Source organism: Diceros bicornis, chromosome 25 (genome assembly GCF_020826845.1).
Source record: "Diceros bicornis minor isolate mBicDic1 chromosome 25, mDicBic1.mat.cur, whole genome shotgun sequence".
In the NCBI taxonomy this organism is placed as follows: Eukaryota; Metazoa; Chordata; class Mammalia; order Perissodactyla; family Rhinocerotidae; genus Diceros; species Diceros bicornis.
The window spans coordinates 11,788,449-11,900,838 of NC_080764.1; the positions used below are offsets into that span (position 1 = coordinate 11,788,449).

At 55.4% G+C, this 112,390-nt stretch overlaps 4 protein-coding genes across 6 annotated transcripts; 2 read left to right on the forward strand and 2 right to left on the reverse strand.

Moving 5' to 3' along the window:
• The first annotated feature begins 40,401 nt into the window (after window positions 1-40,401).
• Window positions 40,402-49,875, forward strand: SOX10 (SRY-box transcription factor 10). Its single transcript, XM_058568391.1, has 4 exons — window positions 40,402-40,561; window positions 41,057-41,571; window positions 46,257-46,525; window positions 49,029-49,875. Exons 2-4 carry the CDS (start codon window positions 41,135-41,137, stop codon window positions 49,730-49,732), a joined length of 1,410 nt encoding a protein of 469 aa, XP_058424374.1. The 5' UTR covers window positions 40,402-40,561; window positions 41,057-41,134; the 3' UTR covers window positions 49,733-49,875.
• Window positions 49,876-54,513: 4,638 nt separating this feature from the next.
• POLR2F (RNA polymerase II, I and III subunit F) lies at window positions 54,514-63,598 on the reverse strand. Its single transcript, XM_058568398.1, has 5 exons — window positions 63,491-63,598; window positions 62,059-62,128; window positions 59,566-59,696; window positions 55,203-55,274; window positions 54,514-54,695 (listed from the first exon to the last, which is right to left on the reverse strand). Exons 1-5 carry the CDS (start codon window positions 63,508-63,510, stop codon window positions 54,605-54,607), a joined length of 384 nt encoding a protein of 127 aa, XP_058424381.1. The 5' UTR covers window positions 63,511-63,598; the 3' UTR covers window positions 54,514-54,604.
• A 551-nt stretch (window positions 63,599-64,149) lies between these two features.
• Window positions 64,150-71,121, forward strand: C25H22orf23 (chromosome 25 C22orf23 homolog). Of its 3 annotated transcripts, XM_058568396.1 has the most exons (6): window positions 64,150-64,288; window positions 65,119-65,181; window positions 68,951-69,133; window positions 69,828-69,959; window positions 70,178-70,278; window positions 70,489-71,121. In XM_058568396.1, the coding sequence occupies exons 1-6, from the start codon at window positions 64,150-64,152 to the stop codon at window positions 70,558-70,560; spliced, it is 690 nt and encodes a 229-aa protein (XP_058424379.1). In that variant the 3' UTR covers window positions 70,561-71,121. The 3 variants fall into 3 exon arrangements, with proteins under 3 accessions (XP_058424379.1, XP_058424378.1, XP_058424380.1); XM_058568395.1 differs by having other exon boundaries at window positions 70,178-70,579; XM_058568397.1 differs by lacking the exon at window positions 68,951-69,133 and having other exon boundaries at window positions 70,178-70,579.
• A 1,423-nt stretch (window positions 71,122-72,544) lies between these two features.
• Window positions 72,545-100,812, reverse strand: MICALL1 (MICAL like 1). Its single transcript, XM_058568385.1, has 16 exons — window positions 100,374-100,812; window positions 95,959-96,007; window positions 95,342-95,483; window positions 89,652-89,740; window positions 88,475-88,617; window positions 86,570-87,012; window positions 85,211-85,268; window positions 83,956-84,326; window positions 81,727-82,142; window positions 79,355-79,486; window positions 78,298-78,424; window positions 78,103-78,193; window positions 77,874-77,947; window positions 75,280-75,394; window positions 75,055-75,101; window positions 72,545-73,975 (listed from the first exon to the last, which is right to left on the reverse strand). Exons 1-16 carry the CDS (start codon window positions 100,517-100,519, stop codon window positions 73,854-73,856), a joined length of 2,565 nt encoding a protein of 854 aa, XP_058424368.1. The 5' UTR covers window positions 100,520-100,812; the 3' UTR covers window positions 72,545-73,853.
• Between the last annotated feature and the right edge of the window lie 11,578 nt (window positions 100,813-112,390).

A 112,390-nucleotide genomic window follows, 5' to 3' on the forward strand; every position in this document is an offset into this window, starting at 1 on the left:
AAAGGGGGTCAGAGCACGTGGGAATGCCAGAGGAACTGAGGGTGAGGGGCCATGTGAGCTGGGAGCAGGGGGTGGTGTGGTCTCAGTTCCGTTTCAGCAAGGACTCTCTGGCTGCCCTATGGAGAATAAACTGTAGGAGGTCAAGGGCCAGAGCTGGAGACCTACCAGGACTTTTGCCACAGCCCCCCAGCCCTGCACGCCCTCATCCCATGAGGCGACTCCCCCGCAGGCCGCCCACCTTCCAATCATATGGTGCAATCATTCTTTGAATGAATGTTGACCCAGCATCTTCTATGTGCTAAGAACAGGGGCCCTCGTTCCTTTAGGACAGACAGGTTCCTAAGGAGGGCAAGGTTGCCCCCAGGGCGGTTCATGAATGGTGGGGTTCCAGGCCCCTGAAGGGGAACCATTAGGGTGAACCTTGCCTGTGGATGATGCCTCTTCTTTGGACAGTTTTTAAAGCTTCCACTTCTGGCCTCTGTTCAAGCCCTTCCCACGCCCCCTCCCCCTCAGCACTTGCCCCGTGTCTTTGTTGCGGACTCGGACTCACTGTTCGGAGATATGTGGCACAACCCCCTCCAGGAAGCCCTCCCTGAACCCCAGGCCAGGTTGAGAATCTCTCCCCTGGGAGTAGTTCATTCTGTCCCAAGGGGAAGGAACTATTATTATACCCATTTTACAGAGGAGGAACCTGAGGCTTAGAGAGATGCCATCATCATCCAGGGTTGCACAGCTGGTGTCAGAGCTGGGATTCTAACTCAGAGAGAGGCCTGACTCCTCTGAGCACTTCCATTACCCCCTCTACCCCCACCCTGTGCCAGGCACCTCTGTCTCCTTAGATCCAGCGCTGGAGCCCAGAGAAGGGCTGGGACTCACCTGCCACCACACAGCCAAGAGGTGGCCGAGCAGATTGTACAGCCAGGAGTGACTGACCCTACTCCTCCCACAGCAGGTCTGAGAAGGTGCAAACAGGACCGGGACACAGGGGAGAGTGAAAGGGCGGAGGCCAGACCTGAGGCCCAGCGACAGAGCGTGGGCAGCCCTGGAAGGCAGGGAAGATGACCAGCGGGGACGGCTGCCCGGCGGCAAGGCAGCAGGCCCAAAATGGCGGTAGCAGAGGCAGAGGAGGAAGGGAAACCGGCGACAGAGCTGAGTCGGGCCAGCTGGAGAGGTGGGGGGAACTAGGAGAACGGGGGAGGCAGCCGCACGAAGCCCCAGGTTCCGGGGTGCTCCTGCCCTGTCCAGGTGTGGCCCAGGTTCCTGTCCCCAGGATGGTGCTGGAAGGGGGGTCAGGCGGCGGTCACAGGCTTACCTCAGTCACAGGGGCTGGGCCCAGTGGAAAGTGCACTGGAGACAGCGCAGTCACGCGGGAAGTCACCCAGTGCGGGCCCAGTGCCCTGGTCCGCGTCACACGCTGGCCGGGCGAGCGCAGGACGGAAGCCTCGAGGCCCTTCCACGCGGCGCTGTCGTCAGTCAGGGGAGTCACATGGGGGGCGGGCTGCCAGCCTGGCGCCTTCCGGTGGCCTCCCCGCCTCCGGCCCGCCCCTCGGGATCCTGCCACAGCTCTTGAAAACAACTGAGGAAATCAAGTGGAAACATAGATCCACCCAGGGACTGGCCACCCAGTCCCTCCCGCTCCCTCGGGCCAGACCCCTGCAGCCCAGCATGGTGAGCCTCAGCGAGGCCCAGTGGGCACATTCCTCTGTCCCAGGCTCCCACCTGCTGGGCCTGTTGCCCCGTCTGGTCCCACAGAGCCAGCCCCTCCCCAGGAGGACCTCGGGCAGCAGAGCTTGGGCCCCTCCCTCCGTCCCCTGCCCTCCTTTGCAATCTCCAGACTCTGGGACCCAGGGCCAGGGAGATGCCAGGCCTGGCCCTGCCAAAGACTAGCTGGTCACTCTGGGCAAGTCCCTTCCCCTCCACAGGGCTCAGCTTCCTCATCTGTAAAACGGGAGCGATAAGCCTGCCCAGTCCCATCTCAGAGGGCTGGTAAAGGAAGACAAGGAACTAGGGAAGCACAGCGTAAACTGTGAAGTGCTGTGACAATCTGTGGGCACAGGTTGGGGGAGTCAGCTCCATTCAGGGGATGTGAATTACAGATGGCAATACGGTCCCTAAGGTTGCTCACCTCTGACCAGCAGGGGCTGCTTCCCTGGTCCACCTGGCGCTTCTCAGCCTTGCCCCTCCCAGCACCGACCACTCCAAACGCCTCCCAGCCCCTCTTACAACTTCACAGACAGGCTGCCTCCCCTGCCTGGAACATCGTTCTTCCACAGAACTCCTTAATATTCGAGACCCAGATCAGTGGTCTCCTCTGTGAAGCGTCCTGACCCCGGGCAGAATGAGCAGCGCCGTAGTATGCACCGTGTCAGGTGTGCACCATCCTTCTCGGGTCCCCAGAGAGTGTGTGAGCCCATGTGGGCAGGGCCTGTGTCTCAATCACCCATGCTCAGTGCTGGGCCTCAGGAATAGCAGAGCTCAACAGATGTGACTGAGCAGGTGTGTGCATGGAGGGGTGCGGGAACGTGGACGTGAACGTGGGTATGAACATAGTGTGAACGTGGGCATGAGTGCTGGCTCTGGGATTACCTGCAGCACCCAGGAAGCGTCACCGTTTACTGCACTCCATACTCCACTCAGGGCCTCCAGTCCCCTCGGGGCCCACTCAGCCTGAGGAGCAGCTCAGTCCAGTGCCGGCAGATTCGAGGGCAGCGCACCCCCTGCCAGCTGACAGCTGTGTGTCTCTAGGAGAAACATGACGGTGGAATTTCAGGAGCTCTGCGGGGCCCTGATGGAAGGAGAGGGGACAGTGGCCAGTCGGAAAGTGGACAAAATCACCCGGACTTCAGGCAGAGGGGCCTAGAATACTGGGGAGGGGACATCGGACGTGAGCGATGCTTTGAAGGAAAACCTGCGGTGTCTGATGATTAGCTGTGGGGGGATGAAGGGGTGGATGAGTCAAAATGACTCCGAGGTTTCACGCCTGGGTCGCTGGAGAACAGTGGAGCCATTGACGGGGCCGGGAAGCGGGTGGGGGCTGGTTCTCGGGCAGGATGGTGACTGGGGTTTGGAACATGGACTCACAACATTTTCGGGCTGGATGCAACCTCAGAGATCATCCAGGTCACACGTGAGGAAGAGGAGGCTCGGTGAGGAGCAGCCGCCTGGCCAGGACACCGTGTGGGGCAGTGTCAGGGCCGAGGCTAGGTCAGTCCCACACCTAAAACAGTATGAGGCCTGTGCCGGGCCAGGCCCTGGGCTGCACTCTGGGGCCCCGGAGAAGAAGCAGACTCAGTCCCCACCCTCAGGGGCTCGCTGTCCTGTGAGAGAGACAGACGTGGCCATAATTACAGCCTGATGGAAGGGGTACCCACCAGGCAGGGTGGGGACTCAGAGGGCCAAGCCTACTTGGGGGATGTGGGGGAGAAGGGCGGTAACCAAGCGGTAATAATCACATCCCAGTTGTCAGCAGTCGGGCCCTCGGTGCCAAGTGCATCTCAGGTAATCCTTGCAACCAGACTACAAGCTACAGAGTATCATTGTCCCCATTTTGCAGGTGAGGTTGAGAAAGACTAAGCAGATTGTCCAGGGCTCCCAGGCCTGCTGAGGCCCAAACTCACGCTCTTAACCCCTGCTCCCTGGAAGGGGTACGCTGGGGCTGAGGAGGCCTGACAGATGAGTAGGAGTTTTCAAACGATAAGGAGGGAGGGGGTGGCGCCAGGCAGAGGGACCAACATGTATCAAGGCCCAGAAACCGACCTTTCCATTGGCAGAGCTTGAGGTGGTGGTGGTCTGTAGCCCAGGGCCCCCCAGTGGCTCTCCCTGCCCCCCACCCTGTCCCCAGGCCTCACTTACAGAACCTGGCCTGCCCTACCCCCTACTGGTGATCTGATGAATGTGTCAGGCCAGTGAGCTGGGGCACCAGCCCATGCTCCCCACCCCAATCCTGCCCCACCCCCTATTCCCCACTGCATCATCTTCTCATCCCAGGACTGACCCTGCAAAGCGCCTCAGCCCAGAGAGGTGAGGGGTTGGCCTGAGTCACCCAGCACGTGAGCACCTGAGCCAAGGCTCAAACCCACAGGGCCTGGGTTGAGAGTTCTGCTAAGTTCGGCAGAGCCCCCGAACTTGGACAAACCACAGAGCGGGTCCTCTCGGTACTTCTCCATCCTTGGGCTCCCGTTTGCAGCTCACCCTGAGAGTGAACCAGGAGAGAAGGAGGGTCAAGCACTGGGAACTACAGCTTATAACCCAGGATGCTGGAGTCAGCTCATACCAGCTCGTGAGAGCCAACCGTTAAATTTTCCGGAACTTCCCAAGCCTGTTGATGTCACCTTGGAAGCTTGAAATTGGCCCTGGTGAGAGTTCTTACATTGTGAAAATTGTCAATCCACCCCATCTATGGCTACCCCCTGCCCTGACAGAGCCAGCTGTTAAGTATTTACCAGCACACCACTGTCCAGGGGTCCTATCTCCTGGCTCCCCTGGAGGCTTCTGGGTTCAAGCTCCCAGCCTAGTCTTGGGCTCTTGGGGGAACTGCTCTTGCTCAAATCCACGAGCATCTCCTGTTTAACACAGGTTAAAGCCCGAACTCTTCCCCTAGGCTGTCCAGCCCCAGCATCATCCAATCTTTCCAGCTGTATCCTGAACTGCTCCCTTCAAGCCCCTCTGCTCCAGCCACACAAAAATAGACGACACTTGTTGAATAGGCCCTTGCTTCCCAGCAGCCACATCTTTGCTCAGGCTGTTCCCTTGTCCTGAAATGCCTTTCCCTCATCTTTACCTCTTGAAATCCTCTCCACCTCGTAAAGTTTATTTCACAACTGGTGCCCAATAAATGTTCTTTGGCTGAATGGAAGGGGGTTGAATTGAGACCCTACAACCAGGACTGAACTGGGGTTTTGGCTAAGGCTGGGGCCATTCCCCTGCCTCAGGACAGAAACAGATCAAAACTCTCCCACCTCCCCAGCCTGTTTGTCTCCGAGGGAATGGGGTGTTAATGGAGGACAGACTGGCGGCTGTCCTCAGGGATGGCAAAAACAGGAACCAACTCAAACCACCCAGGTTACTTGGAAACTAATCCCTCCATTCCCTGTTCATCCTTTTGAACTCCATTTCATCCTTCAAAGCCCAACCCAGATGCTACCTCTACCAAGAGATCTTGCCCAGATAATTGTCTTCCATTACCCACTCGCCCCTCTGCCTTGTACACGCTTTGGTGAATTACACTGCTTGCTGAATTAACTTGAATTGACTCCATCACCCTCTTGGGCAAGTCATCCCTTCTCCCTGGGCCTCAGTTTCCCCCTCTGCATAAACTAGACTTGAACTAGGTAATCTCCAAGGACTTCCTACCTCTCACATTCTAGGATTCTGTGAATTTTTACCCCTCCTCCTCCCCATCAGTCTCTAATCTTCAAGTCTCCTTCCCCGACCTCTCAGCCTTCCAGTGGGTGGGTGACACCCCTTCCTCGGCTGCCTTCCCCCTTCCCCCCACACACTGCTCACACCTCAGATCCCTGAACTCCATTTTTCTGGGCGCTCTTTTCTCTCAGACCATGGGTTCCTCTGAAAGGGCAGAGGCCTGGCCCTCCACCCTGGCCCTGCCCACAAGACAGGCCCACGGTCAGCTTAAGTGCCCGTCAACGGGCTGTGCTGGAGCAGGGGGACCTGCAGGGCCTTTGGCGACTCTCACAGTCCCTGCTGAGACAAGCCCAGAGCAGCCTGCCCATCACAGTGGGGGCTCCCCCTTGAGCCTCCCGGGCAAACAGCCACATCCCCTTCTCTGCCTGTTTTGTCCAACCCTCAGAGGGTGTGTCTGTGCGGGAGTGTGCAGAGGGTAGACAGCCGACCCCACGCTGTCCTCTCTCAATCTCTGCCTTCTCCCGCCTCTCCCAAGCACACCCTGAGACAGATGTGCACAGCCCGACCCATACACAGGCACACCTAGAGACAGATGCACGAGCGTGCATAAGCGTGCACATGCACACATGCACACGGAGGGTCGTGAAGCCCCGGATCAGTCACCCTGTGCCCACTGGAGCACAGGGAGGTGTCAGTCATGCCATCGGGTATGTTGACCGCAGGGGGACCCTGTGGGATTGTCAGCAAGGGTTCCAAATCCCTTGTGGGTCCTGAATCCAAGTACCAAAGGCCGTCCCCATCCTGAGGCAGCGTCATGCAGCAGGAAAGATGCCAATCCCTGGCCTCCCACCCTGGCCCTGCCTCTCTAAGTTCCTCAAGCCCCTCACGGCTCCCATGGGGTGACCTCCTGCAACTCAACCTCAGTCTCACCGTCTCTCACACACACACGGGGCAGAGTCAGGGCCCAGGGATGGACCGAACGGAGCAAGCAGCAGGACGTCAGAAGGAGAGCCCAGTGCCCGCCAGTCCATCCTAGAAGGCTCCAGGGAGAGGTGGCTCTCGGGTGATGCAGACATAATGGTTTGGAGCCCAGACTCTGATGCCTCCTCCCTGAGAACTAGATGATCTTTAGCAAAATCCTAACCTCTCCGTATCTCAGTTTCCCCATCTGTAGAGCAGCAGTAGGTATTAGCACCTACTTACAAAGTTGTTAGGATTGCGTGAGTTAACAGATGTTGCCACAGTGTCCCACATGCAGTCAGTGCTCAATCACCATCAGCCGCTGCTGTTGTAAGTATAGAGGAGAGGTGGCCAGCCCTCCCTGCTCCTCTCCTGAGCCCAGGGGGCTGTCCACTCGCCCTGTGCTGGGTGCTGGGAAGACACCCAAGGCCCCTGCCCTCAATGAGCTCATGAAGGTGGAGGAGGGTGCAGACAGGGAGAGAGCAGCTCAAAGCCTGCTGTGGGTAGGTGTGTGTGTGTGCGCACACGCGTCTGTCTCTGGGTGTGCCAGGGGAGACAGACAAGGACAGTTAAGGGACCAGGCCCTGTTGGAGGAGGGTCAGGAGCTAGGAGAGGCCCCCAAGAGAGGGGAGGTGTGGCCTCAGAACAGCAGAGAGTGAGAGGAGGGAGTTCAAGGAGGAAGAACAGCCCGAGCAGAGGTGCAGATGGTGAACTGTGGCCAGAGAGGGCGTGCTGCAGAATCCACCAGCTTCAGGACCATCGCCACAAGCAAGGGAGGCTGCTCTCGACCCCCTGTCCCCTATTATGCACAAGGCCTCCATCCCCACGCAGGACGACACACCTACTTTTCATGCCTCTGCACCTTTGTCCATGAAGCCCCCTCCCATAGGTGTCATCCCTTCTAAGAAGTTCATGATCTTAGTGTGCTTTCCTGTAATCATGGGTGCCTCTCCATCCTTCCAGGACAGGAGCGCCCTGAGCCCTGCACGTGGTGGCAAGCCGGCAGAGATTAGTTGAATGAATGAACAAATGATTGAATGAGTGAATGAAGGGAGTGACCGCCGCATCCCGCTAGACACTGTGATTCACCTGATGACTGACACCCTGGTGACCACACTGCACAACCCGCAGGAACAGTGACACACACCCAGCCAGGCCACCACACCCCAGGGAGCCACGTGGAGAGCTGCTCTCTCCCTGCATGCCCCCTCCCCATCCATCCTCCCACCCACGCACACTTTCCCTCTGCCTGGGGCAGCTGGTGGGAGGGTGGGGGCTGGGGTGGGGCAGGGCCAGAGAGGCCTGGGAGGCAGCGGGGGCAGGGGGCTGGGGGAGGCTGGGAAAGTCCAGGCTGTTTCTCCTGGGGGGCGGTGGGCGGCCTGGCGGGGCGCTCGCAGGGACGAGGGAGGGAGGAGGGTCGCCGGCCCTGTACAGCTGCGGTCCCCTCCCCAGCAGCCTGCCTGGGTACAGAAAGGCCTCTTTGTTCTTCGCCTTTAAAGGGTAAGAGAAACACTTATGCATGGCAAATTAGCCCAAAAATGTATTTCTCTAAAACACCCAATTGTCTCACCAGGCTTGCAGCTGCAGGGAAGTTCCAGGGAGCCGGGGGAGGGGCGGCTTTGGGGTGACCCTGGGGGACAGGGAGAGGTGGTAGGGAGAGAGGGGCCATCTCGCCTTCCCGCCTCTGCTCTCAGGATCTCACAGTCACAGATGGGCAAAGCTGGGGAGGGCCCTGGAGTCAGGAAGACCAACCCCTTGGTGTTTCGGAGAGGGAAACTGAGGCCCAGAGAGGCAGCATGACTACAGCAGAGCAAGTGCTGGCCGGCGGCAGACAACGGGCTGATCCCAGGCCTCCTGGATGCTTTCACCTGTACCCACTGCCTTGGCCATACTGGAAGGGAAGGGGCCCTGGGTCCCCAAGGTCAATCAAGCCAGCTGCCCTGGGCACGAAGGAGAGAGAAGGAAGCTAGTGGCTCTGCTCATAAGCTGCCCACTCAGGGCTTCAGTGCCCAGGAGGATGGACGAGGGCACCAACCAAGCCCCGCCTCCCACCCAACCTGCAGCATCTGAAGGCCAGCGTGCGTGGGGGCAATGGGGGGTTCAGGCAGAGGCACCTGAAGGGAGCCCTCCATGGAAGCCTTCTCCCAGGAGCAGGCAGGAGAGCCCCCTTGGTCGGGGAACTGAACCAGATGCGTGCACCAAGAAGGTTTAGGATTCTACACGGGGCTTCCATTCAAGGCCCGTTCTCCAGGAGCCTGCTCTGTGTGGGCCCTGGGAGCATCTCTGGGCTCCCAAAGATGAATCAGAGACAGCCCTGTCCCCAGGGAGCTCCTAGTCCCACGGGGGAGACAGACGTGTAAACAAACAGCTATCATGAAAGAGTCCCACGAAGAGGGGAGGTCCAAACAGAGAGGCACACGTGGAGGGTGGGGATATTCATGGGGGTTCCTGAGGAGGGCCCCTCAAGGGGGTCCCCCCCAGGGCTGGGCCCTGAGAGGTGAGTCTGAGAGTGGGATGGGGGCACATTCCAGGCAGAGGGAACAGCACAAGGACACAATGCTAGCTCCGGAGACCGCCCTTTGACACCAGATTTCAGAGTGGGTGATTGAAGAGAATTTATTGAGCATCTTCAGAGTCCCAGCCCCTGTAGGAGACACAAGAGAAGGAGAAAACAGGTCCTGACCCTGGGGGGTCTTGTCAACTTGAAGTGAGTTGCTGACAGAAAAAACACTGAATTGTGTGTGTGCATGCATATGTGGGTGAGCATGTCGTGGCTGTGTGCAAGCGCATATGGGCGTGTATGTGTGCGTTTGTGAACGCGTACGAGTGAGTGAGTGTGTGAACAAGTGAGTGTGCGCGCAGGTGTGTCTGTGGCGACGGGATCACGTGTGGAATGCTTCTTGGGAAAGGCGATGGAGCTGAGCCTTGAGATGTCAAATGCATGACGAGGCCAAGCAGCCTGGAGGACGTCCTCCCGGGTGGCTGGAGGGACCCGAAAGGACCCCAGGCCCCTTGGGCCTGCTGGAGGCTGGGAGACACCAGCAAGGAAGAAACCCACTGTGGGGTGGAGGCCTCATCTCCCCCCGGCCTGCCCAGGTTCAAGGTGGCACCAGCAGTCAATCCAGACTCTAGAGGAGAGCAAGCCTCATCTAGGCACCCCTCCCACGCGCATCCAAGAACCTTCCCGGCTTCCTCTTCCCTCCGGGAGAAACCCAGACTCCTCAACTGGCCCCTGCCCAGCCCTCCCAGCTTCCTCCCCACTTCCGGCCTCCTGCACACCTCACTCTCCAGCCAGATCCACTCGCCTGCCCAGACACACCACCTTTCCTCCCCCTCCACCTAGCCAGCCTGGGGAATCCCGAGCCAGCCACCAAGTGCTGGTCTCCCCCACTTGTCCCTTCGCCTGCCTTCCTGCAGCCCTATGACGTTGTCTTGTGTTCCCAGATACATCTATGACAGTCCCCACGGCATGCTGTAATTTACAAAACGGTGATCGCTAGACCCCAAAACCACGGGAAAACTTGTCAAAGAATTCTCTCTATAGACGGCACCAGGAATTGAAAGCAGGGACTCAAACAGGTATTTGTACACCTGTGTTCATAGCAGCATTATTCACAATAGCCAAAAGGTCGAAACGACCCAAGTGTCCATTGACAAATGATGGATAAACAAAATGTGGTACATACATACAACGGAATATTATTCAGTCTTAAAAAGGAAGGAAATTCTGACACATGCTACAATATAAATGAAACTTGAAGACATCATGCTCAGTGAAAGAAGCCAGTCACAAAAGGAAAAATAGTGTATGATTCCACTCAAATAAGGCACCTACAGTAGTTAAATTCATAGAGACATAAAATAGAACAGTGCTTACCAGGGGCTGTGGGGAGGGAGGATGGGCAGTTAGTGTTTAGTGGCTACAGAGGTGCTGTTTGGGATGATGAAAAAGTTCTGGAAATGGATGGTGGTGATGGTTGCACAAAATCTGAATGTACTTAATGGCACTGAACTGTACAGTTAAAAATGGTGAAAATGGAAAATTTTATATTATGTATAGTTTACCACTGGGGGGAAAAAAGGCACCAAGCACAGACAGTTTTTTGAGGAAGTTCTTTTTAGATTTTAAGGAACAGTTCTTTCTGTATACCCTGCTGTGAAGAGAGAAGAAGACAGAAAGACATCTCCAACTTCCTTCAGGCAGATGTCGTGTCTCCTTCTCCTTGGCACCCCAGGCCCAGCACAGGTGTGGGTGGGACAGGTGTACAGCGAAGCGCGTTGATCAACAAATGGCTTCGATGACAAGGTGCCCTCAGACTCTCTGGGAAAACTCCTCTGGATGCATCCTTCCCCCACCACACCCCCCATTTCAGCCCAGAAATCTTCCAAGAGGTGTGGAGCACCAGAAGGGAAGCACAAAATGACCCAGTGGGGTGCAGAAAGAAAAGATTAGCATTTCTCTCCATTCTTATTTTTACTCTCATTATTTTGAAACTTCTACTTTGTGTATGTTTAATATAGAAGTACATGTATATAGTTTGTAAATAAGTAAACAAACAGTTATGCCTCAAGATCTGACTTAGGAACTGAACAGATTCTGAGAAATTCTTTTTATATCTTTCACAATCCAAAACTCAGGAACCAAACATATTTCAATTATGGCCTAATGACCAAACCTGGCCTCGGATTCTTGCCGTCCAAACTCAGGAGCCAAACAGATTCTAATAGCGAGGAATATTTGTACATATTTTGGGACTTTGTGCCTGCACATTTTTACTGAGAAGGATGCACAATCAAAAAAGTCAGAGACAGCTGCTTAGACCGTTGGAGCAGTGAAGTTGACGGCACCGTTTAACAGATGGGAGAAGCGAGACTATCATTTGCACACCACCCCCAGGAGACGGAATCCATTACCCCCTTCTACAGACGATGAAACTGAGGCTCAGAGAGGTTCATTAGCTTCTCCCAGGTTACAGGGCTAGAAAGTGCCAGAGCCAAGACTCAACCCATCTGGGTCTAACCCCAAAACTGTGCAGTTTCTACTGGAGTTCCTCTCAGCAGACCACAAGGAAGAGCTTGGCAAAGGCAGCCCCATGGCCAAGTTCCCTCCTTATCTGCAAGTTCTGGGCTGTTCCCCCACAGCACATACATACCTTGCCCGGCCACCTCCTCCTCATCCACACACCTTAGTTCAAGGTCGCCCTTCCCCAGCTGGGCACTCCCCTAGCCCAACCTTCCCTGCTGGCTATCGTCCCCCATGGTAGCAGTCGTCTCCCTGAGGACTGTCCTCTGTGCCCTGGATGCTCGGCCAGGGACGTGGTACACAGTAGGGCTCAGCGAATGGTTGTGAGTGAAGGGGCAGGAGTGACACACACCGAGGGGCCCTCATACTCAGCCACACATGTAGGTGTGGGACTTGGGTCCCTTCTGGCGCTGACACCCTACAATGACCCTGACCCCAAGGTAAGTGAGTGTGCAGCGACCCTCAGACCAGAAAGAAACCCCAGCGCAGGGCTGGGGAGGGGGCTGCTAAGAAAGTGGAGGAAAACACAGAGAGGACGAGGAGGAGAGACTTGGAAGGGGCACCTTCTCCCCATTTAGCCCCTGACAGTGACAGCAGAAAAGAGCCAAGCAAACAGTGGCAGTGGGGTGGGGGGCAGCAGGAAACCTTCAGATCCCACCCGACCTTCTTAAAAGGCCACCGAAGACCTGTTGCAGTAGGCCCCACCCATGTGACAAGGGGATGCCACCTTCCTCCCTGACGGCCTGACCTTGGCTGGTGCCCCCACCCTTTGCCCACCGTTGCCCTCCCACGGGACCCCTCTCTGTTTGCCTCGGGCTGGTCTACTGCCCTGGGCAGGTTCCTGTGAACGGTGCCAGTTTTAGCTGTGCTTGGGCAATCCGGGAGGAAGGGTATATGGTCCACAGGGGTCATAACCATGACCCATAACCTGTCCTCCACCATCTTCTGAGGACATCCTTGGTGAGGTCATGGACTGTTCCAGAGAGGGTGCTCCTGGAGTGTCTCCCACTACCAGGCAGTGGGCCACAGGCTCTCAGGCTGACGTGACTCACAGGCTGATGGGTCGTCCAGGGCTCAGATGCCAGTCATGTGGGGATGGCCAGGACCCTTGGGGGATGCAGAGGCTGGGGCTGAAGAAGGGGCCCCAGCAGCTTGGGGATGGAGGGATCCACAGGGTAGAGGATGGTATCATCCTCCCGACCCCCATCTGACCCCACCCACACGCCCCCATGTGCCGTGACCATCACACCCCCAGACACAGGCACATCCACACACACATGCCCACAGGCACAAGTATGCCCCCATTGACACCTTCCCAGCACACACGCATGCACACATGTCTACACACACATTCACGCGTCACATACAAGATATGACTGCACAGGAGAAAGGGCCAGATGCCCCTGAGATGGCTCTTCCTCTCCTGTCCCACCCTCTCCCACTCCATCCCACCCTGGCCATTCTTCTCCACATCAGCCATGTTTCCCAATCCCAAACCACCCCCAAGAATCTGTTGCAAATCCTGAGGCCAGTGGCCTGGTTCTCACGTTCCTGGAGAGTCAAGATTTCACCTACCCAGGCCACCGTGGCCCTCCAAAGGCCAACCCCTCCCCCTGACCCCCAGCCTCCCCCCTCACATACAACACACTGTGGTCTCCTCCCATGGGCTGCCTGGAGAGATGACGCCCTCCTGCTTCATCTCCCTCCCTACTGCACTCTCCTGGCACACTCCAGTGCTGCCAGCTCTGGTGACGACTTCCGGAGACTGGAGTCTGCCGTGGAAAACCTTGGGGAGCTGAGCCATTAGAAAGCAAGATGCAAATATGCATATTCAGGAGTTCCGCCCCAACCTAGTCACCTAACAGCCAAAGATACAGCCTCAAAGTGAGTCCTCACCCATGTCACAACTGAGCCCTGACTGCAGCTCAGCCACAGATGGAGGCTTGATTCTAGTTAGAGGTTGTCCGTCAAACCTTGGTGATAGCCTGAGCCTTGACCCAATCCTGAGCCTAAGGCCTGACCCTGACGCCAGCCTGGGGCCTGACCCTATACCCAAAATGAATGCTTATAAGACTTGATCTTGGCCACAGACTGGACACTGATCCTGACTCCAAAAATGAACAGTTACCCTGGTCACAGCCTGAGCCCTGACCCCAGACTGAGCCATTATCCTAACTCCAGAATAAACCATCTCTGACACTGTCTATAAATCGAGCCCTATTCCAAACCCTAGATAACCCCAATCCTGACCCCAGACTGAACCTTTGTCCTTGTCTGAGCTTGAGCCCTGATCTTGAGCCCAGACTGAGCCCTCACCCTCGCCCAGAATGACACTTCACCCCCTACAGCCTGAGCCCTGATCCCGACCAAAGCCTGAGGCTTCTCCCTAAGCCAATCCTCTCAGAAAACTCTGCCTTTATTCACGTGAGGAACAGTCTCCCCTTCCCAAGGACAGAAAACCCTAGCCGAAGCCTAGGAAGATCTGGAGAACTTTCCACAGGGTCCACACGACAGCCTTCGCTACGTGGCAGGAGGGCAGGGACTAGCATTCCCATTTCACAGGTGAGGAAACCGATTCTCAAGAAGGCTTAACTTGTCCCATGTGGTTTCAATGACTAGAACTGGAACCAAAAGGCAGAAGCTATAGGGAGACAGATTTCAGAAAAACTTCCCAAAGGTCTGGGCCGGGCAAGGACAGAGCCAGCCGCGTGCGGATTGGGAGCTCCGTGTCACTGGAGCTGCGTCAGCAGAGGCGGATGACTTGTCGGCTGGGGCTACAGAGAGGCCTACAGGAAGCGGCAGGGAGAGGCCCCTGGCCCACGGGGCCCCGCCAGCCCCAAGATGTCGAGGGGGCTTCACTCCTCGTTCAGGTGCCTGAGTTCGTCCCCCCAACCTAGCAGCCCCTTGATACAGCCCAGACTGCCAGGCCTGGAAGGCCCCAGAGTCCCCCATCTGATGAGGGAGAGATTCAGGCCAGCCAGGTGGGACCAGAGCTCCACCCTCCCTGCTCAGGCCCCTCTCACCGCCCCTCCACATTGTCTGGACCAGGCCTAGATGGGAGATGAGGCCCACCTTGCCAAGCTGGCATTGGGCACTGTCACTCTGGGGGCAGTGCCAGGCTCTCTGTCCCAGTGTGAATCCCCACCCTGCCCCAGGCTCAGAAGTACAGACCCAGGACTGGGGAGGACAGATCTTGGACACTAAGGCCCAGAGAAGCTAGGCGGCCTGCCTTGGGTGGCACAGCGAGGCGAGGGCACATCAGGATGCGAACCCCAGACCCTGGCACCTGCCCCACTCGCACGGCCCCACAGCTGCTCCAGGAGGGCTGGAGGATGGTGGGGGGACCTGGTGCCAGGCGGCAGAGGCTGGGGTGGGGGGCTGGATGGCCCCTCGTGCCGCCACCCCCCAGGCACCCCGGCCTGGCTCCATCCACCCGGCCGCCCAGCTGCCGGCACATCCGCCCAGGCGCAGACATCAATCCACACCAGGCCCTTGCTCCCTCTTTCTTCTCTGCCCTCCTCTTCCCTCCCCAACTCGCGTCTTTTTTTTTCTCCTCTCTCTCTTCCAACATGTCATTACAGTAGAAACAAAAAGCGCGGGGACAATGCGGGCATTGACGGCGGCCCCCTCCCGGCCCCCTCCCCCCGCGGTGCGTGCCAGCACTCTTTCCACCCGCCCAGGGCTGGAACCACTGCCAAAGGAGCCCTGCTAATAAACAAGAGGAACCAGATAAACCAGGAACACAATAGAGGGATTTGTTGCACTTAGAATGGTGGGAACAATGTCAACGTCGCGCGCAGCTGCTTCTGAGCCCCCACCCCACCAAGTCCTGCCAAGCAGCCCCCTCGCCCCCCAGCCCCTCTGATTTATGAAAGGTCAGAGGGCATCATGGCTAAAGGGCCCCTTCCTCGCATCCCTCTTTAACCCTTCGGACACAATGGTCCCTTCTCTGGGAGGTGGCGGGTGGGGGCGGGTGTCATGCACAGTACTTCCTGGAGCATCCTGGGGCCGGCTGGTGGTGGTGCAGAGGGAGGAGGGGGCTCCAAGATGCCTTCAGGCCAGGGGCTTCATCCGGAGTGGCGGCGTCATGGCAGGAGGCCTCCTTCTTAGTGACCCCAAGGGTGTGGCCAGGGCCCACAATTGAGTCTACAAGATGGCAACCCAGGCTGCCGCCCAAGCTGTGCATTCAGGGCAAAAGAGATTCGCTGATGCCCATGTGGGTGCTGGGTCCCTCGCCAGATGCTGGGGTGTGAGGATGAGCAAGACATAGTCCCTAATTTGGGGGAGCACAGGTGGTGGGTGTGTGGGAGCCCAGGGAAGTGGGCCTGATGCTGCTGGTCGTGGGTGAGTAGTAGGGAGGACGGTCAGGGGAGAGTTCTGAGAGGAGGTGATGCTTGAGCTGAGGAGGCCGCATAAGCAAAAGCAGGACAGACAGTGCCCAGCAGAGGTCCGAGTCAGCCGCCTTCCTTCACCACTTCACCGCAGCATCTTCATTAGTAAAATGAGGGTGATAATAATACCCATCTCACAGGGTACTTGGGAAGATTAAATGATACAAATAACGTACTTAGAACAGAGCCCAGCACATGGTAAAGTTCAATAGGTATGGCAATTATTATTATTGTTGTTGTTGTAGATGCTCACGACCACCCTGAGCTTCATATCACGGCTGCCACAGATGGGGTAGCAGGGGCTGGGGCTCCCCTCTGGTCACACAGCTGGCATTTACAGAGCCTGGATTCCAACCCAGGGCTCCATACTCCAAATTCAGGAATCTTTCCTGCCTACTCAGCTGCTTCGGGATAGACACCCAAAACTAGGAGTCTGGGATTGAGGGACAGAGGCGTGCTGAACGACCTATTTAGGTGCTGATCCCAAAACTGGCTTTAGCCTGTCTTCCCTCCTAAAGAAAAAAATCACATGGAATTCTTAGTCCCTTCACATTTAGGCCCAAAGTGGAAGAAGGAAGATGTACAGGAAAGTCTCCTGTTCACCCACCTCTCAGCTCTGCTGAGCAGGGGCCTCCTGACAACACCCTGACCACCCCCTGCTCCCCATAAACCATTACCACCACCCCAACTGGGGCCCCAGGCCCCTTCTGTGGGCACCGATTCTTTCTCCAACAGAGGAAGGTCAGCATTCATAACAATCACTAAATTTCAATCCTTTAGGAAATCCTGTTAGCTTTATTTTCAAAACACACTCAGAATGTCCAATCTCACTTCTTTTCAACATTGTACTAGAAGTCATAGCTAGTGCAATAAGGCAAGAAAATGAAATAAAAGGCATACAGATTGGAAAGGAAGAAGTAACACTATCTTTATTCATAGGCAACATAATCATCTATACAGAAAGTCCTAAATAATCTAGAAAAAGTCCGCTACAAAAAATAAGTGAGTTTAGCAAGGTTGCAAGATACAAAAAAGTCAATTATACTTCTATATACTAGCAAAAACAATCATAAATTAAAATTTTTTACATATCATTTAAAATAAAATCATAAAATATGAAACACTTAGGGATAAATGTGTATTACAAATATATGACATAATGACACTGAAGGGGGTGGAAAAGAAAGGACTTGACCTACATAACTTTGTACAATGATGTTTTTACTAGATACTATAAAGCTAAAGACAAAAATAACTGTACACAAATACTGTATGCTAGTCGGTAAATTTGTTTCTCATGAGGCATGGGTTAGCAATTTTGAGACCATTTTACATATAGATTAAGTTTGAACAAATAGGTAGATTGACAACAGATAATGAGAGCCAGGTTTCTCACTGTCACAGAAAGAAATTACCAATAAGCCTGTGGTGCTGGGGGTGGAGCTTCATTTCCCTCTCCTTGATTGTGAGCCAGATTTAGTGACTCACTTCTAACAGATAGAGGATAAAAAGGGAAAATAGTATCTTTACAGGGGAGGAACGTGGCAAACACCACCTTAACCAAGTGGTCAAGGTTGACATCACCATTACAAGGCATATCAATGTCATGCATCCTCTAATATGATGCAATGAGAAGGGCACATCCCCTGTGTGGGGTTCTTCCCCCAAATCCATACCTTCAGGCTAATAATGAGAAAACATCAAAAAAAAAAAATTGAGGGACATTCTACAAAATGCTTGATAGGTACTCTTCAAAAATGTCAAAGTCATGAAACACAAGGAAAGACTGAGGAACTGTCACAGGTGGGAGGAGACTAAGGAGACACGACAGCTAAATGCAACGTGGGATCCTGGCTTGGATCCTGGCACAAAAAAAAAGGACATTAGAGGAAGCTGGATGAAGGATATACAGGGATTCTTTGTACCGTCTTTACAACTCTTCTGTAAGTCTAAAATTACTTCAAAGTAAAAACAAAACAAAAAAAAAAACCCTACCACTTAATCTAGCATAAAAATACAAAATACAGATAAATTGGACAAAAGATGAAAGCTATAAAACATCACTGAGAGAAATTAATGAAGACATAAATAAACGGAGAGATATGCCACATTCAGGGATTGAAAGACTCAATATTGTTAAGATAGCAATTCTCCCCCAAATTGTTCTATAGATTTAATCCAATCCTAATAAAAATCCCAGCAAGATTTTTTTCAAGAAATTGACAAGCTGATTCTAAAATTTATATGGAAATGCAAAGGATCTTGAGTAGTAGAGAAAGACAAATCAACAGGGAAAGGAGAGTCTTTTCAACAAATGCTATTCAAACAGTTGAATAGCCATGTGCAAAAAAATGAACCTTGACCCTTATCTCACACAATATACCCAAAAAATAAATAAATGAGTAACTGAAAACGGATCACAGGGGCCAACCCCATGACCTAGTGGTTAAGTTTGGCGGGCTCTGCGTCGGTGGTCTGGGTTCAGCTCCCAGGTGTGGATCTATGCCACTCATCAGTGGCCATGCTGCGGCGGGGACCCACATACAAAAGAGAGGAAGATTGGCATGGATGTTAGCTCAGGGTGAATCTTCCTCAGCAAAAACAAACCAACCAAAAAAATGGATCACAGACCTAAAATCCAAAACTATAAAACTTCTAGGAGAAAATCTTTGGGACCTTAGTTAGGCAAAGATTTCCTAGATACAACATTAAATGCACAACCCATAAAAGAAGAAATTGATAAACTGGACTTCATCAAAATTAAAAACTTTTGTTCTTCGAAAGACATCATTAAGAGAATGAAAAGACAATCCAAAGACTGGGAGGAAACATCTACAAATTGTACATCTAATAAAGGACTACAATCAGAATATATGAAGAACTCGCAAAACTCAGTAACAGGAAAACAAACAACCCTATTTTAAAAACCGGCAAGAGATTTGAAGAGAATTTCACCAAAGAAGATATACAGATGGCACATAAGTACATGAAAAGATGCTCAAGATGACTTGTCACTAGGAAAATGTAAATTAAAACCACTATACATGAGACACCACTACACATTTACTAGATGGCCGAAATTTAAATGTAAATTGGGAAATTACATTCCCAATGCTGGTGGGAATGTAAAGTGGTGCAACCACTTTGAAAAATAGGTTGATAGTTTCTTAAAAAGTTAAACATATACCTACCATACGACCCAGCATTCCACTCCTAAGTATTTGCCTGATAGAAACAAAAGCATATGTCCACACAACGACTTGTACATCAATGTTCCCAGCAGATTTATTTGTAACAGACAAAATTTGGAAACAACCCAAGTGTCCTTCAACAGGTGAATGGATAAACAAACTGTGGTCTATCCGTACAATGGAAGATTCTTCAGTAGTAAAAAGGATAAACTATTGATACACACAAACGACATGGATAAATCTCAAAAGAGTTATGCTGAGTGAAAGAAGCCAAATCCCCCCCCAAAAAAGACTATACACCATATGATTCCATCTAGATATAACTCTAGAAAAATGCAAATTAATCTCCAGTGACCAAAAGCAGATCACAGGGTGCCTGGGGGTGAGTGGGGGTGGAGGGAGGGATGACCAAGGGCGGGAGGAAAGTTTTGTGGGTGATGGATATGTTCATTTTATGACATTTTATGACAGATGTGTCAAAGCTCATCAAAGTGCACATTTTAAATATGTGCAGTTTATTGGATGTCAACTATACCTCAATAAAACTATTAAAAAACAATAATTTTTAAACAGGAGAAACACACACAACCAGGAACCTGCCTTCTCACTGCCGCACTGGGGCCACCCCGGCCATCGCTGCCGTTGCCTGTTCTCCGAGTCACCCCAGCGGCTTCTCCTCACTGGTCTCCCAGCTCCTGCCAGCCCCTCAGGCCATTCTCAGGCCCTCCTCACTCATCACTCCTGTCCCTCAAAAGCCCAGGCACACTCCCACCTTAGGACCTGTGCCCTGGGTTCTCCCTTGTCTGGAATGTTCTTTCCTAGAGACTCATATGCCTGAGCAATCTCAGGTCTTCTCTCAGTGTCGCCTTCTCAGCGAGGCCTGCCTCAATCACCCACTTAAAACCGTGAGCCCCCTCCTCTCTGCTCCTGACACCCCTTTCCTGCACAACTTCCCCCCATATCACACCATATACAATTAACTTATTTTGGGTTTAGTTTGTTTCCCTCGACTGGAATTTGTATTGTTGTTACAGTTCACTGATATAGTCTGAGGGCCCATAGCAGGTGTTCAGTAAATATTTGCTAAAGGGATGTTTCATGTGTACCAGACACTGTTCTAAGGGCTAGTCACAGATCAGACTAACCCCTGGAAATGGCGCTATAACTCTACCCACTTTACAGATGGGGAAAACTGTGGTGCAGAGAGGTTAAGCACGCCCAAGTTTACTCCAGAGCCTTGCTCTTAACCAGCATGCTCTGCCGTCTCCTCCCCAGAGTTTGGGTCGCCTGGCCACGGCTGCTAGTCAGACCTAGTGTCTGCAATCCGATGCCTCCCAGAACCTGGAGTCCAGGCCCCGCCCCACACCCAGTCCAGGAGTTGAACATCTTACAACAACAGGAATAATAACCCTTCCTCGTTTCCTCTAGATGCGCTCTCTCCCTTGGTCCAAAAGGGATGTGAGGGAGATTGGAAGGGTCTGTAAAATACAAATGGCTTCGTTAGAAAGGGGGCAGGGGAGTTAAGGGCAGGTGCGGGGCGGTGGCAAGCAGGCACATGAGCAGGTCCCTAAAGGGCAGTGGGCAACACGCAGACTTGGGATAGCAATCGGCCACGGCTCCAACTAGTTTTAGCTCCCTCCCTCCCTCACCCAGGCATTCATTTCTTCACCATTCATTACTCAGCAAGTATTTGGGAGGCCTGCCCTTGGGGCCCATGCTAGGCACAGCAAGGAACAGAGGCCTCAGGCCCGACATCTTGGGAACCGGAGGCCCCGTGTGCCTACTCTGCTGTTTGCTCTCCACCAGAGGCCCTGGGAGCCACTGCTGCCACCTCATCTTGCAGATGTGGAAGGGGGTCTTGGAGGCATGGGGGCTGCTCCAAGGTGTGAGCCCAGCCTGACCCAATTCTCCAGGTCCCTCCTACCTTCCCTGCTTCCAGGGCTGCCTTCGACCACGGCTCTTGCACCTCTCCCCCCTCTTCTGAGCAGGGGCGGGTGGTGCCTTCTTTTTCTGGCTCATCCTCGCATCCTCTTGTCCCTGAACATGGACCCTGAAGCCGGGTGCCCCCTCCTGCTTGCCGGCCACCCCACTGCTGCCCACCCTGCCAGCCCCTCAGGGTCTGCCCTGTCACCCAGCCTGCTCTCCCTCTGCCTGCCGCTGTCTCAGGAGGTGCCCCCACGCACGTGCAGTCCTGGGTGGGTGGTGTCAGGAGACCCAGTGAGGAAGAGGCGGAAGACCTGCCAGACACATGGTCCCCGCTCTCCAGGGGCTTGCACTGCTCCCTATAGGCTCCTGGGGTGCCCGGCACCGTGTGCTGGACCTCAAGTCAGGAGTTAGGGTCACATTCCCACTCTGCTGCTCACCCCTGGTGACCTCAGGCACACCCCTTGCCCTCTGTGGAGCTCTTGGTTTTATTCACTGAAAACTGGAGCACTTGTAAGTAGTAAAATTCAAGTTCCTTCCAGATTTTTTGAGCCTGTGGCTTCCCAGAACATCTAGAAGACAGGAGCAGGATGCACCCTGAGAGCTCAAACGGTGGTCCCAAGTCAGCCCACTGCCCTCTCCAAAGCTTTTTTTTGTTTTTTTGGTGAGGAAGATCAGCCCTGTGCTAACATCTGCCAATCCTCCTCTATTTTTTTTTTTTTTGGCTGAGGAAGACTGGCCCTGGGCTAACATCCGTGCCCATCTTCCTCCACTTTATATGGGACGCCGCCACAGCATGGCTTGCCAAGCAGTGCGTCGGTGCGCGCCGGGGATCCGAACTGGCGAACCCCAGGCTGCGGCAGCGGAGCGTGCGCACTTAACTGCTTGTGCCACCGGGCCAGCTCCAAAGTTCTTTCTAATCAGGGTGTCATTTTAATTTCAGTTCTGTGGGGTGAGGACAGAGAACCCCAGGATTCCCATTGTGCAGAAGAGGAAGCTGGAGCTCAGAGAGGTGACAGACTTCCCAGGGCCACAGCATAAACTGAAGTGATAGAGCTGGGACTATGGCGGCTGACCCAAGTCTGCTCTGTCCCTTGCCCTCCACTGCCTCTGCTCTGAGCCAGGCCCTCCCTGGGGGCTCTGTGTGGGTGGGGCTTATGGGGGGTGATGGACCAGGCAGGATGGAAAAGCTGCTCCTTGCTCCCCTCGCTGGCCCTGCGCCGGAGCCAAGTTGACCCCCCAAGTTGGGACTGGAGTGAGAAGGTGTCAGCTCCGGGTGGACAGGACAGATCCGGCTCCTCTCCTCTGCGATCTCAACATGTACTACGGCACGTGTCCTGGCGCATAGTACGTGCTCAATAAATAGCTGCTGAGGGACGGGCTGGAGGAGTATGGCCCTCACCATGGGATGGGGGCTGTGGTCAGCGTCCCATGATCACTCTGACCCTCTGACCCCACAAATAATCCCAGGGTCCCTTGGGCACGAGCACAGCCACCCACATGCCTGTTCACTGCTCTCTCTGACCGGCTCGCTATCCTCCCTGGACACCAGCTGTCCATCTAGACCAGTACTTCCCCAGCTCACTGGAGGGAAGGACAAACTTTTTTAAAGAAACAATCTTTTGTGGACCAATACTTTTGCAAAATACAACAAAAATGGATTACTACAAACTGATCACGCCCTTGAAAACTGCAGCTATGTCCAATTGTTATATGAGTTTCTAAAGTCTGTACCTCCCTAAGTTCTGTACTTATCCCTTCAGGGAAGGTGCCAGTCTGTAGCCCTCACTTGGAGGGGTGCTGCTCTAGATTTCTTTATTTCAGGTGCTGGTATCACACCTCCTACCCCCACTTTGCCTAACAACCCCTCACCCCACCACCTACACAGACCAACTGGTCACCAACTTCCTTCTATCCTAGGGTCTCCTTGGTGCGATCCCTCCTCTCCATCCCCCCAGGCCAGCACCCTGCTTTCCACCTCTGGTCTTGCCTGCCCCCGAGGCCAAGATGAGCTTGCAAAGCTCTGTAGTGCCCCATGGCCCTGAAACCCTTCACAGCTCCGCATTAGGGCTCCAAGCTCTTGAACCTGGCATTCAGAGGCCCGTCACAGCCTGGCCTTGCAGACTCCCCATCCTTGACTCTTCCTCCATCCTCCCCGCAAACCTGGGATCCACATAGACCACTGCAATCCCCACACATGCACTGTGCATCAGGGCTGTCTCCTGTGGGGAATGCTCTCACCCAACTCCTCTTCAGCCAGCTAGTTCCTCCCCACGCTCTGTGTCCCAGCTTCTCCTCCCTCAGAAGGCTTCCCCGAAGACCCTCCCTGCTTCCGTCTTCCAAGCTGCAGCAGCCCCTCTCCCAGCCACTCGTGTAGAAGTTGGAGCCCCACCTGGCACTGTCATCAGTCTGCACATGAATGTGCTCTCACCTCATAGATCCTGTAAGTGGCTGCTCAGAAATCCTCGAATTCTGCACAGCACAAGGCCCTGAAGACAGCGGGTGTCCACTCACAGCAATCCGTCATTTTTACTGCAAGACTTTTCTCCCCTAATCACAACAGCCCTATGAAACTTTCATCAAAAATGGAAATTTGAAACATTAAGGGACTTGCCCAAGGCCACACACCCAGTGAAGTGTCAGAATCAGGATTCCAACTCGGTTCTGTCAGTCTCTGGAGTTCAAACATTTAAATATCTATACAGTTATAAACCAATGTTACTGCAATAAACAAAAAATTAAAAAATAAATAAATAAATAAATAAATATCTATACCGTATATTTATTTGCTAATGGTAAAGGCATACCAAGAAAACAGATGATCAGGGCTGGCAACCTTATGATCTGACAGGTTAAATTTAGGTCAAAAAGCATTAAAAATGATGAGAAAGTGGACTTTATAAAGCTAAAAGCTAAAAATATTAAAGATATAAAAATATAAATATTTATGCACCAAATAACATAGCGTCAACATCCATAAAGCAGAAACGATAAGAGATTCAAGGAGAAATTGAAGTATGTTGGGAATATGAGACTTTAACCCACTTCTCTCAGACCCTGACAGATCAAATGAGCAAAAGCGAGAATCTAGAAGAGTTTGCTGACCACGAAGTTGACGTAACCCCAAACACGCAGATATACACATGTGCTCACACGCACCCCATCCTCCACCTGGAGACAAGCTCATCCACTGTGCATCTAAGTGCCCAGACAGACACACAGACACATCCAGGTGTACACAAAGCTGCGCACACAGGGATAAAAGTGTGGAAACATTTACACCAAACTGTGACCACTCTCCGGACAATGGGATTAGGAGTGCTCCTTTCTTCTTTTTGTTTCTCTATATTTTCTAATTTGTCTACAATGACTATATATCACTCATATGTTTTTTGACATTTTTTTAAGTGTGAGGCACACAGGATTCTGGTTAGTTGAGGGATCATATGATGCAGATTTCAGTTAAGGGAAGCCTGCCTCCTGTCTCCTTCTCCACCAGGGCAGTTAGGAGGATACAACTGGGAGACACGTCACAGAAAGTGCCAGGCCACGGCAAGCACTCAGGAACTGCAGGGGCTGCTGTTATCACCTTGTTCCACCTCTTTCACTCCAGCCACTGCCTGACTAGCCCTCAAATCTCTCCTCCTCTCCTCTCCCCACCTGGGCCCTGTCCCAGCACAGGTCCACACCATCTTCCACCTCCTAACTGGCCTCCCTGCCTCCAGCGTCTTCCAGCACCTCCCTCCCCCTCTGCCGGCCATGCATCTCCCATGATGCTTTGAGAATGAACTTTAAAATAAAAAAGTCTGACCACGTCACCGCTCCCCTCTCCTTCTTAAAACTTCTCCATGGCCCCCCATCATCCTTAAGATAAAGTCCCCTGTCAACCTTTCCAGTGTCACTCTGGCCTCTCCCCTGTCCTCCATACCCTAAGTCCAAAATGTCTTGCATTTCAAACATCTTATACTTCTCCCAAATTCCCCATATGCTTTTCTTTCTCCGTACCTTTGCTCATGCATCTCCTTCCACCTCAATTACCATTAGGCTGCTTCTCTCTCTGTGCAAACCTTTCTCTCTTTAAGGTTTGACCTAAATATCACCTCCACTGGGAAGCCTTCCTTGATTGCTCCAGGCACAGCTTTCTTTGCTGAGCACCCTCAGCCCCTGGGGCACAGGATCATTTCATAAGATCCTTGTAGGTCCCAGACTAACCCCACACCATATCAACATATTAAAATGTACCCGCATCACACGCTAAATGTAATCGTTTGGCTATAAACAAGTTCTAAAAGATTTTTGTGATTTTTCATTTGAAATTTTGATTAATTTCTATTTTGCTGTTTTCTTCACATACTTTGAAGTTGGTGCTTTTTCTTTAGTTCTCAAACACTTTTGTGGGTCAATAAGAAGCCTCTAGGCTCTGAGCCTCCCCTGCCAAAGGTTAAGATTCCGCCAGTGCTGTCTCCACCCAGCGCTGACCACCGTTGGGCACAGTGAATTAGGTGGGTATTGACATATCTCCTGTGCGGGACCACGGACCTCAAGGTCAAGGGGCAGTGTCTGGCTCCTCTCTGTGTCCCTGGCAGCCGGCAGACAGCCAGCATGAAGCAGGAGCTCAGGTGCTCCATTGTCCATGGAATGAAAACATTCATTAATTCCCCCCCAAATCTATCCTTTGCCTCTATGAATCTGATACAATGCAACTCATATTTACTTTGGTATCTGTGAAGTGTCTCTAGGAAATATTTCTATAATCTATATCTGTTCTCTTTAAAGATCTCTGTCCATGTCACACTGTCTGAGTGTCCAGACTGTACGCAGTCGACAGCCTACTATGTGCTCATGTGTTACCTCTTCTGAGCCTCATGACAACTCCATGCAATAGGTCCTATTATTCCTATTTGACAGACAAGGGAACTGAGGCTCAGAGCAGGGAACTAGCTTGCAAGTAAGAGGTCGTGTAGTGAGGCAGTGAACTCAGGACTGTCCGACTCCCAGGCCTCTCTGACCTCCCTCACCACCCTCTCGCCAGCCACAGGGCCCACCGCCAGCCATCTCTCCTCACTTGCTCCTCATCCATTTCTCTGCTTCCAGGCAGGATGCAGACCTCGCCCCCACCCACATGCTCTATCTGGCCAGAGTGGGGCTGTCTCAGCATCATCACCCCGTCCAATCCCATAAACATTTCCTGAGTACCTCCTATGTGCAGAGAACTGTGCTGAGAACTAGAGCTAAAATAATGAACGCCAAGGTCACCACCTGTGAGCTCCTCAAAGGCAGGGACCAAGCCGAGGGCAGAGAGACAGGTCAGCCCACCCTTCACTTGGGGGACGTTGGAGAATGTCATATTCAAACACCCGCCACACCTCCCAAGCTGAGAGGGCGCCCCTGAGCTGCCCCACCTCTCGCCCATGTTGAGTCTGTCTCTCTGGGCGGGACTCTGTCCAGCAGCCTCTAGGCTAGGGGCACCAGCCATCCTAGACCTGTACAGCAGATTTGTAGAGAAACACAGGGACAGGCCTGGCCCACCTGCCATCCTCCTCCAGGGTCTCTAGGCCAAAGGGTCAGTACATTTATGAGAGGTCCCAAGGTGGCCCTCTTGATAACTCCCAAATATAGAGCACTTTACAGTTTGCAAAAGGCTCCATCTCCTTCCTTTCCATTGATCCTTCAGGGGTGAGGAATTATCCAGGTCCTCTTGGCTCCTAGAGGCAGAGTTCCAGCTGGGACCCAGGACCCCAAAACCCAGCCCAATGTAGAAGGGCCTGCCAGCTCTGTTCATCTCTCAGTACCTCAGAAAGGCCCTTCTCTTCTCTCGACCTCGGTTCCTCGTCTGTGCCGTAAGGGGCTACGGCTGCACAACCTCTGAGATCCCTCAGGCTTCCACATGCCCAAAGTCTACCTGGTGAGGAAGGCTGGAGGAGGAAACCGAGGCCTGGAGCTTTCCAGAGCCCCCGGTGGCTGCTCACTCTGTTCCCGCACCATGCTCTCAGAGGGAAAGGCACCACATGCCAGCAGGACCAGCAGGATGAGTCACCAGGTGTGGAAATGATGTTGGCACGGGGGAGGCTTGAGGGCCGGGAAACTCACCCCCACCGAAACCACAGCTGAGGAGCAGTGACGATGAGATTTCTGAGATTCAGGAGGGCACAGGCTGCCAGGCACAGAGTCAGACAGTCAAATGGTGCACCGGGTACCTTTTAGCCCAAGGGCATGGAAGCGGCCCAGACCTCCAATAATAATAATAATCACAATAAAAATAACAACAGCGCTCAGCAGTTTGCCGTGTGTCGGGCCCTTTACACCTGTTACCTTCTCTCAACTCACAACAAAGCCGCCAGGTGGGTGCTCCTGACCCCACCTTACAGACGAGACTCGGGGCTCAGAGACACGAAGGAGCCCTGCTCCTGGTCACACAGGCAGGAAGCGGGCGCTCTGCTCTGACCGCCCCAAAGCCCCCATCCTCTGCACCCGCCGGACGGCTCTAGTTCTCTCTGCCCCACACAGTCGAGGCAGATTTCGGCTCAGTGGCCTGGGCGGCCCTCGGTGGGGCAGAGTCAGGGCACTGGGCTGAGAGGCAGAAGACCTGGCAGCGGGCAGGTGCCCACTTGGGCCTCAGCCTGTATGTCCACAAAACCAAGAGTTTGACCAGGAGCTCTTCCAAGGCCCTTCCTTAGGCCGTGACATTCAAGATGTCTCTGGAGGCCTGCAGGACCTCACCCACAGGCCACAGCGGAGGCTGACACAGATGGGGGAGGCTGAGCCTTGTGGTGGCTGAAGTGCCCCAGTGCCTCCCACATGCGGGCAGCTGAAGGTGCCTGCAGTCCCCTGGCAGGAACATGTCTGAGCTAGACCTGGAGTCAGGCCACTGGACCCTGAGTCAGAGGGTACAACTCTGGAGCCGAAGCTGGCACTCCACAGCGCCAGCCTCAGGGCTGTTTTCACAGGGAACACCAAGGACCTCTAGGCAAAGACGGGGGCAGATGGGGGGCACCCAGGAGAGTAGGCCTATCGGCCCGCCTTGACAGGCCCACAGCCTGGGCTGGGCTCCAGGCTTCAGGAGAGACAGTCACACAGGGGTGGAGGGTGCAGCCATCCTGGGAAAGAGGGAAGACAGGGGGGAGACCCTTGGTGAGGCAATGACAGGAGGGGGTCTCGATCCTAAGTGGGGACAGGGGTACATCTGTTATGAAAAGCAGGACTCCTGTCTTAGGGCCATGAGCCCACCCGCCAGGGCGGGCTCCTGTTAGCAGCCGGACCCTGATGCCCTTCCTTTGACATCTCTGCCTCAGGCCTCTCCACCCCACCCCCCAACTCTTTCTCTCTCTCTCTCTTTCTCTTGCATTCCTCTGGGAGCCGATCAGGACTTGAATGACACCCCAGATGACTCTTTGCTATTAATTCCCACACACAGAATGGGCCCCTTGTTCTCCTTTCCCGGAGGAATAGCCGTGGCCAAAGCCATCCCAAGAGTTCCTGACTTAACCCTTCTCCTGGCTGCTCCTCTGAGTGTCCCCACACCCACGGCCATGGGGCCGGCAGGGCGTGGGGCACAGACAGGGAGTCTAGGAGAAACAGGGGCTCTTCTAGCCCAGACAGAGCTCCTGGAATGAAGTCCCCAGGATAGGATGGCAGGACCACCCCAACCTCCCTGGGGAGCCTGACCCCAGCTCCTCAACTGAGGCTCTCAGCCAGGCCCTGGTGGCCAGAAGGCCTCTCCTCTGAAGTGTGGGAGGCCCAGGGTCTATAACCTCCCCTGGGGCCAGCCTGATGTCTCTGGCCCACAGGGAGGCTCCTCCAAGGGGCAGCTGGGAGGCTCAGCCCCTCGGCCCAGCCCCGGCACCGAGGGGGTTAACAGGACTGGAGGCCCAACACCACCTGTCCAGGCAGGTCACTGAGGAGAGACAAGAGTTGCCCACAGCTTCTTTTTATCCTTGGAGCCTGGAGGTCGAAAGAGGAACTGGTCTGTTGAGTCAAAGCCCACCATCCCTTCATTCTCTGTCCCACCCCACCCTCACCCTCGCCAGCTTAGACAGTGAGAGTGGGAAGAGCCTCAGAGGCCATCTAGGCCAGTCTCTCACATCTCGGACGGGGAAACTGAGGCCCAAAGAGGGGGAGAGCATGGCCCCTATCCCTCTGGAAGTTGGTGGGAGGGTCCCAGGTCCCCAGCTTCTGGACCAAGACACTTTCTCCTTCCCCATCCCCCTCCACTTCCACTTTCCACCCTCTCCCTGCCCTGCCCCAATTCTGCAGGCCTGCCGTGTGAACTTGAGCAAATCATCTTGGCTTTCTGGGCTCTGGAAAGCTCATGCATGAAGGGGGCACAAACACCTGTTCTATCATCAATATCTGCAACCTTTGCCTCTTGCCCTGGGATAAGGTACAAATCCTTCAGTCTGTGACTCAGTAAAGACTGTCCCAGGGAGGCTTGAACCCATCTTCCCACCTTATGTCCTGCCTGTGCCCCCAGACACAGTGCCCCCCACACAGTGCCCCCCAGACACAGTGCCCCCCCAGACATAGTGTCCCCCTGACACAGTGCCCCCCTGACACAGTGCCACGGGAGCTCGGGGGAAGGGCCTCAGAGGCAGCGGCAGTTAAGCTGGAAATAAGAAGAGGGAGATGGGGTGCTGGGCACAGACTTGAGGGGGCAGCAGGGTGACCAGGGCATGGCGGAGGGCTGGGCAAGGTGGCCTGGGGAGAAGCTAGCTGAAAACCTGGGCTGGAGCCAGGTGGGGAGGGCCTTGCCGGTCAAGACAGGAGACACAGCGTCCTCAGCCCCAGGAGCTGCTCTGCAATCGTTTGCACAAATCTTGGTTTCTCTAAGTTGTCGCCTCTCCCCATCTCTCTCATTTTCCCAGGGCTCTCCACTCTCTGGCAGCCTCCTCACATTTCCAGGTAGACAGGGACAGGGCAGGTGAGCGATGGCCAGGGGCGGGGGCCAGAGTCAGAGAAATTCATGGAGACAGAGACCAAGAGAGATAGAGACCTTGAGAGCAGAGCCAGGGACTGGAGCAAGAGGGAGAGAAAGGACAGAGAGACGATGGCCAGCCAGGGGCAGAGAGGGCCAGCAGGGGAAGGACACTGAGAGACGGAAACAACCAACTGTGGGGTCAAAATCACAAAGCCTCCCAGAGAGGGGGCTGTGGACAGAAAAAGGAGAAAGCAGAAGCCATGGCAAGAGAGAAGGAAGTCCAGGGAGAGAGAGTAAAACAAGGCCGTGGACAAGAGGCAGCGACAGAGGTGGAGAAGCAGGGAGAAAGCAGAGCCAGGAGGAAGAGGAGGGAGAGGAGGAAGGAGGAAGGGGGCAGCCCTGGCTTTGCTGCTCAGGGCCCCTCCCAGGCTCCTCTGCGTTTCTGGCAGGTCCGTGCAGCCACACGCTCCCTGTGCACCTACTGCGCTGCAGCACTGCTGCCCTCGGAGGGCCGGGAGCACGTGCCTGCTCAGGACACGGCAGTAAGGAGGGCACACGGAAGCCCAGGGGGACGGCCTGCCCCAGAGGTGGGAGTTTTGAGGCTGGGAAGGGAGCCCTTAGAGACCATCTATTCCATAATTTCCCCCACCAGCTGCATCATAATCACGATGGAGCTTTTAAAAAGATTCACACCCAAATCTACAGCTCAGATGCAATCTAGGAATTAGTATCTACAGCAAGCTCTTCAATGAACTTGCAGCAAGGCCAGGTTTGGGCCACAGTGACAGACGAGGAGTTGGCCAGAGAGGGGCTGTGCACACAGCAATTCCCTGCAGTGCCGGGCCTCACAGTGAGGCCTCCCAGGGCCCAGCCTGAGGCTGTGGGGTGGGTCTGCACAGTGCCAGGCACACAGGAAGGGCTCAGGTGGGCAGTGCTCTCTCCCTTCCCCTCCGTCCCTCTAGCCCCAAGGTCCAGGCTCAGCTCTCCAGCAGCTGCCAGGGCAGATGCCATCCTGAGGGCCAGAAATCAAATGGTGGAGAGGAAGGCATCAGGCCAGACGGGGTTTCTGTCTCCCATTTCCCCACCCCCGTCCCGAGTGCCAAGGCCTGGGGCTGCAAGCTCTAGCCAGAGATGGGGGCGGAGGGTGGGGCAGGAGGGAGGGGAAAGACCAAGTGCTTCCTGTCTCCCCCTTTCCCTCTGCCTCCTTGGGCTCAGGGCTGGGTCCCCCGGGGCGGTGGTGTCTGAAGCTGACAGATCTGCCCTGTCCTTCCTGCCTGCTGGGGGCAGGGGTGGAGCTGGCTGGGGAGCTGGCTCAGATCCTCCATCCTCTCCTCCCCTTCGCTAGGTCCTCAGGGGCTTGGCGTCCCACTAGACCCAGCCTGTCCCTCCAGGGGCCCCAGTTCCTGGGAATCAAGGATCCCAATTCCCTGGACTGGGAATCAAGACGCCTGTCTCCATCACGTGAGAGACCTTGGACAAATCTCCTCCCCCTAACCCTCAGCCTCCCTCCTCACTCTCATCACCTCTCCAGGCCTCCTATTGCCCCTCCTCACACCCGTCCTCCCCATGAGGCTACCTTCATTCATTCACTCATTGGGCACCTCCAGTGCCAGGCACTCAGCTGATCACCGAGGATTTGCAAGGCTGACATCCCTGTGGGAAGACAGACCGTGAATAACTAATCTCAGAATAAATATCTGATGGTAAATTGCATGAGTGCTATAAAGGAACAGGCCAGGGTGCTGTCAGAATCACTGATTCTGGAGGCTTGGGGAGGTGTCTCTGTAGACGTGACCTTTAGGCTGAGCCCAAAGGAGGAGCCAATGAGGTGGCCATGGAGGAGCGTTCAGTGGAGGGAGAGCGTGTGTGGAGGCTGGAGGCCCAAGCATAAGGAGGCGGAGGACAGGATAAGAGTGGGGCTGGGTCACGCTGGGCCAGGCTGAAGATGTGGGACTTCGACCCTCAGAGCCATGAGGGGGAATCGTTTATTTGACCCGTCTGCGATCTGAAGTTCCAGCTCCCCACGCGCACAAGCGTCTGCTGCAACTGTGCGCTTTAGAACAAACAAGTAAATGGCTGACAGTGGAGAGTGAACGTGTGGGTCCTGTCCCCAAAGGGCTAACAGGAATGGTTTGACCCAGGCCAGAGGACAGGCTTTCTGGGGAGAGGAGAAGTGGGGCAGGGTTTTTAGCGAGTTCTCTCTCTAGTCAATGAGGCTCGACAAGCACTTAGTGAGCACTTGCTGTGGGCTCACATGTCCTGCCCTGAGCAGCTGCCTCAGGGAGACAAAATCAGATGTGGGCCTTTTCCCATGGAACCCTAAAACCTCCGCTGATAAATCTGAAAGAGCCCCCAGAGATCTCTGAGACCAACTCCCTCATTGTACAGATGAAGGAACCAGCGAGCCCAGAGAGGGTGCTGACTTCCCCAAGGTCACACAGCAAGAGTCAGGACCTTCGCAGAGTCGGGAGCAGCTCCTCCCATTGCAGCTGCCAAAGTGAAACTTCCACTCAGGGTTCTAGCCCAAAAGGGAGACAGTCTGCACTCTCTGACTTCTCAACCTGGCCCCTGGTAGGGAGGCAAGACAAATACAAAATCCCCGTGCCTGGCAGCCTCATGGATAAGGTAGCCTGTCTGCTTGAATCAAAGCCCCCGGACACGCGAGCACATCCCCAGGGCTGTGCCTGAGTCCCTGGCTCTTACTGCATAAGTGTAACTCTTCCCCCTCGAAAGGGAAGAGATTTTCCTGGGTGCACTATATCCATGACATTACATCCAATATGTTAGCCACCCTACCGGGGAAACGCTAGATATCTCCCGGCAGTTGAAACGACAAAGAAGGCAATTGCTATGTCTACCTTTTGTCCCAGGCACTGTGCTGAGCACTTGCTATTTCTTGTTTTGTTTTTTTTCATCTTTGTGACATTCCCACGAGGCAAGTATCATTATCCTCATCTTATAGATGAAGCAATCGAGGTGTAGGAAGCTTACATAACTGGCCCAATCCCACTGCTGGTTAGTGGGCAAGGACCGGATTTGAACCTGGTCTCTCTGATCTAGATCTCAGGCTCGTCATCACTCAGCCCCTTTTCCATTATAAAGTGACATCATCTAAGGATAAGGTAACCTTCCTGTGGGGAGGAACTCACGTGAACACTAAAATCCCACTGGATCACCCCATTTTCACTTTTAGGGGACAGAGTTAAGCCTTCTGAGAGCAGGGACGCACTCACAATGCGAAGCTCAAATAGGCGTTCTTGGCTCTGTTCACTCTCAGCCTGATCCCCTGCCCTTCAGCATCCACTGCCCTGGTCCTGGGTAATGCCCTGGATGACGAGTGAAATGACAGGGAATCCAGGCCGGGAAGACCTGAGACCCAGTCCTTGCTCTGTCACCCCCTAAACTAGTCAATCTGGACAAGCCCCTCCCCTCAGGCTGCCAGTTGCCTTCTAGTGGTGGAAGGACGAAGGCCTCTCGTCAGCCACACACAGCCCACCCTACCCAGAAAGTAGTTAAAGGCAGCTCCAGTCCCTCCAGGGGCCACACCAGGGGCCCATCTGATAAAGGCCACCTCAGCCCTCCCCCCCCCCGACTTTCCTCCCTCCACCTTCCCCACTCTCTTCATCCTCACGCATGTCTGCACCACAATGTCTAATAGGTGTGTAGGAGTGTGTGAAGGGATGAACCAGCTCCCAGCTCACCAACAAGCTCCCTGAAGACAAGCTGAGCGCTCACCCTCTTCATCACCCCATCGACAGCGGAGCCTCGCCGAGGGTGGGTCCCTGGGAAACCTGGGTGCAAAAAGTCATGGCAGAGAGGACAAGTTCCATGACTAAAGAGTCACAGGACCCCAGTCAATCACAGCCAATCACTTCCCTTTCTGCTTTTGTTCCAAGGGACCACGATTCTGCCCTTGCTCTGTCAGCCTCTAGGGTTTCTGGGAGTCAATGGGAGCGCATCTGACGACAGCACTCAGATAGGATAAGAAGCAATGCCCACTATCAAACCCAAGGTCAACCGACAGCCATTCTTTGAGGGCAGATCCTGAGATGCTAATAACAATAGCTGCCATTTACTGAGCCCCGGTATGTGCCAGCACTGTCCTAAGTGTTTGCATACATCATCTGGCTTAATCCTCACCACAACCTGGAAGGAAACTGATACTCAGAGACATAAAGTCATTTGCCAAGAACACACAGCTAATAAGTGGGGGTGCCAGGATTCAATCCTAGAGCTGTCTGACTCAAGAGCACCACACCTTGCTGCCTATGGGTGTTCATCTACCTGCAAGTCATTCATTCATTTGCATCATGGTGCACCGTCTACGCACCAGGCACCGCGGAGGAGAGTGAGAAAGACCCAGCTCACAGGTACATGCTCCAGCAGGGATGATGTCCTGCTGGAAAGGTGAGCGAGGCAGGAGGCAGGGGAGGCTTCAGGCCTGGCCAACAGGCAAGGTGGCCTGTGAGCAGGGCTTGGCCTGCCGAGGCTTGGGCCAGACAGCGGGGGTGGGGAGAGTGGACATGGCTGCAGTTTACGGCAAGAGTGGGGCCAAGGCGGGGTGAGGGGGTTGTGGAGCTCTGAGCTGGGACTGTGGGGGCTGAGGAATTGAGGATAGCACCCTAAGGATGCCCAGGTCCTCCCTCAGAATTCCCCACGGGAGCACTCTATCTTCTTGTTGACTCTTGGGAGGGAGGAAGGGGAAGAAAAAAGCACCAAAGTCTGAAGAAAGTAGTTAGAAGGAGGAGGAGGAGGTGGGGATAAGTATTTTAAACAAAGATCCATTTCTTAACTGCAGAACTTAGAGATTTTGCATCCTAACAGGCCCTGCTTCTCTAAAAAGAGGAGGTGGAAAGCAAGTGTTTCCCAAACTTCTTTGCCCATAAAACTCTTTTCAAGAGATGCCAATCAATGTCTGAGGGACACCAAGGGTCCTGGGCACCACTTTGGAAACACTGGGTCAGGCACTGGCCTCTTATTTTGAAATATAACTCACGGGCTGTCAAATCTGCTGTCACCCTCAGAGATAACCTAGCCTGCCCCTTGTTTTACAGATGGGGACACCGAGGCCTGGAGAGGGAAGAAGGTGGTAGAGGCAACACACAGCCTCCCCGGCCCAGGACTTGACCCCAGCCCTGGTGGCTCCATTCGCCCGTGGTCATGGAGGACCTCAGCTGTGCCAGGGCTCTGGGATTCCCTGTAGGTCTCTCCCCTCACACTCGGAGCTCCTCGAGACCAGGGTCTGGGTCCATCACCCCCCTGCCCAGGCTCCTGGCCCAGAGCCCTGCACAGAGGGTACATTCACGAAAGGTCACCGCAGCATGAGAGATTCAGGGGAGACAACAGGAAGGGCTTTCCGGTAGCTGGGTTTGGATGACATAAATGAGCAGCCTCCTCCTCCGAGGGCTTCTAAGAAGAGGGCAGAGGCTGGCTGCCCCCAGGCAGCACTGGGCACTGGCCCCAGCTTCCTTGTTCCCGGAGAGGGTGGGGTTGGGAGGGAAAGGAAGACTCAGGCCCTAGAAGCTGCCTTCCTGGCCCAGGTCCGGGACCCTCAGTTTGGACCAGAAACAGGGACGAGCAAGAGCCCCTGTTGGGACAGGCCCTGGAACGCTGTCCTCCTCCCTGAGTGCTCAGGCCCTCCGCCTCCAGGAAGCCACTCCTGCCCACTCCAGCCTCCCCAATCTTTTCCTCCTTGGAACTCTGACAGCAGCTCAACTCAGGGAAGACTCCCTGAGTGAGTGTTGGGCCCCGGAGAGGCCAAGGCCAAGAGGAAGGCATGGCCCTGCCCTCAGGGGGCCCCAGTAGGAAGTGGAGCCTGGCCTGGAGGTGAGAGGTACAAGGCTGTCTCCTTCTCCTCCATAGGAAAGCAAAGCAGGAAAAGAATTCCAACCAAGGCGTCCAGGAGTGCATCCCTGAGGACAGGGCCTCTGAGCTGGGCTGCCAGCAGTGACTGGGGGAGTGCAGAGACGTGCAAAGGCCTGCAGGGCGGGGAGCCCGCGAGGTGGGCCTGGGGTCTGGTGGCAGTAGGCAGAGCAGTCAGAGGCTTGGGAGGTAAACCGCGGGTTCCAGTCCACACCCTCGCACCATGAGCTGGGTGAGTCGGCCCGTCACTGAACCTCTTTGTGCCTCAGTTTCCTAGAAGGAGAATAATAACAGCGCCTACTCACAGGGCGGTGGGAGGACCAAATGAGCCCAGCGAGGAGCGCTCAGAGCAGGCGGCCCACGGGGAGGCTCTGAGGGGGTGCAGACAGCGGTGGCCCACCCATGAGGAGCTCCTCACACACCACCCTGGTCTCATGTTGGGATCTGACAGGCAGATTATACACTCCTGACGGCAGGTCCAGGGCGCTGCTCAGAAAATCCGCATGCACCGACCTGAAGTGCGCCTTCTTCTCCATCTCCCCGCACCTATCTTACTTTTTCTAATTACCATTTAGTGAGCCCTTACTGTGCACCACACATTGAGCTGGGCGTGTGTGCGTGTGTGTGTGTGTTCGTATTTGATTCTCCCATCCACTTGGGGATACGGTGATATATATATATAAAATTATCAACATTTCACACATGCAAAAACCAAGTCCCGAGGGGTTAACAGCATAATCTGTCCAAGGCCACACAGGTACTCATGGCAGGATTTCCTTACTCCAAGTCCAGTGCTCTTTCCACTGTACCCCAAACCGAGAAGAACACGGCCCATCCAAAGGGGGAGGTGGCCTAGGAAACATTCGAGGGAGCCCCCCTACACCTCCCATACACTCACCCAGACTAAGCTTCTGTCCGGTCACTACTGTACCCTTGACCCCTGACCCGTGCCCCTCAGGCCTCCGCCTTGCCAATGCACAGCCCCTCCCCTGTCACACTCCACAACTCCCTACACGCCCCAATGTAACTGCAGTTCTGGCCTCTGGCTTTGGGGTTCAGGGCCCCAGCCCCTTCCCCTCTCCTTGGATATTTTGGGCCCTGCAGGGGGCGCTGGGAGAGGGCACAGCCTCAGGGTTCCAGAGACCCCAGTGAGGGAGAGCAAGGCCTCCCAGGAAGCTTCAAAAAGTAAACATGTCTGGACTCCATCCCCAGAAACTCAGAATCAGCCAGTCTGTGGCGGGATCTGGGCTTCAGCATTTTTTTAAAACTCCACACGTGATTCTAAAGTGCAGCAAGAATTAGGACCAACACTCTGGGCAATCGCCTGGGAGCTGGTCAGACCCTGCTCCAGATCTGCAGGATGGGAGCCAGGTGATTCCGTGCACCTTTATGTTGAGAAGCACTGCCCCAGGCCAACCCCGACTTCACAGACCAGCAGGTGGGGAGGGAAGGCCCCCTGAGGGCCCTGGAGGTGGGTGGTATGCGGCTGACGTGCTGGGGGGGGGGGGGCGGGGCACAGGCCTGAAGGAATGAGTGAGAGGACAGCCTGGACAGCAGGTCTCAGCCCCACGTGCCTGGAGGTGGAAAATGCTTTCCCAGTGTCCTCCCATCTAGTCCTCAGCCCTGTCCTCTGAGGGAGTCAGGAAGAGAGTCTCATGCCCACCTGGGGAAACTGAGGCTGGAGCAGAGGCTCGACATGACAGCACCACCCGTCGCCCCTGCACAGCCCCTGGTTCTGCGGAACAGCAGATTCCCCATCTCCTCTCAGTCTGTCCCAGGAGGCAGGCAGGGAGGGACGTGATCATGCCCCAGGTGACAGATGAGGGGCTGGGCCCAGGGCAGGGACCAAGGGCGGAGCCTTCCACAAAGCAGGACCAGAGCCCCAGGAAGAGGACTCAGGGAGCCAAGGGGTTGAGGGTCACTACTGACCCGAAGCAGCTCTGCCAGGCGGGCCCTCAGGGGGCTTCACATTTGACTGACAGAATTTCATCTGCTCTCCTCCTCTTGGGGGCCTGTCTGAGGAGTAAATGTGGGACCAGCCCCCACAGAACCAGGTTGGACCCCAAGAAAACCCTGCTGCTCCTGAAAAGTCTTTTGGCCCAGGAAGGAAGCCTGACTCTCCACCGTTATCCTCACATTTGGGGCCCTCTCTGCTGAGGAGAGATGGCAGGCCATAGAGTCCACCTGTCTGTCACCACACCTCACTGAGGATGGAGAGATTGGATTGGGGGGTGTGTAAGGGGGTCGCCAGCATCCTTGGAGAAGGGGACCTCTCTGACCCCGAGCAGGGAAGGGAACAGAAGGTGGCACTGGCCCACCTGGTTGTTCTGCCAAGGGCAGATGCCCGGTGTCTTGACCCAGGAACCCTCCCCCTCTCCAAAATCCCTGCTCTCCAGGGATGAATATGGGACCTTCACCCTCCCCTGCTGGAGAAGGCTGGGGCCCCAGGGCCTGGGATGGGATGGAGGGGATCACAGTTTCCAGCATGGTGGGGGGGTTCACAGCAGGGGGTCCCCCCAGCCCTGGGCATCTGATAGCCCTTCCCCCGCACCCCTGCAGGCCCACCTGCCTCATCAGCACCTCTCAGCAGAAGGCCCAAGCACAGCACTGAGGAGACAGGGGGAGTGAGGGAGAGAGACAGGGACAGAGGGAGGGGAAGAGAGAGGCCCCCTCTGTCCAGCGTGGCTTCTCCACAGACCCAGAGAGCCCACTGCCACCCCCACCCCCATCCTGGCACAGCTGGGCCAAGGAGGGCAAGGGAGGAGGCGGGAAGTCGGAGAGGGAGCTGTGGGACCCCACACCCGGCTTCCTACCCTGGCCCTCTCCCTCCACCGCCACCCCTCCCTGCCCCAGAGGGTCTCACGCCCAAATCACAGACACCACAGGGAGCAGGGAGGCCCTTCCCTTGAAGAGGAGGAACCAAGGGGTGGAGGGTGAATGGGGACCCACCGGGATCGAGAGATGCCAGGCAGGCGGGCAGCAGCGGGTGTCGGAGACTGCTGCGGGCAGCTGGACACGAGCGGCTGGATGCTCGTCCCTCCGTCCCTCTGTCCATCCAGGGCGGCTCCTCTCTGGGCGGTTCTGAGGCCGGGCGGGCGCTGTTAAAAAGCTTTTTATGTGTGTGTGTGTTAATCACATGATTGCCGTTCACCTGTATTTCGAACAAAGACAGCTCACTGTTTCAAGGCCCCGAACAAGAGTCTGGGCACAGGGAAGAGAAGGGAGGCGGGGGGAGGAGGGTTGGCAGCGCCGGGGGTGGCGTCGAGGAAAACTGGGGGGAGATTGTCCAAGGCCGGCAAGCGAGAGAAAGAGAAAACCCTTATCAAACTCCTAATTCACTGGGCTCCGAGGCCCCAGACACACTGGCCCGATTGTCTGGCTGGTTGTGTGTGCGAGCATGTGTGTGTGTGTGTTCCAATGTCCGCTCCCCCCACCCCCAACATGCCTTCGCCTCGTGTGACTACCTCATTGTGTCTCATTACCCACCCCCCTCCACCCCCTTGGCCTTTCCCAAGCATGAGGCCTTGCCTGGACCCCCTTTCCAGCCCCACTCCAGACAGGACTCCCTTGGGGTGGCCTGGGGCCTTGCTCAGCTGCTGAGAGGCTCGGAACCATAGGTGGTCACCAACTCAGCCCAGGCTCCATCTGTTCTTCCACGCACACCCCCACCTCTGCCTCGACACCCACTCATCAAGAAGAGAGAGAGGCTGTGACCTTCGGAGGAGAGACCTAGGAAAGAGGAGAGAAGAAGGAGCCCAGGGTGATGGGCAGGACAGAAAAAGGGGAGGGGTCACCCAGCTGGGGAGGGGGCTGAGGGAGAAACCAGCAGAGAGGAGGAAGAACCGGACAGGGCAACTCCCCACTCTTTCACACTCTTTCTCTGGGTTAGGGAGTGGGGGACTTCATGACAACCAGGATTGGGACTCCCCCTACCAAGACAGGGTGAACCTCGTGTAGAAAGAGTTGGGCACCAGGAAGTGGGGCCCCAGAAGCCTTTCAGACCTACTTGGGGAGGACCTCCAACCCAGCCCCACAACCAGCCTGTGGGAACTTCAGTCCTGTCTCTCTACCTTGAGCCAGCCCAACCCTTCTGTGTGCTGGGTGTCTGGTGAGAAGGGACCAGGGGTCGAGCCAGGGCATCTGCACTGGGCAGGTGGTGTCTGGTTGGCTCCTGCCTCACCAGGTATGGATGGACCTCTGATCTCGCTCTCTCTTGCCGTAAGCTGAGGCAGAGAGGGCAGCCTAGGTATGGGTAGGAGGCAGAGGGAGACAGGGTGGGAAGCAGTGCCTGGCTACAGGCACTCAATAAGATGTCTTAAGTGAAGCCACACCGGCCAGCCGCCCTCACAGTCGCTAGGCCCTTCACCTGCCTTCTCATCACTCCCCAATCCTTTTCCAACTGCCCAGCCAGCCACCTGAGGTGGAGCTTGGGGGTCCCAGTTGGATCCAATTTTCCTCCAAGCAACAGGTTCTAACTCTGCCCACCTGCATCCCTTGGCTTTCTTGGCCTGACCACCCCCACCCCTACTGCTCCCCTAAGCCCAGGCCACAAGACCGGCTTGGGGCAGCAGCTCGGGGAGCTGGGGTGGGGGCTGGCGGAGGAGCCCTGAGTGTTGGGGATGAAGGCAGGCGCTGGAGGCTCCACCTTCTGCCCTTCCCTCCCTCCCCTCCCCCTCCCCCTCTCCCCCTCCTTCCTTCCCCAGCCCTCGGCAGCAGCTCAGCGCTCAGTCAGTCTCAGGCTGTCCAGCCAGGGTGGTTGGTGGTGAGGATTCAGGCTCCGTCCTGACGAGGCCGTGGCCTGAGGCTCAGGGCCCCCCAGCCCCTCCCTCCCAATCCACCAGCGTCACCCCCCAGCCCCGAGCTGGACCGCACACCTTGGGACACGGTTTTCCACTTCCTAAGGACGAGTCCCAGACTGGAGGAGAGGTCCGAGGAGGTGAGTGAGTGCGCAGCCCGCTCCTCCGCTCCTCCCTTCCCCGGGCCCAGGCCTGGACCCTGCTGTGGGGCGTGGGGTGGAGAGAGGCTGACACCACATCTGCCCCCAACCCCGCTCCTCTAGACCCGTCAGGGGCAGGCGGGAGGGAAGACAGAAAGGTGAGAGAAAAGGTGGGAAATTCCAGGAGCCAGGATTAGAGCAGAATAAAGAGTCCGTTTTTCTTCCTTTCCATCAACAAACCTCCACCCAAAAGGAGGTTTAAAAAAACCCAAACCCACCCACACCAAGAGACGGTTGGGACCAGGTGGTGGGAAGACACGGAGGCGGGAGCTAGGAGGCCGAGCCAGGGTCTGGCATGTGCGCGGGCCCCAGGGGCTGCAACGGGTCTAGGGGGAGCCGGGCGGGCGCCACCTCGGGGCTGTGCCCGCGTCGCGTCCCGGGCCGCCCTCGGGGCTGCGCGCACGGCCGCTCCATCGCGCCCTCCTTCCCGTCCAGGTGGGCGTTGGACTCTTCGCGAGGACCCCGGCAGTGGGCCCCGGGGAGGCGGCCGAGGCGGCGGCGGCCGGGGGCGACATGGCGGAGGAGCAGGACCTCTCCGAGGTGGAGCTGAGCCCCGTGGGCTCCGAGGAGCCCCGCTGCCTGTCCCCGGGGAGCGCGCCCTCGCTGGGGCCCGACGGCGGCGGCGGCGGCGGCGGCGGATCGGGCCTGCGAGCCAGCCCGGGGCCCGGCGAGCTGGGCAAGGTCAAGAAGGAGCAGCAGGACGGCGAGGCGGACGATGACAAGTTCCCCGTGTGCATCCGCGAGGCCGTCAGCCAGGTGCTGAGCGGCTACGACTGGACGCTGGTGCCCATGCCCGTGCGCGTCAACGGCGCCAGCAAGAGCAAACCGCACGTCAAGCGGCCCATGAACGCCTTCATGGTGTGGGCGCAGGCGGCGCGCAGGAAGCTTGCCGACCAGTACCCGCACCTGCACAACGCCGAGCTCAGCAAGACGCTGGGCAAGCTCTGGAGGTGAGCGCCCCGACCCGCCGCCGGGGAGCCCCCGCGGGCCCTCTAGCTGGGGTGCATTCAGGCTAGACCGGCACTGCCTGGGCCCTTGTCCTGGGAGCAGCCACCTCCTTGATAGAACTGGAGACCAGGTGGGGGCAGCGGGCCCGCCCTCCCCCACAGGTGCCCCATGGGGTTGTGCTGGCTCAGAACTCCAGCGGCCTAGGCCCGGCTCCGGACCCGGGGCAGCGGGCTGGAAGGCGCCCCCTCGTGGTTGGAATTCTGTCGGTGGCAGGCGGTAGGGCCTGGGCTTCTTCCTGGAGCAGTGAGGGCGGGAGAGAGGGAAGGATGGCGCAGGCGTGGGCCACACCACGGGCCTTCACTAACCGCTTTCCCACAGGCACGCACACTCACGGGTGCCACTGCCACCAGTTCCAGTGGTCAGGGGGATGCGGGGAAACGCCTGGAAAAGAACGGAAGGCCTGGCTGGAGAGGCAGGGAAACTGAGGCAGCCAGATGGAGAACTGGGGGCAGTTCAAGGGAAACAAGGAATTCAGACAGGAGTTTTTGAAAGAGTGAGGGATGGAGACCTGCCTGAGGATCCTGTCCTATCCCAGCTGCCTTCACTGTGCCTTCCTGACCCCACCCTACTTCAAGCAGAGCCTTCTTCAACCCCCAGGGAAGGGGACGCACAGAAAGAAGCCTCCCCCTCCCACCCTGTCCCATTGCTGCCAGGCTTGTCTCTCTGTCTCCCTCCCTCTCCCAGTCCGGCGCCATCTTCCTTTCCAGGGCCCCACCCAGCACTGAGTAACCTCCTGCCCCGGCAGCCTGGGAGCTGGAGCTGAGTACCCGGGCAGGGAGGAAAGCTGGGCCCCCTTCCTACCAGGGTCCCTCAGAGCCCCAGGTTCCCTGGGACCAGCCCAAACCTCTGGGGAAAACATCTCCCCAAGGGGTAAGTCTGCTACCCTTGCCTCAGATTTGGGGCTCGGCCTGGCCCCCTTCAGAATATGTAGAGCAGGGTGACCTCCCACCCCTGGAGTCTTGGGCAGCTCCCACAGAGAACAGGGGCTCCCGGAGATGTGAGCCTGCAGAGGTCACCTGATTCCCCATTAGGTTGCCCAAGAGGTAGCCCAGAAAGGCAAAGGGGCACAAAGGCCATGTAACAGCTGGTGGCAGAGCCAGGGCCAGGACCCAGGTCTCCTGAGTCTTCATCCAGTGGTCTTCCCCACACCATCCTTGGTGACTGCAGTGGGTCACCCCTTCACTCTAAGGCCTGGTCAGGAGGTTGTGAGGGTGGGGACAGAGAAAAGGAGAGCAGAAGTGAGGCACATCTGGGGTTTCAGCAAGTTTGGGCTTTATCCGAGGAGCCTGCCTCCCTCCACTTGCCGGCCCCCCGGCACAGTGGAGATTGGGTCTAGAAGGCCAAAAGCTTAGGGTGGTGGAAGGAGCAGGAGGGCCCCCAAGAGACCAAGAGGGATTCACATCCAGCCCCCTGGCCCCATCCTTGCCATGTGTTTGCTGAAGGCCTGGTGCCCCTTCCCCTCCCCGTCCCAGCCCTCAGCATTCTGCTCATCCTGGGCAGGCCCCAGGCTCATTGGGCAGCCTGCTGCGTGGACCCAGAGAGTCCAGCTCTGCCAGGAGCAGAGGTCAAAGCTCTGCCCAAGGTCTACGCACACCCAAGTAGGGCTCACCCCAGGCCAGTACCCTTGGTGCCGTGGGATAGAGAAGAGCAAGTAAGAGACAGACAAGCAGCAAGGAGACAGAAGGGCAGACAAAGCAGGCCCTGGGGATCATAAGCAGGCCACAGCTCAAGCCCAATGAGAGCATCCCACCACCTCCTATTGCCCAGGATTTAAGATTGGACCCTCCAAACAGTCCCTGTCCCTCTTCCCCCAGTCCAGAGCCCTGTCCTTGGGCTCCCTCGGGAGGACTTGTTCCTGGCCACCACTCAAGCTGTGTGCACAGGGACCCAGGGTGCCCCCCAGGGGCCAACCTGGGGTGGGGCAGTCAGGAAAGCAGACACTTTCTCAGGACCCAACCCCAGGGGAGGAGAGTGGCAGGCAATGGCAAGGATCAAAGGCTCTGCCACCAGGTGGGCGGGCCACCTGGATCCTGGGTGGCGGCCCTGAGAGGCATCTGGATATGGGCTGGCTGGGCTGGCCAGTCTCTCCAGGGCTCCTCCTGAAGTCCCCCAGGCTCATGACTGCCAGCCCATCAGGAAGGGGAATGCTTAGGCAGAACTGGAAAACAGAGGCCCTAGACCTGAAAAGAGAAAGATGTGCAGACAGACCGTGTGGGGTGCTGGAAGTAGGTTGGGGTCAGACACACCAGCGTCCAGGTCCTGGCTCCTAAGTGGCTGTGTGCTCCAACTGTCACACAAACCTCCGGTGCCTGCCTGGGAATGACTGTTAGATGCTGATCATATGTTGTTGGTGGGATGTGGGTTGACCTGCCTGGAGAGAATAACTAGAACCAAGAGACTAAAGGGGGTCACAGGCTGAAGCCTCTCCTGACCCCTGGGCCCCCCAGGCCCCTTCGCTGACAGGAGGAGGAGATGGAGCAGCAGCCAGTGCCCCACCTTGGGAGCCCCCCAGTTAGGGCTTCCAGTTTGGGTGGGGAACCAGCCTACCCTCTCCCCGCCCCTATTGCAAACCTTAAAGATGACCTGGAGGACAGAGGCGAAGTGAAGGTGCAAATGAGGATTAGGTTTGCAGTTAGAGCTGTGGTGACATTGGGGGAGGCGGGGGACAATGTTGAGTGAGGGCTGGTGGTGGAGTCAAGATTAAATTTGAGATTGGGCTACATGGTGGGGCACGATGGGTCTGGGGTTAGGAGAGTGCCTGAACAGAGCTGAGGTTGGTCTGGATGAGGCTGGGGTTGGGACTGGAGGTGGGGTTGGCTGTCTGCACCCTGTGAGGGACCAGGCTGAGGTTAGGGCTGGGGTCAGGGCTGGTGGTGGCCCCCCACCCGCACTGGGCTTAGGTTTCTGTCGAGGTTAGGGTACTGCTGTGAACTAGACGGGAGGCGACATGGAGGCGACATGGAGTACAACGTTGGAATCTTCCCTCTCTTCTGGTCTGTGTCCCCGCTCTGCGCCCCCTGCCATTTTCTTGCTCATTCACACCCGGTTGCAGCTAGACAGAGAAGGTTTGGGTAGGAGAGAGACTCAGTGTCCCCAGCCATCCCAGGAGCCTCTGTGCTGAGGCCCACGGCTGGCTGAGCCTGCTCTGTGCCCTCATGTGCAGTTACACACACACACACACACACACACACACACACCCCTTCAGGGCTGCTCCACCAAATCCCCTAAGCACAGTGGCCTGGGTGAGGGGCATGGCTGGGGGGAGGAAGCATCCCATGCCCTGACCCCCAAGGTCCTGCTCTGGGGTCTCCATCCCATCACTCAGCTAGAGGGACCCTCAGAGAAAGCTGGGCCAGGGCTGGACTTGGGCGGCCTTGGGGGCGGGGGCAGCGGGGGAGGCTAAGCCGCAGAGGAATGCTGCTGCCAGCTAGGAGGTGCCTGGTGTGACCACCCCCTCCTATCCCGGGCAGGGAGGGCTCGGCCTTCTGCTGACTGGGAGAAGAGGGCGCCCACTGGGGGCAGGGGCAGCTGGAGAGAGAAGCCCTTTGGGCAGAGGGACAGAGCTGCTCCCACAGAGTCCCTTATGTCTAGGATTCTGCAAATCTGTGTTCTTTCCCCTCAGCCCCCTCTACAAGGTACCTCGTCCTTCCCTCCTCACCCTGGGGCAGCCAAGACTTGAACACCCCCCTCCCTCGCTCCAGCCCTGCCCTAAGGCTGGAGCTGGGTGGGCAAAGGCACTGCCTTCACGGCTTCCCTCCGCTGGCTGGTCTCAGGGCCTGCAGAGAGGGTCTGTCTGCCCTGTCCCAGGGTCTGGGAAGAGCATCCAGCTTCCTCTACCCTCTGTCACCCCCTGGACAAGGAGCTATGATTGCCCCAGGAGGCAGTGCCCACACAGAGAAGGAGATTCACATCTTGCTCCCCTGGTCCCACCAGGCTGGAATTCACAAAATCAGTATTCCCGAGTTGAGGGGGCCCACCCCAGGTCCTCCTGTCCGACCTCCCCCCAAGCAGCATCAGAATAGCCCCTATTTCTCAAGGCGCCCGCCCCCATCCCCAGGCCTGGTGCAAAGCGCTTCCATCCATTACCCTGGCCAGTCCCACAGCCAGGGAAGTAGGTATTACCATCCTCGTTTTATAGTGAGGAAACTAAGGCTCAGAGAAGTGACTTGCCCACGGTCACACAGCTAGTAAGTAGCAGAGACTGGGCTCTTCTCCCTTACCATGCCACTTCTTTGTTTGCACACCCCCAGTCCCAGGGAGCTCACCCCTTAACAAGGCAGCCAGCTCTACTTGCAGACAGTTTTGATGAGAAAGTTTTTCCTTCCTTGAACTGAAGGAAGCTCTGTGCCCCTCATAAGCGCTATTCCTACTTCTAACTCCATTCTCAGGGGCTGCCAGGAGCAACAAGCTGACTCCTTCACACCCCAGCCCCCGAGAGATGTGAAGGCAGAGATCACAGCCCTCTGAGGCCATTGTTCCTTGGGCCTCGCATCTTCCAGTCCATAAACCAAAGGGCAAGCCCCCACCCCAGGCCCTGCCCATTGGGCTCCCCATCCCCGGCCTCATTTCTTCCAGGGCAGACACTCACGCTGGCCCCTCTGCTGTCTCCCCAACTGCCCCACCCCAGGCTGCTGAACGAGAGTGACAAGCGCCCCTTCATTGAGGAGGCCGAGCGGCTCCGGATGCAGCACAAGAAGGACCACCCGGACTACAAGTACCAACCGCGGAGGCGGAAGAACGGGAAGGCGGCCCAGGGGGAGGCAGAGTGCCCCGGCGGGGAGGCCGAGCAGGGCGGCACTGCCGCCATCCAGGCCCACTACAAGAGCGCCCACTTGGACCACCGGCACCCGGGAGAGGGCTCCCCGATGTCAGACGGGAACCCTGAGCACCCCTCAGGTGAGCACTGGGCCGGGAGCTGGTGGGGGACTGAGGAGGAGTTGTGGGTGAGGGGAGCCTGGGCAGTGGAAGAGGTGAAGGCTGGATGGCATGAGCCCCTGACACCCCACAACCATCCTAGGCTCTGGGAAGGGCTCGCCAGGCTGTGCAGTTACCCTAGCTGGGGTCCAGGGGCCCAGAGGGAGCTCAGTGGGGACTCAGGTGCCAGGGGAGGTGGCTGGGCAAGATGGCTGCAGCTGATGGCAGGGGGCACTGCTGCTGGGTGAAGAGGCCAGTGAAGGAGGCCATGGAGGCCAGGGGGTGAGTTGCAACAAGGAAAGTGGGGACAGGATGACTTTGAGAAATGAGAGATCAGATGGAGGAGAGATCTCTTTCCCACCTCCTGCTCTGATGGGGGAGACACGGCATGTGATGTTGAGCACACGCCATGGATGGGCCAGACACACAGCATCTTGTTTCACTCGTTAATTGAGCACCTGCTGTGTGCCGGGTGCTAACTGCGGTATGTGTATTCACTCAGTCCATCACTCTCCACTGTGATGAGGCAGCCACGCTGCCGGGTCTTGGACCTCAGCTGTGTGGCAAGTTACTGTTATTTTATGGATGAGAAAAACAAGAGTAACTTGCCACACAGCTGAGGGCGGAGCCCAGGCATTGCGGCTCCGGGGCCTCTGCTGGTACCACAGCTGCCTTGCTTGTGTTCATAACATACAGAATGCCAGGCATGGGTCGGGCACATGGGCGGTCTTGGTGAGCAGAGCTCTGCCTTCAGGAGACATGCCCCAAGCCCTCCTTTGTGCCAGGCCTGGGAGCAGACACCAGGGGCACAAACGAGAAGCTGTGGTCCCTGGTCTCAGGAGCCCAAGGTCTAGGGGCAGGAGCAGGGATGAAAACAAGTGAACTAAGTACAGGAAGAAGCAAGTGCACACAAAGCCCGTGTGAGACCCAGAGCGGGCATGACCTCTAGAGAGAAGTCATCTACCTGTTCATCCAGTCAGGTCTCCAAAAATATCCAGCTACCTGCCAGACTCTGGTCAAGGAAGGCTTCCAGAAGGAGGCCATGTCTGAGCTGCTTGGTAGTGTCTGTTTTACTGATAAGGAAACTGGTTAAGAGAAGACAGGGGTTTGCCCAGGGTCACACAGTAAGTGACAGAGCCAGGATTTGAACCAAAATCCAGCGCACTTGGCCAGTGCAGAACTCGGCATTGCCTCTGGTCTGATGAAGGAGGCACAGCCCTGCCCTCAAGAAGCTCCTGGTCTCAGGGACCATGGACTGTTCTCTTTGATGGGATCCCCAGTCCAGCCCTCCCACCCCCAACACATGTACGCCTCACCTTCAGAGATTCAGGCACACACAGACACACAGACAGACACACACACACCAGAAGACCCTGGACCATGTACAGAACCACCACCTCAGAATATAACCATGGGTGTGGCTTTTTCTCAGCCTTTAAGGCCCAGCTCAGTTCCCCGTCCTCAGTGAGACCTTCCCCAAGTCCCCAGGGCAGGGTGGGTGGCTTCCTCCGCTGCTCTCCTGAGCCCTCTGTATATCCCGTCATCACAGCACTTCTGATGCTGCCCTCTAGTCATGTGTGGGTCTCTGGATCTCCCCCAAGACTATGGGCTTGTGAAGACAGGGACCCATTTTATTTGTGTTTGTATGCCCTGCACCTGGCACGGTGCCTGGCACTTAGCAGTGCCCCCTAAGTGTTTGCTGAATGAATATGTGAATGAGAAAGTAGACAGACAAAGGAACAGGGGTGGAGCAAGTCAGTTATCTGAGAGCTCTCCCGAATGAGCGGGAGAAGCAGCTAGAGGAACAAGAGTGCAGGCAGCACAGCACAGTGTGGTGGGCACTGAGGGCATGACCAGTGGGGCTGGGTCAGAGGGAACGTTTCCTGGAGTAAGGGGCACTTGAGCTGGCCTTGGGAGGAGGGATGGGGTTGGAGGGGACACACGGCTGTTCAGGGGCCAGGGCCAGAGAGGGCACAGGCAAGCCAGCAAAAGTGAAACAGAGGAGTTAAGAGTGATGAGGGTGGGCGATGTCGGCAAAAGCAGCCAGCAGAGGCCGAGTGTGCGCTGCAGAGAGAGCAAGCGAGTGCAGACCAAAGGGCCAGAGCCCCTTGGGTCAGTGGGAGGGAACAGCGGGAGCAGGGAGGGAAGCCAACGTCAGCTGATGTGGGGAAGAACTTTCCAACAGGAAAGATTTTTCAAAATGAAGCAGGCCTCTCCAGGAGGTGGGTGACAGAGGAAAGTCCTGCTCTGAGTGGGAGGCAGGACCCATCCCTAAGATTTGGGAATTTCATAAACAACTGGAAACCAACCCAAGACCATTATGTAAATGAATGCCAACTTGGGCTGCCCAAACATGTAAAACTTACAAGGTCACACAGTGATCAGCCCTTAGGCTCCTGGGGGCCTCTTGTCTGAAGGTGAACTATCAGAATCCAGAAGCCTCTGACTTTGTTTCCCGCTTTCTCTCTGTCTCCCTTCCACCCAGGTCAGAGCCACGGCCCACCCACTCCTCCAACCACCCCAAAGACAGAGCTGCAGTCGGGCAAGGCAGACCCCAAGCGGGATGGGCGCTCCATGGGGGAGGGTGGGAAGCCTCACATCGACTTCGGCAACGTAGACATCGGTGAGATCAGCCACGAGGTAATGTCCAACATGGAGACCTTTGATGTGGCTGAGTTGGACCAGTACCTGCCACCCAATGGGCACCCAGGCCACGTGGGCAGCTACTCAGCAGCTGGCTATGGGCTGGGCAGCGCCCTGGCTGTGGCTAGTGGACACTCCGCCTGGATCTCCAAGCCGCCAGGCGTGGCTCTGCCCACAGTCTCACCACCTGGGGTAGATGCCAAAGCCCAGGTGAAAACGGAGACCGCGGGGCCCCAGGGTCCCCCACACTACCCCGAGCAGCCGTCCACCTCGCAGATCGCCTACACCTCCCTCAGTCTGCCCCACTATGGCTCCGCCTTCCCCTCCATCTCCCGCCCCCAGTTTGACTACTCTGACCATCAGCCCTCAGGACCCTATTATGGCCATTCGGGCCAGGCCTCTGGCCTCTACTCGGCCTTCTCCTACATGGGGCCCTCACAGCGGCCCCTCTACACGGCCATCTCTGATCCCAGCCCCTCAGGGCCCCAGTCCCACAGCCCTACACACTGGGAGCAGCCAGTATATACGACGCTGTCCCGGCCTTAAAGGGGGCCCTGCCACCACTGCCCCCTGGCCCCTCTGGGTAGCGCATCCCTCCCCCCAGCCCTTGCGCCCTGTTCCTCGCCCATCTCAGGCCTGGTGGTGGCTGTGGAGGAGGCTGCAGAGGCTGACAGCTGAGGGAAGGCTTTCTGCCTTTGATGACCCCAACCCATCCTATCCAGGCTCCAACCCAGGCAAAGCCCTGAGCTACTAGGCTGGGCAGAGGAGGAGGAGGTTGACTGTTGCCCCTAGACTGAAAGATGAGGGGCTGTACCTAATCCCCAGGAATGACCCTCGATCCCAGGACCTGAGAAGGACCCGCTCACCCTCCTCTGGGAGGAGGGGAAAGCATCCAGGGTCGGATGGGAATCGGAGGCCTTGCCACTCCTGTGCCCTTGTCTGCTCTCTCGTGGAGAATGAGGGGTCTGACAAAATCGTGCCACCTGTGCCATGTGCCTAAGAGCAAGGCCAACCAGAGACCTGCATCAGTGCCTGGAGTGGGCTATGTCTGGCCCTCGGGGGCTGAGGACAGCTTTGAACAGCTTCGGGGGGCGTGGGGTGGGGTGGGGGCTCAGAAGGAGGTCTCCTCATCCCCTCAGTGCCCCCTCTCCTCCTGAACACAGGAAGGAATTGGCACAGGGGCCCCAGGACCAATTCTGTGCCAATAACCTCATTCTTTGTCTTATTGAGAAAGAGAGCCCCTGTCTTACTCCACTACAACCTCCCAGACCTAGAGGGGCATCCCAGGAAGCAAGGAGGCAGGGGCTCCGGGAAAGGATTCGGAGACAATTCACAGAGCCTTTCTCCCAGGATCCTGGCCAACTCCCTCTCCCCTCACCAGGCTCTGTGGCCCCTGCTCTGTCAGCCCCAGCCCCTTGGGCTTCTCAGAGAGTTATAGCTGCTCAGGCCCAAACCCTCGGCTCCAGGAGGACACACAGGGCCCAGCCCCCAGGTTGCTGGCAGCAGGCTGAAGACACTAAACTCCTGACATGTACATTCTGCCCTGGCCTTTCGCCCTTTGCCTCCCAGTGGTATCTGAATAAAGTATGTAGCTCTATTCTGCCCCTATTTTCCTGTTCTGCATCCCCCTCAACCCACATGTAACTCATTACTGCCCCCCTCTTATTTATCTCGGTAGCTCCCTCTCCCCTCTCCCTCCCCTAGCTACTTCAGCCCCTACTAACTCTGCATTAAGCATTCCACATAATAAAATTAAAGATTCCAGTTACCACTTGGTGGGCCTGACCTGGCCTGTCTCTTGGTCTCTTATCCCTGTACCTGTGCTTCCTCAAACACTTTCTGGAAGTAGCTAGGGGGGGAATGCAAAGGATAGATAATCCAAAGGTCTCCTCTCTCCCCTAAGAAGGTGGAGGCGATGCAGTGGGTTAGGACAACTGGCATCGCAGTGCGGTCAGTCTGTGCTCATGAGTGAGGCCTCAGATGGCAGCTCCCTCCCCCACTGTGTGCCCACACCGCAGGTGGGCCACTCGCTGCCAAGCGGGAACTCAGTGAGAGCGCCTTTCAAGCAGCCCCTGTGCTTGCCCAGCAGAGAGGGGACCTTGCAAAGAGTTCAAGGGACTGGTCCACTCCAGGATCTAGCTGAGACCTCAGAGCAGCTGCCAGTGTCTAGGTGTAAAGCAAGGATGACAGACGAGCAATCTAATCCTTCATTGCTTCCTCCCCAAGAGCTCTTTCCTAGGCAGAACTCCAACCTGCATTCAGGGGCCACAGGCCAGTCCACCTCAGGGACAGGGTAAATCTCCATGGATGGACGGCTCTGGTTGTTGGACATCCTTCCTTATACCCGGCTCATAATAACAGTAATAGCTGCCATGTACCGAGTGCTCCCTGGCCAAGGGCTTCATGTCATCAGGCCTGTGAGGGAGTGGGTCAGACCGTCAGCCCCAATTTCCAGATGGGGAAGTGACGCTTTCACAGGTTGATGCTAAGTGCTGGTGCCGGAATTCAAAGCCAGCTCTGATGCCAAAGCTCGTGCTCTTAACCATCATCTCTTCCACCTGCCCATCGTTTGCCAGCCCTACTTATGCTTTTAATCTGAAGTGATGCCTCCTTCACTGCTCCCAGATCAGCATTGCCAGCTCCCTTACCTGTTTCTTCTATCTGTGGGCTCCCACCCCTCACTTCCTAGTCAGGACCTGGGGTGGGGTGGGGTGGAGTGGGGAGCACCAAGAACCAGCCGCGTCCTCCAGGGTGGCCAAACTCCCATCTGGAAGCTGCATCACGTGGGCTCTTCAGGCAACCTCGCCAACACTGCTGGCTGCCATGAAGCTTAGTGGTAACTGCAAACCCCTGCTCTTGTAGACGATATCTCTGCCAAGTCAGATCACCCTAAACTGTATATAAGCTGTTTTCTGGTGTTTTGTTTATTTTGTTGTGTTGTAGATAAATGCAGGATTTTATACTGATCTTTAACAGATTTCATCTTGTTGGATTTGACCATTTCCTCACCTGTATTAAATCTTTTGGAATTCTGAATCCAACTTATTAGCTCTCCTTCTGAGCTTTATGTATCCGCAAACTTGAATATCCTCATTCAAGTCACTAATAAAAAAGGTTGAATGAAGAGAGACAGGCCCTGTGTACACCACTAAATACCTCTCCATCATCAGTTCTATTATCTACACTCTTAGGAAAAACTGTCCAATCAATTATGAATCTATCTAATTATATCACCACAAAGTGCAAACTTCTCCATCAGAGCCAGATGGAAAGCCTGCCATCAAGATTCACTCCATCTGTGGCATTCCTCTGACCTACCAGACCACTAGCCATTGAAAAAAGGAAATTTGGTTCATCTGGCCCCATTCTTAGAAAGCCTATGCTAGCTCCTGGATCCCCTGTTTATTATTTTCAAATATGCAATAACCTATTCTGGAATTTTGTTAGGGATCAATCAGTACTAATCTTATTTGCTCATGATTGCTACAACCCAGCCTTTCCCCTCTACTGAAAAGCAGGACATTAGTCCATTTCCAGTCTGTTCACTGCTCCTGCTCTCAGTGGGATTGTGGACACGGAGCCAGCAGGCAGGGGGAAGGGGCTACATCAAAATGAAACCACCACCTCCAGGATCCTGCACCTCATGAGACCCACTGGGATGTCACAGGGGATACAGGAGAAGGGGAAATGCCCCCGAGAGGACAAATGACCCCGGAGAAGTCAGAAGACCTAGCTTGTGCTCATCCCTTAGACCTAAGGTTCCGGATGTGCTCGGGCCTCAGTAAGGTAGTGGCTCCACGTGTAAAGAGAGAAGGGGGCAGGTGTTTCTGGAGAGGATTGAAGAGACTATGCCCAGGTCTGGCCAGCTGAGTAGCAAAGGACTGACCCCTGAAAAGGGAGCAGAATGGGAAGAGGGAGGTGAAAGGAAAACACCCCTTTCTCCCTCTCCTACACCCAATCCCCTAAGGGTTAACCCCTACGCCTCTCCAGCCCCTTCTCTCCTCCCCCGCCCAAACCCCATCTCCCTTTAATCACATCTGATACTGAGCAGCCCAGCAGGAACAAAGAGACCATTTAGAGAAACGGGGCCGAGAAAGTGACCCCCGCACTCTGGGGCGGCCGCCTGGATGCCAGCACAAAGGCGGCATTTCAGAGCTGAAATTTCAGCACCCAACTTGATTAAAGGATTCCACAGGCTTGGAGGAGGGTGGAAGGGGGTACGAAGTCCACTGCTCCCTGAATTAACCCTTCTCCAGGCCAACAAACACCCCTCCCATTCCTATGGATGCTCATCACTCCCACCCTGTCCAGGGTGCAACCACCCCAGGGACCCTGCCTCTTGCAGAGGTCCAGCAAGCCCAGCTCCTCCTCTTCCTGGAAGGGGACCTGGCAGTGGAATGGAAGTCAAGGCTGGAACATTCAGGGAGCCAATATTCCCTCTATCTCTGTTGGTGTCTATATACGCCCTCTCCCTGTCACCCGAGGGAGGGAGGAACCGTGATTGGTCTTACTGCAGGTTGGGTAAGCGGGGTGGAGAAGACAACAGAACCTATTAGAACCTAGGGCAGAGGGAGGGGAGCTCCAGTCCTGATCTGCGGTCACATCTTAGACTCAGGAGCCCTGCTTCCCTGCCCACCATCATCCCAGCACCCATGCCAGTCAAGGCCTCGGAGAATCACAAGCCCCACACAGAAGGGAAAGGACATCTTCCAGAGGGTGGGAAGGAGAGGGTATGGGTGTGGCAGACCAGAGAGGTGGGCCACGGAGGACAGTGTGTGGGCAGTGGCCCGAGGAGTGGAGACTGAGGGGACCAGGGGTGGGCAGGTGCTCGGTCCTTGCTCCAGCTGCTGACTTATCCAGCAGGGCTCTGCTTGGGGAGGGCAGGAGATCACTGCATCCCCAAGCTTCCTGCTGGGGCACTGCTCCTGAAAGGGGATCTGAGCCCACGATAAGAGGCTCGAGGCAGGTCCTTAGGAAACAATGGGTGACTTGATGAGACCTGCTCTGTGATACTCCTGAGAAGGGAGAAGCCCCTGAAGCCAGTCCCCACTGGAAAGGAAATTGGGGGTTTCCGTGGCAACCAGTTCCCTGGGCACAAAGGCTCGTCTGTCTGCTGGGAAGGCAGCTGAGGTGTCTCCCTGCAGCAGCCTTTGCTCTGGTGAGCCGGGAGATGGAGGGAGGGATGCGGGGGATCCACAGGGGTAAGAGCCCCTGGTGCTTCTTAAAGAGCTGACGGTCATGGGGCCACCGAGATGGGTGCACACTCCAGGCAGTATGGCAGTGACAGGGAAGCAACAGGTGGGCATCTCGGATAGCTGGAGGCAGAGCGGGGTGAAAGGTTGACTAGTTTATTTACATGCATGAAGAATGTGAGAACAGAAACTGGGGATGAGGCGCAGTCAGGAAGATGATCCCAGCTCAGTCGGTGATGATGAGCTCGTCTACCCCCCAGTCTTCATAGCTCCCGTCTGGCAGGTAGCGGCGAATGATGATGGGGATCTTTCGGGCCCTGTGGCAGGGGAGAAGTCACAAGTGCATGAGAGCTGGTAACCTCAGCTCTACAGCAGAAGGCACAGATTGTGTGCAGAACGCAAGGAAAGAGAAGTCTTAGGAGCATCCTCTTGGGACTATGAGTGTACTCTGTAGGAAAGGAATTACAATAAGAAGCAAGTTCCTGCGCCCCTGAGTGGGTCTGGGTCTGGAAGGGCTCTGCCACCCCATGGCTGAAGGGAGGAGGGGGAACAGTGGAGGAATGCTGCTAAGGCCATCTGCAACAGGAACAGGCAGGTTCTGACAGACAGGAGAGGTCCATGTCTCATCAGTGCCGCCCCCTTTGCCTGCCCTCCTCGCCCTCCCTCCTCCTTCCTGGTAGGCTGATTCCTGAACAAACTACGGATCTAAAGGAACAAGAACTACACTTCCCCAGCCAGGGAAGTGGGGGTCGGGATGTGCAGCAGAGAACCCAAGGGAGGCCTCCCAGGCTCTGGAGCAGTGAACCATGATCTGGGCGACTTACTTGAGCTCTTTCATGGCGATGAGCAAAGGATCTGTCTCCCCCTCCAGCTCCACCATCACGGGGGCACACATCCTGTAGGTATAGGGACAGGTATTGGGGGAACTACAAACACAAGGAGAATCGGCATCCAGGTCGTCATCTAGGAAGGTCACCTTCTAGGCAGGGAGGCAGACAGGCATGGTGGCTGGGGAGCAATGGCTCAGGGCACTGACAGCGAGGGTACACGAGTGGAAGCCAGTAAACTAGACTTAAATTTTGCCTCCCAAGACACTGAATTTCTCAGTATCTCCATTTGAAAATGAAGACAAAAAGCCCTGCCTCACCTACACGACGGTGAAGCTACAACACTACAGGCTAACGAGCAAGAGCACACCAAGTGCCTTACGCTGTTCTCAGCTCTTTACATAGATGATCTCATCTGAGGTGAGAACTATTGTTATTTCCATTTTACTGATGAGGAAACTGAGGCACAGAGAGGTCAGTAATTTGCCCAAGGTCACACAGCCAGTAAGTAGCAGAGCCAAGATTGGAACCCCGCACGTTCCCACCCACTGTACTATAACACCTCCCGTTAATAAGCTGAAGATTCATAAACTTAAAAAGCTATTGTGCTGGGCCGGCCCCGTGGCTTAGAGGTTAAGTGCGCACGCTCAGCTGCTGGCGGCCCGGGTTCGAATCCCAGGCGCGCACCGACGCACCGCTTCTCCAGCCATGCTGAGGCCGCGTCCCACATACAGCAACTAGAAGGATGTGCAGCTATGACATACAACTATCTACTGGGGCTTTGGGGGGAAAAAATAAATAAATAAAATCTTAAAAAAAAAAAAAGGTATTGTGAATGGGATAGGTGTAAGCTTTCATCACAAGGCCAAATGACATTCATCATGTTAGCTCCACTGCCAAGGACCTTCCCCAAGGCCTATCACAGACTCCTGAGGCGAGCAGCCATGGCAGAGTATTCGAGCACAAAAGAACAAAAGGAAGGGCAGGTGCAAAGGCTGGCCCTTCTGACCACTCTAACCCAACCTCTTGGCCCTGCCTCAGGGCCCAGCTCACCTCACTGTCCCTCGGGGGTCCTGCTCTTCCAGCCTCACACAGGGCCTGCAGCCAGGTGCTCACTTACTTACAATCCTTCCATGATGCCCCACGACCATCAGGCAGAACCCAGTCTGGCCCCTGCTCACCTTTCTAGCACCTTCTCACCCTATATGCCTATATTTACCCCACGTTCCCGCCATACCAAACTACTCTGGTTCCCTGGACATACCCCATTGTTTCCTTTGTGTCCTCTTACAAGCTCCTCCTCTCCCTACAGCCTGAGAGAGGCTCAAACGTCTCCACTCTGGAAATCATTTGCTGAGTCCTCAGTGCCCTGACTCATTTCACATATGCTTCCCCCTCTCACTGTACTGTAACTACAGGTCTGAAGTTTTCACATGGACCATGAGCACCTGGTGGCCCAGGACCACACGCCCCAGCACAACACCTGGCCCACAGAGAGGCTCTGAAAACAAACCAGGCACAGTGCCAGTTGTAGGCCCACCTCCTCCAGGAAGCCACCCTTTATGATTCCAGCTCAAGTTTACACTAATGGATCCCAAACCTGAGAATCATCAGAATTACTAGGAGAGCATGCTAAAAATACAGGTTCCCAGGTCCTGCCCCAGACCTTCTGAACAGACTTTCTAGCGAAGGAGCCTGAGAACCTGCATTTGCAAAGCTCCCCAGGTGATTCTGGTAATCAGCCAGTCTGAAATCCACCAGTTTACATCAAATACTTTACTAACTTTATTACTAAATATTTTTATTTCTGTTCCTCTCAAAAGCCTAAAAATTTCCCAAGGGCAGAGACCAAGAGTTTACCTTTCCCTATATCCTCTATCAGTAAGTAGTTAAATTTCTCCCAAATTTAAAGCTTTAAAGGATGTGGCAAAATGCTTTCCTGATCTGCATATGCCTTATTTCTTTCAAGATGAATAATTCAAGAGCATTCACTCACCCAGCCCTACTATGTGCATGCGATGTGGGAACATGAGCATGCCCTCAGGTACTCTGTCTCACATCACGGCTACGAGCCTTAGGAAGTGGCCGCCAGGTGGTGCTAATGAACCAGAGTGACACTTCATCCAAAAACTATCCAAGAAATGTTTGTTCAGCACCTACTAAGTGCAGGGGCGCATGCCTACTGCTAGGGATAAGATACAGCCCCAGCTGAGCAAGGGCTTACAGCAGGCGGGGAACCGCCAGACAGCGTCCTAGCCCTTAATCAAAGGAGCACTATAGACCCGAATAAGCCGGACCGAGCCTTGCTCCCAAAGAAAAGCGGGACACTGGGACTTGGTAGTGGTCTGAATGTCTGCCTCCAAACTTTTAAGTGCTCCACACTGCCCACCAAATGCAGGCTAATCTTCTGAACTTGTCCCTCAAGGCACTAGTGACACCTTTTCCAGTCTTGTGCCCCAAGCCACTTGCCATTCCCCCACCACAAGCCACACTTGCTTGCCTCCACCTGGACCTTTCCTTGTGCTGTTTCTGGCAACTGGGATACCCTTTCTCTGTCCCCGCGTGACGTCTAATCCCTTCGTGAGGCTCTCCCAGTCACCCCTGCTATTACCCGCTTCTGTCCTTTTTTGTCCCTCTTGTGAAGCACCAGTCCCATCTGCCTCAGGTTCTGGGTATTTGTGAACAGGTGCAATTCCCCCAGCAGACTGTAAACACCTGGAGGCCTGGGGAATCGTGTCTTTTATCATCTTCACATCCCCAACAGGTGCAAGCGCAGTATCTTATTCAAACTTGCAAGACTTTAACTTGCATACAGTCTATTTGCTTGAAAAATAACTTATGAATTATTCTTTCTGCTGGGTCACTTTCAGCAGAAACGAGCGAGCGCTGCCCCACAGAATGCTCTGCAAAGATGGAACTGTCCTCTACCTGCACCATCCATTACAGTAACCCCCAGCCACCTGTGCCTACTAAGCATCTGAAATGTGCCGAACATACAATTTTCATTTAATTTTACTTCATTTAAATTTAACTGCCCACATGTATCTAGCAGCTACCATAATTGATGGTGCGGGCCTAGAGGACCCCGACCCCTGTGATACTAAAATTATCAGAGTGAGTGCAGCTCTAATTTCACCCAGACCAGCAAGGAGTACAGGCAGGCTGGTCAGAGGTCTACTGCTGCAGAGTGGATGAGGAACAATGTTGCCTGCCTACAAAATCCTTTATGAGGTGGAGCCGGTGGTTATCTCTACCCCACAGGACTGGAAGAGATCAAGTCCAATGCTGACTGGAAACGAGTGAGGGAAGGCACGGACTGAGCATCACTGCCCCTCCAGCATGCATTGACCCCACAAATCTGGCCCCAGCTTTTCTTTCTAGTCGATTTTACACTATTCCCTACTTGGAGCACCCCCTCCTCCAGATACCCACCCTTTCCCACCCCAGCTTGTAAGAAGTTTGGGGTGGGAGCTCACTTCCCCAGCCTCATGTTTCCCTGGAGAGGACGTTCTATTAGAGTAACAGTATCACGCTTGCCCTCTCTCTGTCCCCCTACTCCCTCCTCCCCAGGAAGGAGGAATAACTTATCTGACAGGGGAGACTAAGCGGAAAAGCAGGTATCCATGGCCCAGCATCTTCAAGAGTCCCTGCTTTCTCAAAGCCACCAGCCTGCAGAGAGGGCACTTTCCAGTCTGTTCTCCATGATGCCCACACCTTAGCAGGCAGGCTTGTCCCTGCAGACACAGCACCTGGACCCTGCACTGCCTGAAAATGCAACTATCAGACATTTTGATCTCCACCTGTCTACTGGTTAGCTCCTGAATGTTGTTATTCTTCAACTGGTTCCAAACTCGGGAGAGAAAGCAAAGGTTGCAAATTTCGAATCCCCAAAACCCCCCCAACTGCTCTGTGCTGTCCCATCTCTAGTGGAGCCTCTACCTGGAGGGCCTCCCACTCCTCTGGGCTCGCCACAGTCTACCTCGAGTCAAGAATTACCTTAAGCCCAGTGGCTGCTGCAGCAGTGCCCCCAACTAACCGGCCCACAACGGTCAGGGAGCTCTGAAGCCACACTCTGTTTTTCTTTGCTTCATTAACCTGACAGGCAATCATCAAGTTCTGTATTTTTATTGTTATTCTTCCATGTACTGTTATTTGACTTCTCAGAGGTTCATGTCCTATTTCTCCTATTGGACCACAAACTCCCTGAGGGCAGGGGTCTAGCGCAGTGCCTGGCACACAGGGACAGCACCACCCTTTTTAGAACATGAGGGCAGGGAGGGGCCAGGCTGGGCTGGATCAGCAGCTCGAAGGCTTGCTGTGGCCTGACCGATGGAAAGATGGGGCAGGGGCATGCACTCACGCGATCTGGAGGGCTCGGGTGCCCAGCACGCGGGCTCGCTCATACTTGGTCATGTATGGGGTGGTGATTCGCTTCTGGTTGGCCTGCGGTCGCTCTCCAGAGGGGAGGATCTCAACGTTCTCCTGGCCCTCCTGGACACCAAGACAGAAAAGAGGGAAAATCTCAGGGTGCATTTTTTGGGGTGAGGGGGAGGATAATGACGACAATGATTATCACCACCAGAAGCAGAGGGCCTGGAGATGGGGCAGTCCCAAGAAGTCCTTGAGCACAGGCAAAAAATCACCCTAAGCACGAAGTGAGGAACAAGCACTCCATCTTTCAGATAGGGTAACTGAGTCAATGGGCCAAGCAGCTAAGAAGTCAGAGTGAAGGCAGAAATATACAAGCACACATGCACATATACTCATATATTTAACAATTACTTATTAAACATCTGCCATGAGCCTGACATCATGACAGGTGCTGAGACAGAAAGCTAAGAGTTTCTGCTCTCAAAGAACTCACGTCTAGGGAGGAGACAAGAGTAAACAAAAGAGCAGGTACTAGGAAGGTGTGCAATACTGCAACACAGTTACTAAGAAGGGGGGTCATCTAACTCATACCGGGGGATAGGAAGACAGTCTAGAGATGAGACTTGAGCTTGTCTAGAAGGATGAGAGAGAATGTACTAGCTTTGGACAACTAACTGTGGAGTATAATTACAGCACAAGATGTATATAGGATCATAGGCAGGAGAATAAATTCTATAATAAAGAATTAAATCAACAAATATTTATTGAGTGCTTACTATATGTCAGATAATGTTCTAAGTGCTCGAGACAGAGCAGTAAGAAAGATAAAAATTCTTCCCCCTAGAGAGCTTACATCATGATGAGAAGACATAAACAATAAACAAAATTAATAAGTAAAATATGTAGTATAAAAACAGAGAAAAAAGACAGGGAGTGGCAGGGTGGTGGTGTGGGAGGAGGGGGAGAATGCGGCAATTTTAAATAGGATGGTCACGGAAGGCCTCGCTGAGATGACACTTGGACAAAGACCTGAAGGAGGTGAGGGGCAGGTCCTGTGCATATCTAAGGGAAAAGTGTGCCTGGAAGAGGGAACAGCATGATCAAAGGTCCTGAGCAGGGGTCTGCCTGACATGACAGGGAAAGCTAGAAAGGGTAAGGTCACAGAGGAAGCAGGCAGCCAGATCATGGAGGATCTTGTACGTCTTTTTGGCATTTACTCTGAATGAGACGGGGAGCCACTGGATGAGGGTTCTAAGCAAAGGAGAGACACAGTTTGACTTAAGATTTAAAAGGATCATCCTCAATACTCTGTTGAGAATATCCTGTAGGGGGCAAGGGTGGAGGCAGAGAGACCATTTAGGGAGACCAATAGTAATCGATCAGGTAGGCAGGTAAGAAAGATGACTCTGGCAGCAGGAAGGCAAACGCAGCAGACTGAAGGCAGGAAAACCAGTAACACAATTTCTGCAGTCACGTGGGTGTAGAGCAATGAAGATCTAAACCGGACTGCGGCACTAGGAATGGAGAAACGGAACAGGGCTGAACCACATGTAGGAGGCAGAATCAACAGGACAGGCATGGAAGGGACCAGAGGGATGAAGAAGGAGGTTTCTGACTCAGTGAATAGGGACCCGAGAGTGCCATGCAGACAGAGGAAATCCAAAAAGACAGCTTCAGCTTCCTAGACTAAAAAAATCGAGGGATCACTCTCTCTCCAGGAGACACAAAGCACCTCTTCCTCCATCAGTCACACAGGACAGAAAGCCCTATTTTATTCATGAAGCTGGTAACCCATCCACCTAAATGATCAAGCCAGAAGGCTTGGAATCATCTTTGCCATCTCCCACTTTCTCAGCCCCACACCCAATCCACCAAAATCTCTCTTTCATGTTTTCTCATCACTGACACTACCAGCATCCAAGTCCAAGCTACAGGTCTCTCACCTGGAGATCTATGCAAGTCCCCTAACTGGTCTCTCTCTTTTACTCTTGCTCCTCCCCAATTCACTCCTCATTCTGAGGCCAGAATGCTCTTTCTAAAGTGTAAACTGGATCATGCCACTCCCCGACTCAAAACTGGTCAGTGGCTTCCCGCTACCCTTAGGCTACAATAGCCTGCCTGATCTGGGCCCTAACCTGTCCAGCTTTATCCCAGGTCACTCTCCTCCTTGCTCCTTATGTAGCCCCACCCTGCAGAGCACCCGGCACCTAATAAACATTCAACAAGTGTTCACTGACTTGCTCACCCCTCAGAGAACTAATTGCCCCAGAAGCCATGGGCTGTGGTCCAAGTGGACAGAAGCCTTCAGGACCACCTGCAGGGCTTCTCCACTACCCAGGACTGGAACTCTGCTCTAACCGGGGGGGGCTTGTGGCAGGGGCCCTGACCATGAACAGGAGGGAGATGCATTCAGGCAATTATCACCGCTGGGCTATCTGGCAGCTTGGGCTGCAGACACAGGAGCCCACAGCTAAATACTGACCTCCTCGGCCTTCTCCAAGTCATCTAGCCCTTCATCCTCCTCCACATCATCAAAGTCGTCACCATCAAAACTGTACGAGAAGAAGAGGCCAGTTAGTTGAAGCATCACTTACTAGAATCCAAGAGGACAGGGATCTGTGTCTCACCCCACATGTTAGAGGCACTCAATAAACATCTACTTAATGAGTGAATCAAACTTCTGTTCCATTTACTCCTTCAACCTTTCCTCATCAGCCCCTAAATTTTGCTAGGACTCACTCATCATCACTGTTTCTCTCTCTACTGGATCATTCCCATCAGCATATAAACATGTAGTTATCTCCCCATCTTAATAAACAAAACTCATTTCTCTATTCCCTCCCCACGGAGCCCTATTTCCACGCTCTCCTTGAGAGCAAAATTCATGAAAGAGTCATCCACCTCCACTGTTTCCAATTCTTTTCTTCCCATTCTGTCATAATCTCACTCCAAGAAGACTTGCACCTCCCCAGCTCCGTCAAAACCACTCCTTTCAAGCTCGTTAATGATTTCCACGTGGCTACACCCAATGGCCTATTCTTGTTCTCATTTGGCGTGATCTGTCAGTTGGCACACTAGGTCACTCCCTCTCGCTCAGTACACTCTCCTCATGTGACTGCAAGGACACCTCACTCTCTTGGTGTTCCCCAACCTCCCTGGCTGCTCCTTCTCAGCCTCCGTTGCTGGTTTCTCCTCTTTCCCCCACCAGCACTCCATGTTGGAATGCTCTGACGGTCAGTCATCTCCTCTTCTCTACTGACTCTCCCCTGATGAGCTCACCTGTTTCTTCCTTCTGATTAATATACTTAGGCTGATGATTGCCCTATTTTTATCTCCTCCAACCCCCCATGTCAGGAAATCTTTTTGGCTCTAGCTTCAAAATAAACCCAGAATTCAAAACCACTTCTCACGACTCCTAGTACAAGCCGCCACCTTCTCCCACGTGGATACTTCACACCTCCCAGACCTCTACCATCTCCAGGCCTGGCCTGACCCTCCTCTGGATTACCTCTATACTACATCTACTACGTAATCTCACGCGACCCCGTATTATCTGTTTACGGGCCTGTCCCCTCTTCTAGAAAAGAAGCACCTGGAGAGCAGGGGCTACGCCTAATTCACCTCAATACTCCCATTACAAGACACAGAGGCGGGGTCAGTGGAAGTCTGCTGAAAGACACCCTTCTCACTGATCCTTTCTGGTCGTCGAGCCTGGGGCTTTCTGTGCCCAGCCTCTGGCCCGGTCTATGCTCCCGGTTCACCGCCCTTCCCTTCTCCAGCTCCGCGGGCCCTCAGCACCCCTAGCCCCTCAGACACTGCCCCTCGACCTGGCTCCTCGGCCTCCTCTGACCCAGGCCCCCGCCTCAGCCGCCCCTTCCGAGACACCGCAAAGGCCACTTCGCTCCCGCACTCACTTGTCCTCGTTGTCTGACATGACGCCCGCGCCGCGGCGACGCGGGTCCGCACCTCTGACCCACGCAGCGACCTGTCCACAACGCGCCTTCTCCTCCAGCGGCGCCACGCGTTACTCTGCGCCTGCGCCGTGACCCAGAGGCAATCACTTCCGGGAGGCAAGCCGGAGCGATATATGTGCGCATGCGCCCAGAGACGCGTGCTCGTTACCATGGTAGCCAGAGCGTCTAGCTGCCGGCTCTGGTGCCAGAGATCTCCAAGTATTTTTGCGGGGCCCCGGTGAGGGTGCCGCGGTGGAGCAGTGGTTACGGTCTCTGGAGCCCGCGCCGCTCTCTGTGGGGACAGGGGCACCCCGCCGGGGTCTTACTTTAGGGTGAGGTTTCAGTTTTGGCGTATCACCCAATGGGCTCTGTCGTAACCACCGCTATCCTAATGCCCCCTTCCTCCTAAGGGGACTTCCCTGCCACAGGCGCCGGGTTCAGCTAAGGTCTCGGTTCCCGTGTGTGTGCATCTGCTTGTGTATCTGTTCGGGGTAGGAGAATCGGGCACTGTCACAGTATTGACGGGCGGCGTCAGGAGTCTCTTGCGGCCCGAACCCCGCTCCCAGACTTGGGATGGTGTTGGGGGATGCGGGAGCAAAGATTGGACCTGGGAGACATGGATGTGTCATTGCGTTTTCCCTCCTCAAGGTCCTCCCATGGCTTCCCAGGAGAGGGTGGAGGCAGTGACCAAAGGAACAGGCTTCTGGCGCTGCCCCAAGCCGGCCACTTACTCCCGGAGGACCTGTGAGCTGCTCAGAGGTCAGTGCGCTGAAGGACACAAGAAGAGCAGTGGTAACAGTTACCCTGTGTAACTCACTTCTCCCCTACATGACCTATGTATGGCTTAGCGATTGCTATTTTAGTTTTACAGATAAGAAGCCTGGGGTTCAGAAAGGTTCAGAGATCCTACAACTTGCAAGTGGCCAAAAGTCAAAGAACTAAGAATTTTAGAGTTAACTCCTATGCATCCCTTAGATCACACTTTCAGGTTCCCCAGGGAAGCCTTATTTCCTCCCTATCCACCACCACCACAGTGGAACCCACTGTTATGTGCCCTCATACTACCAAATACCTTTTCCTTCATTGGGCTTAGTGCAGCCTGTGATCAGATATTTAGTGTGTCCATTAGATTAATATCCTTCTAACCCTCTAGCTCGTGAAATCCATCAGGGCAGGGATTGTGCCTGTTTTGGCTCCCAATTGTAGCTCCAGCCGCTGGCATATGCTTAATGAATACTTGTTCATTCATTCATTCACTCAAGAAAAAATTTTTAAAAGGCCATTGTGTGCTTTAGGCATTGTTCTAGGTGCTGAGGATACAGCAGTAAAAAATTTTTTTAAAAAAACAGCAAAAATTCTTGCTCTCCTGGAGCTAATATTCTACTAGGAAGGTAATACATGATACGTAAAATATATATAACTTAGATGGTGATAAGTGCTACAGAAAAAAAATTAAGCAGGAAAGGGAGAGTGGGAGTAACCAGGTGCAGAATGGGGGTAGGAGGTGATACAGTTTTAACTTTAAATAGAGGGAGACGAGGGCATCTGCCTACAGCCCAGGAGGCCTCATAGAATGCTTTATTTTGCAGTGATGATGAAGGAATCCAGACTGACTAACTTCCAACAGCGCCACATCATGGACACCATGAAAAGTAAGAGGCAGTCCACAGAGGCTTCCTGGGCAGAGGGGTTCTGGGCCACATTTTTAATACTCCTCTACATAAGGGGCAGGGGACCTCTTTAAAAAGAGGTCATTTAAAAAGACCAAAAAAAAAAATTGAATAGTATTTCTGACCCTTGCTCCTGGGGAATTGACTTTGTGGGACCTTTGCCTCTTCCCCAGACATGGGTCCTGACACAGCAAGCCTCCTGCAGTCCAGCTCTAGCCGACCTTCTCAAGAGATCACAGCCCAATAGAGACTTCCTGCCCAGCCACATAGTCTCAACACTGTCAAGTCTGCAATCTGTCCCTCCCTCCTACACACACACCATGTGAGTCCTCCAGGGGAGAGGACTGTGTGTGTCTTATTCATCATTTTATTCATTCATAGCTTAGCTAGCAGAAACAAGGTAATTGGCAGAATTCCAACTTAGGAAAAATATGCAAAACGTTTCCACAGCTCACCTCTGACCACATGTTGTATTATTTATTTTTAAGGAAAACAAAAAGTGGAATTCCATGGGCACAATAGCAAGCTGCCCTCTACGATCTTGAAAACAACCTTGCTTTCTGAGATTTAACTGAATCAACATTTAGTGGATCAGAACAGAGATCTGTAAAGTTGTCTCTTTTTTTTTATAATTTTTTTTTTTTTTTTTTGAGAAAGATCAGCCCTGAGCTAACCTCTGTTGCCAATCCTCCTCTTTTTGCCGAGGAAGACTGGCCCTGGGCTAACATCCCTGACCATCTTCCTCCACTTTATATGGGTGGCCGCCACAGCATGGCTTGACAAGCGGTGCGTAGGTGCGCGGCCGGAATCGAACCCTGCGCAGTCAAAGCGGAGCGCGCGCACTTAACCGCTAAGCCACTGGGCTGGCCCTGTAAAGTTGTCTTTAACAGAGAGAATGTCAGAAGGTCCAAGCCTGCTAAGTTTTACTTGAATCTACTGAAAGCTATTGCCTTCTCTCAGGAAGGAATGTGCTTATCAGGAGAGCATCTGATCAACCAAAGAAGCATAGGGAAGGGAAAGTCAGAGAGGCAAATATTGGCAGTGCCTGCCCAGCACTGGCTGGGGGAGGGAGGCTCCATCAGGCCAGTTCAGAAGTCAGATCTCCTTTCTCCTTGTGGACAAGGACAACTCAGGCTGCCAGAGCCACAACACAGCCGAATCACACAACTCAATCTCCACACTCAGTAATGTACTAATAATCTGGTGTCCCCTGTAGCATGACTACAAAGAGAATGTGCTAGAAAGTCCACTAAAAGTAAATAGCAGGAGACCGAGGACTGTGTCGGCCTTGTTTACCACGGTAGCCCCAGCTCGTAGGTGCTCGACATTTATTGAAGGACTAATTACATTAGTGGTTAGGCCAACACAAGTTACGGGTTCACCTGGCAGTTTTATTCTCCTTAGTTTTCTTTTTTAAAAATTGCCTCCAGGGGCCGGGCTGGTGGCACAAGTGGTTGGGTGCGCGCACTCCGCTGCGGCGGCCCGGGGTTCGCCGGTTCAGATCCCGGGCGTGCACCGATGCACCACTTGGCAAGCCATGCTGTGGCAGCGTCCCATATAAAGTAGAGGAAGATGGGCATGGATGTTAGCCCAGGGCCAGTCTTCCTCAGCAAAAAAAGAGGAGGATTGGCAGATGTTAGCTCAGGGCCGATCTTCCTCACAAAAAAAAAAAATTGCCTCCGAGCACTATGTTGAGTCTGCTTTCTTCTCCTAGAATCCCCTCTCTTCCTCTCTCCTCTTAACCAAATCCTACTTGTTGTTTTGAGGGCTGGTTCAAATTCTGTTGCAAGCCACAAATTCCTCTCCTTCACCTAAGCTTCCAGAATTCCTCGGGCCATAATTATTTGCTGAGAATGGGCCAAAGGAAGAGGTAGCATTTGGCACTGGACAGCCAGAAATAGGGAGTGGACGGAGCAGGAGGGACATTCTAGGAGGCATGGCATCTCCTCACAACAGAGAGAGAAAGCTGTGGTGTGGCTCCAGGTAGAGGGGTGAGAAGGGGATGGGAGTGGGAAATAATGGCAGCTCCATCCTTCTAGTTCCTCAGGACAGACACCCCAGAGTCTTCCTTGACTCCGTTCTCTTTCTCCCAGACCCACATCATCAGCAGTCCTGTGTGCTTGACCTTCAGACCATATCCCGCCTCTGACGCCTCTGCCCCTGCCCTCAACACTGTATTTTCAGCAGCAGCCAAAGGGGTCATGCCACTCCTCCGCTCAAACCCTGTGGTGGCTTCCCACCTTACAAAGTAAGAGCCAGTCTTTCTGGAGGCCTGCAAGGCCCTGTACTCCTCTTGCCCCCCGTGACCTCTGACCCCTACTTCCACTCTGCTCCATCTTCCTGGCCCCCTAGCCTTCTGGCTGTTCCTCAGACACTCCAGGCACATTCCCACCTCAGGGCCTTTGCTCTAGCCTTTCCCTCTGCCCGGAAAGCTCTTCCCCAAAATATCTGCACAGCTGGCTCTTACCACTTTTGGGTCTTTTCTTAAACGTTACCCTCTTCATGAGGTCCTCCCTGGCTACCCTATTTAAAACTGTAAATCCTGCTCAGACACACTGCTCCATCCCTGTACTGTCACCATCTAACATACGATATGTTTTACTTATTTTAGCATCTTCCACACCCCAAATGTAAGCGCCACGAGGGCAGGACTTTATCTTACTCACCACTTTACCCCCAGTGTCCTGGGCCTGGCACGTATTTGCTAGGTGGATGACAGAAGGCAGCTGGAAAGGTCAACAAGGTAGACAGGGGTGGATCAAAACAGGGGGTGGGGCCTGCTCTGAGCTGGGCTTTAGGGCAACTGAGAGGAGAGGCCAGTTAGCCAGGTAGGAGGGGACACACTTGGCTGGCCTGGGGGAGGAGCCCCAGATCTGGGTCAAGGCAAGGGGGAGGGACAGGAGGAGGGATTGGTGTCTATCACCATCAAACCACCCCTCCCTGCCCGTGGACCAGGCAGGTTTCAAGAATCCATCTACAGAAACAAAAGCACCAGTAGGAAGGCTTGATGTACGAGAATGTTTATTGCAGCGTTGTTTAAAGTAGTAACAAAAATGGAAACAGCCTGAATCTCCGAAACTAGGAGACTAGTCGAATAAATAATGCATCCATTCTAAGAACTAGTATGCAGCTATAAAAAATAAGTTATATAGGGGCCGGCCCGGTGGCGCAAGCGGTTGAGTGCGCGCGCTCCGCTGCGGCGGCCCGGGGTTCGCTGGTTCGGATCCCGGGCGCGCACCGAAGTACTGCTTGGTAAGCCATGCTGTGGTGGCGTCCCATATAAGGTGGAGGAAGATGGGCACCGATGTTAGCCCAGGGCCGTCTTCCTCAGCAAAAAAAGAGGAGGATTGGCGGATGTTAGCTCAGGGCTGATCTCCTCACAAAAAAAAAAAAAAAAAAGAAAAAAAAAAAAAAAAAAATAAGTTATATATAAATAGAGTGATCTGGAAAGATGTCCATGATAAATTGTTAAGTGAAGAGTCTATTATAGAATATAAGACAGTATGACCCAGTGTTTGAAAAATGAATCTCATATATGCACATCTATCTTTGAAGATGTTTGTAGACGCATCAAAAAGTATGGAAAGAGACCACCAAATTATTATCATTAATCATTGTAGTGGCGGGGATTGGAGGGGAGAAAGGAAGACTTTTCTGTGCTGTTTGACTTGTTATAACAGGCAGGGATCACTTTTATAAATCAAAAAAAAAAACGCCAGGTGGACCCCTGCCCCGACCCTTCCTTCCCCAGGAGGAGACGCTCTGCCCCTACAGTGCAGCCCAACATCCAGCCAGAGGGGCTTGCCCTCCAAGCAGCCGGCCCCAGCCACCTACCTGCCTCCCATCCTGGCGGCCCGTTCCCAGCTCCGGCCTGCCAGCATGTGCCAAGCCAACGGGGCCTACAGCCGCGAGCAGTTCAAGCCTCAAGCCACCCGTGAGTGAGAGGCCCTGATGAGAGCCCCTCCTCTACCTCCCTCCAGGAGGGGGGCGACAGGGGTGGGGGACAGGCAGCCCACAGGGCAGGTGTCTAATCAAATTGTTTACAGCAATGCTCTTGAGCTTTGGCACACGTTAGCTTAGGGATGTTCAGGGTACAGGGGAAACCATTAGGTGGTCCTTTTGAAAAATTTTCCCAGAACTCTCTAACAATTAACTGGATTCTGTCAATCTCTGAGGAATCTTTGGCTGTCAGGTCTCACGGCCGCTACTCGCTCAGGCTCACACGGGGCCTCGAACCCAGAGCTCCTCTGCACTCCAGCCTACTTCACGGAGCCATTCGTCCCCGTTTCCTACTTGGCACCTGACGTAAATCTTGGCCCCTGCCACAGCTGCATGCTGCCTCTACGCACGGGCTGCCACGGCGGCGATCACTGAGTTTCCTTAGCCTTGCTCAGCACCAAAGAAGTATGTGGATTTTGACCAAGCTCTCTTCTTGGCTTTCAACCCCTCCCCCTCTGGCCTATCTGGACGTGACAAGCTCAGGAGCACCCAGGGTAGAAGGTGCTGGGTTTGCAGAAGCCCCGTCCATGTTACCAGGCACCCTGGAGCAAGCGTGCCCAACTAGGGACACAGACCACGAATGGGGAGTGCCCTGCACACCTTAACTAGGCTATTTATGGGCCTTACAGGAGATCTGGAGAAGGAGAAGCGAAGACTCCAAAATATCTTTGCCACCGGGAAGGACCCAGAGGAACGGAAAAGAAAGCCCCCTCCTGTGCAACAGGAGGACCCAGCCCCTGAGCTGGACCGGTTTGAAGAACGTAAGTCACTGATGGGCCAGTGATGCTGGGGAGGGAGTACACGTGGAGGGGACCCAGAATCAGGGAGGGGGGGTAATCCCCAGGGGCCAAAGAGTGAAAAACACTGACCACAGAACTGCTTCCTCTCCCCAAGAGAGGCAACCCGCCGCCCCACCACCCCTCCCCGGAGCCTGTGGCCCCCACTGCCCTGTACACTGACGGCCCTTCTCCCTGTCCAGTGGTGAAAGAAATCCAGGAGAGGAAAGAATTCCTGGCTGACATGGAGGCGCTGGGGCAGGGCAGACAGTACCGAGGGATCATCCTTGCTGAAATCTCCCAGGTAGGAGAAGCAACAGAGGTTGAGCCAGAGGGGAGCTGGCTGTGGATGAGAGGGAGGGGAGGCGTCCACCAGGAGTGTGGAGCACGAGACGTGAGTAGAAAGAGGGGCAGCTGTGGCCGAGGGTCCAGGAGTCTAGCTCCAGCCTCGCATCTGTGTGACTCCTAGAGTTCCCACCTTCAGACCCAGCTCTCCCCGATGCCCTGTTTGCAGAAACTTCGGGAAATGGAAGACATTGACCACAAGAGGAGTGAGGAACTTAGGAAGGCTCTGGCCACTGCTTAATCTGTCTCCAGAGACGGGGGTGGGGTAGCCCAACCTCAACCACTGGAGCCCACCCCCTTGCCAAGCAGGGTCATCCCCAGGTCAGCCCACCCACCCTGGCCTTTAACCATGTCAAATGGTCGCACTGCCCTGGCCGAGGGTACCCTGGGCATACACAGTACCCTAGAAAACAGACCACATCTCAGAGAATGAGCTGATTCTTCTCGACACTCTGCCCAGGGATCCTGGGTCAGCTGAGCCTCTGAGACCCACAACCACAGATACACACACACATATACACACGACTTTGAGTCTTTCTTGGGGAAGGAGCCCCATACACAGTGAAAGCAAGGCCCCCGTCTCAGCACCTTGGGCGTGTGTCTAAGGCATCCAGCGGGCCCTCTGCCCACCACCTGCACCCACTGTGTCCTGCGATGCCGTTTTCTGGACTCAGGAATGAATATGACTCCTTTTTTCCTACCTGTCTTAGGACCTGCTTCTTTGACTTCTTACAGCCTTGGGCAAATGTTTAACCGCTTTGATTAATTGGCCAATAAAACACGTTTAACGTGGGTCATTACACACTGTTGTTTTCAGAGGAATAAGGCTTATTTGTTCAAGGAGTTAGAATTTTTCAAGCACAGGTGGTTTCTAGCTGTTTGCATATTTCAAGTGGAAATGGGAACCAACACTTCTTGAGCACCCCATGGCCGGGCACTGTGGTAGGTGCTGAATGTCACTCTGAGTTAATTCTCAGTAAACCCCTCTGATGGTTGGTTACTCCTGTGTGAAAACTGAAGCTTACCAAAATACTGTAACCAAAGTCAGTTAACTAGCAAGTAGCCTACTCGGGATTAAAAGTGAGCTTTATGTCTTCCCACTAACCCTGCAGCCCAGAGAAAGAAACACACAGGAGGGGGAGGGATCCAGACGGAAAGAGCCCTGGCGTTGGAGTTCCAATCCCAGCCCGTGCTCTGTGCGCTTGGGCAAGACCAGCCTCACCTCCGACTGCTCGTCTGTGGGGCCCTGCCTCAAAGGGCTGCTGAGGAGACATATGACCACAACAGCAGCCCCTGGGGCCTGGCAGACAGTACACGGCAGTCCCCACGTCTTCTGACAACCACGAGCCCTCCGTTCTCTGGTATTCTGTTATTTTCCCATCCCCATAAATCAAAATATTTTGGAAATTTCAACCATCTCTGCCACCAGGAGGGATTCATATAATCCCCCAGGCCACATGACCTAAGTTTTGGTTTGCAGAATAAACATACCCCTGCAGCCTCAAACAGATAAGCAGAGAGGGCCAGATCAGGGGCTGGCTCAGGAACATTCCATCAGGAGGCTGTGTCCACAAACTCTCCAGAACCTGAGGGCAGGGGGCGCAGCATGGTGAGGACAGCCATCCTCTACCTCAAAGACCCCAACACATGGCCCAGAGGCAGCAAAATGGAGAACACCAGGACAAATTCAGCCCACCCGTGACAACACTGCCTACCCTTGATTTAAATTCAGACTAGTTGCCAACATTTACAAATCACACACACACAATCTGGATTTCTAGCTTCTTTTGAAAAATGGAACGATCTGGCAACACTGGGCCCGCATCCCCATAGGCTACAGTTGACTTAAGTGAGGAAGAACTTCCCCCTCTAGTTGTAGCATAGACACCCCAGTTCACCCCAGTCCCCACCACCCGAGTCTCCTGACACCTAGACAGCCTGACGGAGCCATCCCTCAGGTTCCACCCAGCCCAGTTCATGTGTGTTACTTGCTGGGCCCCTGAGAGGCTCTGGAGTGGGTGACCCCAGTTCCAGGTCAACAGGCACGTTTGGAAGGAAACTGACTGCCAGAGGCTACACAGGTGTGGGAGCCACCTCTCCCTGCAGAGGAAGGGGGTCCTGCCCAGTGGTAGGCAGTGAGGCCAAGGCCCCCGATGGCCCTCCTGGGCAACCAGAGATGCCCGGCCACAAGGCGCGGTGGAGGCAAGGAAGGAGGCAGACCTGGCTGAGGGAAAAGCACCCTGAGGCTGCAGGGCAGGCAGCTGAGGTTGTCTCCATTTATTGTCGGTGAGGAAAACCCCGCGAGTTAATACAGTGCGATCTTTCCCGAGAGGTGTGCTGAGGCGAGGGGCCCTGGAGGCCCCCAGAAATAGCTTATAGCAACAGTGCTTCGACCAAGAGCTGCTGGACACATTCCCGGGGGGAAAGGCGCTGTCCCCTCAGCTCCTCCTCTCCCACAGCCATCCCAGTGGGGGAGTGGCCGTCAGTCCTTTGGTGGCAACAAGTCGGGAGAGAACAAACAACAGACAGGTGTGAGGAGACAATGGGCCCCCCATCCCCGAGCCCTGGGGTGGTGGGGACAAGCCTAAATGAGGGGCCGGACTACAGTGTGTTAAAGAGCCAGGATTAGCACCTACATGAAGCACGGCCCCTCAGCTGATCAGGAACCAGAACTGTAGCTGGGGGCCTGCCACCCAGAGGCCCTCTCTGGGGGACTCAGCACAAGGGCACCCACCCACCCAGCACGCCATCACAGTCCCGTGTCCTGGGACGTGAGGTCTTGTTCCTATGGAACCAGAGGAGGTGAGGGAAGCACCTCCTAGAATGTGCAAGGACAGAGGAAGGGTTCTGTCCATCAGGCCTCTTCGTGTCTGAGGACACAGTGACTAACTCAAACTTAATCAGCGACTTCATAAATAGAGCTCCTGAGTGCAGAGAAACAGACTCAGGGCCACCTGCCCTAGAAAGGAAGGCAGGGACTCAGAGGCAGGGCTGGGGCAGGAAGAAGCCAATGCAACCAAGCCCTGCTTGCTGGCCTGCCAAGGGGGCAGAACCCTAGAGGCAGGAGACCAGGCCAGAGGCCAACCAAGGACAGACCTCGCGCCTCGGAGGACCTTCGGGTCAGGACTTTGCCAGCTAAGAATCCCGTCTGGATGTGGGAAGAGGGAAGAGGGACCAAGGAGCTGTCTATCACAGCAGGGGCTGGGCAGGACGAGGGGCAGCTGTGCTCGGCTGCTGCTGCCCCCTGGACTCAGGACCCTGCCTGCTCCTTGGGTCAGTCACAGCATCTGGAGTCGTCAGAACCAGGCTGGGCAGGGCTGAGCCTCAGCTGCCTGTGGCTCAGAGAAGAGGGAAGAAAACTTTGGCCCAGACCAGCCAGAGGACCCTGAGGAGGGAGAGGCCACCCAAAGGCTCCCTCCCCGTAAGTCATCTTTCCTCTCGACTGATCCTGAAGGGAAGCAGGTGTCCCCCAGCAAGCACAGCCCGGGATCCAAGACAGGACGGGTGGGAGTCCCCGGCTGGCGGCCCTCGCTGTTAGCTCTTGTCCCCGGGGGACTTGCTCTTGGTATCACGCTTGTTTCCTAGCAGCTTCAGCACCTTCATGGTCTTGAACTTCCCCTTCTTCTTGCCCTCGGGTTCAGCCTCCTTCTGGAACTCTGGAGAGCAGAAAGGGGAGCCCATCAGGGCAGGCAGGGGGCAGAGATGAAGGCCTGGGAGTGCCAGCCGGTGGGCTGGGCCCAGGTCCACCACCTCCTCTTGTGGAAGCTCGGGCATCACTTCACCTTTCTGAGCCTCTGATTCTTGCCTATAGGATGGGAACCACACCCTCTCCCAGGGTTCCGGCAAGGACCTGGAGATAAACGGATTTCCCATTCTGGGAAACAGTCTGGGAACTCTGAAGCGTGGCATAAATTTATCTTTAAAAGGCTCCATTCTCCTAGGCTGGGGCTCACAGCTCCGTGGGTCACAACACAAACACTGACTGTCAGAGTTAGAAGAAACCTCAGAAATCATCTGTCCTAGCCCCTAATTTTATAGACAAGGAAAATGTGGGTTTTGAAACCGACTAACCCCAACTGAGCTCTCTGCAGGGGCCAGGCCTGGGGCTAAGTGCTTTACACACATTATCCCAGCAGTCCTCACTCAACACACGCCTGAGGGGGGTGCCCCTATCACCCGTTCTGCAGACAAGGACAGTGCGGCCTAGAGGGTGACGTGGCTGGCTCAGAGTCACCCAGCTGGTAAGCGCCAGGGCTGGGGCTGGAAGCCCAGCAGTCTGACTGGAGTCCAGACTTAACCATAAAGCCACAGAATGAGTCATGGGTGGAGCCAAGATTAAGCCCAGGTCTCCTGACTCCCATCCAGTGCTCTTTGAACCAGTCCAGGCACTATCTTGTCCCCGGCAGGCACTGCTGTTTGAGCCCGCAGACCCCTCCAAGACCAGCAGCAGATCTCAAAGAGGAACACAGAGCCCAAGGCAAACCACCCTGGGAGAGTGCTCCCCATGAATCACAGTCCTCCCTGTGGGGACCAGGGCATCCCACGCCCACCTTCCCAGCCCCGGCCACGGCCTTCTTGGCTGTAGGCTGGCCTGCCCTGCCACACACGTCCTTCCCAGCAAAACAGAAGCTGGGAGCTTGCACACACTATCCCTGTAGCGCCCACTCCAACCCTCTGTTCAACCTGCCCCCACCCTCCACGAGTTCAAGTGGACCAGAGCCCCAAGAGGCCTCACCTTTCTTCCTGATCATGGCTTCCAACATCTTGTCCTCCTCTTCCTCCCTGAAACGAGAAAGGGAAGCTGAGTGTCCCACAGGAAGAAGGACCTTCCAGCCTCTGAGTACACACCAAGTTGAACAAGGGTGCACTGGGATCGCTGGCAGTGACCGCAGGGCTGGCCGAGCATGCTCTGGGCCCCTCCCCCGAGGACCCCAGGGGAGCCCCTCCCCAGCCATGTCACCTCTGCCGGTCCTCGTCCAGGCAGTTGACAATGGCGTTGCGCTGCTCGATGAGGGTCACAAGCTCCTGCATCAGCACCTTCTCGCGGCCCCGGTCCTCCTCTGTCCAGTCCTTTTCTGCCCAAGGAGAAAGTTGTTGGGAGTGTGAGTGATGCAGAAACCCTCCTGTCTTCAGGAAGCCAGAAACCAGTGCCTAAGTGCTAAGGGGGCTGCGGGCCAGGCCCGGGCTAGATCCTAGAGGATAGGAAGGAGGGGCCCAGATGGGTGGGGATTGCAAGTTTTTGGAGAAATGAAGGTTGTTATAGAAGAGACCAAGGACACTAGGCTGCCTCCCAAAAAACCCTTCCAGGGGCCTCGGGAGGACCAGCACAACACGCGTCCTGAGAACAGAGACCAGCAGTGCCAAAGAGTTTCCTGCTTCTGTTTCACAAAGGTGAAACCCACCTGTTCAACAAAGGTTCACTTGGTGGGTTTTGGAGGAGGCAGGATTTGGCTGGGCCTGCTCAGAGCCTCCAAAGGCGGCTAGCCAGAGTGGGGCAGGGGTGGGGAGATAACAGGGACCCCAGGGGTCCACATGCAGGAGAAGCAACATGACCCAAGTGGCATACTGGGGCATTCATCTAACGCTATGAAGGAGAGCAGACTAGAGGGGACCCTGGGGGCAGGGAGCCCAGCCAGGTGTCCCTGATGTCTCATACACCTGCTGCCCCTCCAGCCTCCTCTCAAGAACTCGAGCCTTCCCACAGGACCACCCTCGGGGGCCCACCTGCACCTTGTATTCCTCTCACCAAGCCCACAGGCTCCCGGGGGCCTTCCCTGTCAACATCTGCCACCACAGGCCTCCCCATCTCAGAATAAACATCCCGAGGCCCCCTCAGCCATGCCCCAACCCCCTCTGCCTCACCTTGCCAAAACTCAGGAACAGGTAGCCCAGCATAGTTCTGGGGACAGCATGGGCTTCAGAGTCACCACCCCAGTTCACAACCTACTCTGTCACTTCCCAAATCTGGGGCCTGGGTAAGTTATGTCCCCAGTCCAGGATATGCTGGCACCACACAGAGGCCTAGAGAAGCAACACAATAAGCCCAGGACCAGGGGCCGGCCCCGTGCGTAGCAGTTAAATGTGTGCGTTCCGCTGCTGGCGGCGCGGGTTCAGATCCCGGACACGCACCGATACACCGCTTGTCAGGCCATGCTGTGGTGGCGTCCCATATAAAGTGGAGGAAGATGGGCACGGATGTTAGCTCAGGGCCGGTCTTCCTCAGCAAAACAAGGAGGATTAGCATGGATGTTAGCTCAGGGCTGATCTTTCTCACAAAAAATAAAAAATAAAAAAAAATAAGCCCAGGGCCAGGCTGGCCTGGGGTACACGGGTGCTGCGCCCACTCTGGCCACCAGGTGGCGCTGCGGCTCCCTCTGAGTAACTGCCACGCCCCCAGCCTCCAGGAGATCTGGGAGTGACTCATAGATGGCAGCAGAAGTTTGGGACATTCTGTGGTTTCCCCAGGGACACTCCGGCCTCCCAAGTTCCCCAGGCAATAAAGAAACAGGGCCACTGTCCCAGCGGCAGGAGGGCTGTGTGCACAGGGACAGGCCTGTCAGAGACATGGATGGAAGCCCAGCTCCACCACCAGTGGGCAAGACTCCACCTCTCTGGGTCTGCATTTCCTCATCTGTTAAATGGGAACAACGATGCCCACCACCTGGGCCACAGGAAGTGGTCAAGAGCCCTGGCCCCCGGCTCTGGACACTCCACAGTCTGCGGCTTACTCCATGTCATGGCCACAGACCCCAGCTCAGCCACGTAATAACCATCGACCATACCATCTGCCCCTCAGAAGACACAGCGTTTCCACATCCACTATCTCCTCGTCCCAAGAATACCCTACAGAGTGGGTACCTTCATCCCGTCTTACACGTGAAGCCACTGGGGCTCAGTGAGGCTAAGAAACCTGCCCACCCTCCCCTGGCCTCCCTCCCCAGCACGTTAGCACCACAACACAGGACTGTGACTCCACTCGTCCCTCCTGCTGCCCCTCCACCATTCAGAGCTCGTCCATCCCTCCCTCCCAGAGTCATTCTGAGCCATGCTGTGCAGGTGGTCCTTCCACCTCTCCCCCACCTCCCCACACCGGTTAGGTCCTGCCATGCTCTGACCTGATGGCCGTGAGCCCAGAGCTGCCTCTGGACAGGCATCACTGTCACCCACTCATCTGGGGCAGCCCTGGGCCCTGAACCCCTCTGCACTGAGGACCTGCCGACCCACATGTTCCAGGAGAGGGGGCGGCCAAAACGGGCTGGTCTGCTCCTGGGCCTGGTGCTCTCTGTGAGCCCGTCATCCCTGACAGCACGTGTGTCCATACCCGCACCCTGGCCACGCTGTTCTCTCTCCTGCCATGGCTCGAGCCTACTTATCACCCATTACGACCCAGACGGCATCTCCTGGCCCTCTCCTCTGGCCCTGTTCCCCAAGTCTGCCTGTGCATCCTCATCAGGGCTCTGTCTGTCCGTCCACTCTGCAGCCTAGAGAAGAACGGGGCCCACTCCTCCAGGCCAGCAGGCCCTGGGGCAGAGGAGTGCACGTGGCTGCACTCACCTGGCTTATTGAGAAGGCACCGCAGCTCATACTCCACGTCGGCCTGGCGCTGCTCCAGGTGCTGCTGCTTGAAGCTAGAGGGTGGGAACAAGCCGACTATGAATTCTGTCCCATGCGCGGCTGCCCTACCCTGTGTTGTCAGTGATGGGGGAAGACGGGAAAGATTCTCTGTTCTAAGATCCCGGATTCCCAGGAGGGGAGCAGGGGGCCGGGGGGAGGGAGGACTCACACATAGATGAGCTCCGACTCCCGCCGCACCAGCAGGTGCTTCTCGTGGATGAGCTTGAACCAGTCCACCAGCATGTCGTCCTCACGGCCCTCTGGAAGCCAGATGCCCACTGAGGCCAGGGTGGGCAGCAGTTCCCGCCCTCAAAGGAGCCGCCCCTAAGTCCCACCCTGCAGGCCCTCCCAGCAGCTCCCTCACCGTTTGCCCCGCCACGCAGCTTCTCCTCCAGCAGAACCCCACGGTGTTCCAGGGCATCCAGCTGGCGCTCGATGGTGTCCATCTCTCCGTAGATGTCCTCCTCGGGGATGTACTGGTCAGCCTGGACCTGCCCAACAACGCCCTGGTCACCTGAAGAACAGCCCACCTCTCCCACCTGCCTGCTGCTAGGAGCTTTGCCATTTCTCCGGCCAGCACTGGCCACCACAGGCCCAGGGCCCTGGCTCTGTCCCAAACCCCAGTGTGGCCAGAGGCAGGATCCCAGTGTGGGGCAGAACTGGTTTGGGGATAACCTCCACGCCCTTGGCCACAGCGCTGACAGGCACACCCAGAGGGAGGCACAACTTCCTGCCTCTCATGGCAATCCCTCCCACTTCTCTGCCACTCCAGAAATGACAACACAATGTGAGCAAGTGACCCTATGAGAGAAACTTGAGAACACGCTAATCTGTTTAACTAGAAGTATATCATGTGAGCACTTTGATCCTTGAACTATTGCTAGTAACAAGTTCAATGCACCACCCACTGCTCTTGCTGGAGAACAGCTGATCTAGGGCCGGCCCGGTGGCTTAGCGGTTAAGTGCGCGCGCTCCGCTACTGGTGGCCTGGGTTCGGATCCCGGGCACGCACCGCTTCTCCGGCCATGCTGAGGCCACGTCCCACATACAGCAACTAGAAGGATGTGCAACTATGACATACAACTATCTACTGGGTCTTTGGGGGTGGGGCGACAAAAAAAGGAGGAGGATTGGCAATAGATGTTAGCTCAGAGCTGGTCTTCCTCAGCAAAAAAAAAGAGGAGGATTAGCACGGATGTTAGCTCAGGGCTGATCTCCCTCACAAAAAAAAGAACAGCTGATCTAATCGAAATCCCCCCCACAGCAGCGAATTAAACCTTCCAGCTGGGCCACCCAAGTGCCCCCTCTCCGACATCTGAGGGCAGCTGCCCAGACAGCCCGTTCTCTCGAGAGTCCTGAGCCTAAGGCTGCGAAGGGCAGAGGCCCAGGCAGCTGGACATCTGCGAGCTCCCAGCCAGTACCTTGCGCTTGATGAGAGGGAAGCCGTGTCCTGGGGCAGGCGGCCTTGCTGGCTTGGATCCCTTGGTGACCTTTGTGGTTGGGGATGCTGTGGGTGATGCCTTCCGGTTAAAAGGATTCTCCTTGCAGGAAGACTACAGGCAGGGAGACATGACAGAGGATAAGCCTGGGGACGGGGCAGTTAGACCTCAGCAGCCTGGATCACGTGGGACTATGGAAAACAGGCCTGGAGCCCAGGGCAGGAGGACTTGCCTTCAGAGGAGGAGGGCCCAGGCAGAGAGCATCTCCCAGAATTCAGTCTCTGATGCACTTAGCCATTCAACAAACACTCCATGTCTGAGCACCTCTCATGTGCGGTGACTGCACCGGATACTCATACGTTCTTATTTAGTTCTCACAACCACTTGGCAGGTGGGTATTGTAATGCCCATTTTACAGCTGAGTAAACTCAAGTTCAGAGAGGTTAAGTAATTGGCTCAAAGTCAGGCACTTCCCAAGGGCCCAAGCGAGGGTGAGCATCTGTTTCAGGGCTGGGGCAGCCATCCAGCACTGGGGGCAGTGGTCAGGAGTTTAGGGCCAGACAGAGCTATAGTGGCTCATTCAGGACTCACAACCACCTTTTCCCAGCAGAGACTCTCAGGCTCAGAGAGGTGAAGCTCTTTGCCTAGCATCGCCCAGCCAGAAAGTGTGACAGCAGGGATCCTACCTTCCATCCAGCAGCAGATGGAGAAGGAGGGTAGCTCCCTCCTGCCCAGGAAAGACCCCTATCCTCTGCTGCACCCCCTCCATGCACCCAGAGCCCTACATTTTTCTGTCCCTCTGGGGAGACCCCTGCCCTCTCTGAGGCCAGCACAGCCAGGCAGCCCCAGCCCTGGGACAGGGCCCTGCCCACGACATGGGCAATGCCAACATCTTCCAACCACTCTGCCCAGCTCATTGGAAACAGAGGCCTCACTGGAGGCCGGCGACTGCTCCCAGGAGTGTAGACCGCGCCTTTTCCCAGCAGCAGGCAGAGGCAGGATGGAGCCCTGGTCACTGCACCACCAGCGCAGCCCAGGGAGAGACTCCTTCAGGTTGGTAGTTGCTGGGATTTCTGAAGCAGGGTGAGTGCAGGGCCAGAGTCCGGCATGGCAGGGAGACAGGGTGTGGTTCACCCAGGGCAGCACCCAACCAAGACCCCTGTTTCCTGCCCCCACTGCCTCTGGGATCCTGTCCTAATCCTGGGGTTAGGGTGGGGGATGGGGGCGCCCAGAAGGAAGCCCACTTGGGGCTCGCACCCTCCTTCCACAATCACACCCCGAGGGGCCCAGCAGGACCAAAGAGCCCAAGCCCAAGCCCCTCAAGGGTTTTCAGCCTTTTCTCAGCTACAGAACTTCAAACCAACCTGTCACACAGCCCAGGACAGGAAACAAGTGTTTAAAGGGAACTGCCTGAAGGGAGGGGTTGTCCAAAGTCAGCCCCCTGCCCCACCTCCCACCACCAAGGAACCCTGGGCCTCCTCAGAGCAGCCTGAGGCCCAGAGAGAGTGAGACCTCCTCAAGGTCACACAGCAGTGGGGTAGCAGAGCTGGACAGGAGGCTGTTGCCCAGGCCAGGGAAGGTTAAATGTCTCAAAGGCGTATGGGTAGGGGCTGGACCGACAACTCAGCCCCCTCCCCAGACTTATCCTCTGTCAGGTGGGTCAAATCACGACTACAGCCGCCCCACGTGAGCTGTCTTGCCACCCTCCACCCAGGGCTGGATGAGCCTTGGGCCCTCAGAGGGCTGTAGAGCGCTGGGCGAAAGTGAACGATCAGAACCTGGTGGCCCAAAGGGGCTATGGCTGCAAGAGAGGCCCCTCAGGAACCAGGTGCCCAGAGGAATGTCCTGAGCCCTGGTGACCCCCAGCTCTTGACATGCGACTGAGAAACAAGTGCGCAAACAGTCCACAAAGGTCATCTGGAAAACGAGCTCCCTGGGATGGGCGCCCAGCCGGACCATCCTCGTGCCCACTCCACGGGCAAGGCAGGCCTGGGAGGGGGCCTCCGGCATACACAGGGCCTCAGTGGATGCAAGTGTGGACAGAAGGATGTGTACATGCAGGGTGGCTGGGAGAATGGGTCCCAAATGGGCACATGCACGGGAGAGGCAGGCAACCAGGTGCCTGGATGCATCAATTCATGGAGGGCCGGGGGTGGACAGGTGAGGAGAAGGATAGGAGGTCTGGCTGATGGATGGAAGGATGTGCCTCAATGGATGGAGCAGTGAAAGGGTACAGGTATACAGCCAAGGTCAGTCAAGAGGTCAGAGGCCAGCAAAGATGGAAGGCCCTAGACATTCCTGCCCTGAGAGCAGACCCCCATCCACAGACAGGACAGCAGGGGTGAGGCACTCACCTTTACCTGGAGCTGCGGGGACGAGGTTCCAGGGGAAGGCACAGGGCTCTTGTCTCCAACCAACAAGAGAGGGGTGGGGGCAGCGCCACTGCGGGGCTTGGCTGGCTGGGGACCCAGGCTGCCCCTAGCATTGGGGGCAAGGCCAGGGCTGGCTTGCGGCGTCCGGTCCACACTGGGCTGTACCAGCTCCCCAGAGGAGGACAGGGAGGAGTTGGCGGAGAGGCTGGCAGAGGTCCCAGGAGTGCTGGGGGCATGGACAGCAGGGTCTGAGGAGCTCTTGGGCACGACTGGTGGCTCCAGAAGCTCCCCAGCAGGGGTCTGGCTGGAGCCCTCGGACGACAGACTCTCCACACTGAGGGCTGGCGACGGGGTAGCCGAGGGCGGCTCCGAGTGGGAGAGGCGGGAGGTGTGGAGAGCTGTACAAACAGATGCGCAGTGAGCACCACGCGAGGGGGCACAGTTAGGGCTTCCGGCCTCACCTAACACACTCCACTCTCAATAGGGCTGCAGGTGGCCCTGAAACCCAAGTCCTTCCATGTCCACACGAGGCCGGGGCCCAGAGAACAGCAAATGCACGACAGGTCCTTAGTGGACAAACCATCAAAATCCACCCCGCGCTCTCTGGGTTCTGGCGTGCCACCTCGTGGCACATGGAGTCCTGTGTGTCCTTACCAGCCCTCACCCCCTCATCCACCGTGGTGCTGCCTCCACTTCCCCTCCAGGTCTCATCTAACCCAAAGCAGAGCCGAATTTAAAAGGCAAATCTGTCAGGGGAGGGGAGGGCAGGCAAAATCAAGGCTGGCCTCTCTGCCTCTGACCCCAGAACGGAGGTGGGAGGGAGGGCACAGGGGAAGGAGGAGCGGGCAGCCCCACAGTGGCCAGCTCTGGGCCAGGACTGCCTGCACCACTTTATTTTTTTTATTTTTATTATTTTTTTTGTGAGGAAGATCAGCCCTGAGCTAACATTCATGCTCATCCTCCTCTTTTTGCTGAGGAAGACGGGCTCTGAGCTAACATCCATTGGCAATCCTCCTCCTTTTTTTTTCCCCAAAGCGCCAGTAGATAGTTGTATGTCATAGTTGCACGTCCTTCTAGTTGCTGTATGTGGGACGCGGCCTCAGCACGGCTGGAGAAGCGGTGCGTCGGTGCGCGCCCAGGATCCGAACCCGGGCCGCCAGTAGCGGAGCGCACGCACTTAACCGCTAAGCCACGGGGCCGGCCCTGCCTGCACCACCTTAATCTTCACGCGGATGACAGACACCATGGTTCAAAGTATCGCCATCTGCGTTTTCCAGATGAGGCAACAGACTCAGAGAGCAGAAGGCATGTGCCCCAGCACCGACTGGGACTGAACACAGCCGTGTCTGACTCAGAGCTCATCCCAGCAGCTACATGCCACACACGCCCACCACCTCCACTCAGCCGACCACGCTCAGCTGGAGGGTCCCGGGGCTCCAGCAGGGGCCGGAGCATGGACCCCGGACCCCTGAGCACCTGCCTCTGGTCATCTCTGACATGCTCTTGGCCCACTGTCTGAGGGGCTCCTCAGAGGTCTCAGAGGCAGCCGGACCCCAGCTGTGGTGGAAGGTGACCAGGCCCAGGGCTCAAGAAGATTGCAAGACACTGAGAGCCAAAAATACAACGTGCCTGGATGAGAGGGAGTGCTGGGCGGAGGGAGGACACGCCCTGGAGCTGGCCCACCATCACCAGCTTCTAGACAGAGAGACAGGACAGACACAGAAGGAACTGCTCACAGGCACTATGCCTGCGTCACACACAGCCAGGCCAGAGCCCGGGGCGCCCGGCAATGGGGGACAGTGACGAGACAGGCAGGATTTGAGCTAACCCCTGCCACGTACTTTCTGTGAGCTCAACTCTGCAAAGCACTTCACCAAATAATGCATTTAATTCTCACAACAGCCCTGTGAATGGGTTATGTGGGGTTAAGAGTATGAAGTCTGGAGCCTGGGTTCAAATCCTGCCTCCAATGCTTAAGTGCTGTGAGGCCTTGGGCAAATCATTTACCCTCTCTGTGCCTCAGCTTCCTCACCTGCAAAATGGGGGTAGGAAACCTACCTCACAGGTTTGCTCTAGGATTAAATGAGAGGACACACGTGAAACACGTGGCCCTGACCTGGAGGGGATCCCGCTGTACCACATCCCCTTCCCTGGCACTGGGCTGACCCCAGAGTTCTGACTGCCAGGAGAGCTCCCAGGGAGGGCACTCACCGAGTGGGGACGTGCTGGGCGCGCGGGGAGCAGGGCGCTTCTTTGTCTTGGGGCTGCTGGTGGGAGTGATGCCATACCAGGGGTGCAGGGACTTGGGTGTGGACTCAGGGGGGGCCGGGCCAGGGGCCAGGCTGGGTGCAGCGGGGGGCTCCTCCTCCTCCTCCTCCTCAAAGGGGTTGTAGGGCTTGGGCTCTTGGCCAGCCGCCGCCAGGCTCCGTGGGGCCACCTCCTCCACGCCACCATTCTCCACCTGCCTGCTGTCCCGCCTTGGCGGCCGAGGGCTGCTGCTTGGGGGCAGGGGGGCGGGCTTCTTCTTTGGCTCTGCCTGCACCAGCGTGATCCATGGGGGGTCCTTCCTGGGGGCTGGTGTCCTGGAGGGAGGCAAGAAGAGGCAGAAACCATTAGGAGGCAAGGGGGGCATTGTCCTTCTCTGGACAGTTCTGAGTCCATTCCAGAGGGGGAGGATGAGAAACTGAGCCCTTCTCCTCTCCCACCCCCAGTCCAGGCAGGCCAGTCTGGGCCCAAGGCTGAAATGGACTGTTACAGTCACATCCCAACTGGGCCCCTAGATGCCCAGAGAGGGTGAACCTTCACATCACACAGCCCCCTTAGCCCAGCCCAGGAAAAGACTCATAAGGGCTCCCTGTGTGACACTGAGACAGTCACCTGCCCTCTCTGTATCAGTCTCCCGCCCCTGAAATGGGGACAAGATAATCCCTGCCTCACAAGGTCACTGTAAGGCCTGGCACAGAGCGTGTGCTCACTGAGCCTTAGCCGCTATTACGGCTGTGCCCACCTCTCTCCCTCATGGACCACGGGGAAGCACGGCTCCCAAACCTTAGCTGGAAATATATGACCTCGCCTGGGACGCAGGGTTCCGGGGGTGAAGGATCTGAGCCAGGTATACAGCTGAGCTTTTCTGGGTCTTTCTATACTCTGCTGCTAATTCTCACAACTCCATGAGTGAGGCCTAGGTCTCTCACGTTACAGAGGCAGCGGAGGCTAGAGAGGTGAAGGGACTCCCGAGACGGCCGTCTCCACCAGGCACTGCTGCCCACAGGAGCAGGGATCCCAGGGGAACCACAAGGAACGAGATGTGGGCACAGCGCCCCACCCAGAGACAAGCCCTGCCCGTTCTCGGGAGGGTGTGCTGGTGGGTCACGTGTTCACAGGAAGCCTTGCCTGCCCTCCCCAGCCCCCAGGGGAACCCGTTCCAACCACCAGGGCCTTGAAAGCCTCTCAGGGCCCAATGTACCTCTCTGACAGCTTGGGCGTCCCTCTCGGCTTGGGGACGGGGGGTTCGTGCAGCTTTCCTAGATGGGAAAGGAGAGTGAGACAGGCCTTCATGGGCAGCTGGGCTGGGCAGCAGAGCGGGGCACCCAGGGAGCCAGCCAGAGTGCCTGCCTCACCACCAAGGATGCCCTTCCTTCCTGCCTGGCAGGTCATGGCCTCCAGGTGGCCTTGGCAACCTCACCTGCACCCTGGCACTCCCCAGCCCAGCACTCAGGGAGATTAGATAAGCACTGAGAGTGACAGGTAGAGAAGGTCACAGGGACAAGGCCAGGACACCTGGAGACCCCATCTGCATTTCAGATGAGAAGGGGGAACCCAAGTGCCCCTAAGACATTTTCCCAGTGTGGACAGGAAACATTGTCTCAACTCAGCCCCACTGTCACCTCCTCCTGGAAGCCTCCCCTGACTCCCAAGTGTCCTCTATGAATCCTACAAGAGCCTCTGCATCCCCCATCTTTGAACAGACTTTTACATCCTACCAAAATCCCTGCATCTATGCCTGTCTCCACGAGACTGGCAGCGCCTCGAAGGCACAAATAGGTCTGAACAGTATCTCTAACCCCAGTGCCCAGCTCAGGGCTGGGCCTCCTTGAGCGCGGAACAGAACTGAGCAAGTCCCAGAGGGAGAGCCTGGGAGCGTCTCTCCCCCAGGTCCCCACTGATCACGGATAAGGTTGCCCAGCACATCTCAGGTTACAAGGAGCCTTGTTTCCATGAGCTCATGGAAGCCCGGGTAGGTCATCTGGGAAGGTCTTGCAATGAGAGGCTGGGGCAGGGTCTCCACTACAGTTTAGACCAGGCTGGAGAGCCCTCAGAGGCCCACCTGAGCAGGAACACATCCTCACCTGTCCCCTGTCCCCAGCCCTGAACTCTCCCTGCCAGACATCCAGACAAAGCCAAGCACATGGGCTGGGCACAGGAGGCGAGGTCACCTGGAGTGTGCACGCAGACTGGCCAGGACACACACAGTCCCAGAGACACTCGGGACACAGGCACTCACGGTGTGCACTCACTATACACCCCAAAACTGAAGCATACGAGACAGACACAAAAGAACAGCCTGACACACAGAATGGGCCAGCTGGGCAGGGACCTGTGTCTGTCTTATTCGAGCTGCACCCCAGCATGGAGAACAGAGCATGGCACGGAGAGGCCTCAGCAACTATTTGTTGCACGAGGTAATAACCTCAGAAACACTAATCACGGCACACACAGCACACACAGGCACAGAGTGTGGCCCCACGAACGCTCCCAGTGCACGTGGACACTTAAAACGCCAGACACCCCCGCGAGCACCCAGCCCTGCTGGACTCTTGCTCACCATTCACCAGGCCACTGCTGCCACTCTGCTCCAAGTTCTCATGCTGCAGACTGGACCGGGGCCGGGGCGTGGGGGGTGTCGGGGCTGTGTTCTCCGAGGCCTTCCTGGGGGCAGGCGTGGGGCGGCTGGCCGGGGGGCTGGCCAGCTCCTGGGGTTTTCCAGGAACCGGGGGCTTGGTGGGGATCTGGGGCCGGGCCTCAGGGCTGGCCTTGGGCGTGTCCACCTTAACCCCTGCAGCCGCATGAGGACAAGGACTGTCTCCCTCCACATCCTTGGCTTCTTCTGCAAGTTGCTGCTGCTTTGGCTGTCGAGGGGGCCCGAGCTTGGCCCCTGGCCACCTAGCCAGGCCCCGCCTGGCGCAGTGCTCCGCACACACAAAGGTGCCCTCCTCGGGCCCACTCCTGTAAGCTCCAGGGAGCAGGGTGCTGGAGCACTGCTGACACCTGCCAGGGAGAACAGGGGTGGAGGGTATTCAACTTGGCCAGACAACCCGGCCCAGGTGCTGGCTACCCCTCCTCCAGCAGCCCAGGCTGTTCCCTCCCTCCCCTCTTCCCAACTGCCAGCCTGGATCCTGTCTCAATACCCTGGGCTTCCCAGAGGAAAAGGAAAATGGTAACCATCAGAGTCACAGCAGAACAATAAAACCAAGTGAAACCAGCAACATGCATTGTGAAACATGCCCCCAGTGTGTGCTGCAGGAGGAAGTGAAGGGCCCCCCAGAGGTAGCATCCAGTGCAGACTGCACTCATCAGGGGCTCAGGAAATCGACTTGGTTTTCAACCAACCAGAGTTTTTTTGTTTTATTTATGAAATAGAATAAAATACAATATATCAGAGTGGATCACACTTGTTTTACGAAACTCTAATTCCAGTGTCATCTATTTATAGAAGTTTTATTTCAGGGATATATTTACAACTGGTCAGAGTGTCAAATGTATTTCTTACTGGGAGTCACTGTAAAAAGCGTTTAAAACACTGCCTGGTGGCCAGACATGACCGTGTCAGCGTAATGGTTCCCGGCTCAAGAATTTTCCCCATGACACCTCAGCTCTGCCATGAGGTCCCTGGGTTCCAGATCCAGCCACCACACACACAAACACACCCTCACAAACACACGCTCACTAAACCACGATCGAATGCATGTTGTAACTCTCAGTCCCTGGCTTCCCTTGACTATTCAATTTTCTTTACTGATTTCTTTTTGGTAACATAGAAAGTTTTCATACCTTTTCTAAGTTATTTGTATTTTCTTTTCTTTTCTTTCTTTCTTTCTTTTTTTTTTTTTTTTGGTGAGGAAAATTGGCCCTGAGCTAACATCTATTGCCAATCTTCCTCTTTTTGCTGAGGAAAATTTGCCCTGAGCTAACATCTGTGCCCATCTTCCTCTACTTTGTATATGGGACGCCGCCACAGCATGGCTTGACAGGGGTGTGTAGGTCCGCACCCCGGATCCGAACCCATAAACCCCGGGCCACTGAAGTGAAGTATGCAAACTTAACCATCACGCCACCGGGCAGGCCCAGTTATTTGTATTTTCTTTGCCTCATATTCCATTTTCTTTAAACTTCACTTCCCCTGGGAACCACACACTGAAAGCAAGACGTTATCGTGATTTTTTTTTTAAATCCTTTCTTTTTTCAACAGCTTTTAAAGCACCTTCTGCTCCTTGAACACCATCAGGTAGTCCAGTGCTGAAGGAAGAACCCCTGAGCTCCAGCCCCATTTCTGTCTCTCATTATGTGACTGAGCAAGGCTTCTCCCCTCACTAGGCCTTAGTTTGCTCATCAGTAAAATGGAGATAAGCAAGATGCTCCGGCATGAAGAACCTGGCAAGGTGCCTGGCACACTGTGGCGCTGAATCCGCGGGTGCTCCCTCCCTTCCTCCAGGCTCCCCCGGCCACTCACCGGAAGCAGTGCCGGTGGTACAGCTTGCCCTCGGCCAGGTAACGCTGCACCAGGTGCACGTGCTGCTGGCAGGCCGCGCATGTGCTGCTGGGGGTCCGGTGGGTGCCCTGCTCTGACAGGCTGCTGGGGGAGAGCTCCTCACCCTGCAGGGAACGGGGTGGGCAGATGGGGAGCAGAAGTGCGGTCACCAGTCCCCCTGTTCAAGAACACTCCTCCCCAATCCTCCTCAGGCCACTGTCCCCCAAGGTGGTAATGTGCTTCATCAGAGCCCCGGAGGAGTGGAGGATGGGAGATTGTCACCGTTTGGCAAAGGAGGAAACTGAAGCCCAGAGAGGGGGAGAGACTTGCTCAAGGTTACTGAGTCAGGATGGAAACAAAATTCCTGACTCACAGTTTCTGGGACCCTCACCCCAGAAAGGCAGCTCCTGGCTACATAACCCTTTGCCTCGGCTGCTCTTGCCCCTCTCCCATCCCCACAAGTGGCCCCTGACGGGTCACTGTCCAATTAGGCCCACCTCATCTGCCTTCTCTGCCACCCCTCCTAGAGCTGCAGCAGATTTAAATCCCAGTTCCTCTACTTCTAAGCACCGTGACCTTGAGCAAGCTGCTGGCTCTCTGGGCCTTGGTTCCCACCTGTAACCCGTCTCAGCCCCGTGCACGCTCACTGTGCAGCCCCCTGCCCCGGCTCCCTGGCCCTCAGGAGCTCCTGCAGCAATGAGCAGATGGGGGCCAGGTGGGAAAAGCTCTTTGCACACTGGGAAGTGCTGTCCAGATGTGAAGGGCTGGGTTACGCCCTAAGCATCATGGAGCAGGGGACTGGCAGTGTGGCCCCCACATCCCCAGCTGAGAGCCCTTGGACAAATGACCAAACCTCTCTGAGCCTCAGTTTTCTCATCTGTATATCAGGGCACGTAATACGGACATCCAGGGTTGCTGAGAGGATTAAACACAATCACGCTGGGAAGTTAAAGCTCTGTCTCAACAGGAGTCAGGGGGGCTGTGTTATACGGTGTTGTGGACTGCCCCACGCCCCCTTCCCAGGCCTGTATCTCCTGACCCTGCCCCCTGCCCTGGCCTAGGAAACTCTACATCCAAAGCCAACAGGAAAAGGACTGAGAACACCCTCTGAATAGCTGTCCCCCAAGCCCGCCCCTGCCTGCCCCAGGCATCTGCCTACCTGAGCCGTGTCTCCTGGTTCCGTTGGAGTAGGTGTTTCGGATGGCAGGGAAGAGGGTGCCAGGTCCTTTCTGGGTGCTGAGACACCAGCTGTCAAGAGACAGGAAAGAGACCTTGAGGCAGCTGGGAACCCTGGGGTCCCAGGAGGCCCCACCCTGGCCTATGACTGGAGCTCCGCAGCCATCACCTTTGGGCAGCCCACCCAACGCAGTGGGAGCAGAGCAGCTCCCGCTTCACACAGGCCAGGGATGCCTCTACTTCCAAGCTAAGTGCCGAGGGCAAGCAACTTCACCTCGCTGAGCCTCCACAGGGGGGACAGTGACTGCGCAGGGCAGTGTGAGCAACGAGGCAACAGCACCATCACAGAACTCACAGCGCCCTGAACGTGGCAGGACGGGCAGCTTCCTCCCACCAGGGTAAGGGGTTGGAGGGAAGGAAAAGAAAGGAACCACACGTGCTGGCCTGATGGTTCAGGAAGATGGGCTGGCTCCCTGGAGCCACAGGAGCTGCCTATGCCCCAGGGGGCACTCGCACCAGAGGAAACACAGCCCCCAACTGGGCGTCCTCTGAGACTCCCTCCTTCATTACTGCAGTAAATATTCACCAAGCACCTCCTCTGTACCCAGTGATTAAAATAAAACCCCCAAATTCAGAAAACTGTACACCAAAAAAAGGGTTTTACTATGATAATTTATTTATTTTTGTTTGTTTTTTTGTGAGGAAGATCAGCCCTGAGCTAACATCCATGCTAATCCTCCTCTTTTTGCTGAGGAAGACCAGCTCTGAGCTAACATCTATTGCCAATCTTCCTCTTTTTTTTTCCCCAAAGCCCCAGTAGATAGCTGTATGTCATAGCTGCACATCCTTCTAGTTGCTGTATGTGGGACGCGGCCTCAGCATGGCCGGAGAAGCGGTGCGTCGGTGCGCACCCGGGATCCGAACCCGGGCCACCAGTAGCAGAGCGCACGCACTTAACCGCTAAGCCATGGGGCCGGCCCCTACTATGATAATTTAAAAAATAAAATCCAGGGGCCGGCCCGGTGGCGCAAGCGGTTAAGTGCGCGCGCTCCGCTGCGGCGGCCCGGGGTTCGCTGGTTTGGATCCCGGGCGCGCACCGACGCACTGCTTGGTAAGCCATGCTGTGGCGGCGTCCCATATAAAGTGGAGGAAGATAGGCACCGATGTTAGCCCAGGGCCGTCTTCCTCAGCAAAAAAGGAGGAGGATTGGCGGATGTTAGCTCAGGGCTGATCTCCTCACAAAAAAAAAAAATAAATAAAAAATAAATAAATAAAATAAAATAAAATCCAAGTTCCTTACTGTGGTCTAAAAGAGCGTTTACCAAACTTTGGGTCACAAGCCATTAATGGGCCCCGAAATCAATTCAGTGGATTGCAACCAGCACATTTAAAAGATCAAACAGACTAGAAAATATCTGCCGGCATCACATAAGGGGAAGGCTTGTTTCCTGAAACTTGTTTCAGTTACATACGTGTGCGTGAACTTGGACTGTGACGGGAAACGTATTTCTTACCCTGAGTCACGGTCAAAGATTTTGGAAGCCCAGCAGCCTAATCAAGTCCCACTCCCCTCGCCCCCTCTGTCCTCATCTCCCCCTTCCCCTCACTTCCCTGAAGCACACGGACCCTCTGCTGCCCCCTTGCCTGGAACATTCCTCCCCAGATCTTCACATGGCCTCCTTCTTCTCCCTGTTCAAGGCTTAGCTCAAATGTCACCTCCTCAGAGAAGCCCTCCCTGACCACTTACCTAGAGTAGCCACTTCCTCCTCCCACTGCTCTTCATCCCATTACCTTATTTTGTTTCCTTCACAGGACTCACCTGAAGTTATATTACTTATGACTTTGTTCTCTCTCTCTCCCCCATACATCAGACTGCAGCTCTGTCTGTTCTCAGCAATCTCCCCAGCACCCAGCACAGTGCCTGGCACACAGTAGGGGTTCAATGAATATTTGTTAAATAATTTGTCAGGTGCAGGGGCTACGTAGCTGTGAACTAGACAGAGATGGATTGCAGGGGAAGAGAGAGGAGAATTCAAGATATTAAGACCAGGGGCTCACGTGTTCACCACGGGGCAGGGGCTACAAGAGCACCTGGAGTATATCAGGGCAGGCTGCTTGGAGGAGGCAAATGTGAAGATGAGAGAATGAGTAGAAAAGAATGTACCAGGGGTGGGAGGGGAGGAACAGAAAATGGAGTTTGGGGCTGGAGGACCACCAAGAAGAAAGGCTTAGCAGTGGGCCGGCCCTGTGGCTTGGCGGTTAGGCGCGCACGCTCCGCTGCTGGCGGCCCGGGTTCGGATCCCGGGTGCGCACCAACGTGCTGCTTCTCCGGCCATGCTGGGGCCGCGTCCCACGTACAGCAACTGGAAGGATGTGCAGCTATGACATACAACTATCTACTGGGGCTTTGGGGGAAAAATAAATAAATAAATAAAATCTTTAAAAGAAAAAAAAGAAAGGCTTAGCAGTGAAGTAATATGGTGTGTTCAAAGAAGCACAATGTACACCTGAAATTTACACAATGTTATAAGCCAATGTGACCTCAAGAAAATAATTAAAAAAAAAAAAGGAAGCACATGAAATTTAGGACGACTGTGGTGGGGGCAACTGTGGTGCGGGCAGGGAGTGCTCAAGCTAAGTGGGGAGAGGCCCTCAGGGGCCCCACTAAGAAGCTGGACTTGGGGCCAGCCCGGTGGTTCAAGTGGTTAAGTGCGCACGCTCCACTTTGGCAGCCCATGGTTTGTGAGTTCAGATCCTGGGCGCACACTGACACACTGCTTGTCACACCATGCTGTGGCGGCGTCTCATATAAAGCAGAGGAAGATGGGCACAGATGTTAGCTCAGGGCCAATCTTCCTCGGCAGAAAAAGAGGAGGATTGGGGCCGGCCCCATGGCTTAGCGGTTAAGTGTGCGCGCTCCGCTACTGGCGGCCCGGGTTCGGATGCTGGGCGCCCACCGACGCACCGCTTCTCCAGCCATGCTGAGGCCGCGTCCCACACACAGCAACTAGAAGGATGTGCAACTATGACATACAACTATCTACTGGGGCTTTGGGGGAAAAAAAAGGAGGAGGATTGGCAGTAGATGTTAGCTCAGAGCTGGTCTTCCTCAGCAAAAAGAGGAGGATTAGCATGGATGTTAGCTCAGGGCTGATCTTCCTCACAAATAAACAAATAAATAAATAAAGTTAAAAAAAAAAAAAAAGTTAGTCTTTATCCTTATGACACCCGCCCCTGCCACCCTGTGGGGGCAGGTACCCCTCCTTCAATTTCCCACAGCCGCTGGGCTTCCTCGCTCACACTCTGGTTGCAGACCAGGCTGTGGCTCCTGGAGGGCAAGGGTCAGCCGAGTGCCCAGGGTCACTGGCACAAGCTGCACACAGCACGGTGCTGTGCTGTCTTAGCCAGGGCCAGGTTCCAAAGCTGCCTGGTCCAGGGAAAGTCGAGTCTGGTTGAAATTGCCCTTGCCATCCCTCCACTGGCCCAGAAAGTACAGCCCAGGACCATCCGGGGGTGTCTAACAGCCAGCTTTGCCTCCAGGGTGGGAACACAGTGCTGTGTTTCCTTTGGCTGAGCAGCAGGTGGGATAAAAATGGTTTGCATTTAGGGGCCAAGTTGTATGAAAAGCACAAACTGTACTTTTATCAACGAGAATCCCCAGTGCTCCCACAGCTCAGAGGGCTAGGCCCACCAGGGTGCCCTCACCCCAGAGTCCCCAGTGAGGACCTAGGACCGGAGCAGGCCCCTCCAACAGTATTATCGAGGGCCCTCCCCCACCCCACCCACCCCGCAGGTCCCAGAAGGTGGCCCTCCAGAGAAGAGCTTACTAGAGCGAGACTGGGGTTTGGCAACAGGGAAACTTCCAGAAGATAAGACTGAACTGTGATTCTAGGTAAACAAGCTAAACTCTAACCAGAGGGAGAAAGAAGTCATAATAATACCCTGAGTCCTAAACCATGGACAGACACAGGCCCACATTTCCTCACTTACTCCTCACATCAACCTTGTGAGACGGGTGCTATTCTTAGCCCCACTGCAAAGGGGAAACTGAGGCAGAGAGGTGACCATGGTGGCCCACTGTCACCAGATAGTAGATGGCAGAGCAAAAATTTTGAGTCCATGCTCTTAACCCCTACCCTACTGCCTCTCACCAAAGATTCAGGGGTGGAGAAATACTTTCATTTTGATTTCTATTAAAATACACATGAGGGCCGGCCCCGTGGCTTAGTGGTTAAGTGCGCGCGCTCCGCTGCTGGCGGCCCGGGTTCGATCCCGGGCGCGCACCGACGCACCGCTTCTCCGGCCATGCTGAGGCCGCGTCCCACATACAGCAACTAGAAGGATGTGCAGCTATGACATACAACTATCTACTGGGGCTTTGGGGGAATAAATAAATAAATAAAATTATAAATAAATAAATAAATAAATAAAATACACATGAGGGGCCAGCCCCGTGGCATAGCGGTTAAGTGCGCACGCTCCACCGCTGGCGGCCCGGGTTCGGATCCCAGGCGCACACCGATGCACCGCTTGTCAGGCCATGCTGTGGTGGCGTCCCATATAAAGTGGAGGAAGATGGGCACAGATGTTAGCCCAGGGCCAGTCTTCCTCAGCAAAAAGAGGAGGATTGGCATGGATGTTAGCTCAGGGCTGATCTTCCTCACAAAAAAAATAAAATACACATGGTGTTATCTATTCAATCATAATATTAATTTATATTGTTATGGGGAAGTAACAAGTTATTTTAATTTTTTAGCTTTTTTCTATGTTCTAAATTTTCTATCATAAGCATGTTTTACTTTTAGTAAGGAAAAAAATCCTGACTTCATAGAATACTTTTTTTTGAAGAGATGGGGGAGGGATTGTCCACATGGAGGGCAGAGGCAGGAGGCAGGATTGAAATGGGAGAGGGGAGGGGCAGGGTGCCCTGAGGGACCCCCTCAGGTCCATGGACAGTAGTGACCCAGCACAGCTCAGGACACCTGGATCTCAACCCAGCCTGTTTAGTGTTCCTGCTGTGCGACCTTGAGCTTCTTGCTTCCCCTCTCTGGGCCCATGTCTTTTCTGCAGAAGGAGAGGCCCAGTTGCCCCCAGGAGAGATTTCTGCATGGAGATTCTCCAGGCAGGGGCCTCAGTACACCCAGTGACCTGACTCAGAGCAGAGAAGTACCCTTGTAGCCCCCCCACCCCCACCCCCGCCAACCTCCCCTCAGTTCTCCAGCCTCTCAGTACTTAGGCCCTGAGGTCACTTCTGGGGAAGACACTGCACAACAGTCCCACAGGGCCACTTCCCTGCTGGAGGAAAAACCTCAGGGAAGCGTCTGCAAACAGGAAGTGAGGGTGGGTGCCAGAGAGGTGAACTCACACAGCGAATGAACTCGCCCTGCTCTGTGCTCTGACATTATTCTGCTCAGTTACTGCTTCCCGTGTTTGTTGTCTGTCTTCCCCACAGGACTGCGAGCTCCAGAGGGCAGCGAGCTCGGGCACAGCTGCCCCCCAGGCCCAGCACAGTGCAATTTTACTCAATAAATAGTTCAATGAAAGAAGGAATGATCCAGTGAATGAATGACGCCCTGCCTCCCTGGCTGCCCGTTTGCAGCTCAGAAAATAGTAGGACACATCCCCAGCCGGGTCCCCAGGGCCAGCCTCCCTGCAGGGCTGTCCCCCTCTCACCTTGGCCAGGGCTGGCGAAGTGGTTGTAATACTGGGACACGTAGGTCATGATGCTGAGGCAGTCGGGGACACTCATGGAGACCATGTCATTGGGGTCCAGGAGAGCAGGGATCCCCAGCTCCTTCTCAGCCACTTCAAAGGCCTGGGGTGCAGGAGTGGGGGCAAGCGTGGGGGTGGGGGCAGGTGTGGGGGTCGGGGGCAGGTGCAGCGGTGGGAGCAGGTATGGGGGCAGGTGCAGGGGTGAGGGCAGGTGTGGAGGTGGAGGCAGAAGCAGCCACAGTGGGAAGAGGAGGAAGAGGCAGGGTTAGTGGATGCCCCTCAGCCTAGGCCCAGCTTCCCTCGGTGGGATGAGGGGGACCAGGGCAGGAGTGACTATAGGCTCCCCTCAGCTCTGGCCCCACATGACGACCTGGAGAAGGGGGAGGCCAGGTGCTCCAGGTACCAGCGGGCCAGAGGGAAGCAGGGGGTGGGGAGAGGAGCCGCCAGGGCCTGAGTGCAAGGCAGCTCCTCAGGGAGCTGGTCCAGGAGCCCCTTGCCTCAGCTCCTGCCCTGCAAGCCCCCTGCCCACTCCCACCCCACACACAGCCTCTTGGGCTTCCACCTGTCTGGGGACTTACCAAACGGTTATTCTCGAAGACATTGTCCTTGGAAAGTGAATCAAAATCTCTGCAAGAGGCAAAGGGGGGGGAGGTGCGTTGAGGAGGTGACTGGGGCAGGGGTGTGGAGCAGGAAGGAGCTGAGTGGAGGTGACCTCATCCTAGCCAGCGGGGCCTCAGCAGGGTTGGGGAGGCGTCTGTGGACTGTCAAGGAGGAAACTGAGGCAACAAGCACATGCTAATAGACCAGGGCTGCCAGGCTGGGGCAGAGGATGAGCTCACGGCCCCCGGAGGCATCCAAGAAGAGGCTGGCAATCAGTTGGAAGGGGGGGCTCAAGTCTGAGCTTTCATGTTTAAGATCCCGTCCCTCACTGCAAGCCTGGACACCCTTCCCCAGGAAGCCGTGTCCTGAGTCAGTGGCAAAGACAAAACCAAGACCAGGACTAATGCTTGTAACAACAGGGACGTCCACGGATTGCTGGCACTGTGCTGAGCTCCTGTCTAGAATTAACTTTATTTTCATAGCAACTCTATGTGGCAGGTATCTACCCCATTTTACAGATGAGGCCTGGAGAGGGGAAGCCACCCAGCCCTGAGAATCCACATTTCTGGCCCTTCCACTGCATGTCACAAATCCGGAGAAGCCACACCAACTCGCTGAATCCCCAACCCAGCTCGAAGATGAATGGCTTTTTAATGGGGCCAGGAAAAGAAGAACGAGTCTGAACCAGACTGGAAACCATACATACTCCAGAGCTGCTGGCGCTGAACGGCTGGCAGACCCCACTCAGCCACTCCTGGGGAAGCAGTGAAGGGTTTCCCAGTTTCTAAGCTGGGACAGGTGAGAGGCGGCAGGGCCCGCCCCAGGGACCCTGGGAGGGGACAGCTGGCTGGCCTGCTGGCTTTATTTATCCCCCTCTTCCCCCTCCGCACTCCAGGCTGCTGAGTGGCTGACACCAGCGGAGGCGGCCCAGCCTTCTTGCTCGGCAGCCTGCTGGGTGCCCCCGCCCGAAGCCTTGCCCATCTATGGCTGAAAACTGCAGCCCTGACTGCCCGAGACCGTGGGCCCAGGGGCCGGAGCAGGCAGCATCGCCTCCAAGGTCTGGGTCCCAGGCCCTGCTCCTCCAGGCCAGGCTGTGTGACCTTGGGCAGGTCAGCGATCCTCGTGGCCTTCATTTTCCCATCTGCAGACTGGGAAAAGCTCTAGGACCACTCCCAGGCTGCTGGGGAGGACTGGTCGAGTCCAGGCTTGGCAAAGGGCAGGCCTCACAGACCTAGGGAGTGGGCAAACTGCCCTCCTGCCCTCTACCTTCTCTAGGCAGAGTCCAGGTACAATGAACCGTGGGCAAAGGCAGGAAAAGGGTGGCTTGAGAACCTGGAAGGAGGAGCTCCAAGGCTGGGCGGACTGGGGAGGGGAGGTGACCATGTTGGAGCTTCAGCCCCCTTGGCCACCTCTGGCCAGGCTGCTTCCTTCTCCACTCAGCTGGGTCCCTGACTCCCCTCGCTTTGCTACTGCCTGAGTATGACCCTAAGCCAGCTATTTAACCTCTAAACCTCAGCCTCCTGGTCTGTGACACTGTGAACAGGGGGACACCAGCCCAGCTCCCAACAAGGACTTGTTCTGAGACCAAATGAGACAAAAGCAACTTGTCTCGGCTGTTTATTTCAGTCTCCCCAGCAGTGTTCCTAGAAGGCTGGGGTCACATTTTGTTCACTCTGTGCCCCCAACAGCCTACATAATTCCCGGTACCTAGTAGGCACTCAATAAATGTTTATTGAATGAATAAATGCTGGAAACAATGTGAAAACGATAAAGACTCCCAAGATACTACAGTTTTTCCTCCAGCTTCTTCCTCTGCCCCCACCTCTGTCCCCAATCCACATCGGGGCTTTGGTAACAAATATTTTCTGAGAGTTTTCAAAGGCCCGGGAAGTTCTATTTGGCTCTGGGGGAGATGAAGGGCACAAAAATGAAACCCACATGGTCCCTGCCCTCAAGGGAGCTTAAAGATGCCTGGATGGTGGAGCCTGGCAATGAACTAGCCCCCTCAACACTGCAGTAGAACCCCACCCCCAGCAGAGGCAGGACCCTCAGCTCCAGGAGCCTGAAGCACTTTGGAAGATGATTCCTGCCCTCGGCCCCTACCCCGCCCCTACTGTCATGGACATCCTTCCCCCCGCATTCGCTGAGGTCCTCTCTCTGCCCTGTGTGGGATGTGGGCCTCAGTTTTTCTCCTGTGAAATGGGCTGACAGCCCAACACTGGCCTGCCTTGCAAATGAATGTCTGGGCGTGATTCTGTATCTCTTCTCGGGGGGGAGCCACCCTCCACTCCACACCTCCTCCGGCCACATCCCTCCCCTGCTTAAAACCCCATAGCTCCCCGTGGCCCCGTCCACTCTCCTTAGCCAGCAAGAGGCCCTAGGCACTCTGGCCCAGCACGCCTCCTGGCCCTCCCTGCCGGGTGCTATGGGCTCCAGCAGCCCTCGCAGCTGTGTCTCTGCTCGGTGGCCCCCTCTGCCCAGAATGCCCTTCCCTCAGCCCTCACTTGGCTCCTGCTCTCTCCTGGAAGACTACATGACGCCCTCGGATACAGCACTTTCCACGTGGAATTACCATCACTGCTGTACATCTGTTTCCCCTGTAGCTGTGGGAGACTGTGTGGGCTTCGTCTCTTGGCTGGCTGGTTGCTATCTGCATCACCAGGCACAGTGTCTGCACAGAATAGTAACTTGTCAACACTTGTTGAATAAATGAGGGAATAAGACACTTCCATCATCTTCCTACTGCCTAATAACACTGCTTATACTAACTAATGTTAATTGAATGCTCATTACCTCATTTAACCCTCACAACGATCCTGTGAGGTAGGTCTTATTATTAACCCCACTTTACAGATGAGGAAACTGATGCCTGAAGGGGTCCAGGATCTACCCAAGGTCGCACACTTAGGACGTGGAGAAGCTGAACGCAAACCAAGCAGCCTGTACTTTGACGCTGATAGGCTCAGGCCCACCACGCGGCTGAGCTTCACACCTTCACGCACTGGCCCTGTCCCCTGCCTCCTGCCTCCCCACCTGCCCCCGCACAGAACAGAAGACCCCTCGAGGCCTCCACTCCAACGCATGCGTCCAATTTGGGTGCCCTTCTCCTCCCTCCTCAAGCCACTGCTCCTGAGCCCCCTACCCCAGGCCTCTATCAGTGCAGATGTCACACGCCCCACAGCAGGCAGCGGCCCACCTGCGTCTCCACCTCATCTCCTTCACGTCTGCATCCACACCCCCACAACCCTCTCCTCCAGGGCCCAACAGAGCCCCACCCACCACCCAGACCCCGTACCACATGGCACCGTGGAATCCTTGAGACAACCCTCTCCCTCCTTCCCTCCTTCATCAAAGCCCGCCCAGGTGCTGTCCTTGGGGAGCGCAGGTCTCGAGGGGGGCCAGACACACAGAGACTCCAGAGCCTGCTAGGCCGCGGGAGCCCTGTTGGGGGCTGCAGCCAAGGCAGGCAAGGATCATGATTCTTGTCCCCAATTTGGAAGTGCAAGGAACGGCAGGCACCAGATACACTTACACTCAATGCTTTATGAATGAATGAATGAACCAGGTTCCAGGGCCCACGGCAGAGGGAGCTGAGACAGAAGCTACAAGTCAACGGCTCTGAATAAATTTTCCCATGAGAACCTCACTGGGCAGCGGGGGGCAAGAAGAGGCCATTTCACACCCTGGAGCAGCTGGTTGGTGGCTGCCAGTGGAACCCTATGAGTCTTCCCAAAGCTGCTCCTCCTCAGTTCCACAGAGGATAGCAGGGCAGTGGGGCACACGCCTGGAGAGGCAGGGCTGTGTCCTAATTGGGGGGATCTTTACATCCACTCATCCAACCACTGTTAATTAGGGTCCTCTGTGCCAGGCACTGTGCTGGTGCTGCGGAGAAAAGATGGCAGCAGGGAACAGAGGAGGGGTTCACGGTACTCAGAGCACGGGGGCCCCAGAGAGGGAACAGGCCTCAATGCCTCACGGGAAAGCGGTGCTCAGTGCGCCCGTTTGAGAGTTTAGTAGGTACAGGAGAGGCCTAGGGTCCCCAAGGAGGGCTCGGTGCCCCGTCAGAGTGAACGCCTTGGGGGGCTCAGAGTTCTTGGGCGGAAATCAGAGCGCAGTGGGCGGGGCCCGGTCCCTCGCGGAGGGACCAGCATGGGGGCGGTTCAGCGCCCAGTGGGCGGGGTCAGAGAGACCTGGTGGGGGAGGGGGCCCGAGTAGGGGGTCTCCGTGACCCGCGAGGCGTTCAAGGCCAGTGGGAGGGTCGGCGTCTCGGTCTCCGGGGGGCGGCGCCTGCCACCGCCCGGGCGCCGCGTCACTGAGGGGGGCGGGGGTCCCCGGCTCGGCCCGCACCGCCCGCCCCGCGCCCGGCGCGCCCGCCCGCCGCCCCGGCACTCACAGCAGGTCGGGCCGGTGCCGGTGCAGGATGGCGCAGAAGGCCAGGCCGTCCCGGAAGGAGCTGCTCAGGTCGCGGATGTCCACGCCGCGGTAGCCCTCGCACTGGCGGCGGCACCAGGCCAGCAGCGCGCCCCGCGGCCCCGCCATGAGCGCGCGGGGCTCGGGCTTCCCCCTCGGGCTTCCGGCTGCGGCCGCGGCCCCGGCTGCAGCTCCGCGCGGCCCTGCCCCGCGCGCTCCGAGCTCCGGGCGCCGACCGCGGGCGGCGGGCGCAGGGCGGGCCGGAGGCGGGGTCGCGGCCTCGGTGTCCGCGCTCGGGCTCCGGCGCCGGGGCCCGGCTCGGCTGCCTGCTCCCCGCCCGGCCCTGCCTGGACCTGCCCCAGCAGCCGCGCCCGCGTGGCCCGGCCCGGCCGGCCACCGCCTACTCACTGCCGCCGGCTCCCCGCGCTGTGGGCCGGCCGCGGGCGTCCCGCTGGCCTCGGTCCCCGCCCGCCGCAGCCGGGGAGCGGGGAGGGGGCGGCGGCCTGGCGCCCCACCCAGCGGCGGCCCCGCCCCCAGACGCGGGACACCTCCCCCCTCCCCGCCCCTCTCCTCGGCGATCCCAGGTCACCCCTTCCCCACGGGGAACGTCTCAGAGAGCTCTAGGACAGCCCCTGAACCCCTCATCCGCCGCCTACTAGCCCCTCCCCACAATGACGTTCCTCCACCCCGACCACCTCCCCCGAGCTGCCCACCGGGAACTCCCTTTCTCTCATCCTGACTCCTTCCCACTCTTTGGCCTAAGGACCTGCAAATCCCCCACACTGACTTCTCTAAACTCACCCACCTCCCTGGCCTGAAACTTTGAGGAGGCATTTCCCCTACCTCAGGGCAGTCAGGCAGTTCCCCTGCAGACCCCAAAGCACCCTCAGGTGGCCACCAGCTTCTGTCACCCTGTGTCACCATTCCAAAACACCCCTGACCTCCGGGTAGTTCTGTCTTCCACCATCCCCTCCCCCATAGCCTGCCAGGGAGACTCCATGCTCCCCCCACACCACCATCAGTCCAGGGGTCCAACAGTCCAGGGGTCCACTACCGTGATGTATTTTTTTTTAATACTTTTTTGTGTGTGTGTGTGAGATCAGCCCTGTGCTAACATCTGCCAATCCTCCTCTTTTTTTTTTTTTTTTTGCTGAGGAAGACTGGCCCTGGGCTAACATCGGTGCCCATCTTCCTCCACTTTATATAGGGCGCCACCACAGCATGGCTTGCCAAGCAGTGCGTCGGTGTGTGCCCGGGTCCAAACCAGCGAACCCCGGGCCGCCGCAGCAGAGGGCTTGCACTTAACTGCTTGCGCCACCGGGCAGGCCCCCCGACTCGGTGATGTATTGAGTGTGACAACCGGTCCTCAGAGTTCTCCTGACCCCCTGTGTAGGCTCGGGGATCTGCTGCCTCCCCACTGGAGCCCCTCTCCTTCCACCTGATTAGGGTGGTGGTGGGTTGGGCTCCTGTGTGAGGGACCTATGGGAAGCGGCCCTTGTCTGGTGGGGCACTGGCCTTGGAACCTCCCCAGCCTCCTTCTCCATCTGCTCCCCTTTCAAGACCTGGGCCAGCGACCGTCCCCAGAGGCCTCTCCCGACCTCCAGGAGATGAATCAGCCTTCCACCCGGCTGCCATGACAGTGATGTCACTCTGACCAATGCAGTAGTTAGCTGGGATGAGTCTGTGCTCCACCCCCAAGGGAAGGAGCTGGGTCTTAGTCATCTCTGTCACCCATCAGCTCTCGGAGGAGTGGAAAGAACAGGGGTTTGGGGGTCATATCAACCCAGGCTCGAATCCTGGCTTTCCCCACTCACTCAGCCATGTGATCTTGAGTCACCCTCAACCTCAATTTGCACTTAAAAACTGGGATAATTCCTTTTTTACAAGGTGGTCAAGAGGATTAAGATGTAACGTGCTTGTCCCTTTGGTCACCACTTATAAATTCTAACTATTGGTACCTGGTACCTGGTAAACATATGGTAAAGTGGATTGAACACATTTTGTACCCAGCTTGTCACCTGAGCTTTTTTGAGTAAATTATGGAGGAGAGAGGCCGACTTGGGGAATCCCACCTCCTCAAAGGTTTACTGAGTCCCAGCACAGAACATACTTATGACCCAAGGCAGGCAACCCCAGCTTGCCAACCTGGGCCAGCCTCACACCCTGGATCTGTGCCAGGCTAGAAGGCCACCATCTTGGCCCAGCATGTGGACTCCCAGGCTACCTAGGAAGGGGCTGCCATGGGCCAGGCTGCGTGGCCAGCCCCCCTGGCCCCGTCACCAGCCCTTTGCTGCCACCTCTTGCCCTGCTTTCCCCCATGGGAAAGCAACTCCAGGAAGGGAGGGTTCCAGGTGCTCTCATTAAATCAGGGACAGGACCCTGATACCAGCATCCACCCCAGCCTTCAAAGACCACAAAGGCTCTTTCATTAAAACCTCAGAAGGCTTATATCCCTGTCCTCACCAGCCTAAGGGGCTCCCTTTTGGTCCATGAAGACAGCTCCAGATCTGACCTTGATCCTGTTGCCATAATAACACCTTACACAGCCTTCTGGGCCCCCATTAGCCATTTGTGGGCTTTGTAAATCGCTGTCTGAGTCAGCCCACCACAATAGGCAGCAAGGACCTGCATGACCACAGCTGTGTGACCCCGGGGCAGACAACTCACCTCCGTGAAACCCAATTTCCTACCCTGTAAAATGGGGGTAACAATCTTTGCCTTGCCTGCGTCCCAGGGTTGTAGGTAATCAGGTGAGATAATGGATGGAAAAATGCTGTGCAGACTAAATCTGGGGTTCAGGTAGAAGGTGGGACCGTGTTTACAGGTGAGGTCAGAAGCCACAGACAGCTAGGCAAGTCAAGCCACTGGTCCCAAGTCATGCCGTAATTTCAGGATTAGGACTGAGGGATTTAGTGCTTTTCTTTATTTTTTAACTATCAGTTAAGAAGTGAATACATTCCCCTTGTTAAAAATTTAAAAATAAAATAAAACTAAAGTACCCGCTTGACTGTCCCTCAATCCCAGTCCCCTCCTAAGAAGGAGCCACAGTTGTCACTTTGAAACATCCTTCCAGACCTTGTGCCTGCATTTATATTCAAACACGGATTCCACAAGTATTTGCTGAGCACCGGCTCCCCAGCTGGGGAACTCAAGGGAAGACAGGAGTGAAGACGTCAGGCTTCCTGCCCTCATGGAACAAACTTTCTAATCAGGAAGACAGGCAGTGAACAAGGAAACAAATCAGTGAAGATCATTTCAAATGGTGAGAGGTGCTTGGAAGAAAATAAAGCAAAGCGCAGTGAGAGAGAACCATGGGAAGAGACAGGGCGGCCGGGGAAGCCCTCCTGGAGGAGGGACATTTGAGCTGAGTGACACCCATCCCCCAAGAAAGCAAGTTGAATGCAAGCCATTGAGAGACGCCATTGCAGGTAGAGTTTGACTCCTTTCTAATTTATTCCAGGGGATCAGCTGCAGGCGTCCCGGCCCCAGGGCCTAGTCTGGTGAGCAAGACAGACTCCTCGCTACTCTGTCCAGCGTGACAAGCGACAAGCGGCAAGGAGAAAGGAAGCCCAAGGAACAACAGGCATCTGGAGGAGCCCCTGACCAGTTTGGGTCAGGGTGCCCTGCTTTCCCCTTACCATTCGTCCTGCCAACCTGCTTTGCAGGAGGGCCGTGGAGGGGGGAGGGGCAAAGGCAGGATGAAAAACCAGAACCCACTGGGGGTGGGAGACACTAAAATTCGTTCCCATTCATTCTGGTGGGGATGAATGAGTGAATGAACGACCAGGACCCACAGTTTACAGTTATTTTCACATAGAGATCTCAAGGTAAGTTTCAGAAAGAGAAAAGGGAGAGGAACTGCCACGGAGGGGACCTGGAGAGGCTGTGGGGTAAAAGAATTTCATCATTGCCACTAGGAACCTCTGGCTTTTGAGTCACCTGATTCTGCACCTGTTAAGAAGCCGGTGGGCTGCTTCTCTCTCAGAGCCAGAGGTTCATGTGTGTATGTGTTCCTGGGGGTGGGAGGCAATGCCTGGTGGGCCCCATTTCACCCACCACCTACTCTCTTTGCCACTGGACAAGGATGCCACCTGTCTAAAGTTCCATGTCAGCATCTATAAAAGGTGGGGATTTGCCCATGCTACGATGCAGCCTGTTTCTAGGATTGTTGTCCAGAAATACTATCCCAGGGGCCCCAAGAGGTACATACAAAGATGTTGATTGTTCACTAATAGCAAAGTGCTGGGAACAACCTAGACTTTCGTTAGTGAGGGACTGGGTCATGAAGTGTCAACACAGCTGGACGACAGAAAACCACGCAGTTGTTAAAAAGAATGTCATGGAAATACATCCTCAAAAGAAGTGAAAAAAGCAAGCTGCAGAATAACAGGTATCTTAGGATCCCATTTTTGCAAAACAAAATGTATATATATTACATATATATCATCTATATTTATGTATCTAAACATTTGCATGTGCATAGAGATGGCATTTTAAAATGTCAGGAAGAAGGGATACCTGCCCAAATGCTGTTGGAGGTTAACTTTGGGAGTGAGATGGAGTGGGATGGCAGACTCACTTTTTACAAGTCATTATGGTTTGAATTTGTAACGACAGCAGGTGTAACTTTTTTAAATAACAGCTTTGAAATGTAATTCACATACCATAAAATTCACTCTTTTAAAGTGCACAGTTCAGTGGTTTTTGGTATATTCACAGAGTTGTGAAACCATTATCACTATTTAATTTAGAATATTTTCATCACCCCCAAAACTCTGGGGGTGTTCCATTGGCATGCGCTCCCAACTTCCCTCCCCCGCCCCGCATCCCCTGGCAACCACTGTTCTACCTCCTGTCTCTGTGTATTTGACTACTGTAGGCACCTCATATGCAGTGTTTGTTGTTGATTAATTTTTAGAGTCTTATTCTGGTCATAGTAGTAACCAGTCACTTGGAAAAAAAAAATCATGTTAATTTTCTCATATCAACACAACATTGTTTGCAGTTTAATTAATGCTGCTAGAAGCAAATTGGACTCTAATGTTAAAACAAAACCAGCCCCAGATGAGCAAGAGGAAATTTGTCCACACAGCAGCAGGGCCACAGGCAGACCCCTGGAAGACGAGGGTCTGGGTAAGTCAGGTGGAGCAAGTATAACTCTGTAACGAAAAGAGGAAAAGAGGAGGGAGGAGGACTTTGTGAGCTGGGCCATCCCTCCAGTCTGGACAGCCTGGAGCCTCAGCACCCGTGGTCTTCTAATTCTAGGATTCGTTTTTCCAAGCTTCTCTGGATGCCAGATTCTAGGATTCTCCAAGTTCCCTGTGGGTCTGACCACTGTGCCTTTCTGCCCAGGCTGTGCCCCAAGCATCAGGGCCCTGCCCAGGCCCTTGGCCCCGAGCTGCTCCCTGGGGCAGCCTGGCAGAGCTGTGGACAATAGGAGCATTGTGGGACCTGGGCAGCGGGGCCTGGGGGCAGCGGGAGGCGGGGGCGGGGGGGGGGGGGCAGGGGAGGCCGGGGTGGCAGGAGTGGCAGCCGCCTCTCTGCTCTCCTCCGACGTCGCTGGGCCAGAGGTGTGCCCTGAGCATGCCAGGACAGCGCCCTGAGCCCTGGCCCAGCCCGCCTGGATGAGGCCTTGGTCCCCTGGAATCCCACCTATGTCTGGGGATAGGTGGCTATTCCAAGCTGTTCTCCACAGGCCAGGCCGCTCCCCACACACACACATTCTAGAAAATCCATCCAGGACTGGGCAAGTGGGTTTGCATCCTTACCCCAAAACAGAACAACCCTTCAACTAAACCCTCCAGAACAGAGGGGACCACGTGCTGCCTGTCCCTGGGAGGGTGTTCTCTGAGCTGGGAAATACTCGTATTTTGCCTTCTGGGTCTGTTCCCGGAGGCGAGGCAGGTCAAAGAAGCCACTGAAATATCCAGGCTGGCAAGGACCCTTAGGGATTATCTAGCAGAGCCCCCTCAGCGTACTGAGAGGGGAGACTGGAGGCCAAGGAGGGGAGGTAGAGGCACTTAGAGGGGGAGCTGGGACTGAACCCCACCCCCCCGACCCTTACTCTCTGTGCTACAGGCTGCTTTCGAGGTCTCAGCCTGCCATACTGTCCCTCACCCCTTTGCCTGAAATGCCTATTCCTTCCAAATCCTACACAGGCTTCAAGGCCCAGCTCAGAAATCACCTCCACCCTGAAGCCTTTCCTGATAGGCCCGGACAGAAGCCACAACTCCAAGTCTTCTCACAGAATCCTACCCTTAGAATTAGAGGGAACCTAGAGGGGATATCCTTGCCAGTTTCAGAGAGGAGCTTCCACATGCCTATTATGGAGGGGCTGGCAGACCAGTATGGAAGACAGATATGTAAACAATTACAATGAACAGCCACAGAAAGACCAGATAAGGATGTGATGGAGAGATGGGCAAAGTGCTCCCATAAGGAGCTGCTCATCTCCTGTCAGGGGACTGAGGGTACAACCCTGAAGGCTGCATGGAGGAAGTGGCATTTGAACAGCTGCTCACATTGTGTGGCATTATTTGTACAGATGTGTGTCTCCCCATTGGACTGTGAGATCCTTAATAACATTGAGAACTCACCTTCACTGAGCACTAACCATACGCTTGGCATTGTGTGTGTGTGTGTTTTTCTTGTTAGTGTGCATCACCTCTTTGATTCCCCTCAACAACTCTGAGCTTCACATGACGCTCATTTATGATGAGGACAAGACTCAGAGAGGTTAAGGCCCACTGGCAGCCACACAGCTGTCAAAGGTGCAGGACTATCGAGCTCTTTCTGACTTCACAAAGAACTTTCACCACAAGGATGTGTCACTGGCGTATTGAGGCAGCATTGTGTCCAGTTCACCACTCACGCCTGGTTTCCACCGTGAATTCATTCACTGTTATGTGCCTGTGAGCTCCGTGCACAGGAACCCCCCGGGAGCCCAGGTCCACAGGCCCCGGAGGCCCGGCCCATAGTACTCCATCTCCCTTCCAACTGCATTAAACGTGACAGGTACTGGGATTCCTCCGGCAGGCTAGCGGGGTCAGGGCTGGGGTGCTGATACAGCATTCCAGGCCCCTACAGGCGGGCTCCTGTTGTTCCCCAGGAGGGGCTCAGGGGCAGAAATTTGGCAGGAAGGAAGGGAGGGAGACTAGAAGGCCTGACTTAGAGTAGGGTCTCCAAAGCCAGCCCTGCTTATGCTTTGACTCTTCAGGTTTGACTGGGGGTTCTGGTGGAGATCAGGGGGCCAGAGCCCTCCCAACTGCCCCTCAGTGTCATCCTGGCCTGCTCTGCAAGTCAACAGCAGGCAGAGTGGAAAATGGTCTCGGAGCCTTCCTGATACAGGAAGGGCACCTCCTCTGAGGACCCAGTGACAAGGAAGGGGCTGTTAGGCTGGAGAGATTTCACTTAGCCAGAAGGTCAGACCAGCTGACAAGGCTGTCACACACTAGAAGAGGACTGTTTGTCTTCCTCTTACCTGACTATCTGCACGGAGCTGCGAGCAAGGCAGCCCTTCCTCTGAAACAGAAAGTGAGACTTCTCTGTGGAAGTTCTGAGAGGGTGCTGCGTTTCCTCCAAGTAGAACAGAGGTTAGAGAGGGCACGCCTCCTCTCCAGGTGACACAGTACACCTGGGACAGACAGGAGTAACACCAAACACTCGTATCACACTCGACAGCTTTCTATGCTGAGACTTAGAAGTGCAGGAAGGCAGGCAGGAGAATTACTCTCTCCATCTGACTGACAAGGAAGCAGAGAGGCTCAGAGAAGTTGAGCAATGTGCCCGAAATCTCCCAGTTTCTAAGGGGGCAGTGTGAGAACTGGAACCTAGGCCCCCTGCCACTTCCCAGCAGTGACCAGAGGGAGAAGTCCACTCTCCCAGGTCCACTGGCCCCAGGGAAAGATATGGGAGTGATGGTGGGCGCAAGAGGGAGGTACCTTGGCCTGGCTCAAGTAGCTAGATAGGGGCAGGGTGGGGCAGGAAGTAAGGACGAGCTGGGTTTTCAGCTGCAGGCTTGACAGGAATGTGGAGCCACAGGAACCAGGAAGATCTGCTGCTTCCCATCCGCTCCTCCTTCCGGAAAGCATCAGGAAATTGCGGGTCAGGCTTTGGACCTTCAAACTGGCCGTCCCCTGCCTCCCTCTCAGCCTCTTCCTGATGCCCCTCCCCCACACCGGAGGCTGGCTCCTGAGCCCAAGCGACAGCACACTCCAGCCCATCTCCAGTCTGCAGGGCAGGCTGGGGGTGGGGATGAAAGGCCTCTGTTAGAAGAGCCAGTGCAGCCATAGCCACGGTTTCATTTGCTCAAGACCGTGCAGGATAATGCATATGTCATCATTTATTCATTCTGTGCCTCCACGTTCCAGAAAGGATTGAAGGCACACTCCATCACTTATTCATACTTACATTGTTTCATTCAACCCTCATTCACTCACTTCCTCATGCGTTCATCATTCATACATTCATTCAACTAATTCTCTTTACTGCAAAGGTCACTGCTCCCAAGGGCTGCCTCTCTTTTCTCAGGCATTCATGGGGCTCCTGGCCCGTTTAGATCCTAGGACGTTACCCAGAATTCTGGAACTGCAGGGCTGCAGCCCTCAGACAACAGCTGGTCCCACTGCCTCATTTTGCAGGTGAGGAGGTGGTCAGTAGCCACCCAAGGTCAAGGCCGTACTGGAAGGAAAAGCCCCGTCTTGGGCTCGCAGTCCAGTGTATAAGGAAGCCAGAGAGAGCAACACCGTGGAAAGGGCGCCAAGGCCACCAGAGCCTGGTCTATGTGCCGAGGAACCAGCTCTCGCCTTGGGTCTGAAGATCAGGCTTCCAGTCCCAGCTGTTCACTGCCTCTGCCCCAGTTCTCATGCCCTGGGCATCTCCACCCAGATGTCCCACAGGCTCCCTGAACTCCTGTCCGAACCCAGTTCTCCACCCACCTGCACATGCCTCCTGCTCCAAACCTGCTCCGGCCACCCCTGTTTCAGAGTGGTTCCACTATCTCCCCAGCTGCAAAAGCCAGAGGACTGGGCATCTCCCTCCCCCTCCGCCCTCTCATCTGGCCAACTGCCAAGTCCTGTCCTCTGCAACCTTCCAAATCCAAATCGCTCTTGAATTCTCCCACCTCTCCCGGCCCCTGCCGCCGCCACTCTGCCTGAGGCCAGCTCCTCTGCACTGGGCTACTCTAGACAAGTGCCTCAGCCTCTCTGTGACTCGGCCTCTACACCATGGAGGGATAGGGAGTGGAGAAAGCCCCTGGGTGAGTCTGGAGGCTGCAAGTCACAGCCCCACCACAAAGTAGTAGGCATGCTGATCCACACATGTTCTTTCTGCCTCTATAACCATGACTCTGATTTCCAAGGTCATGGCCAGCTAATAGTAATAATGGTCTTCATTATCTAGTCACACAGTAGGACGAGGTGCTGTGCCAAGTTCTTTATGTAACATAATCAACAGAACAATCCCGAGGCAGGTGCTGTCCCATTTTATATATGAGGAAAGTGAGGCACCGAGAAGCTAAGTAATTGGCCCAGGATAGTAGGTGGAGATTCAAACCCAGGTCTGGCCAAGCCCAGGCCCTCACTCTTTGCTGCCTTCTCTTGCTGTGCAGGAACTTTTGGTAACTGGCACCACCCAGAGCTCCCCATTCCCTAATAAAACGCTCGCTCCCTTTATGCGTGGGGGGTTATGAACCTGCTTCTTCCACTCGGGGCAAGCTGGAATAAAAATCCTGCAAGTTGGCTGCAGCTGCTGAATGCCCTGCATTCCTCGAGCGGTACCAGGCGGAGTTCAGCTGTGCCTGGCCCCTCACAAGGGCTGCTGGCTGCCCAGCGCTGCCGCTGGACCTGGACCAAGCCACTGGGAAATGGCCCCAAGCCAGGTGCTCACACACTGGGTCTGTGTGACCTTGGGCTCCTGCAATGGCCCATCTCTTGGCAAAGAAGCCTGCTGAGAGGCTGTCAGACCCAGCCCACACGCCTTGACCTGGCATAATTTTAACGATGGAGACAGGAGACCCTGACATGAACTATGAGACTGTGGCGTTGAATTCAAAACACGTTAACCCGGTGGCTGCTCAGGTGGGTCTGAATTCCTGTGAGTCACCATTGCCAACTGTCAGGACCGGTGGTGGGTACAGCAGAAGAGATGGCGCTGGATAGGCCGTTCTTTAGGAGGCCGGGGAACCAGGGAGTAGACAGGCACGGGGAGGGTAAGGTGGCCTGGCACAGGATCCCAGCTCTGCCGCTCGTGAGGACCCAGCGAGGTAGCAGACAAGGAAGTGCTTGGAAAGCTGTCAGGAGCTCTATGAATGTTTGGACTTGTTACACATCATCAGAGAGGCTGCTTTTGTTTCCGTCCTTTGGGAGGTGGGGCTGCGTTGTGGGATGGCATCGCAGAGACAGCACAGGCTCTGGAGCTGGGCTGACCTGGGTTCAGTCTGGCTCTTCTTCAGCTCTGGAAACCTGGACGCGTTCTGTAGCCTCCCTGGTGAAGAACAGCTTCCCACCTCACTCAGACGCAGGCGCAGTCCCCACGGTCACCTACAGGGCCCCGTGTATGACCTGGAGCTTCCCCCAGGCTCGGGCCCCTCCCCCTTGCTCACTGTGCTCCAACGGGCCTTCTCCTACATTCTCAACACTCAGCACACACTCTGGCCTCCAGAGTCTTTCCATTTGAGGTTTCTTCTTCCCGCAACACTCTTTCCCCAGGTGTCTGCAATGTTGCCTCCTTCAGGTCTCTGTTCAAAGGACACCAATCAGTGCTGTCTTTTCTGACCATCCTATTCAAAACGCTCCCTACCCTTCCTTGATTTTTCTAACACATCTCCATCTAACATACTAAATAGGGTTTATCACCTGTCTGCACCCATTAAAGTTTAAGCCCCATGAGGAAAGGGATTCTTTTTAAACTTTCAAAAAAATTTTTTTGTGCAGAAGATCAGCCCTGAGCCAACATCCGTGCTAATCCTCCTCTTTTTGCTGAGGAAGACCGGCTCTGAGCTAATATCTATTGCCAATCCTCCTCCTTTTTTTTTTCCCCAAAGCCCCAGTAGATAGTTGCGTGTCATATTTGCACATCCTTCTAGTTGCTGTATGTGGGACGCGGCCTCAGCGTGGCCGGAGAAGTGGTGCGTCGGTGCGCGCCCGGGATCCGAACCTGGCCGCCAGTAGCGGAGCGTGCGCACTTAACCGCTAAGCCACAGGGCCGGCCCTCAAAACATTTTTAATTGTTATTTTTTTAGAGCTTTTGTTTTTCATCCACTCTCATTCCCCCTTTGCCTAGCGGTGCCTGGCTGGCTCACTTGTAGGAAAAGGATCCAACCTTCTGTACATAAACTCCTACAACATGCCTGATACACAGCAGGCACTGTCTTCGGTTCCTAGGGCTGCCATAACAAATTACCACCAACTTGGTGGCTTAAAACAAAAATTTATTCTCACGGTTCTGGAGGCTGAAACTCCAAAATCACAGCGTCAGCTCTAGGGGAGCACCTTCCCAGCTATTCCAGCTCCGGGAGGCTCCAGGCATTCCTTGGCTTGTGGCTGCGCCACTCCAGTCTCTGCCTCTGTCTTCACGTGGCCTTCTCCTCCTCCTACCTGTGTCTGTCTCTTACATGGACACTTGCCATTGGATTTAGGGGCCACCTGAAGAATCCAGGATGATCTCCAGATCCTTAACTTACACCTGTGAAGACCTTTTACCAACCGTCACACTGACAGGTTCCAGGGGTCAGGATACAGACATATCTTTTCAGGGACCAGCATTCAACCCATTACAGCACTCAATAGTAACTGTCATATCAATGGGGAAAAAAAGGATACAGAAAACCTTGTGAATTCAAAGTGTGGGGGAGGAGTAAACGTCTGAGCATCCATTATAGGCCAGGCACTTGAAGAGCATCATTTATTCCTCACAACTGCCCAGTAAGGCTGATTCTTTTTTTTTTTTTTCCGAGGAAGATTGGCCCCGTGCTAACATCCGTTGCCAATCTTCCTCTTTTTC

Bases quoted from the DNA above. Each gene is read 5' to 3' on its own strand.
- POLR2F (XM_058568398.1), bottom strand. From the start codon at position 63,510: ATGTCAGACAACGAGGACAA. The intron at 62,129-63,490 runs GTGAGTGCGGGA...CTTCTCGTACAG, and splicing joins ATGTCAGACAACGAGGACAA to TTTTGATGGTGACGACTTTG. The intron at 54,696-55,202 runs GTAAGTCGCCCA...CCCCTGCCACAG, and splicing joins ATCGCCATGAAAGAGCTCAA to GGCCCGAAAGATCCCCATCA.
- SOX10 (XM_058568391.1), top strand. From the start codon at position 41,135: ATGGCGGAGGAGCAGGACCTCTCCGAGGTGGAGCTGAGCCCCGTGGGC. The intron at 41,572-46,256 runs GTGAGCGCCCCG...GCCCCACCCCAG, and splicing joins ACGCTGGGCAAGCTCTGGAG to GCTGCTGAACGAGAGTGACA. The intron at 46,526-49,028 runs GTGAGCACTGGG...CCTTCCACCCAG, and splicing joins GAACCCTGAGCACCCCTCAG to GTCAGAGCCACGGCCCACCC.
- C25H22orf23 (XM_058568395.1), top strand. From the start codon at position 64,150: ATGTGTCATTGCGTTTTCCCTCCTCAAGGTCCTCCCATGGCTTCCCAG. The intron at 65,182-68,950 runs GTAAGAGGCAGT...TTCCTTCCCCAG, and splicing joins CATCATGGACACCATGAAAA to GAGGAGACGCTCTGCCCCTA. The intron at 69,960-70,177 runs GTAAGTCACTGA...CTCCCTGTCCAG, and splicing joins GCTGGACCGGTTTGAAGAAC to TGGTGAAAGAAATCCAGGAG.
- MICALL1 (XM_058568385.1), bottom strand. From the start codon at position 100,519: ATGGCGGGGCCGCGGGGCGCGCTGCTGGCCTGGTGCCGCCGCCAGTGC. The intron at 82,143-83,955 runs GTGAGTGCCCTC...CTGTTTGTACAG, and splicing joins GCCCAGCACGTCCCCACTCG to CTCTCCACACCTCCCGCCTC. The intron at 75,102-75,279 runs GTGACATGGCTG...TTCTCGTTTCAG, and splicing joins CTGGACGAGGACCGGCAGAG to GGAGGAAGAGGAGGACAAGA.